The 144,179-nt window shown below is 40.5% G+C and overlaps 1 long non-coding RNA gene across 4 annotated transcripts; it reads right to left on the bottom strand.

Moving 5' to 3' along the window:
• Positions 1 to 82,422: 82,422 nt before the first annotated feature.
• Positions 82,423 to 132,964, bottom strand: LOC112544216 (uncharacterized). Of its 4 annotated transcripts, none has more exons than XR_012901734.1 (3): positions 132,013 to 132,964; positions 86,469 to 86,611; positions 82,423 to 84,820 (listed from the first exon to the last, which is right to left on the bottom strand). It is a non-coding gene; the product is annotated as an uncharacterized LOC112544216 (long non-coding RNA). The 4 variants fall into 4 exon arrangements; XR_012901732.1 differs by lacking the exon at positions 132,013 to 132,964 and adding an exon at positions 124,949 to 127,938; XR_012901733.1 differs by lacking the exon at positions 132,013 to 132,964 and adding an exon at positions 123,500 to 124,505.
• Between the last annotated feature and the right edge of the window lie 11,215 nt (positions 132,965 to 144,179).

Genomic DNA, 144,179 nt, shown 5'->3' with positions numbered 1-144,179 from the left:
TGGTGAACACCATCTCTGCCTAGCAGTCCTTCCTGGAATAGCATCCTGTGGTCAAGGAAGCCAAAGCCCTCCTGGCGGCACCATCTTCACAGCCAGGCATTCACCTCCAGGATACACTTGTCTCTGCCCGGGTCCCTACCTTTGACAGGAAGGATCAAAGAGAATACCACCTGCTCTCCAAACTCCTTCACCCGTACTCCCAGAGCCATGTAGTCACTCTTGATCCGCTCAGTGTCACACCTTGCAGTATCATTAGTGCCCACATGGATGAGTAGCATTGGGTAGTAGTCAGAGGGCCGGATAATCCTCGACAATGCATCCGTAACATCTCGGATACGGGTCCCCGGCAGACAGCATACCTCTTGAGATGAAATGTCAGGGCGACAAATGGGCGCCTCCGTCCCCCTCAGAAGAGAGTCTCTGACCACCACTACCCTACGTTTCCTATTTGCAGTGGTGCAGCAGACCTCCCCGCTTTGGTATAACACAGTATAACACAATCCTACTGCCTGCAGCAAACTGTACAAGAACTTGCAAGATAAAGGCCTCAGGAAAGGTAGAAATCTGGGAAACAAAGATATAAAAAGAAATACAAGAGTGCTATTCAAAAGCACACTTGACCTGAGTATGGAAAGTGACATTGCCACAAACATGATGATGGGCTGAATCCTCAGAGGAGCTCTAGCCTGGTGAAGAGAGTGATTGTTCTTTTTTTGTATAGTTTTGGCTCAACTAAATCTGGAACAGTACATTAAATCCTGGCACCACATTAACATAAAAATATTGAGGACTTTTCAGACAGGAGGAACAAAAACAATTCCAGAGATGAAAAGATTATTTGGGAGGAAAAATTAGAGGAATTAAAATGTAGGGTTTGTATTAGTGACAAATATCTACAAATATTTGAAGGGTGAAAAAATACCTAGAAGAAATGAATATTATTTAGGGTGTTAAATGGAGCAATGGGATATAGTGTGTATCTGTGTTTATTATATTCCTTTACTCCTAGATGAACTCCATTTTGCCATTCTAAATAATTCCCCTGACAGTGATGTCTATTAGACTGTCAAATATTATTCCACAGAAAGTGGTAAAAGGCCCATTGCCTGTGATATTTGAAACTAGACTAGATAAAACATTTACAATTGGACAAAACAGAATGTTCCTACATTGGCATAATGATGGATGACATGACCTAATACCAGAATCTCTTGTCAGTATTTAACTTCTTTGATTCTAACTTACCTGTTTCTGATTTCAGGATTTCAATGTGTCCTAAGCCATTTAACTCCACAGAAATACTACAAAATATTTAGGCTAAATCTACAGGTTTATAAAAGGAGCACATATCTTTGTATGTTGTGCAGAGACCATGAGTTCTTTTTTAATAATGCATATTGGGAATAATTTAAGATCATGAGATTTCACAAACAAATGTTGTTCTTTAGATAATATTTTTGTAGTTAACTTGTTTAGTGCTATTGCATGTGTGTACTTAGCCTATTAAATAATATTTCACATATAAAACACTTTTAGAACTGTGGAGCGGTCACACACTTTACAATGAAGGACATAAATCATTAAGAAGTTCTCTAGCTCTTTAACAAATATGAAAGTACATGTTTGTACATAAGAATACAAGAAAAACATAAGAACAATGAGAGTGGATCAGAGCAAAGGTGCATCTAGACCAGCTTACTGTTTTCTGACTGTGGCTAATGCCAGGCTAAACAAACAGAACAGAACAAAAAGAATGATCCATCCCCTGCCACCCATTCCCAGTCTGACAAACAGAAACTAGGGATACCATCCCTTCCCATCCTGGCTAATAGCCATTGACGGGCCTATCATCCATGGATTCATCTAGGTCTTCTAAAACTCTGTTATAGTCTTGGCTTTCACAACATCTTCTGGCAAAGAGTTCCACAGATTGACTATATGTTGTGTGAATAAGCATTTCAATTTTTTTGTGCTAAATTTCTCTCCTAAAACCCTAATTCTTTTGTTATGAGGAGTAAATAACACTTGTTTGTTTACTTTCTCCATGCCAATTATGATTTTATAGCCATTTATCATATCCCCCTTTCATTGTCTTTCTTCTGAACTGAAAAATCTGTCTCACTAATCTCTCATCATGTGGCAACACTTTCATACCCCTAATCATTTTTGTTGCCCTTTTCTGAAATGTTTCCACTTCTTATATATATATATATAAATAAATGAAGTGAGGCGATCACATTTTCATGCAGTATTGAAGGTGTGTATATGCTATAGATTATTAAAGAGTCAATATGATATTTTCTATCTTATTGTCTATTCCTTTGTTAATGATTACCAACATTCTGTTTGCTTTTTTGACTGCCACTGCACTTCAGTGGATGTTTTCAAGGAATGTATGAGTGTCTTATATCTTAATCACATTTCCTTGCAGGGTCAATAGAAAGAAACCCTGGCCTCATAAAACACTTGATATATCTTTATTGTTACATACACATGAGTAATTTCAATGGTGTTCACTTTTACTGTGTTTTTAGTAAGCTACAGAAAATGGAAAACAGAAATAAAGTTAATTTTTTCATATTTAAATATAAAATTGTAAGATTACTGTAGCTGTGCTTTTCATTCAGAACTGTAAAGCAATATTCCACAAGTATTATAGCTATTATGCTAAAAATGTTAGTAAGTATTGATAGGTTTCCTAGAGAATACAAAGATATGTTTAGGGGTAAATGCTCAGCTACTTTAAGAACAAATGTCTTTTGGCTAACTATCTGAATGTATTCAAAAATGTAAGATATTCTTCCAAATATACCGTTGTAACCCCATTGTTCAAAACTTAATACAAATACACCTGGTAAATAGTTCTCATTTGCTTGCAAAGTACCTAATTTCAATTACGGGCCTCATGTTTTGTGGGGGAGAACATTTTTATTTTGAAGTCGCTTCAACATACATTGAAAATGTGGAGATCTGCAGATGTGTGTGTTTTGTAAACTGGGAATACTTTGATGGGATTTAAAATAAATGATATTACATTTCAGGTCTTTGCTTAACTTAAAACAGTAAAAAAATCAAACCCAAAGTTTATCATATGTTGGAATTTAGTCCTCAAATATTATACAGTGATTAATTCAATTTGTTCTTCTATTAAGCTATTTCAATACAAGACATATTTACAGTGGGGAAAAAAATAACTATTTTCAAGATTTTTTTAAAAAATTGCCCTTGAAATAAATCTACTTTCAAAGTCACAGAACAAGGCTGAAGAATAATTTAAGAAGTGTTAGTATTGTTTGAACAAAAATATAAATAAGAGCCATTTGTGTCTTGTCTCTGAGCTGTGGTGTAATAGAAGGAGCCATTCCATTCCCTTTGTGGGCCCCAGGAATAATCAAGTAATGCACACTTCAACGAGTTTCATACTATTATTGGTGCCAGTCTGTAAGAGTCATGGGGACAGCTTAAGAACACGCAGTAGCTATAGCCCCAACCACCTGAGCACCCCTCCAGTAAAAATGACACGCACCTTTTTTAAGGCTGACACAATGGCAGATAACCATGAAGAGACTGTGCAGCCTTCGGGCACCCTTCTCCCATCCCAAATACAGGTCTTTGTCTCAATGCCTCCACAGTTTAGATCTAAATAAGGGAGAGTCACTGCTGCTTGTCTCTGACAGCTATCAGAAGGAAGAATGTAGAAGGTGATGGGGAAGTGATGACTTTTTAAAACTGCACAGAAAATGCTGTGTTCAGAAAGTTTTTCCTTTGATGTTTATCCAGGTAGCTCCTCTGTGTAAAATGACATTTAGTACAGTACCTATCAGTTCTTTGGATGGGAGATGAGAGAACTGTTCTTATCTCTGACAATATGCTGACAGAAATGTGTCTCAATGAAATCTATCTCTAACCTAAATTGAAACATGATATTAAACGAAGACATGCCAATCTCCACAAGTAACCACCTTCAATAGTGTTCAAATGCTTATATGGTATTTTTTATACAAAATGCATAATTCTGATTGAGGTACCTTACTCAGGTTGGTGAGTACTTACTCAAGTGAGTTGTCCCAGTAAGGAAGTACTAACAATCATATCTAAATGGCAAAATCATTCCCATAGTTATCAGTCGAATTAGTCAGGAATTTGCCATGAGAATGAGAACAAAAACATAATGGGTGAAGAATATGCAGGAAATATAATACTTCTGTATAATTTATTGTAAAGCATTTGGTTTGGAATGTTAAAAATCTTTTGAAAACTTACTGAGACAGAAAGATGTCATTAACTGAAAGCTGTCTGCAATTGATATCATAGATAAACAGGAATTAGAATTTATTTCTTTGTCTAAAATATTAGTTGTTGGGAATTGAATAAATGAAGATTAGCTAGAGTTTATCACCTTTTCATAACACAAGCTTAATCTAGGAAGAAAGTCTCAGAGGGATAGCCATGTTAGTCTATAACTTTAAAAATAAACAGTCCTGTGGCACCTTAGCGTATGTCTACACTACCCCCGTAGTTTGAACTAGGGGGGGTAATGTAGTCATATGGAGTTGCAAATGAAGCCCGGGATTTGAATTTCCCGGGCTTCATTTGCATAAAGCCGGCCGGCGCCATTTTTAAATGCCAGCTAGTTCGGACCCCGTGGCGCGTGGCTATACGCGGCATGGACTAGCTAATTTGGATAGGCTTCCACAAGGCGTACAGCTAGTTCAGATTAGGAAGCCTAATCCGAACTAGCTAGTCCGTGCCGCGTGTAGCCGCGCGGCACGGGGTCCGAACTAGCCGGCATTTAAAAATGGCGCCGGACAGCTTTATGCAAATGAAGCCCGGGAAATTCAAATCCTGGGCTTCATTTACAACTCCGTATGACTACATTACCCGCCCTAGTTTGAACTAGGGGGGTAGTGTAGACATACCCTTAGAGACTAACAAACATTAACAGGAGCTTTTGTGGGTAAAACCCACTTCATTGGATGAGTTGGAGTGGAAATTACAGAATCCAGGATATATATAACAGCAAAAGACATTACTATGATAGGATGAAGGTAACTTCTTTTGCTGTTATATATACCCTGGATTCTGTAATTTCCGCTCCAACTCATCTCCAAGACTGTGGCTCCGCTTGGCTGCTAACGGTGAACTGGAGCCAATGGGAGCTGCAAGTTTCTGTGGCTGCAGAGCTGGTAAAAATACAAACTGGAGAGGCTAGTTAGCAGGTTTGTCAGAGGATCTTTGTGTTTCTCACTTTGAGAAAGATGTCAAGCAAACAAGCGAGGGAGGAGGCAGCATGAGGTCTACATGCAGCAGGAGACAGAAGCTTGGTCAATGTTTTACTTTTCAAAGACTGCATCTATAAAGATGAAGGAAAATGGACCTCAAGTTCCAAGCCATTGTATCAATTGTTTATATGCAATGTTACTAGACAATAAACGTGTATAAAACGGGTATTTTCTGAAAGCTAATGGCACACAGGTGATTATTATCAGTGTCAAATGTTTGAATTAATATCTGAGGAAACATGGATTCTTAAGGAAATGATGATTTAAAGCCAAACAGATTGAAACTATCTAGCAGGATAGATAGAACAAGCAAGTGAAAAGGAAGCTATCTACCACTTTCCTATGTAAACTAAGCATAGTGGAATCAAAAGATGGAAGCTATATTTGCATGCAGTGGGACAGGAAATCCACAATAAGAGAAAAACAGCATGAGGTCATCCTGCTTCTTGAACCAAGGACATTGATGTTTGTAAGATTTAAGCAAAAGAAGCCAGCCAGCCATCTATGACATCCATCAACTAATAGGCACAGGAGATTAGAGCTTATGTGAGATGAAAAAGACGTGTCCTTTAGCCTAGGGGTAGTTTAAGTCTGAGAATTGAACATAGATGAGAGGCCTCCTCAAGGTTCTTTCAGCTGGAAGCCAGCACTTGGTACTTTTGAAAGAGGTCCTGGTTAAGGGAAAGTTATCTATGGCTGGAAAGGTGGCAGGTGAGAAATTTTCTTGCACAAAATCTATATTTGTCTATACAGCCAAGAGATAAATTATTTACCATAAGCATCTGAGTAGAAAGGCTATTTACAGTTACTCAAAATAATGTATATCCCCAATTCTCTGCTGCAGTTGTGCTTGCCAACCCTGACAAAGCAGCAGGGAATCTACTTTACCTTCCACCACCGACACAAGCTTAATAATGGACCTTTTATTGGCAGCAGTGACAATTAACCATCCTTAGGATGAGGTGTGGTAAAGCTCTGCACTTGCCACAGCTGACACAAACCACACCCAACATGACCCAATTCCAAGAGAGTGGGTCATTTTTCTGACCCAGTCATGATGTCCCTCCCTCTAAATCTAAATCAGCACTGCTACCTCCTTCCCTGGTGGTTGGCTTTTCTCCGGCTCCCAGTGGAGTCAGCAAGGCAGCAGCTTCCTTTGTTGTCCGTTCCACCAGGTACAGGACTGTCATCAATTTTCCAGTTTGTTAACTTGGTTCCAGGATTGGCAGTGGCACACCATCTCCCTTCCTTTGGGTGACAGTTAAGGGACAGTGGGGCAGGAATTGTCTCTTTACTGTATCAGACATTGGGAGCCCCAAACACATTCTTCACCTTCTTTGGGAGTTGCCTTTTCCTAATCTTCTTCCAGTACTGGTTTATTAGGGAACTGGACATACTATTGAATGAGTACTTTCACTGGATGCTGCAAAGATGGGACAACATGAATTTTGCAATAGGGTTCCTAAGTTGCTAAAAGGAAGGTGAAAAACTGAACAACACAGTCCAGTCTGGTAATAATGATTTTTTTTCCAAAAAGTAGACTACAGTTCCTCAGGGGGGGCAGCACAGTTTATAAACACTCCTCTTGGCTGCATAGAGCCAACAGGCTTATTCTGTACCCTTCTGTTCAATCAAACAGCCACAGAGCCCCCTATTGGATTCTAGGAGGAGAGAACAGGTACAAATCACAAAGGGGTGAAGCGTTCTCTTTCCACTGCTGAACCAGACAACTCTTCGTCCTATTGATAAGGCTGCAGGGGGTGAATGAGAAATGTTTGTATTATGTTATGATTTTGGTTGCTCATTATTATTGGGTCTTTTCCAAGCCATGGATATGCTGGCAAAATTAAACATTTAAATAACAAACATTTCCTTTTTTTCTCTTTTTCTTTGTTTTAATTTTGAGGGATGGAGGGTTGTTCATTTGTATGTTTATTTTGTTTGCATGCTTGTTTGTTTTTAAAAGAAGATTTCAGTTCATAATCCCAAGAAAACACTTCAGTCTGTTTCTTGATGTCCTTAAATACTGAGGGTCTTATTATCACTTGAACAATCATTTTAACAAACTCTATAAAAAGATATAAATTACCTACTTTAACCTTACAAACAAATGCTTCACTATTTTATAATCTCACAGATGGAATCAACAGCATGTTCTCTTTTCTTTAAAAGATCAGGTAAATATAATTATAAACAGAAGTAAAGGAACTCTTAAGGTACAAGAGCTCTGATTTAAAAAAAGACCACTTTAAAATATACTTATAAAATAATGTTGAAAACACTCCAATGTATTACTATTATTGCTTGCCATTGCTAAAATCACCTCTCCCTTCTCTCACCCCAACCTCCTATTATTTTTCTTCAGGAGCCAAAGATTTCCTGTTAAAGCCTTTTTGTACCACAGCTGGATGGAATTATTTTATATATTTAGATATTATGTATTACTTAATTCCTCTTTCTCCCATTTCTAAGCTGCTTTTCATAGCTATCCTATAAACCAGTGGTAAGGCAAGTTATTGGATTTCACGTTTTCATTCTAATTATTTTCATTATCGTGTCTGAAATCAATCTTAGTGCAAAATTTAAGGATAATTAGAAGCACAGTGGCATGGGAGTTGTTTGAACAAAAATAAAAACACAAAATAAGCCAGAGTGACATACCACTCCCTGACACCAGATATCTATCTTTAGCAGAAGAACTAGTTTGTATTCTGTATCCGAATATGTCTTATTTATCTGTATCTGGGGAGAGCCCTCTGCCCAATAAATATAAATACAATTACAAATCTCACAGGATTTTTCCCATTATGTTAGCAGATGGTAATTTTCCTTTTGCTTATGCTGTTGGTTTTCAAGGACTTTGTAAAGACTTTGTGTGTGACCATCCTATACTGTGGAAAAAATTGAGGAAAGGACGTTCACTGACATCTGCACAAGGTTCACTTTGAACATTTTCTTTTCCTATGCTCTTCTATAAATAGTAACCATCTTGTGATAGGGAGAGACATCTTGGAGGATTTAGGTTGCAAATTTTGGGCTGTATTACAGAGAGCTGGATGCTCTATGGTATGTGTTTACCTTCCCCTAAGAAGCATGGCTCCCACAACTTTTGTAATACCATTGATTGTTGATCCCCAGGCCAGCATTTTACCCTAAGTGCACAATTGTATAGAAGATACAGACCCTAAGTTAATGATCCTCAGAAAATTTCCACTTAGAAATTTCCTCCTTTAAAAAAAATCTATGGATTTGACCATCTGCACCATTATGGGATACCTGCAGACATGAGAGAAGATTTGACTGATTGATTATTGGCAACTATTCTCCATGGAAGTATTCAAAACAACATCTGGCTTATTGTACTATTATATACAGAGATTTTTTTTCTTTCAATGATGGTAATTCTTCCAGAGGGAATAAAATATCTGCATCTCTGAAGCATTTGAACCTCTGTCTCTTTTTTCTCCATCCCTAGTGTTGGATAATTATTCATTTGTAGTTTATTAGCTAATTAGACATGCAATCTGGTACATGTTAAGAAGCAAGAAAAACTTTATTCCATTGATAGCAAAATATAAGAGTGCAATTTGATTTTTCTGTTTGGAGTTTATTTGGAGTTTATTTTTATAATGATTGAACTCATTACATGTAGGGATAGGTTTTACTAATTTTTGTGATAAAGACTGTATTAACAATTCAATATAAATAAGAACATCTGAGACAGAATAGCCTGAAAGGTGCAGAATCATCTGGCCCCAAACCATCAAGCAATTTATATAAATAGTTTACTTTCAAACATCTCAGGAGTTCAATAGGACTACTCAAAGGAAAGCTTAAATACTTTCCTGGATCAAGGCTACATTTTACTGGATCATGTCCTAAGAAAGTGTGTTTGAATGTTCAAAGAGAACAATTTAAAAGAACAGAGACATGTACTCAGCTACATTCACATGGCTCCATGTACCTCTTTGTTATACCAATGGAAATCTAGAATAGTTCTGTTTCTCATTCTGACCCACACTCAATCTATGGTCATTACCTCTTGGATGTCAGTGAAATGGTGCCAAACTGGTTTAAGAAAAAGAATTAACTTCAGTGGAAATCTATATAAACTGCAATGTATTCAGATCCCTGAAGAAAATTAGCATATTGCAACATGGTAGCATACATTATAAAATCTGTTAGATGTCATCTAACAAGCCTGATTGCATTTTCTGTTTTCTATTTTCCTTGTAAATGTTTCTAAGCCAATATGTAAGATTATTTTTAATTCTGTGTCTGAAAAATGAGACATTTGTTAAAGAGTAGATATTACCCTAAGACTCTTATGATATGTCTACACTAGCCACCCTAGTTCGGACTAAGGTGGCTAATGTAGTCATTTGAACTTGCAAATGAAACCCGGGATTTAAATATCCCGGGCTTCATTTGCATGTTCCCAGGCGCCGCCATTTTTTAATGCCTGGTAGTTTGAACTACCTGCCCATGGCTACACACGGCATGGGCTAGGTAGTTCGAACTAAAGCTCCTAATTCGAACTACTGTTACTCCTCCTGCAATGTAGCCATGGGCAGGTAGTTGGAACTACCGGGCATTTAAAAATGGCGGCACTCAGGAACATGCAAATGAACCCCAGGATATTTAAATCTGAACTAGGGTTGCTAGTGTAGACATACCCTGAGAGGGATAGCCATGTTAGTCTGTAACAATGAGGCAGTCTCTAAGGGGCCACAGGACTGCTCATTATTGTTATTAGAGGAATTTTTAAAAGTGAAACAACATTTCTTTATTCTGAGACAAACCTGCATTCATTGAAGTCAATGGCAGAACTTCTCTTCATTTCATAGTCCCAATTCAGGAAAAAAACAAACAAAAAAACATTTACACGCTAAAAGTCTAATTGAAACAGTGTGACTACTCATGTTCTTAAGGTTAACCACGTGCCTAAATACTTTTGGGGAATTTTATGGCAATTTTCAAAATATAATATACTGTGCCTACATTGCTTGTATTTAATGGTGGTCTCTTCATAAAAAAATATTCCACAGGTTTTAAGGATATTTGTCAACAGTTATATCTTCAAACTCATATATAACTGTTTGACAAATAACCTTATAAACTGTGGAATCTTTTTTTTGTAATAAAGAGATCTTCATTAAATCTAGGCAATGTAAGCGCATATGGCAAAATCAGAAACATATTATTATTTTTTTCTACTGGCTTCTTGCCTTGGTAAAATTAACCAATCAAAATTTTTTTTAAAAAAATCACATCCTCCTAAACTCCCACCACATTTCAGGAGCAATGTTTAAAATATTTTCTATAAGTGAAATCTAGACTTGACTTAAAAGATCACCAAGTACTGTATAACCCACACTTCATTCTCATGTAGAAAATTCCAGGTTCACAAACAGCTTATGAAAATGATCATGTAATAATATAGCAATATTTTATGAATTATGTAGTATTTCAAGGAAATATTAATTCCTTTGAATAGTATTACAAGATTGTACTACATTAGTCACTTTGTAGAGACCTTTAGCCCAATAAAAAAAACAATCTGACTGCAAAATTCTGTTTACTGACAAATGACATTGGGTTTTATGAAAAATATTTTACTCTGAGACATAGTCTCAAAGTCCAGTTTCTGCTCCTCCAATGGATAAATATAGCCATTTCCCCCTCCTCTACCAGATGAGGAGGGGAGAAACAAGGGAAAAAAGAACAAAATGGAAACAAGGTAATCAAAACATGCAGTATTTTCAGACTGCAATGAAGAAACAGAGTTGACAAAACAAGAGCAATTCAGATTAATAGTTACATTTGTAAAGACTTTGTCTTATTTTCAGATTGAATGATGTCTTTCAATTTCAGTCTAATATAATTGAAGACATCAAGTGTCATGCACATCAGCATCGTTAACAGCGACAATACATGCAAATGCATTTATGTATGAAACAAAACTGTGAGAAGATGGTTGCATACCAGTGCAATATGCAATTTACATCCAAATGGGCTAGTCTGATGCAATCCTGAACATGGTACAATATAATGAATGTACTCTGTATGAAGAGAGAGCACGATATCATGAACATTGTTAAAATATTCTCATACTCAAACGCAGCTTAATGTGTCAGTCTGAACATCAATCATAATAATGGACTAGTTGAGATTAAGAGTAGGTTGTTTACTTTTTAAGCATCTGCATAACATACAACAGTCAGCTCCCTGAGGTATTGTCTATTACACCTGCACATTAAATCATCCAGTATGGAAAGGCATCAGGGAGGCAAGTATGTTGATGTCTTTAATCTCAAAAGTATATACCATTGGATGGTGGCAGAGAACACTGTACTCCTAATTAAGCAACTAAAATGACTGCACCAACACTTTCTAGAGTCTCTTAAGAACACAGAATCTTTTAGCAACAGGAATGGCCATCTGGTTCAAAGTATTTGTTTTTTAAAAGATATTCTAACCCTACTATCCTGCTCAAATCTTTTTCTTGAAATCTTTCTTTGCATCTTGAACATATTTGTAGTAGTGAGTGCATTTTTTTATTTATTTTTGTATATTATAGTAACATATATGGGCTTTGACTGAGATTATGACCCATTTTGCGTGGCACTAAATAACCATAGGGCTTGCACTACAGATTATGCCTGTGAACTCCTATACTCTCTGGTCTGGCAACATCCATGGTCTGGAAGGCTCACACATGCTCCTGGACTAGACAGCTGGGAGCCTCAGGGCAGGACGGCCAGACGGGCAAGGCATCAAAGTTGGCAGCCAAGCTGGGAGCAGCGCAGGACCAGGGCCAGAGCCCCGCAGCAGCCTCCAGCAGTCCCTGGGAGCACGGGGCTGAGGCTGGAGCCCTGCATCAGTGCAGGGCCAGAGTCCCCGCAGCTTCCCATAGATGCGTGGGGTGGGGGTAGAGCTGAACCTGCGGGGAGGGGCTGGATTCAGACTCCACGGCATCCCCAGGCCGTGTGGGGCTGGGGCTGGTCAGGCCTGGAGTCGGAGCCTCAACCCCATGGCTGCCCCTGGCTATGAAGGGGCTAGAGCCCCACCTTAGGAGTCAGATCCTCTGACACACAGAAAGCCAGCAGTAGCTCAGAAAGCAGCCAAGCCAGGCTGGCGGGTGTAGGCTGAGGCAGGGTTATCTGCTAGGGCAGCCTGACAGCAGTAGGTGATGTACTTGGCAGCCCGTGTCAACAGACCTCCACTGGTATGTCAAATACTCTCATTGGGCACTGGTCAGGCCCCGATGATACCAAACCAGGGAGGTCCAACCTGTAGTATAACGCAAGGTATGAATTGAAACAGACATAGTCAAATTGGTGCAAAAAGCTAAGTGGACATTGCTAGTTTGGGACAAGTGGCTTATTTTCATTTAGCTTAAGTCAATTAGGAGCAGGTTTTTAGTAAGCAACACAAAATACATCATTCCTACAATGAAATCAGAGTTTTCTTGGAACCTCTTTGGAGTAGCTTAAATAAATTGGTTTAAAGGTTGGTTCAAGGAATTTTGGTGCAAATTTCTCATGTAGCCAAGTCCATAGTAGCATGCAGTCATTGACCTAAGGCTTTTTATTTACATAAGGTGCTGGCTCAGCAATTAGCCACAGGAGAGGAAGAGAAGAATAGCTTAAATCCACCTTTTGGATCCAGCAGGTATAGCTCAAACTCAACTTGCATCAACTATTCAGCATCTGAGTCCATCAGTGGCTCACTTGTTAAGGGACTGTCCTAGAATTTGGGAGAATCAGGTTTAATACTTTGCCCTAACACCATCTTCTTCTGTACTGTTATACATTGTAGCCTTGCTTTGTCTCAGTTCCCATTTGTAAAACAGGGTTAATAGGATGTCAAGGGGATTGTGGGGAGCTAAATACATTAAAGATTGTGAGGCACTCAGATACCACCGTAATGTGGACCCTATACGTATCTATGGTACAAACTTCATTGTTTTACTATGTTGTATTCTCGTCAAGGACACTATCTTTCCTGTGATAAGGTATTCCAGCTGAATGGATGTCTAAGACATTTCTTACATTATATGTCAGTTTTTTATTCTATTCCTTTGTAAATAAAAGCCTCTGTTATGACATGTTTGCCATTTCCATAAAAGAAGGCTGGTGGCTTCAATTTTTTTTCTATAATAACCTCAAATCTTTCACCAATAAGTCTGTTGGGCGGTGGTTAGCACTTATTCCCTGCCTTCATTCAAAGTAATACAGTTTGCTCACATTTTGTTTAGCTATTAGCCCAACCTGCAGCATATTGAACTAAGAGAAAGAGAAGCCGACAAAAGTTTGTAAAGTCTGTCCTTATGGCTACGTCTAGACTGCTCACTCTTGCGCAAGAAAATATGCAAATGAGATGAAGCGGTGAATATTGCTGCACCTTATTTGGATATTTAATGAACCACCATTTGCGCAAGAGGCTTTGTGCAAGAGCCGTTCTTCCGCTTTTTTCAGGAAGAACTGCTCTTGCACAAGAGGGGTTTTTTGCGTAAAATGGTGGCTCATTTGGTATGCAAATGAGGTGTGGCAAATATTCACTGCTTTGCCTTGTTTGCATATTTTCTTGAGCAAGAGGGGGCAGTCTAGACATAGACTTTATGTTCTGAAAGAGCATTGGACTGAACTCCTTGTGGAATGAAATTTACTTTGGTGCTTCATTTCCCAATTTTTGCTTCATAGGGTGGTGCAGAGATGCCACTATGTGGGGCATGGTAAGCAACTCTTAAAAGGGCAAAATAAAAGAGAAATATGGGCTGACACACAGACAATAATATCATAACTTCCTGTGGCACATTTCATCTCTAAGCATCCCTAAGGGCCTTGCAAACTGATTTACTCACAAGGATCACTTCATCCATCACTGTTTATTAACAGCACAGCAACACTGCACCACTGTAAAGGACAGGAATTTTTTTAAAAAGTACCTTATCCAATTAAAAGGGAAAGGGAAATGTGTTTGTATATCATCCATCACAATAGCAAACACTGTGAACTCTTTCCTTTCTGTGCCATACCTTGATGGAAAGATCATTTATAGGAAAAAATAGGGTACTGTAAGATTTATTAGCTGCACTCTGAGTTTAAATTGAATGTTCTCTAATCATGTTCACAGAAGTAATTGCATATGTGTTCAGGTCCAAGCTGCAAAGGGTGAAGACATATTCATGTCTGGAGCATGTAATTGCTTCTGTCTCTGGGTCTGTGCACTGTGATAGTGACTTGGGAGACTCTAGAGAACTAGACTGAGAATCAAGAGACTGGGGTTCTATTTTGAGTTCACCCACTGTCTTGCTGGGTGACACCGGAGAAGCCATTTTACCTCTCTGTGACTCACTTTTCCCTGGTTGTAAAGCTTTTTGAGGTCAGCTGATGAAAAGCACCATACGATAGATCATTGTTGTGCTGTGATGGTAAGTATTGTCTCATACCATTTAAAATAACATACTGATTGTATTTCAATTATTGGTATCTTCATTTGTATCAGCGTCAGAGTCTTTGGCACCTGAAAGTTGGATATGCCCTGTTCTTGTTGCAGTTAAATCCTTGTCCAGTTTATTGACTTTCCTCTGGGTCAGAGCTCTAGAGTAAAGATTTGGAAACTCAGTGTCAAATCTTATAATTGCAGGTGAAATATCCCACTTTGGGTCAGACTGCTGTGGTGGGAATTTAAAATTTGCATTCCAGAAACTTACATGCAAGTAACATTTGTATGTTCATAGAGATGGAATAAAAGAAAAGCAGTATAGCTAATGCAGGGCTAAATCATGGCTAAATTCACGTAAAAAATAACATTAAATTGAGAATATTTTGCAGTTCAAACTTTTGGCCAGTCAGCACATTCTGTCTCACAATATTAACCCAATTGTTTTGTAGTTCTAAGACACTTTAAGGATGTATCTAGAGTACAGGGTTTTGTCGACAAAAGTGGACTTTTGCTGACAAAACTATACCTGCGTCTACACTACCGCCGAGTTCTGTTGACAATAAGTCGACAGAATGCGGCAGTTTTGTCAACGGCAGTGAACCTCATTCTACGAGGAATAACTCCTTTTGTCGACAGAGTTCTGTCGACAAAAGGTGCTATTGCATCCACACTGTAATTTTCCAAAGAGAGCATCTAGACTCTCTGTCAAAAAAGCAGCTTGCTTTGTCGACAGAACTGGCTGTAGTCTGGATGCTCTTTGTCGGCAGAAGCTTTGTAGACAAAGCCTCTGTCGACAAAAGTCTGTAGTCTAGACATACCCTAAGGCTACATCTAGACTGGCATGATTTTCCGCAAATGCTTTTAACGGAAATTTTTTTCCGTTAAAAGCATTTGCGGAAAAGTGTGTCTAGATTGGCACGAACGCTTTTCCGCAAAAGCACTTTTTGCGGAAAAGCATCTGGGCCAATCTAGACACAGTTTTGCACAAGAAAGCCCTGATCACCATTTTCACAATTGGGTCTTTTTTGTGCAGAACAATACCGCGTTGTCTACACTGGCCCTCTTGCGCAAAAGCATTTGCACAACAGGAGCAGCATAGTATTTCCGCAAGAACACTGACAATCTTACATGAGATCATCAGTGTTCTTGCGCAAATTCAAGTGGCCAGTGTAGACAGCTGGCAAGTTTTTCCACAAAAGCAGCTGCTTTTGTGAAAAAACTTGCCAGTCTAGACGCAGCCTAAGTGTTTAAGTCAATGTCTAAGGCCCAAACCATAAGCTTATCTTTCCCGTCTCATGACAATGTGGTTCTGATTATTTAGGAATGTCATCTAAGCACTTTATCATGGTTATATAACTGTCCTTTTCTGTATCCACCTTACCAACACTGATTGATTAATTCTTACCATGATGTACATTAATATAATACAATATATGTAATATTCATTTTACATATTGGTAAATGCAGGTGAGCGAGTTTAAATGTCTTTTCTAGTAACCCAGATGAATAGGTTCAGAGAGTCCTGACATCTTGCGTTCATCTCTAACCATTAGATTACACCCCCTCAAAGAAAGATGGATTGCTTAAACTAATTAACTATGTTAACCACCACTGTTTACTTCTGAAAACTGCATATCCAAATCCCTTTTTCCTGCCACTGTTTGTCCTTGAAAGAAACAGCATGCAGATGGATTCATGCCCCTTTTCATTCTTCATAATTATGAATAAATTACTGAGCACTATCCACAGGAATTATAGAAGCAAACCAAAATGTCTGTGTTCATTCTATGTCTTGTGAGGTTCATTAAATAAAGTAGCAACATTTCCTACTATGTAGTTTGAGTATAAAACTTATTTTTATTTTCAGAATAAACAGGCATCCACAAATAAGCACCTTTTTAAAATAAGAATGATAGAAGAGTTATTCTGCCTGTGAACATTTCCAGCCCTGAAGAAGAGCTCTGTGTAAAGCTCCAAAGCTTGTCTCTGTCACCAACAGAAGTTGGTCCAATAAAAGATATTTCCTCACCCTTCTTGTCTCTGTGAAAATACAATTATTTAACGAGTCTTTTTTGTGCTGACATTTTTTATAACAATTCCCTTTCATAGCACATACGGTAGTCTTTAAACCTGTAAAGTGTCACTGCCTCTGAAACTCTGTTTCCATTTTGAGATAATTATAGATTTCCCCTTTCATCATGTTTTTGACTTTTTGATATCTGGGGGGAAAATCAACAATTTCTTGGCCAGTTACACAAATATGGTAATTTTCTTTTATTTAAGGAAATGCAGGATAACATTCCTGTTTCCAAAAAGCAAGATAGCTGCAGATGAGAGATGTGCTTGGGAACAATTTGTTTTTGCAAGAAGTGATTTTGAATGAATATTTCCTCCAGAACAACTTAATTTCTAAATGCATATTCACTGCAGTTTCATTCAATGGACTCTTGGGCTGAATGGATTCATTCAGTGCACAGATAATAGAGAAGGTTGGTACATTTAGTCCTGGGATACATAAAAGGACAGATAATTATCCCATTACTTGGTATTGAAATGTCTTGCTCTTTGTCTGAAGTATTAGGTAATGGCATCATGCATAGACAGGATACTAGAATTTCCTAAATTTTGGAATTTCCTAAAATTTTAGTTGTACAGTGCTGCCAATCACAATAGTATGCAGCCTTGAAATATTACATTAAAAATATAGAGTCATCTGATCTGCATCTTGCCATCTCTGGCATCTAAAGTAGGTGTGACTGGTGGAAGATGTTTTGTTGGGTGAGGTTTGGTGGCTGGTGATAATTTTTCATTAATCAATTGCAAAAAAACAAGTAATTAAATCCAACATATGTAAGACATGAAAATACAGCATATATGGCATTGCAGAAGCAAATAAAATTTTTTGCCATAGTTGACTGCATGGTAATTTTAACATGAAGCAATCCACCTTTCACAGAGTAGATCACGAATGCATGCATTACAGATGTCATATAATCTTGTAAGACAACAGTATGTGGCCTGTTTGAACATTAATGTAGATTGTACCAACCCCTGGTGGGAGGGTTAGGAAAACTAATACAAATATGTGCATAGTTGTTGAGTGAGGGAAGAATACCCAGTACCTTCCTTTCTCTTCTCATTGCTTTGAACAACCAACCACTTGGGAAACTGTTTGATGCAAGCTACTTCAACAACAGCTTTGGTATATCTGATAAACCCCATCACATATATTCAAGACCAAATCATCCCTTTCACAGAAGAAATTGGTAGAAAAAACTGGAAACCATGTGGGTTTTAACTGGCAGAATTTTCAATAGATGATCGCATTCAGGAGATGTGGTTAGTCATTCCTCACACGGACTGGGTGATGGGAGAGGAATAGTGTATATGGGAATAAAACTTTATACACATTTTATAAATTATACTTAAAGTGAAAGTATTAGTAGGCACTATGGATCTACCATTCAGAGTTAAGATACCTGATCCTTTTTTTACTTTTATATACAACCTCTACTGAATTGAACTGAAGATACATATGCAAAGTATGCAATAATGGGGCCCCAAAATCCTTGACTACTTTGTATAATCTCTATTTCTTTTTTTTTTTAGAATTAACTTTGTGAAATATATCTACCTTTCCTAAGGATGGGAATCTATGGATTGTTATCAGAATTCAGTTTTTACTTTCTATCTGTTTTCCCTCACATAACGTAGAGGGTAATAGAATGTTAATTTGTTTAAGTAAACCAAAAGTGACTGAAAAACTTAATGAATGTAGGGGGGAAAGATACCATGAAGACTGCTAAGAGATAGGTAAAATCAGTGAGTTACCAACCAGTTTCTTGTGATTGGTTGGGATAGTAACTGTGATCTCTAGTTCCAATGTCTCTAGGGACTTTACGAATGCAGAGAAGAGCAAAACTGTCTGATATTACAGATACCATGACAGTCACAATGTATGTGTTTTGGCAGGCTGACATTTGTATTGCACAATTATTTTTTGATATCTGACAGTGTACTTTTAATAAAAAAAAATAAATGTTATGAAAAAGTAGACATAGAAAGAATGGCTCTGTTCTGCTCCTAGACCTAGATGAAGAGTGTGTTTTTATTCTGCTCTGAGAGAATATCTGGAATAATATATTAGTTGAAGTATAGTCATTATTCTTATTCTTATTCTTCAAAATAGGTGCACATCCTTTGTATAACTTAAAAAAAGGAATCTAATAACCCATGATGACCAGTCTGCTTCAGACTCTTAGAATTAAAAACTCTTGGATATCTTTTTATGAATTACTTAGTAATAATTGAGTAAAATAATGGAACTGCTATAACTGAGATCTAGAAACAAATAATGGTCTAACATTGAGCAAGGAAAGACATCCTTCCTTCCTTAGTGGTTACTAGGTGTCATCAATTAGAGTGTTTCCTTAGGAAAAGTAGAAGATGCTGTGAATGTACGTTGGTCTAGAAAAGTGGTATGGGGTAGAAGGCAATGGTATTTTTAATGAGTATTGGACCATCTTCTATATGGAAAGGGGACAGTACAATTTGAGTGGCCTCCACATCATTAGACGGGAAGAAATCTCAAGGACAGATTAGCAAGAATAGTCAAGAGGGCTAAAAGGGAGGGTAAAAAGAAGGAAGAGCTGAGTACTTATAAAGCACAAAGATCAAAATTAATCAAGGAATCAAAGGACACAAATTAAATAAATAATTGAATTGCTTGTATACCAATGCTAGTTGCCTGGGCAGTAAACAAGAGGAATTGGAATTTCTTATTTCTGAGCATACATTCAATCTAGTTGGTATTTCTGAAACCTAGTACAATAATTCACATGACTGGAATGTTAAAATTAACTATTATAACCTATGTAAGAAGGATCAAATGGGCAAAACTGGAGGGGAATGGCTTTTAAATGTAAAAACAGCATTACCTGTTTTTTAGTTATTGAGAAGTCAGAAAAAAATTATCTGAAATGCTTATGGATCAGGGTCTTAACAGATAAACCAAAAGTGTGGGTATTAATTGGTGTCTGCTAAAGATTACCAAATCACATTAGAGATGACTGATTCCTTATATATATGTTTTAATGAGTAGGAAAAAATGCTGTGATATCACGTGGGACTTCAGTTTGAGTGACTGATACTGGAGATCACATGCTGTCAAGTACTAAAACATCTAGAACTTTCTAAATGATATAAATGTTAATTTCCTAACTGAAAAAAATGACACCTTCAACATGGTGCAAGAATTTAACAAAGAGCTAATAATCAATGGTAGCTTATGCATAAGTGATTATAGTTTAATCACATTTAAAGCATGCTAACAGAATAACAAGATCAATAATGTTTATAGAACCAATTTCATAAAGTTAAAAATGATATGCCAAATCAGCTGAGCGAAAGAACTTAATCAGAAAAATGTGGATGATAACTAGGAATGATTTAAGAATGCTTTTCTAGGTTTCAAACAAAAACAAAAAACAAAAGCAACAAACCCCACAAGCACACAATTGAGAATGAAGATTGGATTGGTTTAAAAACAGACAGACAAACAAACAAACAAACAAAAAACAGTTTTGTAAGGGAACATTAAGGCAGCTATAAAAATAAGAACATTACATAAACAAAATAACAAATGAAAGAAAGGAGGTTGATTGTAAAATAAATATAAATAAGAAAATAGGTATTTTAGAAAATTGACAAGGGAAGTAAAGGGACAAAAGGACAAATCTGTGGCCAGGAGAGGAAAGAACAATAAGAAGAGTTTTTAAAAGTATATTAGAAACAAAAGTAATTTAGAAATGGTATTGTTCCTCTTTGGTTGCTTTTTCCATTCCACCGGTATATCAAGAAGATTCTAAATAGCACTTACTAAAAATACATATTTTTAAATTAGCTTGTCTAGCTTGTCTACCAAATTTGCATCCAAGAGTTTTAAAAGATCTAACTGAAGAGTTCACTGAACCCTAAGCATTGATTATTGATAAGTCTTGTAATACTGACAGGCTACGTCTACACTGGCATAGAATCATAGAATAATAGGACTGGAAGGGACCTCAAGAGGTCATCGAGTCCAGCCCCCCGCCCTCAAGGCAGGACCAAGCTCCATCTACACCATCCCTGACAGATGTCTATCTAACCTGTTCTTAAATATCTCCAGAGAGGGAGATTCCACCACCTCCCTTGGCAATTTATTCCAATATTTGACCACCCTGACAGTTAGGAATTTTTTCCTAGGCTATGTCTAGACTGCAAGCCTCTTTCGAAAGAGAGCGTCTAGACTGCACGTTGAACTTTCGAAAAAGCGGCTTGCTTTTTCGAAAGAAAGCATCCAGTGAGTCTGGATGCTCTCTTTTGAAGAAGCCCTATTTACATTGAAGAACGCCTTCTTTCGAAAGAGGAACTTTCGAAAGAAGGCGTTCTTCCTCGTGAAATGAGGTTTACCGCCATCGAAAGAAAAGCCGCGTTCTTTCGATTTAATTTCAAAAGAACGCGGCTTGAGTCTGGACGCAGGGGAAGTTTTTTCGGAAAAAGGCTACTTTTCCCGAAAAAACCCCAGAGTCTGGACACAGCCCTAATGTCCAATCTAAACCTCCCCTGCTGCACTTTAAGCCCATTACTCCTTGTCCTGTCCTCAGAAACCAAGAGGAACAAATTTTCTCCTTTTCTTCTGGAAGCATGATTTTCCAGAAATTCTTTTAACAGAAAAGTTTTCCGTTAAAAGCATTTGCGGAAAAGTGCATCTAGATTGGCACGGACACTTTTCCGCAAATGATGATTTTGCGGAAAAACTTGCCAGTCTAGACACAGCCACAAAGTTTCAGAAGGCTGGAAGAAAGATAATGTTATCCTAGTTTTTTAAAGGGCAGTCAGTCATCACAGGCAAAATAATGGAGCTGTTCATATGGAAATCTAATATAAAAGAATTACGGATTGTAATATAATTAATGCTAGTCAACATGGGTTTATGGACAATATAGCCCAGCAAATTAACTTAATATGTATTTTTTTATTTCAAGTTTTATTGATAGTGTTGATAGTGTGGATATAATATATTTCAACTTGTTTAGAGTGTAAGACTTAGCATTGCATGATATTTTGATTAAAACTACTAGAAAGAAATATGTTAACATGTAACACATTGAATGAATTTAACACTGCAAAATTGGTCTTCAAATATAGTTGTACATGGGGAATTATCAGAATGGACATATTTCTAATGGGATCCAGCAGGGATCAGTTCTTGGTCCTACACTTTTTTACACTGTTATCAATTACTTGAAAAGAAACCCAAAATCATATCTGATATAGTTTTCAGATGACACAAAAATTGAGGAACAGATGAATAACATAGAAGAGAGTTCACTAACGCAAAGCAATCAGGATCTCTTGGTAAACTGGATATAAGGAAATGATACATTTAGATTATCAATTCAATATATTTTTTAAATCAAGATTGGATATTTTTCCAGCTATTTTGATGAAATGTGATGGTCTGTGGCATATAGGAGGAGACACATGAGGTTCACAATGGACCGTGCTGGCCTTGGAATGTATGAATAATGACTTCAGGATTTGGCCTTAAAACAATTGCTGTATTACAGAATACAAAACTGAGTGGTGAGAAGGAATAGAGAGGAATTGCCACAGAATTCTGGATTCCTAGAACAGACATTGACCAAAGACCAAAGGTCTATTGGAGGATGAGGAAACTGATGCAGTGATTTACCTGAAGGTTTTATTTCTTCAGAGATCTTTATATTTAGTGGGCTGTCTATGAGTAAAGTGTGATTGCCTTAGAGTTCCTTTTCCTGTGTGGCCTTGCTTCATATGCCCTGGAGTTAATTGTGCAAAGTGACTGGGATTTCTAGTGAGGAGTCAACACAGGTACTAGGAATATGAGCAGTTGGATTCCATTCCATGGAAGTAGTGTTAATTTTGCCAAGAGGCCAAACAATGTGTGTAGCCTGTTGACACCCAAAGGAGACAAAAATCATGTCTGATGTAGGACTTGAATGCAAGCTCAGCAGCATGGTGAGTGCTCATCAGGGAAGGGATCCATTAAGTCTGTAAAACGTACGCCACAAATTATTGTATAGGTTAATGTTTAAGCCTGAATACTTAATTTGCTTGCCTTCCTGAGCTTAATTTAGACACTTGGAAGGAGGAAAATTACCCTTTAGTTGATTTCAGGTGAGCTGCTCTAGGTTTACAGTGGTGTGAAGAGGAGCAGTAGAAGTCCTTTAAAGTATTTGTGTGTTGTTTAATCAGATACATTTGTAATGCTACAAGTAGAACGACTGGAAATATGAAGTAATCTAAACAATAAAAAAAGCAGAATGAAAGTACAGGAAGGAATGATTGCTTCTATCTTGGGAAATGTTGCTATCCGTGTGAGTATCTAAACACTCTGATCTGACTCATGATGGATAAATAATTCTTTCAGGTGCCAGCAATGCAGAAGGCCTATTATTGCTTCAGAGAGAAACAGTGACTGAAATAAAGGCCAAGAGCATGCAAACTCTTTTCTTATTAGCACTGCAGTCAATTTAGCCAAACTTCTCCCAGTGATAAATCTCTTTTCTGCAAGAAAGAGTTAGGGATTGATCTGACAGTACATATTCTGAAGCTGTGGTTGACAAATTGAATTCCTGAAGAAAATTAAAATTCCTTCATTGAAAACTTGCTTATCACATAGACAAAACCACAGTAAATAAGAGTGGATTTTTGTTCTTCTCTTAAAAGGGATATATACTGGCAGTTCTGTAATGAACTTTCTGAACAAATCCTGAGCCATTTTCTATCTGGCAGTAATAGGTTATACTAACAATATTCTCTTAACCATTGAGCTAAAAATAATGTTCTCTTGTTCTAAAATGAAAAAAAGAGGAGGAGGAAGAAGAAAAAACCCTCAGATTATTAATTATAATTTGTATAGGGTCATTGCAGATATTTTCTTAATTTTTGCCAGTACCATTGGTATCAAAAATAAATAATGTACCAGAAGTTATTTATATATGTAAAAGTCCATACTAACACTTAGACAGCTGTACTTTCAGTTAATCAATTTCCCACCTACCCTTCCCCAAAAACACCCTAAAGAAGCAAGTTAAATTACAGTCAAGCTATCTGAACACGGTGTCTATAAATAATCCATTCCAATTAATCTCCTTTTAAAATATAACACAACGCAGCCTAAGTAAAAACATTTTGATAAGTGTACAAGTGTCTGCCATTTCTCAGCCTTTGGCACTTTAATAGACTCACTTTGTTATAAATAAAATGCCTACCTTTTTTTTTTCTTTTTAGAAGAATGTCATGCAGAAATAGAAATAAGCAGGTTTATCCCAGCAGTAGGAAATGTGAAATCTAGAAATGGCTAAAACAGATGTTTTTTGAAAATGTTAATCAATATTTTGTTTTGTAAAACTGAAACTAAAGGTATGAGATATTTGTTTATAGGTCCATTATATTTAATGCTTCCTCGCCATTTTCCCTACTCTGAGATTTGGAGTACTGTATGTTAGACAAAGGATTCCCATTTTGTGCTTTCTGTACTGAATGTGGGTATGTTTAAAGACCCTTAGGGAAATGGGCTCCCCTCTCCTCTCCACCCAAGGATTATTATGTGACAATTGTAAGGAATCAAAGAAAGTCACCTTCTTCAAAAGCAAAGAAAATTTGAATTGAATAAAGGAAGCAGAATTATCCCTAAAGCCTCTTACGTTCATATCTTCCACCTTCATAAAGTATAATACATCTTTATTAGGAATTAATATTTATAATATGAATGCAGACAAATCACTGGTTGTCTACTTCTCTTTATTCTATTACCTTATATAGGATTATGTTCATTGATTCCCTTGATTTATCAGATTCTAGCAGTGTAAAGGACTGACCATCGCCTCCCACAACAAGTCCTGTTTTCTCAGCTGAAAGAAGGATATCATAACATGGAAAGACAATGGAAGTGTGATAAGAACATAACATAAAAACATAAGAACGGCCGTACTGGGTCAGACCAAAGGTCCATCTAGCCCAGTATCCTGTCTACCGACAGTGTCCAACACCAGGTGCCCCAGAGAGGGTGGACCGAAGACAACGATCAAGCGATTTGTCTCCTGCCATCCCTCTCCAGCCTCTGACAAACAGAGGCCAAGGACACCATTTTATCCCCTGGCTAATAGCCTTTTATGGACCTAACCTCCATGAAATTATTTAGCACTTGCTAAAGGATAACTTAAAGAAGTGCAACATTGACATTGACACTTGGGAGATAATTCACCCAGGATTGATCAAATGGAGAGAAGTCCTACTCAGTGATCCCCTACATTTTGAATTTGCCCACTGACAAGTGGAGGAAGAGAAGTAGGGCAGGAGGAAAAGGAGACTAGCTTTTAGTTATGGTCAACAGCCTCCTGCTGTACCTGGAAACATCTGTCCCCATTGTGGTTCAAGGATTGGCCTTATCAGCCAGCTAAGGGTCCATAACTCCCATGGAAAACAATCATAACCGGCAATGAGTGATCACCTATCATCATCATCATCATCATCAAGCAGTCACTGTTCAGTTTATGGTTTGCAGTAGTGTACCAGCACTAGCAGCTCTCTTAATAAGTTCTAGATTTTGTGATGAGCTTTTCACTCTCCAAATGGCACCATTATGTGTTTCTACATCATTCTGAAACAGTAGTAAGTTTAGATGATCGACTGGGCTACCCCCTGAAATGTCCCTTATGGACATTTTGCTGTGGTTTGAAATTCCAAATGCATAAACAATTTTCAAAGAAAGACGATTCCTCATATAGGCCATCATTGATTTATTAATAGCATTAGTTGTGGTCTGTCTCTACCTTGAACTTCCCTGAAAATATCTGGCAAAACTCTCAGCCAGCCATTCACTTGCCCAATGTTATTTCTCTGTTTAAGGTGCAAGTGGATTGAATGTGTTAACATTGTCTGGAACAATATTCCGTGAGCTTCCTAGTCATCTCCATTCAACTGGATTAGCACCTCACTGAGGTTAACATTGCTGACATCTACTGAAATGGCTCTAGCCTTGAAAACATCAAAACAGTCTGTGTAAGCTGCTGAAGAGTTTCACCATGAGAGAAGGGAAATGAAGCTCCAGGCATTAGTCCTTTTCAGGCCCTTTTTCAATGCTTGATTTATCATTCATGAAGAACTCACAGAACAAAAACAAATCAACTTAAAAATACCAGAAAATAATTTCTAGGAAGAGGTGTTCCTTGTACCACCCATCCAGGAGAGGAGAAAATCAACTTTTCCTTTTAGTCCTCCTTTGATCCATTTTCCTTTTCATTTTATAGTATCTCTGGCATAGCCTTATGACAAACTGGGACCTGTTAACCCTTGACAGGCTGCACGTCATTTCCCTTGTCACACGTTTGTACTTGGAATAGAGTCAATAGATTATTTACATCCTTAACCCTTTTGGCTGATGCTGTACATTTGAGGGAGAACCAGTCTATTCCCTCTGCTCCGGTACATGCCTGCCTCTGCCCTGGGAAGAGGTGGCTGGAAAAACAGTTTCCACAGACCATCAGAGAAGAAGCTACTGTGCAGCAAAGCAGTTCAGCCACTCCATGCCATACTGAACTAAGATTTCTCTCCTTTTAATCAATATCTCCATAAAGCTGTAAAAAGGGATTTCTGAAAGTAAAGCCAGAGACTCTCCCTGTTCTTTCTATGCTAAACTTCTAAGATCTCAGCATGAGCCATGATACAAACCTGCAAGCTTGGCAAATTTGCCGGGCTTGAGATGGGAATACATTATTCTTGCCTTGGAAATCCTTCCAATTATTGTTTTCTGCTAATCTTATTGTTCTTGTTCTTCTTTTTCCTTCCTATAGTTTCTTATTTCCCCATACCACCTACTGTGGAGGCAACGGATCAGCTCCCTCTGAAGACAATAACAGTGCAGTGGATAATAGCTGAGCCAGTGGGAGGGCTGCAAAGGAGTGTTCTGTCAGGTACCTCTTATCTTAGACCAGGAAGCTTCCATTCGAAAAATGACATTTTCACTTGGTTTTGCTGTCATGCATTTCAGAACTAATTAAATATTATTTCAAAAAGAGGGTGAGGAGGAGAGAACCAAGCTCTATTTCATTATTTGTTCAAATAGCAGAAAAATATGTTTTTTCTCCTGAGTGCTTTTAATGAAGGCATGTTTGAAAAAGAAGGCAATTTTCATTTTGTGGCTTCAGAATACCAATCCAGCTAAAAGAAGAAAGGAGATGAGTTGTTAATATGTATAGCAACTCAGCTGAATATTTTGTCTCTTCCTGTAGAGTCTTAAAAATGCTTTTGAAAGATATTTTTATGTTGTTTGTGGGTAGCAACAATTGTAATCAGATGTCATGAATAGATGTCATTTTGTTTCCAAAATATCACATTTGAAGAGAACTATACTCTGTAGCTGGTCAGGACATACTTTGTGGAAGTTATTATATTAAGTTGTCACAATTAGATATTTGGGTACATCTATACTGCAAGGTAAAGTTGAGTTAAGATAAGCATCTTCAGCTATGTTAATTGTGTAGCTGAAGTTGAAGTACCTTAACTTGGCTTTTGTCACAGTCTACACAGAAGGAAGTCAAAGGAAGAACACTTTTCCTTAGACTTCCCTTGCTCCTTGTGAAATGAGGGTTACAGAAGTTGGACTACGAAATTATTTCGAAATAACAGGTTTGCTGTGTAGACGCACACTCTGTTACAGGCAGTCCCTAGGTTACGTACAAGATAGGGACTGTAGGTTTGTTCTTAAGTTGAATCTGTATGTAAGTCAGAACTGGTGTCCAGATTCAGCCGCTGCTGAAACTGACCGCCAGTTCTGACTTACATACAGATTCAACTTAAGAACCCCAAGCGTCCCCAAGTCAGCTGCTGCTGAAACTGATCAGCGGCTGATTCCAGGAAGCCTGGGGCAGAGCAACTCTGCCTTGGGCCTGCTGTAGTCAGCGCTGGTCAGTTTCAGCAGCGGCTGACTTGGGGACGCCTGGGGCAGAGCAGCTGGGGTGCTACTGGGTTGCTCCAGTAGCACCGCTCCTCAGCGCTACTGGACCAACCCAGCAGCACCCCAGCTGCTCTGCCCCAGGCGTCCTGATTCAGCCGCTGCTGAAACTGACCAGCAGCGGCTGAATCAGGATGCCTGGGGCAGAGCAGCTCGGGTGCTGCCGGGTTGGTCCAGTAGTGCCCAGAGCGGCACTGCGGGACCAACCGGCAGCGCCCCAGCTGCTCTGCCCCAGGGTCCGGCAACAAAAGCCTGGTCTGCTGGGGGGGGCACACTAGCTGCGCCCCCCCCCCCCCAGCAGACCAGGGACACGGGGAGCAAAGCCGCAGTGGCAGCGGGGTGCCGCGCCTCTGAGGCATTGCTCTGGCAAAGCCTCAGAAGCGCGGGAACCCGCCCGGTGCCCCTGGTCTGCTGGAGACCGTCTCCAGCAGACCAGGGGAACCGTGAGCGAAGCCGCAGCAGCGGTGGGTTCCGGCCTCAGAGCAAAGCCTCAGAAGCGCGGGAATCCGCCGCTGCTGTGGCTTCGCTCACGGTGCCCCTGGTCTGCTGGAGACAGTCTCCAGCAGACCAGGGGCACCGGGAGCAGCTTTTCTCGCCCCGGAGGTCAAGGTGGCGGATGGCTGCCTGTGAGCTCCGGGGCGAGAAAGCCCCGTTTGTAAGTGCGGATCGGATCCACGTAAGTCGGGGCCTGCCTGTATTTCAAAATATCATGAGTTATTTCAAAATAAGCATGCAGTGTAGAAATAGCCTTTCAAAGTTCAATAGGAAATTATCCCAAAGTAACTATTTTGAAATTGCATGTCCACACTACAGGAAAGCCTCAAAATTAGTCCTAGAGAAAAACAAACAACCGCCCCTTCCCATTTCCAGTACAAAAAAAAAAAAATCTTCAACAAAACTTTGACCAGCCATACTCTTTGTCTCTAGGCCTCATCCGGAACTACCTTCCACATTATCAAGTAATATTTATACCCACATTCTGGAAAGATACATCCTTCTTGTGGTGCTCTGGGAGGAACCAATTAATTCTGCACAGCTGGCATGAGAATTTACAGACTTTCCTGTATCCAAGAGGAGATAAATAATCCTTTCCTGTGCCAGCATATCACTGTGGTTCTACAATCTGAAATATCTTGTCACAACAGCATTCTTTCCAATAGTGAGCTGCGTCTGTCAATTTTATACTCAGATACTTCAAATATGTATAACTATGGGGGAAATAAGCTGCAGGCTAAGTCTTGATGTTTAAATCCTCCTCTTCAGAGGATTTATTAATATATTTATTTATTCAAATCACAGAAATCAATTTGATCACCATTTAGGCACAAGAATGAATTCATGATTACAGATTTCATATGTTATTTTCCTAAGGTGTTAAAGATACCAAACATACATAGAGAAGAAAAAAATGATATTTGATAGCCACTTAGCCTTTACTCTGTAAGTCTTACTACAGTGGATCAGCAGAAAGTTACTTAATACAGTTGTTTCTCTAACTCTTAGGTATGTCTACACTAGCCCCCAGTTCGAACTAGGGAGGCTAATGGGGGTGACCAAAATTGCAAATGAATCGCGGGATTTAAATATCCCGCGCTTCATTAGCATGTTCCCAGCTGGTCGCCATTTTGGAAATTGACTAGCCTTACTTCGAATTAACAGTTAAACCTCATTCCATATTAACTGTTCATTTGAACTAAGGGGTTTATCTCAGAATCGCAGTTCTCTGCCACATGTAGACGCGGGCAGTTATTCTGGGCTACTCAATTTCCAAAATGGCGACCGGCTGGGAACATGCTAATGAAGCGCAGCATATTTAAATCCCGTGCTTCATTTGCAATTTCAGTCACCCTCATTAGCCTCCCTAGTTCGAACTACGGAGCTAGTGTAGACATACTCATAGGCTACATCTAGACTGGCATGATTTTGCAGAAATACTTTTAACGGGAAAGTTTTTCCGTTAAAAGTATTTCCACAAAAGAGCGTCTAGATTGGCAAGGATGCTTTTGCGCAAAAAGTGCTTTTGTGCAAAAGCATCCATGCCACTCTAGATGCGCTTTTGCACAAGAAAGCTCCGATGGCCATTTTAGCCATCAGCCTTACTTGCACAAAAAATTAAGATGCCTGTCTACTAGCCCTCTTGCGCAAGTATTCTTGCGCAAGAGGGCTTATCCCTGAGTGGAAGCATGAAAGTATTTGCACAAGAAGCACTGATTTTGTACTTTACAAAGTCAGTGCTTTTGCACAAATTCAACTGGCTAGTGTGGACAGCTGGCAAGTTTTTGCACAAAAGCAGTCACTTTTGCACAAAATCTTGCCAGTCTAGACATACCCTTAGGGTATGTCTACACTACAAAGTTAATTCAAACTAACAGACGTTAGTTCGAATTAACTTTCATAGGCGCTACACTAGCGCTCCGCTAGTTCGAACTTAATTCGAATTAGCGGAGCGCTTAGTTAGAACTAGGTAAACCTCATTGTACGAGGACTAAGCCTAGTTCGAACTTACTAGTTCGAATTAAGGGGTATGTAGCCCCTTAATTCGAACTAGTGGGAGGCTAGCCCTCCCCAGCTTTCCCTGGTGACCACTCTGGGCACCACCAGGGAAACTCTATTGCCCTCCTCCTGGCCCCGGAGCCCTTAAAGGGGAATGGTCTGGCTACAGTGCCCGTGCCAGGTGCAAGCCTGCCAGCACCCTGCCAGCAGACCCTGCACCTGGCACAGCTCGAGCCAGCCACCCCCCAGCCCTTCCCCTCTTCCCGGGACCAGGCTGGTGGCTCCCGGGAGCTTGCCCAAGACCGCAAGAGGGGGCACCCGCCTGGTCCAGTGCAGACATCGTGGACCCAGTCCACGACCTCCGCACTAGGCACAGGAAAGCGGCCGTCTAAGGCAAGAGAGCTGCCAGCCTGGCCACCCAGGAGCAGGTTGACATGAAAATCAAGGTGGTCCACTGAGACCCCCGACCCTGAGCCCTGAGCTTAGAATGGCCGTACTGGGTCAAACCAAAGGTCCATCTAGCCCAGTAGCCTGTCTGCCAACAGTGTCCAACCCTAGGGACCCTGGAGGGGATGGATCGAAGACAGTGACCAAGCCATTTGTCTCATGCCATCCCTCTCCAGCCTTCCACAAACCTTGGGCAGGGACACTACTCCTACCCCTTGGCTAATAGCACTCCATGGACCCAACCTCCATGACTTGATCTCACTTCCCTTTAAACTCTGTTCTAGTTCTAGCCTTCACAGCCTCCTGCAGCAAGGAGTTCCATAGGTTGACTCTTTGCTTTGTGAAGAACAACTTTCTGTTACTAGTTTGAAGCCTGCTACCTATTCGTTTCCTTTGGTGTCCTCTAGTCCTTCTTTATGGGAACTAATGAAGAACTTTTCTGTATGCACCCTCTCCACCCAACTCCTGCTTTTAGAGACCTCTATCCTGTCCCCCCTCCGTCTCCTCTTTTCTAAGCTGAAAAGTCCCAGTCTCTTTAGCCTCTCTTCATCTGGGACCTGTTTCCAACCCCTGATCATGTTAGTTGCCCTCCCCTCTCCCAGCCTCTCTCTTCCCCTCTCCCACCTCCTTTTCCCAGTCTCCCCGAGTTTTGTTCAATAAAGACAGATTCCATTTTTGAACACATTTGTCCTTTATTTTGTACATCAAGAAAAGGGGCTAGGGAAGGGTAAGTGGAAGGAGGTGAGGGAGGAAAGGGGCACGAGCTCCCGATGGGGAGGACTGGGCTGGCTCTGCGGGCTTCTTGGAGTGGAAGCTCTCCTGCAGCCCCCCAATTGCCCCCTCTCCCCAGATGGCAGCCTGCGGCAAGTGCAGCCGGGCTGATGGCCGAGTGCTGTTATGTGCCCAGTGTGGGCACTCCAAGCCAGGACTGCTTTGCAAGCGGGGCACCCCTGAGAACTGTCTGTCCGGGGTGAGGGTCGGGACCCTTTAAGCACAGCCCACAGCTAGCCTGAGACAGCAGTTCCATGCTCTAAGTCCTCCTCTGATGCCCTGCCGGCACTGCTTCCGGCCATCCTTAAACCCTGTTCAGGGTCCACTTAATGTGGACATGCTAGTTCGAATTAGCAAAATGCTAATTTGAACTAGTTTTTTAGTCTGGATCCGTTAGTTGAAATTAGCCAATTTGAACTAAGTTAGTTCGAATTAACGTTGTAGTGTAGACATACCCTCTGATACATCAACAAGACTGGTATATCTGTTATGTCCTGGTGGGTTTCTTCACTGAAAATCATTTAGTAGTATGATTTAGTAGCACTTTATGGTTGCTATAAAGGTTTTTACCAGCTGCTAACCTACCCCGTTGCCTACAACACCCTATGATAAAGGAGAGTAAAGTGGTGCAAGTAAAAGCTAATTTGTACTCTTGTTGGAGGGAGCCATTGCAGCAAGGATATTTATTTCTGGGGGAATTCTGCACCACTTCATGTGCATAATTAAGGGTATGTCTACACTACCCCGCTAGTTCGAACTAGCGGGGTAATGTAGGCATACCGCAATTGCAAATGAAGCCCGGGATTTGAATTTCCCGGGCTTCATTTGCACAAGCGGGGCGCCGCCATTTTTAAATCCCCGCTTGTTCGAACCCCGTGCCGCGTGGCTACATGCAGCACGAACTAGGTAGTTCAAACTAGGCTTCCTAGTTCAAACTACCGTTATTCCTCATTCCACGAGGAGTAACAGTAGTTCGAACTAGGAAGCCTAGTTCGAACTTCCTAGTTCGTGCCGCGTGTAGCCGCGCGGCACGGGGTTCGAACGAGCGGGGATTTAAAAATGGCGGCGCCCCGCTTATGCAAATGAAGCCCGGGAAATTAAAATCCCGGGCTTCATTTGCAATTGTGGTATGCCTACATTATCCTCCTATTTCGAAATAGGAGGGTAGTGTAGACATACCCTAAGGAGCCAGGTATGTATATGTATTTTGTGTGTGGAAAAAAAAAAAGCTTCTGGTGAAAAGTTTCTGCAGTTCCCTCTCTTGCCTTTCTTAGAGCACTGTGGCAATAGAATGCAGCAGCTGTTCCAAGCTAGAGAAGAGAGAAAACCTTTAGAGATATCTTTAACTGCTGGTGAGCCTAGGTGAGGAGACAGAGGTTACAAGCAAACAGACAGCATTGTGCCTCTGTGGGATCAAACAAGGGCTCATTAAGAACAAGTGCAAGAGGACAGACTAGGACAGAGACGGAATAAAAGTGGAGATTCAGGGTCACATGATGATGGGAGTGGCTTAGCAAGGGCACAGAGACACAAGGTGATGGGGGAGAAGGTACAGGGTCCAATAAGTACAGGGGGTGAGTGAATGGGAGCACAGAAACACATGGGAACAGAAGGACGTTGTGCAATACCACATGAGATTGTGGGAATGAGGGTACGTCTACACTGCATCCCTAGTTCGAACTAGGGATGCAAATGGAGACAACCGAAGTAGTTAATGAAGCGGGGATTTAAATATCCCGCGCTCCATTAACATGATCTCGCCGGCGCGCTAGTTCGAATCACAGCTGATTCGAACCAGGAAGTGCGCGCTGGGACGCGTTAGTTCGGACTAAAGCCCTTAGTCCAAACTAATGTTACTCCTCAAAAAATGAGGAGTAACATTAGTTCGGACTAAGGGCTTTAGTCCGAACTAACGCGTCCCAGCGCGCACTTCCTGGTTCGAATCAGCTGTGATTCGAACTAGCGCGCCGGCGAGATCATGTTAATGGAGCGCGGGATATTTAAATCCCCGCTTCATTAACTACTTCGGTTGTCTCCATTTGCATCCCTAGTTCGAACTAGGGATGCAGTGTAGACGTACCCTGAGTGTCTGAGTGAGGGTGGAGAGACACATGTGCCTGACTGAAAGGGAGAGGTTAGCAGTAAGCAAGAGTTTCTGTAGGGGAAACTTCCTTACAGTCCCTCCTTGACCTTCCACCCATAAAAAAACCTATTCCTTACTTTTTCTACACAATAACCCTCCAAGTTCATATGAAAGCTCATTTCCAGCAGTTATTTCCATTCTCTCCAGCTTTTCCATTACTCCTAACTCCCACCAGCCTTTTCACTGCCATTGGGGGTATAGGAAATATGGTTCTGTATTGTAGTTTAAATGAATTATTACTCAGAGTTCTGTATTAATATGCCTACCATGTATTCTATTTACCAAAAAAAAAAAGAGTCTTTTTTGTTGCCTGTATTGTTACAGGCATACTTGCTGACAGATATTTTGAAATAAATGACCAAAAATAATTGAATCTGGTAATATTATATTGTGTTATTTTGACAAACAAAATATATAGAATTTTGCAGAATTTGAAAATGTTGTATGCATATTTTTTGCTGCAGAATTTTTGTTTTTTGGTGCAGTATTCCCATAGGCATAGCAGGGACATTATCACCTGTGACCTCTAGAACTGGAATCTTACTTCAGCAGCAATCCATAATCATGAGATGAGGGTAATCTCTGCAAAGTATTCTATTTAGGACGGAACAATCAGTTTCACAGATATAAAATAGGAAATGAGCAAAGAATACCGAAGAAAGGGATTGAGGGGTCTTAGTGGACCACAAGCTAAATATAAGTCAAGAGTGTGACACTGTTGCAAAAAATAACAAACATCATTCTGGGATGTATTAAAAGGAGTTTTGTAAGCAATATACGATAAGTAATTCTTCTGCTCTACTCTGCGCTGTTTAGGCTGCAACTGGAGTATTGCTTCTTTTTATGGGTGTCACATTTCAGGAAAGATGTGGAGAGGCTCCAGAGAAGAGCAAAATAAATGATTAAAGGCCTAGAAAACATGACCTATGAGGGAAGATTGAAAGAATTTGTTTTGTCTTGAAAAAAGACAACTGGGATGGGACATAGCAGCTTTCAAGTACCATCCTAAAAGGTTGTTACAAGGAGGAGGAGAAAAAAGATTCTCCTTAATCTCTGATGGCAGGAAAAGAAACAATAGGCTTCATTGCAGCAAGAGATGTTGGAAACAGACTGGTTAAAGACTGGGCTGGACAGACAAAAAACTTCCCAACTGTCAAAGTGGTTAAGCACTGAAATAAATCTCCTAGGGAGGTTGTGGAATCTCCATCATTGGCAATATTTAAGAGCAGGTTATACGAATACCAGGGAAGGTTTACATCAGTGGTTCCCAACTGCTGGTCTGCAGACCAGTGTCGGGCCATGAACTGCCCATTCCAGCTGCTCTGGGGCACATAGCCAGTGGCTGCTGGATCTGAAGCCAGCTGTTCTTGGTGATTCTGGGAGCTGCGGCTGCTGCAGCTGAAACCGGCTGTTTGCAGCAGCTCTGGGGGGTGGGGTTGGGGTCCATATTTTGGAAGACCAACAACATTACTTGCTTATTTGCACATTCACTATTTGCATAATGAATATGCAAATCTGAAAATAAATGATGCTGCTCCATCCAAAGTTTGTGAATGGGTTTGCTGGTTGGTGGTATAAAAAACGTTGGGAACCAGTGGTTTATATGATACATGCAGCAGCGGATATAGGGCAGGGGAGGCTGACCTGGGCCCCACGCTTTAATAGGCCATGTGCCAGCACCAGGGGCGGACTAGTCCGACAGGATACCAGGAATTTCCCAGTGGGCCGTCTGCCAAACGGCCGGCTAGTGGCTGCTGGAAGAGGAGGAGGATTGTGATGGGGCGCCACAGCCCTGCACTTTAAATTCCCTGGCACCGGCTAGTATGGGCCATGTGGGGCCGAGGGAAAGCATGCGTGGCATGCTGAAATGCTGCACAACAGTTGAGAGGGGAAACACCCGGGTGTGGTGTGATGTCACGGCCCGAGACTTTAAAACCTCACGGTGTAGCGTTGCACCTCTTGGTTCGGCACGTGGTCTGGAGCCTGGGCCGGGGTTGCGGCCATCCTGAAAACTGAAAGGCAGAAGGTGGATGGCAGAGGAAGGGGCTTGTGCTGAGGGGAAGGGGGCAGGTCAGGAGAAGAAAGAGGAAGGCACCAAGGGACAGCATGGAGGAGAGACAAATGCCAGGACACAGGGCCAAGTAGAGACAATGAGGAAAAGGGCAGGAGGAGATGTGTCAGTGGGAGGGGGGACAGGGTGATCCTGGGAGAGGAGAGGGTAAGGGTATTGGGGGCTAAATGGGGGTGGGGGAGGTGCTGGGAGAAGGCTTGAAAGGAGAAGTGGGAATGAGGAAGGTGGGGATGGAGCAAGGCATGTGTGAAGGCACAGGGGCATGAGGGGAATGGGGGCAGAGGGTGGTGAGGGTGTGGGCATCAGGGAAAAAGAGGGCAAAGGGTGCAGGGGCAGTGAGGGAAGGGGGAGGCACCATGAGGGTGCAGAGGTAAGGGAAGGTGCAGGTGCAGGTGCCAGGGGATTCTGGGGGTGAAGCAGAAGGGCAGACACCTGCAGGGGAGGGACCATCACCAGAGGAGAGAGGCAGGGCAGGTGTGTAGAGGGAGGTATTAGGAGAGGGGATGAGGAGGGGTAGCTCATATGATCAGAGTGGAGCTACTGGAAGACTGGGCACAGGAGGGATACCTTTTTTCTATTTTTTCTTCTAAGGGGGCCCTGGGCCCCACAAAACTCTTATCCGCCCCTGGGTACCTGCCATGAGTGAAAAAGACTGGACTTGATGACCTTTTGAGATTCCTTCCAGTTCTGATGCTTTGATTCTAACTTCATATAATCTTCCTTTACAGTTTTATCAGAATAATTTCATTACCATTAAACAGCTAAAATTTTCCTACGCACAACTCAAATAGCATCTTAATAGTACTTTGTCTTTCTGTGTGTCCATCTCACTCTCTTTCTCTCTTTCTTTCACACACACATACACACTCACGGATAGCAAAACATTTGATTTCTCTTTCACTCTCTCTCTCTCTCTCACACACACACAGATAACAAAACATTTTGTACATAACATCTCAGATTTTCTTAAGTAGGTTACAAAATATATGAAGGTCATTCAATCTATAAAAATAAATATTTTTAGAAATTCACTAGAATAACTGTAATAAAGAACTCCTGTGTGCATGTGTATAGTTAGATAACAATATTGGCTACCAAATGAAGTTTGTTCCAGCAGCCCTCATGGATACAAATCACCAGTGCTGCATGAAACAACATTGACAGACTAAGTCAGTGTGCCACAAAATAAAGTCAAGACTCTAGGCTGTTCATTTCATAAACGACATTTTTACAAAGAATTCTTATTTAGCACTGTTCTTGCTGGCAAAGATATATAGAAGCTATTAAAGATCTATAACCCTCCTAAAAAGAAACAATATGTTTCTTCCAGCTACCACTGTCATTTCTATCAAATTTTGTGTCTACACTAAGCAGATGTCATAGACCTCAAGGTAACACAAGAGTAAATAAAGTTGTTGCAACATCAATTGTTATGATTAATATTACTGCTTTTCATAAGAAAATAAGTACTCCAAATAATTATTGGTACAGATCAAGAACATAAAATAACTTTTTGCTACAAAGTTCATCTTGATTGATTTAATAAACAGTTACTGATTTATAAACTTTAGAAATGTGGTGGTTTGTTTGAAGTGTGCAGTTACGCAATCCTAAAATTCAAAGTAGGTACAAGAATAAAATTATAAATTGATTTGTCTGCAAAACTGCTGATTTATCAGAAATGTTGGACTATTTTATACAAACACAAATCTATGTTTTTCAATGAAATTCTGTAAGAAAAGCATCTCTGCTCAGATTTCAATATCTTTTACAGCACATGTTTTAACAACTATTTTCTGTGCCTCCAAGATCATTGTGTCTTCCATATATTGTACAGATATAGACGGTAATGGGAAATATGTGTAAATTCCCTTGAGCTGTACCTGCAAGTAATGTAAGAACTCTTTTTATTTGCTCCACTGGGAACTAGATCTCTGAGTTCATGCAGGCAAAATGTATCAAAATGCATGCTTACAAAAACATTATATGCCAGTTAATACTCAAAGAATGGGAAGATATATCAGGGCTCAGCATGCAAACACAGCAATGGATGAATCAGATTGGAAAAAAGAGAATTAGCTGAACTATTTTTCCTGGGTGATGGGCTATGAATACTCAGCCAGTCATCATACAATTCATTATGTACCATTTGCCATAATTGTTAACATTATATGTATATTTGTCTTAAATTTTTCACTCTTTAAAAATTCATATGCAATGACTATGATGTGATAGCCAACACATTTTGCTATCTGATAACAAAACCCAGAAATTAAGGAGGGTTTTTCTAAGCAGATGATAATAAGCATCTTGCTATTGCAATAGTGGTATGTGATAATACGAGCAGGCAGCCATAAAGTAGGAGTTATAGGTTTTATACCTACCTAACTTTGCTACTGATGCACTGTATTGATGTGTACAAGTCATTTATAGAAACTTCCTTATGCTTCAGGTTTTCCACCTGTAGACTGAGTGCAAGAAAGTATTTTACCTTCCTCAGGGGGCGTCTACACTGCAGCATTTTTCTGGGAAAATGTCCATTTTTCTGGAAAAACAATACTTACGTCCACACTGCTATTGTGGTCTTTCAATAGAAAGCCAAAATAATGGGGAAGAGGGGGATTCTGACAGTGGTAAATGTCTTTCTACGAGAAAGAAGCCTTTTTCTGAAAAAGCTTTTTTGGAAAAAGGTGTGAGTGGATGCAGAAGAAGGTGTTTTTTTGAAAGAAGAGGCCTCCAGGAAATAACACAGGTGCCATGGTGGCCGCTCTGTCCAAACTAATCAGAACTCTATAGTTCCTGTCTCCTAGCAGCTCTTAAAGCTGCAGGCACCTGGAACAAACCTTGTGGCAGGAAGCCGGGCCTGGGAGATGCACCTCACCGCACAGCTCTGACTGCCACCCACTTTTGGACCCATGGCACAGCCACAAGCCCTCCGAAACCCTCCTGGCTCTCACAGGGAGCACCACCGAGGCTCTCAGGACCCAGCCAGGGGCACCAAATGGTGGGCACCCTCATGGTCCAGGGTGGAGATACCATCCCTCCTCAAGCTGTGGAGTGAGGAGGAGACCCTGCAGGATCTCCACTCCCAGAGATGAAACACTGACATCTGTGGCCTGATGGCTGAGGCTCTGGGGAATAGGAACAGCCCCACCCCCGCACATTAGAATAGGCGTGGAGCAAGATTAAAAACCTACACCAGGGCTACACCAGGGTCAGGAGCGCAGCTCTCGCCCTTGGGCAGAACTGCATTACAGCCCCTACTACAAGCAGCTCCACCAAATTCTGGGGGGTGGTGAAGCCTTTTCCCCACCTGTGGTGGTGGACTCTGGGCTACAGATGCCCCTCATTGCCCACCCAGAGCTCCCTGCCAAAGAAGAAGAGGAGGAAGAGGAGGAGTAGCTGCAGGAGAAGTAGGACACAACCAGCTTGGTCACCCTGACCCTGGAGCCGGGTACCCCAGGTCCTGGATGTCTCACAGGCATCCCCTGAGGGTGGGATCATCAGGGGAGTGCTTTCAGTTTGTCACACACACAGGGCAGGGGAGGTGGGAGCAGAGGGGGAGGGGTGCGATCATCGCTCGGCCTGCTTAACCTTGACATTGTGCTGTGCTCTGTGCACATGGAACCACATGCAGAGCCAGTCTGCATCACGCAGCCTCAGGGGGCAACCCCAGAGTACCCCCGGGCTCCTGCTCACACATTCAGGGGAGGCCCCACATACGTGTGACCCCTTTGGGGGGATGTCTTCCCACCACCCGCAAACACTAGAAGCTGGCTGGGCACAAGGGCTCAGGTACAATCCCACATAGAAAGAGGAGTGCTGCACACAGCACACAGGCATGCCTGCACATGTGAGGCACCACCTATTCCCTCACACAGGGCTGCCAGGCCCAGGTGTATGTGCAGCCCCCATAGAAGGCCAGGCTGTCCAAGCCCCTCTTCCACCCATGGGATCCCCCTGTGGCCGGACACTTCCTTTTGCTGCTTGTCCATGGGACGGGGAGTGGGGTGGAGCAGGAAGCATGGTCCCCTGAGCACCTCAGGGCCTCTGTGAGGCAGAGCCCATGGTGCATGCTACACGTGGCCTTGCTCCCATGACATCCCCATCCTCTGGCCCGAGAACTGTTGCTCACAGCTCAAAGGAGAGGTCATGGCCTTAGGAACACTGTCTGCATGGATGACTGACTGCCTTTCCCTCTTTATTCTCCACAGCCATACCAGCCATTGCTATGGGGCAAACCATACCATCAGAGGCAGCCATTCAACCCGTGGGGAGCCACAACTGCACGAGGGTCCAGGAGGACCTCATGAGACAGCACGTGGGTGTTCTGCACAACATGCAGCAAACCCTGGCTCAGAAGGTCCGTGGAGTGGTGGAGCCGCATGTGAAACTAGCTTGTGTGGCAGGGCAAAAACATGTGTGCCACCATCCGGGAAATGACGGTACATCTGACTCCTGTCCCTGCTCCTGCCCTCCAAACTCCTGCCCCCCCTATACCTGACCCTGCTCCTGCCCCGATTTTCCTCCCATTGTCCCATGCCCCACCTAACCCCAAGTTCACTGAGGTCCCCGGACAAAAGGTGACACTTCCAGATGCACCATGTGCCACTCCCAGCCCTGAGCCCCCTTCCTCCTCGCTCCCCCATCCAGGCTCTCAGCCCTCCTCCTCTCCAGTTACTTTTATTATAAAAAATATACACTTTATTTGTTTAACTCAAAGCAGGTGTGTTTATTGAGAGTACGGGGGGGAGGGGGAAGGAAGGGGTTGTGGTGGGAAAGGTACAGGGGAGCAAGGCACAGGCCCTAAGTGAGGAGGCCCTGGGGAGAGTTACTGGCGTCCTTGAGAGAAACTTTCCCTCGGGGCCTCCTGCATGCACACTCTCAACTGATGGGCCTGGTGGATGGTAGCTGTCCATGGATGGTAACTCCCTTCCTGGATGGCCTCTGTCCCCCACCCTGGTAGGAATGCCTCCCCCTTCCTCTCCATGATGTTGTGGAGAGCACAACATGCCAACACTGCCTTGGGGATGTTGTGCTCCCCCACGTTGAGGCGGGTCAAGAGGCACCTGAACTGGGCCTTTGGGCCCAGCTGAAGTGGTCATTGAATTGTTCCCTGCTGGGGTACAGGTGGCTGGTGTAGGGCTTCATGAGCCAAGGCATTAGTGGGTGTGATGGACTGGATCGGGACTGGGCACAGCTGAGGGAATCTGCTCAGGGCGAATTGCTCAAATTCGGGGCTCCTTACAGCCCCCAGACTGGTGACCTTCCCAAACAGGCCACAAACCAGTCCCACAGAGCGCTTCAGCTGCCTGCCTGAAGCCTCATGAGCAAAACCCCTCCGACACTCCAGTAATATCCATGCCCCAGATGGCCCCGGGCCTCATACACAGGTAAGGGGTCTTAGAACCCAATCTCACCTACCCCAAACAAGTTCTGTCCGGTTCCAAGAAACCACCCACAGATCCCCAGTCAATTTACCCTCTGGACGTTACCCACAAATCACGCTGAGCCAATCTTTTAGAATCTACCATCTAAAGGTTTATTACTATGAGAAAGAAAAGCACGAGAGTGAGGTTGCTAAAGTACCATGCATTACATGCATCGAATCTCCCAGTTCTCGATGCAGGCTCTAGCAAAGATGTTATAGCTGCTGGCTTAAAAGTCCTAGTTGCACATCCTAGGTCAGGATGGATCCACAGGTCTTCCCGGCTCATGATCACCTGCGAGGCTGCATCTGGGGTCAGGAGCAGATCTGAGTTCAACATGGAGTCTGCCACATGGCATATTTATATCCTCCTTCCAGGTTTCTTCCAAGCTGGAGGGAGTCACACGGCCAGTGGCCAGGTGTGTCTTTGGCCTTCAGAGTCCCATTGTTCCCAGGAGCTTCGCTCATCAGCATTTCCATAGGGAAAAATTCCTAGCCTATTATTCAAGCACATTCAGAGAGACTTCCAGTCTCCATACAGAGTACAGATTCCTAACTCCACACACAGACATTATACAGATATATAAAGAGCAGATATAGAATCAGAAGAATTTGTACCACTTTTGGGGCAAACACCCCCCCCCCCATGGGTGCAGCAGTGACGCGACTGCTCCCCTCACAATCCAATAACGTGACAATGGGTAGGCTGCATCTCCGATGCTGCATAGTGGCATCTGCATGTCCCCCACGTGAAAGACACACCGGGGGGGGGAGGGGGGGAGAATGCGCCATCCTCCAGCTTCTGGTAGAATCTGTAGTTTCTGAAAATGTGAGCATTATGCACCATGCCCGACCACACAGTGAAAATGTCCATGAACAGTCCACAGTGGTTGACCAGGGCCTGCAGTGCCATGGAGAAATACCCCTTGCAGTTGACATATTAGGTGGCTCAATGATGTGGTGCACAGATTCTGATGTGGGTTCCATCAATCGCTCCTCTGCACTTGTGGAACCCCAGGGCAGCAAATCCTGTGATGATGGGGACCAGGTCTCCCTGCTTGATGACCCTGCACAGCAGGATGGAGTTGATGGCCCTCACCACCTGCAGAAGGAGACAAAGAAACACAAAAAACAGAGAATGAGAGAGGGTGCCATAGCCCTTGGGAGGTACCTGCCCTTCCTTCCCCCCCCCCAACACCCCAGGAGCCACCCCCATGAGGCTGCTCCCCCCCCCAGCAGGGCTGTGTGAGAGAATGATGGCACAACCCCCAGGGATGGGGCTTCCCCTCCACTCCCAATCCACCACTGCACCCCCACTCCCATTTCCCTAGGGTCCCCCTTTCCACAACTGCAGCCCAAGAGCACCTTACCTCCATGAGGAGGGCCCTAACAGTGGACTTCCCCATGCCAAACTGGTTGCCCATCAACCAGTAGCTGTCTAGGGTAGCAAACTTCCAGACGGTGATGGTGACTCACTTCTCCAAGGGGATGGTGGGCTGAAGGTGGCCTTCCATATGCAGAAGTTTTGGAGACACTGTTGGTCATCCCACTGCTCCATGACCAGCTGGTCTCACCAGTCGGAACTGGTGTCCAGACTTCAAAAGTGTCTCTCCACTGTAGGGTGCAGGAGTTGCTCCTGCACACAGGAAGAGGGTTTCAGTGATAAGCTCAGTGTCGAGCTGGTGTGGGGTCATGACGGCAGCCTGCACTGCATGGCAGTGTGGGGCCATCGCATGTCCAGAGGCAGCTCTGGCTCCACAGCAAGGAGTATGCTGTGGTGTCCAAAAGCTGGGCAACCAGAGCACACTGCTAAAGCTTTGCTGTCCCCTGGAGAGGTAAGCAAGCACGCAGCAGAAGCAGAGAAACGGCTGTCCAGGGAGGTCCCTTTAAGCACATGTCTCAGATAGCCTTAGGCAACAGCACCCGGAAGCAGCTGCTGACCTAATTCCCTGCCTGAACTGATTCCAGGTGGCCTTATATGCAAAATAGTGTCCAATCAGTATGAATGCTATCTTTCGAAATAGCACATTGGTATTTCATTGTGCCTTCGCTATGTAGATGATTTCTTACTAAATAAGTGTTTCCAGGAGATCGCTTCCAGAAAAATTTCTTCTGAAAGAAGCTTGCAGTCTAGACAGAGCCTCAGAGGGATCTTGTGAGCCTTAATGTCATTAATGTTGTGTATGCTATTTTGGTGTTCAATGTCAGTAAAAGTGGCGAGGAGTCCTGTGGCACCTTATAGATTAACTGAATTTCATGTAAATGCAAATGCCGCGGGGGATATTTAAATACCCCACGGAATGTGCAATTCCGAAGTCTACATTAGCATCCCTTTTCCGGAAAGGGGTGCCAATGTAGACACAGCCTTTGAGTTTGACATAATATTTTATTTAAAAATTAAAGCCTGGCCAACAAGCCCCGAATTGGGGCCAAACCCCCATCTCACTGCAGCATCATAACACTCCTGCACAACTTGACCCCAAATCTGAGCCTATCATACACTGGAACCCCCTATCCTGAGCCTCTTACATCCCCAAACTCCTGCATCCCCACATCCTCAGTCTTCTGCCACAACACTCCTGCACCATCCACATATCACAAATCTGTGTCCTGAGCCCATCATACTCACAACCTCCTTGCCCTGAGCCCCTCACACATCCCAACCCAAACTCCTGCACCCTCACATCCAGAAGCCCATGGCTTGCTCAGCACCCCAACCTTCTACCTGAGCCCAACACTCCCGAGCCTGGAGCCCCCTCCCTGAGCCAGCATCCCCTTCTCCTGCATCCAACACCCACCCCCCCAGAGCTTGTACTTCTCACCTCTTCCCACACCCAAATCCTTCATTCCCAACCCATATCTCCTGTCTCAACCTAGTGAGAGTGTATAGGGGCTGGGGATAGCAAGTGATGGAGAGGAGGGGAACAGAACGGATGAGGCCTCAAGGAAGGGGGGTGGAGAGGGTCCTGGGGAAGGAATGTGATTTTCATGCATTGGTGGATTGGTGGGTCCCACCCCCCCCCCTTTTTTTTTTTTTGCTTGACAAACCTAGGGGTTCCTTGAAATTCTGAAAAGGGTTCCTCGGCCAAATAAAATTGGGAAACACTGCTCTAAGTCATGTGTTGGAAGGACCTTACAGTTTCTGAAATTTCCAGAAAAGTTGTGTGTAAATCAAGTAATAAGTTGCTTTATGCAACAGAATGTGTCAGTAAAAGTATTCTCCTGTCATTTCACAGATGTCACAGGGAGGTTTTGGTTGGCTCTAGACTGTGGGAGAGAGAATTTCATTACCTGCTGCTCCCAAAAGATATAATTACTCTATTTTTCAGGGAGCTGGATGGAGGGATTCATTAAAATTCTTTCATCTGCTTGTTTATCTGGCTCTTTATCTCTCCCATAAATTCTGTTTATCTGTGGATTTAAATATCTGATTAATAGAAATAATATACTCTTAAAAGTGAAATGCAATCTGACTGCTGGTTTTAAAAAGATAGAGAAAATAGTTGAATAACTTCCTTGTTTTTTGATACAGTTCAGTCATGATCCTTCTATTAATCTCCTGACTCTATCTTGTAGTACCCGAGATGCCTATGATACAAACCTAACATTCACTCTTTCTCCAAACTTTTCTTATCAGAAATATGAATGGTTCTGCTTTTTTGGTTGTTGATGTAGCTCAAGGCAACATTACAGCAAGTTGTTTTTTTCTTTTGACCATCTGCTCCTCTTTTGATTGTGAAGAACACGTTTGCTCTCATATGTCCTTATTTGTAATCACCGACGACCTTAACAAACTGAATTCAGTGGATTTTGGATCAGTCCAGAAGGGAAAGAAAATTTTGCTCAGATTAGAGAATGGGGTTAGGCCTTGATGTGGGAAAGTTGCATCTGTTTTATTATTGTTGTTATTATCGACCAATTTAGTTAAATCTGTGAAAATCTCATTTGTGGAGATGCTTATTGCAGTTTAAATTAGTCTTATTTCAGTTTCACATCAGTTGATTATAATAAGGTGCTCTCAGACTGAAACAGGAGCCTTCCACACGAGAGTTTGCAATAGTTTAACTAAGTTGTTTTAAAAACTGATTGTTGGCAAAATGGTTCAATCTTCTCATATTGCCAAGTTGCTAGCTAAAACAAATCCAAATTTTGCAAACAACTCAAATGTTTTTTGATGTTTGTAAATGTTTAATTAGCTATTCTTTAAAATAATATTTTACATTTTCACTTATGTTTCACGTTACCTAATTGTAGCATGACACAAAGCAAAAGATTTCTAAACCAATCTTTGAGTTTATGCACACATTACGTTAACTTTGTGAACTCTGCTCTTCCATTATTGCCTTCCAGATGAGGATTTCAAAGTACCGTAAAATGTAAATTAACTAACCCTTTCAACACCCCCCATTTTGGCAGTTTCATTTATCAGTGATGAGATAAAGCTGAGAGATTCCTAGAGATTTTTGAGGGGCAGTGGTCTAATGTATTTGAGGTTTTTGGTTATAGATTGTTATAATTTTGGTTGGTTTAAAGGGCTATTATTTGTGTCCTAGTAAGCTGTCTTCTGATGAGGCTTTGGGCAGTGAAGTCATTTCTATTAAGTATATTTAGCTTTTAGAATTGTACAAAGAAGGCTAAAGCTTGCATAATTATTTTCAATTTATCTTTAAAAAGTCCTATTTGGTTATACTAGAAAACCATTGAATATGAAAGCATAAAAAGTACTTTATTTCAAAAGAGGGAATAATCAAAAGTTTCTATTTTCAATTTAGATGAATCATTTTTTATGCAAGAATTTGCACAGCTAAGCAGAGAAAACTTCTCTGTTGGCTATTTCTGTGGGCAGAGAGAGGGTGTCTTAACCTCAGAGAATAGAAGAAGATTATTGGAAGTAGCATGACGAACAAACACTTGGTTCTTTGCTCATTGCTTTCACAACTCAGGACACCTCCTCCTTTCTTCTTTTTTCTGAATTTTGTTAAGGAGTTCATGAATCAGTTGGGAGTCGGCAAAGCATTATCGCTAATGAGTTCATTTCCACAGAATGTGGAAGTCAGCATTGTAATTGATCCAGTGTTTTGCGACAGTCATGAACTCAGTTCTTCTGCAAAGAGAGTATTCATCTGTCTGCCTCATTGAAAATAATGAGTTTTTAAAAATGAAATGGGATAAGAAAGTATTGATTCATCAACATAACAAACCCTCTGGTTATTTTCTGAGTTTTCTGGAAATATCCAAAGTGTACACTATTTTTTTATTTCAAATGACAATGAGCTACCTTTCAGCCTGATGGTTAAAATAATATCTAAAATCTGATGGAATGGGACTTTGTGAATCACATTAATGGTGCATAACTTATGCATCATCAGGGATATCTGACAATTTGACAAAATAATTTACTAGTTATTGAATTAAGTGATTAATATTTGTGCATCAGTGAATAAAAATATTTTTTCTCCTCCAGTTTGGGTTTGTCACCTTGTCCTATGTTTCTATTGGTACAGGAACAGAAAAATAGTATACCAGATCAGATTAAAAACAATGGAATTTAGTATCCTACTTCTAACAGGGCTCAGCCCACAATTTAACAATTCCTCAGAATGTGGAATTCTAGAATAATGACCTATCTGCGAGTTTTTACCTAACCTCTGTCAGTTTGGGTGTGTCTAGACTACATGGCTCCATCGACGGAGACATGTAGCTGAGTGTACTCGGCAAAGGGAAATGAAGCAGCGATTTAAATAATCGCCGCTTCATTTACTTCAAAATGGCCGCCGCACTGTGCCGATCAGCTGATTGTCAGCACAGCGCAGTAGTCTAGTAAGGGATCAGCCGACCCCAGAACCCTTTGTCGTCAGATCCTGTAAGCCTCGTTTCACGATTATTTAAATCGTTGCTTCCTTTCCCTTTGCTGAGTACACTCATCTACATGGCTCCATTGACGGAGCCATGTAGTCTAGACACACCCTTTGTGTTTCATTTCTGTCTTAAAATGTAAGAGTTCATACACATTATAAAGTATAATGAATCATACATTATATAATGTGGATGTGTTTTACTTTCCGTATGTTTTCTTTTTCTTGACTAACCATTTTTGATCGTGCTAAGTTCTTGACCTTGATGATAATCTTGTAGGAGTAAATTCCATGGGTTAATTACATATGGAGCAAAAAGCATGTCTCTTTATATGCAAGAGAATCATTCTTTCCTAATACAACTTTGAAAATTCCTTATGTAGTGCATAGAAAAAAAAGCATTCCATTCCAATTTTTCATTCACTATTTCATGTATATTTCTCCAGTGTCTCTGTAGTTTTATACAATGTATATAAGTAATATGTAATAAGATATATGTAATAAGCCATTGTGGTTTTTTTGTTTCTTTTGTTTTGTTTTGTTTATTATTTTATCTTCAACATTTGCTCTTCTATGTGTGCAGTGTCTTGGCCTATGTAACATATTATATCAGATTTGATCATAATAATGGTCCTTTTTGTGCTTTAAATCTATCTATCTATCTATCTATCTATCTATCTATCTATCTATCTATCTATCTATCTCCCTTTTTAAATTTTTGGACCCTGTCATAACCAGTAGTGCTGACCAGTACCTGGTGACTAAAGGGTTAACTAATACCTCCTAGGAATTTCAAACTGGGAAAGAGGAATCTTTATCTTTCCCCTCTTTGTCTGAAAAGCAGAGCAGTTCTTCCAGGTATTAAGGGAGATGGGCAGCACTTCTCTCTCCAAGAACAGACTTCCTATTATGTGTAAGTAGGGCAAAGTTTAGATAGTACATCAGGATTTTGTTGGTTTCCTGATTTGGGAATTTGGAACTAATGTCTGAACTGGCTAAGTGTTTGGTCTTTCTTTGTAATTAAGTTTTAACCCAGGTATTTCCCCTGAGTATATGAATTGGTGGATCTTCCCATCTAGCCATTTCACCATGCTTGCAACTGTAGTTTTGTTTTGATAATAAAAGTTTGTTTTCTTTTTTTAATTAACTGGGACTGGTTGATTGCTGTGTCCTTTGACTCAGTGCCTAGTTATAAGGGCAGAGTCCATTGTTGCCTTTGAATCCTCTCTGTTTTTCTGAACTCTAAGTAAAATAGAGGTTGGGACACAGGAGAGTTTTACCTTAGGGAGGAGGTTTCCCAAGTGATCTCTTCCCTGGTTTTCTTAGAATTACTTGGGTGGTGGCAGCAGATTTCCCAAAATCTGGGTATTAGGATTTTGGGGGGAAGATTTTGTACCAAAACCTGAAAAGACAAGGTTTTGGGGTGCTCTTGTGAGCCCCCATTTCTGCATTTGTTGTGCCAGAGTGGGGAACATTCTTGACAGATCCCAAGTACAGATACCAAAATTAAATAATATTATACTTTAATTTTTATTGATCTATTTAGTCTTAATGCACACTAGATTTACAGTGCTTCCAATTTTATAGAAGGATCCATACCATGCTTTTTTTCAATTTGCTATTTTTATGTATTAAGTCAGTAACTCAGCGTGTGTATATATAACACATTAGAATGCTTACATTTAAATATCAGTTATTACAATATTCTTAGATTGTGGGGGCTAGTAGCTCTGAGCCCACACTCATCAAGTAGAATAAGGTCGATATGGCCCAAGTTACCACAGGAGGGTGCTCTATGCCTGGTCTGGTAGACTCAGGCTGCTCCCAAACTCTGGTTCAATAGTCCCTGCTCAACCTTAGCACCCTCCGATATGGCTGTCCCTTGAAGGTGATGTGTGTGCAAGGTGATGTCTACTTCTACCCCTCAACTTGTGTACAAGTGAAGGTGGGGAATCACAAAGCAAAAAATTCAGTCAGCATAACAAAATGCCTTCCTTGCAAGGTTATAATTGGAAGAGACTGGCAACAGTTCTCCTCTTTGCTCCTCACCTAATCTGGTCCTCCTATTTCAGATAAACCTATACCCCAAAAGCTAGATACTTCCAATGCTCAAATCTGACCCTGTAGGGGGGTGAGAATATGTCCAAACCCAGAGGATTAGGAAGTCCTGAAGGCAACACTGAATAATAGAGAGCCTGATTACCAACCCATAGAGCCAGGGAAACAGAACCAGGAAAAAAACCTTCAGCAGATGGACAATGTTACACCAAAAATATTCTCACTGGATACCACCCGGGGTTACACTAGTATGGGTTTATTTCCACTGGGTAAAGCTAAAGAGGAGTAAGCAGCCACCAAAGGTTTAAACTAAAGAAGACAGAACTCTCTCTCTCTCTCTCTCACACACACACACACAGACAAGCAAGCAAGAGTACACCCCTCCATTCATTCACTCACTCATTCACACCCTTTCATTCCTGCCCTCAGGCACTCACACACTTACACAGACATATGGGTTGCAGAAGGAGCCAAGGAATGTGGATCCTGGAGGGTCTGTCTGCTTATCATGGCTGAGGAAGCTGGTCAGGAGAGACACTGAAGAGGAGCTTCTCAGGATCAGGGGAAGGAAAAAAGAGAGAGCCTCACATGTGCTCCTTCTCTTTATATAGTGTCTGAATGGCCCCTGTGACTCATTCACCTCATCATCAGGAAGCATGCCCAGACTTTCCTTTATCCAGCAGGGAGCATGCCCAGACTGTGATGACTCATTGCCATGTGGTCCATTGTTCCAAGCCTTCTTCAAACACACTCACATTTTCTCTCCATTCACTCAGAAGAGAATGCAGTTTAGGGAAAGTTACAAGCAAGGTGGCTGCATGTTACAAAGATAAATTGCAGTTTACAGTAAATTGCAGTTTACAGTAAATTTGAGAGTTACACAGATTACAAAGATTGACAAGGATCACAATGAGTTACAGTTTAAAACCTTAGACCTTACAGTTTGGTGTAGCTTCAGAAAATCCATGAATATAAATCTAGTGTACTCAGGTGGAGGCTTTTTTATGCAATAGACAACACCTAATCTGGAGGGGAGGAGTGGCTTCTGATCCAGGAGAAGCTCTCCAAGAAGTATATCCTCCTGACATAGACTTAGCCCATGACTTCATATGTGGGTAAAAGGAAGATGACTCTTTGAGAAAGTTGTATAACTGGATAGCAGTGATTAATGGGACGGTTACCTAGGAGGCCCTGGCTGCCAAAATTTCCTGTTTTGAGCTAAAAAAATGATCTCTATCAAATTGGCTCTACCCAAAATCAAGAGAGGGCTGATACCAGCTCATAATGCCACAGAAAGCAAAGAGAGATGTACTGTGGCTCACTAATTCAATACCATCAGCAGGCCATTTTGTCTGGGAAAAATCATTAGCTTACCTATTGTCTCAATTCTTCTGGCCAGGGAACTATAAGGAGACCACAGATTTCTGTATATCATGTCCAAACTGTCAGCAGTTTGCACCAACGTTTCCAGGGTGAGCTCCTGTAATACCCCTACCTTTAATAGTGATGACTTTTGAATGGTTAGGGATTAATATTTAGGCCCTCTAGAGAAAAATGTCAAAGGCCATTAACACATACTGGACATGGTGGACTGTACCACATATCCAGATGTGGTTTCTATGAACTCAGTAACCATACCAACTGTAGCAACGATGCTAGTTCAGTCTTTTCCTTGGGTGGGATTGCCTACCAAAATGTTGACTGATCAAGGGAAAATGTTCATATCCTGGTTGTGAAAGGAGGTATAATCATTTCTCAAGGTTAAGTCTCTCAGTACTTCCATCTAGCACCCTGAAATGGATAGACTAGAGGAGATGTTCTGCCCTATCTTCTGTTTACAGTACAAGAGGTGCTGGCCTCAATCAGATTTTTCAAATTTGATTTTTTTTTTTGGGTGGTGATATCGAGAGAACATGAGAAGAATAAGACATTTTGAGACAGCAGCCAATGCTTCAATGCCCTGACATGGCCTTACCATTTATCATGTATACAGATGCTTCCACTTTGGCCTTGGGGGGCTGTAATGTCCTAGGAATAAGACATCTAATCCTCTATATGAGCAAAAATCTTCAGCCGTGGGAAACTAGGTACTCCATCATAGAATGAGAGTGTTTGGCTATACACTGGACAGTGCAGGTTCTGTGTTACTACATACAAACGCCTCACAGATCACGCTCCTTTGTAGTGGATGCTAACCATGAAGGACACAAGTCCCTGGATTATACAATGGCATCTAGCATTGCACCCTTTCACCTTCACAATAGGACATCACCCAAGGTCCCAAAAGGGGAATGAAGATTTCTCCCCCTACACTGTTTTCAGAAAGTCACTCTGATCCCAATTCTTTATGTGTGACTGGCTGGCAGAGATACAGAACCCCAGACTGGGCAGTGCTTCCAAAAGCCAGAAAAAACAAGGAGGAGTTTTTTGGAGCTCCACTAGAACATGGCTCTGAAGATGCCATGGAGAAGCGATCCAGGGAATTAGAGAAGCTGTGCAGTATAGTCAAGGAGCAAGTAGACAGATGTCCCTTTTCTGGGACCAGAGTAGTGGATTGGCCCAAGCTCTTATTAGTCATTGGGGCAGGGAAGTGGCCTGGACATTGAAGCACCCCATAATGGGAACTGAACTACAACAGCCCAGCTGTCTTTTTGTGATGATTTTTCTCTTTTTCTCTAAATGATATCTCACTCCTTGCTGGAGTAAGAACTCCCATCCTGTTAAGAATGAGTATTATTAGTACATTAATAATATCCTTAGCCCAGTTGGGTCTGTTTGTTTCCCTAAATGAAGTATCAGTGTAATAGAAAATTTCATAGATGTAATTATTAAGCACATGTTCATCTATATAACAGTTATTAAGCTTATGTTGCACTTTCAGGGCTTGATTTAAAAAAATCTAAGTAATCTGTTATTGAAAACTCTCTCATTCACAAACATATTTTCATTCACTTTCTCTCTCTCTCTCTCTCTCTCTCTCTCTCTCTCTCTCTCTCTATCTCTCTCTCTCTCTCTCTCTGTGTTCTGGCTCAATATAGAATGAGTTCATCATTACTGAAAGGAGTCCAAATTTATCCACAGTAGGTCTGTGTTGGGTAGTGAAAAGAAAACAAAAAGTGTTATTATTTGTCATTGATTTAACATGTCAAGGAAGAAAATTTTCAAAGGGGCCTCAATTTCTCTTCAGAATTTGACCCGGCAATTTTAAAAGGAGAAGTTTTTTGTCTGCAAACCTTGCAATGTAGAGATAAATAGCATTGTATTGATTTATCTGCTGGAGATTTGTGTAGAGGACTCCTTGAAACTGTGACCTCCCAAAAGATCACATACTATTAGGCTTTTCAAGAAAGCCTGTGGCAGTCCCAAACAATTCATCATGGAATTGTCTTTGAATAGAATTATCAATAACTTCAGATAAAGTATCCCATTGAAAAAATAAGTTGTGAAATGGGAAAGAACTTACGGAAAATAAAATTGCTTTTATCTGATAAGTAAGAGCCATGCTTTCACACTATTTTCTGAACTCATTGCTGGAAATTTCTTGTAACCATTTATATCAAATACCAGTGTATAAACTTACAAAATAATTAATAAGATTCTGTCTTATGGAGGAGAAAAAACCTGCAGTTCTGAATGTTGTGCACTAGTTTAATTGAAGCATAAAATTAGATTTTGTAATCAGTAATTATGTCTATATTTATCATTCTTCAAAAAATATCAAGAAACAATGTTTATTCAGAAAGAGCAATTTGTCTAACAGTAATGGGGTCAGTTCCATTTAAGGAAAAAAAATGTTATTCCATTGAGATGTAAATTACAAATTACAAATTACTTTGAGCACAGCAAACATTAAAAATAATTCTAGGTGAAATTCACTTCTAAATATGTATGACAACTGTCAACATAAAAAGTCTGAGTATTTGTGCATCCACTTGTGAATGCTTTAATTAACTGACAACTTTTAAGTCCCTACCCTGCAAATGCTAATACATACAATTAAGCATGTTTGATCACATGTGTAATTCTACTGAAATGCAGGCTTCTGAACTATTTATTTCAGCCCTGATACTGCAACTCATTTAGGACTTAATACCTTGCTCTCTGTAGTTCATGGCAAAACTACGATTGACTTGAATGGTGAAGGACCAGGTCGTGCAGTAGTCACTTAAGAATAAAAGAGTAGCCATACCGGATTAGGTCCATCTAACCCAACATACCATCTTCCAACAGTGACTTTTGCCAGATACTTCAGAGAGAATGAACAGACCGGGGCAATTATTGAGTAATAGGTCCCTTATTATCCAGTCTCAGCTATTGCAAGCCATAGGCTTAGTGCACATGCAAAGGAAGGGATTGCTAATAGCCAATAACCCCTCTTCTGTGAAGTTGCCTAATTTTTTTTATCCCACATATACTTTGGCCTTCACAACAAACCCTGGCAATGAGTTTAACTGGATGACCGTGCATTTTGTGAAGAAGTAATTCTTTATGTTTGTTTTAAACTTGCTGCCATTTAATTTCATTGGATGGCCCTTGGCTCTCTTCCTATCCAGTTTATACACATCATTCATAATTTTATAGAACTCTATCTTATCCCCCATCCCTTTTCATCTTTTTTTCTAAGATGAACAGTCCTAGCCTTTTTTATCTATCCTCATGTGGATGCTGTTTCATACTCTTAATGATTTTCATTGTCAGTCTCTGTACTATTTCCAAGTCTAGATTGGAATGTCTAGAACTGAACCCAGTATTTAAGATGTGAGCATACCATAGATTTACATAGAGACATTATGATATTTTCTGTATTATTATCTATCCATTTCTTACTGCTTTCTAACAGTCTGAGAGCTTTTTTGAATGCCAGCCGTACACTCAGCGGATGTTTTCAGAGAATTACCATGATGACTTCAAGATTTCTTTCTTCAGTGGTAAAATGTAATTTAGAACCCATCGTTTGGTGTGTATAGTTGGAATTATGTTTTCGAATGTGGATTACATTGCATTTATCAACATTGTATTTCATCTGCAATTTTGTTGCCCACTCACCTATTCCAATAAGATTGCTTTTTAACTCTTCACAGTGTGCTTCAGACTTAATACTCTTGAGTAACTTCTTGTCATCTGCAAATATTTTTATCTTACTGTTTGACCCCTGTTCCAGATCACTTATGAATGTATTGAAAAGCACAGGTACCTGTACAGATCCCTTGGGAGGATATCACTGTTTATCTCTCTCCAATGAAAACTGATCATGTATGCCTGCCCTGTGTTTTCTATCTTTTAACCAGTTAGTGATCAATGACAGGTCCTTCTCTGCTATGCAGTGACTGCATACTTTACTTAAGAGCCTTTATACATTCTACAGTGATCACTGGTCACATTCTACAGTGAGCACTTCTATGCTTTCATATCAGTACTCTTGGATGAATACCACCTGGGCCTAGTGATTATTACTGTTTAATGTGCCAGTTTGTGAAAAAAAATGCACCTTTAGTGACACCTCAGTCTGTAATAGTCTGCCTCAGATTTGTCACCTAAAAGGATGACTTTGGTATGGGAATCTCCCTCACATCCTCTGCAGTGAAGACGGATACAAAAAGTTCATTTAGCTTCCCTGCTACTGCCTTGTCTTTCTTACGTAATGTTTTGGCACTTTGATCATCCGGGGCACCACTGACTGTTTGTCAGATTCCCTGCTTCTGGTGTACTGAAAAAATCAGTTAGCTTTTGAGTCTTTTGCTAGTTAATTTTGATTCTTTTTTGCTCTGTCAAATTATAATTTTACATATGACTAGCCAGAGTTTGGCCGTGTCCAGACTCAGGGGTTTTTTCGGGAAAAGTAGCCTTTTCCCGAAAAAACTTCCACTGCGTCCAGACTCAAGCCGCGTTCTTTCGAAATTATTTCGAAAGAACGTGGCTTTTCTTTCGATGGCGGTAAACCTCAATTTACGAGGAAGAACACCTTCTTTCGAAAGTTCCTCTTTCGAAAGAAGGTGTTCTTCAATGTAAAGAGGCTGTCTTCGAAAGAGAGCATCCAGACTCGCTGGGTGCTCTCTTTCGAAAAAGCGGATTTCTCTTTTGAAAGATCCGCCTGCAGTCTAGACACGATCTTTCGAAAGAGGCTCTTTCGAAAGATGCTTTCGAAAGAGGCTCTTTCGAAAGAAGCCTGCAGTCTAGACAAAGCCTTTATGTTCCTTTCTGTTTTCCTCTGTATGCCTTTTTGCCGCCAAACGCCTTTTTTGCACTGTTGTTAAGCCATGATAGTATTTTGTTGGTCCTCTTACTGTTTTTGTCCCTTTGACTCCAGTGGGAGTTTTCATATGTTGCTCATTTGATTTGTTGGATCACATTGTAAATAATTACTTCATCTGCTAAAGAAATCAAATCATTCTATTTTATTTCTATTAAACATGTCAAAAGATAGAATACGATAATCACAATGTATTACATTAAGAGAGTGCAGAGTCTACCATTCCGTTGTGTAGTGAATTGTAAGTGCAAAATCCGTTCGACAGAGGTGCCACCACCCTCACCACGTGAGAAGAAAGTAGAACAGCAACTGTTTCCCATAGCTGTGCTTCATCACCCACTGCAATGTCATGAAGATAGATTTCCAAGAGCTCAGTATGGTGGAGGCTAAACATTTGTGAAAAAAACAACCCACATCTTTGTTTTGTTAGGTCTGTAATTGATGTTACTTTGAAAATCTGGCCTAGTTGTGAACGTTGAACCTTTCTGAAAAATCTGTCCCACTTGCCTTCTGCTGGGATCCTGGCACTGACAGTTTGCTATGTAGCCAGCAGAAGAAGGAACATTCAGAGAGTTCCTGTTACTGTTTCTGAGCTCTGCAGAAGGGGAAAGACTGCAGTCTCTATCTCAACTTGCTCCTCAATTCAAACTGAGCCATGGAATCACCCTGATTGCAGATGACAGGAGGAAGAAATGTTGGAAGTTTGTATAATGAGGGAAAGAGCCATCAAAAGCATGCTGCCACCCCTGAACACAAATGCTCTGGGAGAGGACAAGGCTATAAAGGTGAAAGAAGAGACCAATGAATGAAGACAGAAGAAAATTAATTTTGGGAAAATAAAAGATGACATTTTCTTAACACCTTAAATGACTGTTTCTTGGAACAGCTAGTCTTAGAACCCACATAAAGAGACGTGTTCTACACAAAAGTGTGGAAGATCGTCAAAAAGAAATTAAAAGGAACAGTTCCAAAAGTGAAACTCCTAAAAGCTGCATGAAAACTTTGTAAAGACACTACAGAAAAGACTCAACCTAAATGCATACACCAATTAAAAAAAAACATAATAAGCTAACCAAAAAAGTACCACTGCAACTAAACAACAAATAAAAGAAGCAATGAGACAAAAAAAATCATTTAAAAAGTGCAAGTTAAATCCTAGGCTATGTCTAGACTGCAAGCCTCTTTCGAAAGAGGCTCTTTCGAAAGCATCTTTCGAAAGAGCCTCTTTAGAAAGAGAGCATCTAGACTGCACGGAGAAATTTCGAAAAAGCGGCTTGCTTTTTCGAAAGAAAGCATCCAGTGAGTCTGGATGCTCTCTTTTGAAGAAGCCCTATTTACATTGAAGAACGCCTTCTTTCGAAAGAGGAACTTTTGAAAGAAGGCGTTCTTCCTCGTAAATTGAGGTTTACCGCCATCGAAAGAAAAGCCGCATTCTTTCGAATTAATTTTGAAAGAACGCGGCTTGAGTCTGGATGCAGGGGAAGTTTTTTCGGGAAAAGGCTACTTTTCCCGAAAAAACCCCTGAGTCTGGACACAGCCCTAGTGAGGATAATAGAAAGGAGCATGAACTCTGGCAAAGGAAGTGTAAAAATACAATTAGGAAGACCAAAAAAAGATAACTTCAAATAGTAATAGCATTTTTTAAGTATCCTCAAAAGTTGGAAGACTGCTAACCAATCTGTGTAACCACTGGAGGATCAATATTCTAAAAGCCATCATGAAGAAACTAAATTATTTTTTTTGCATTGTTCTTCGTGGCTGAGGATGTGAGGGAGATTCCCAAACCTAAGCCATTCTTTTTAGGTGAAAAAATCTGAGGAATTGTCCCAGATTGTGGTGTCACTAGAGGTTTTAGAATAAGCAGTATTAAGTCATCAGGCCCAGCTAGCATTCACCCAGGAGTTCTAAAGGCACTCAAATGTGAAATTGCAAAACTACTAACAGTGGCTTGAATCCACAAACTATTTTTTAAAACTGATTCTGTGCCAAATGATTGTAGGATACCTAATCTGACCCCAATTTTTAAAAGGAGTTCCAGTGATGATCCTGGCAATTAGAGTCTGGTATATCAAGCAGACTGGTGAAACTATATTAATGAATAGAATTGTCAGACACATAGATGAACATAATGTATTGAAGAGGAGTCAGCATGATTGATGTGAATGGAAATCATACCTCACTAATCTATTCGAATCCATTGAGAGCATCAGTGAGTGTTTGGACAAAGGAGATCCAGTGGATATAGTGTATTTAGATTTCCAGAAAGCCTTAGACAAGGTCCCTCACCAAATGTTATTAAGAAAAGTAAGGGTATGTCTACACTACCCTCCTAGTTCGAACTAGGAGGGTAATATAGGCATACCGCACTTGCAAATGAAGCCCGGGATTTGAATTTCCCGGGCTTCATTTGAATAAGCGGGGAGCCGCCATTTTTAAAACCCCGCTGGTTCGAACCCCGTGCAGCGCGGCTACACGGGGCACAAACTAGGTAGTTCGAACTAGGCTTCCTAGTTCGAACTACCTAGTTTGTGCCCCGTGTAGCCGCGCTGCACGGGGTTCGAACCAGCGGGGTTTTAAAAATGGCGGCTCCCCGCTTATGCAAATGAAGCCCGGGAAATTCAAATCCCGGGCTTCATTTGCAAGTGCGGTATGCTTACATTACCCCGCTAGTTTGAACTAGTGGGGTAGTGTAGACATATCCTTTGATGTCACGGGTGAAGAGGGATGGTCCTCTCCTGAGTTGCTAAATGGTTAAAGGATAGGAAACAAAGGATAGAAATAAATTGTCAGTTTTCTGAATGGAGAGAGGTAACTAGAGGTGTCACAGTATCTGTACTGAATCAATCTTCATAATTCAGATATGTAATACTCAGCTCTCTCACCTTCTAAATATAATCATGGTTCAGAGTCTGATATCAGACTTATATAACAAGGTAAGAAAATCTCAGGGCCAGGGCCCAGTTGTGGCCCTTGGCTTGCCTGGATTTGGCACCCGAGACTCATGGTCCCCTCAGCATTGGGGAGCCCATGCTGGTGCTCCAGCCTCCCACTGACCCACTGTGGGGCTGGAGCACCCAAAATCTACTAAGCTGGGCCACCCCAGGCTCTGTTGTGTAAGGGGAACGTGGGGAATGTCTTTCTCCTTCTCAGTCAGGGGCCACGTCAATGAGGGTGTGGCTTTTCCCCCACTTCTCACTTGTTTGTGGTGCCAACTGACTTTTCTGTGGGTCAGTGGCCCCTGACTCAAAAAAGGTTCCCCACTCCACTGTATAACTTCAGAACAGTTTCACAGGTTGAAAATTACCTCAGATTTAAACCTGTAAAAGCAAGGTGAATATCTGGCTCAAGGGATAAGAATTGTCTACATTATGATTTTTCTTGAACAAAAAGAAAAAATTGATACTAGATTTTGAATATAAAATTTGTTAGAGGAGTAGGTGACCTAGGGCACTAGGAAATTATTTCAAAATAACTAAATCTGAAATAATAACTCCTGAAATGACAAAATCGAAATAGTATGTCCCCAATATGGGAGAGTCTCGAAATTAGTCTTAGGCAGGCTCCATTAATGTTGAGGCTCTACCTTGACTTACAGCCCCAGGAAGCACTGAGGAGTAATTACTTTGAATTACTCTGGTGAGTAGTTATTTCATAGTAGCAGCAGCAGTGTGTCCATACTAATGCTATTTTGAAATTACTATTTCAAAATAAGAGTTATTCCCCGAGGAAAGCAGGAGTACAGATTACAAAATAACCAGCCCATTATTTCAAAATAGCGGGCTGGGTAGTGTGGATACTCAGTGAAACATCTGCATAATATGCACATACAGTAGAAAGATCAAATATAAACACATGAATGTACTAGCTTGCTGTATATCTTATTAATCTGTATTGTGACACCAAGGTTGTGTCTAAACTACATGGCTCCATCGACGGAGCCATGTAGATTAGTCAGGATGGCAAAGGGAAATGAAGCCGCAATTTAAATAATCGCGGCTTCATTTAAATTAAAATGGCCGCTGTGCTGTGCCGATTAGCTGATTGTCGGCTCAGCGCAGCAGTCTAGTCAGGGATCTGCCGACCCCAGAACTCTTCATCAGCAGATCCTTTATGCCTCGTGAAATGAGGCTTACAGGATCTGCCGACGAAGGGTTCTGGGGTCGGCAGATTCCCATCTAGACTGCCGCGCTGAGCTGACAATCAGCTGATTGGCACAGCGAGGCAGCCATTTTGATTTAAATGAAGCCACGATTATTTAAATTGTGGCTTCATTTCCCTTTGTCAAGTAAACTAATCTACATGGCTCTGTCGATGGAGCCATGTAGTTTAGACGTACCCCAAATGTAACATAAATGAATCATGGTCAGTCTCATGTGAATGTTTTGCTCTAGGTACAATTCAGTTTCAGAGAACTGATGTTGTTTACTGTGCCCCAAGCTAATATCAGTTTATTGCAGAGAGTATGTCTGCTAAATACAGCTATTTCGATTAATGGTTTGATCTTTTATTCAGAAGATAACTAGCCGTCTGGAGTTTCCAGTATTTATTGGCGAAGCTGGATAAGCTAGCCATTATATGCAATTTTCCTTCTTTCTGTTTCTGCCAGCCATTATTTTCTGAAAGTGATCAAGCCTGATGGAGTTGTTTTTTTGGACCTGATAAAGCTCCCTACTGAATCTCTGCAAAATGCTGTTAAAACCCATGCTGGGATTTTCCTGAATTTGATATAATTCATGCAAAATGCTTAGTTTACATTGGAGCTAGCAAATAATGTATTATGCTAGGTTCCCAAACTAGTGATGGAAGTAGCCACAGAGGGCTCACTGGAGATTAGTGCTCCCCCGAAAGGGTCTGCTCTTTCCCTGATTGAATGTTCTTGAAATGTATCCACTTTTTATTTTCTAAGTTCTTAGTAGAGTTGAAAGTTTACCTTTTCCATCCCTGACTGATTTCATTACCTTGGTAGATACAGATAGTTTTCTTATTGAAAAACAAGTAATGCCAAGAGAAAGCATTTTGTCTCAAATAAATCACTGCATTTAAATGCAGTATTCGTCAAAAGATTCTACTGGAGATAATATACATGGCAACTGTGATGTGAAAGTTACATGACTAGTAATTTAGCCTGCTAGTCAAATGTCCATTACTCATAGTTTTTTTCTAGAAACTCCCAAAATACTTAACTTACCAAATTGAGCTATTTTCATACCAATATAGGTGTTGACTAAGCACATTTTGTGCTAATGTGCTTTCTGGAATCAATTTCACACTTGTATTTTTAAAATAATTTGAGAACTCATACCTCTAAGTCCAGAATGTTTATCTATTCTGATCTCCTGCACATCACATTCCACAGAACCTCTCCATCCATTCCTCTATGAGACCCTTAACTTCTCGCTGAGCTACTGAAGTCCTCAAATCATAATTTAAAGACTTCAAGTTACAGACAATCCAGTATTTAAAATAGAAGTCAAAATCCCATAGTATGTCTGCCAATATGACCCAGGGGAAAATTACACTTTGAGCATTTGGGCAAGAACCAGCAGCTAGTCATCTGGTTAAGAATTCTGCCTAGTAACTCAGGGTACATCGAATTAAGCTACGCATCTTCAGCTATGTCAGTTGTGTAGCTGAAGTTGAAATAGCTTAATTCAGCTTTTGGTGCTATCTACACAGCAGAAGTTGAAGGAAGAACAGCCTTCCTTCAACTTCCCTTACTCCTTGTGAAAGCAGAGTTACCATTATCAACTGGAGTGCCCCTATCACTTCGAATTAGCTGTCTTAACTAGACCACTAATTTAAACCCTGGACGATCGACAGCAGCAGCTTTGATCTTCCTCTGTAGTGTAGACATACCCTCAGAGACTTCCCATTCAGTGTTCCATCACCAGCCCTTTGCAATATTTAGCGTAAATAACACCTCTCTCTTCCTAGTATTTATTTCTCTGAGGTATTTCTGGAGATAAATTATATCACCTCTCTGCCCTTTTTTGGTTAGGCTAACCAAGCCAATATTTTTGCTTCTCCTGTCATAAAATTGTTTTTTCATTCTTCATGGTATCCTACTGGCCCGTCTCTGTACCTATTCTAATTTGAATTCATCTTTATTAACTATAGGAGACCAGAATTGCATACAGTATAAGAACATAAGAACAGCCATATGGGGTACAGAACCAAAGGTTCTGTGTGCTAACAGTGGCCAATACCAGATGCCCCAGAGGGAAAGAATACAACAGATAATCATCAAGTGATCCCTCTCCTATCATCCATTTCCAGACAAAAAGAGGCTAGGGACACCATTCCTACTCATCCTGGCTAATAACCATTGATGGACCTAACCTCCATGAATGTATCTAGCTCTTATTTGAACCCTGTCCTCGTCTTTACAGCATCCTTTGGCAAGGAGTTCCAAAGGCTGACTGTGCACTGAGAGAGGAAAAACTGCATTTTTTTATTTTAAACCTGCTATATTCCAGATGAGCTTTGTGTTATGGTGTCAGCACTTCTTTGTCTCAACAGAAAACAACTCGCCTGATGCATCCTACGACTTCATTAGCCTTTTTCATCTTAGAGGAAAAGCAGTAGGGAAATATTTACCTATCATTAGAGAGGAAAAGTTACAAAGATAAAATCTAGATTAGAAGCCTCTTGTATTAGAGAGGTGTTTGGATTCAATGTTTTGCTTTGGCCCCATCTGCAATTAATGTTTATAATTACTAATATCACTGAAAGGTTCTCCAGACAGTGTTATCTAATGTAATGGAATATTTTTTTAAAAAATCATAATATAAATTATAAGAATTATTAAAGTACAGGTAGCTTTTGGAGGCTGGCATAGTGCTTCACAGTGCATCAACATTAATTTGGGAGACCTAGAAATGTCATAGAAATCCTTGTGAACTAATAGTAGCCTGGAAAGAGTAAACAGTGCATATAAATGCAGAATAAATACTAGGGCAGAAAATATGCCATTGATTTTTTTCTGAGGATCGTAGATTATTCACAAGTCCTCACACAGGCACTCAAGTCACTTTCAGGATCTAGAGAAAACAGACATAAATTTTGTGATTTTGAGGAAGATCCCTCATTGGTCAAGAATTAGAAGAGGCATTTGTGATGCTGCCTCCCAAATTTTTTTTTGTATCGCAATGTGTTTTTTAATATGAATCTGCATAACTTGCAAACAGGGTGCATGATAACCTTATCATTCAAAAGCTTGTAATCCCTTGAATTTGTATATTCTCTTTGTGTACATATTCATTCTTGTATGTGAACTTAAAAATATGAATTGTAAACCTGTTTATTAATCCAGGTCTTCTAGATGAATGGCTAGTGGAAGCCATTAACAGTACTTCGGTGTAGTGGTTTGTGACTCATTACCAAGGCACCTTCCGCTGGTCAGTCTGGGAATTAGTTCAAGCCAACCTCTTGAGTGCCCTGTTCTGGATGATGTCTTGCCAGCTGTCACCACTATGCACCACGACACCACATCTTGAATTTTGTACTTTTCCACAGGGATGGGGAAGCTGACCAAAGACTTCCTGCCATGAGAAAATTCTATTATGGAAAGAGAAGCAAACAAGGATTGCCTTCATCTGGCTTCACAGACTGCTCCCACCACAAGGGGATACCTGAAATAGATGAAGAAACAAAAGAACTTGAATGACAGGGTGGAAATGTGCACCTCAACCCAGGTCAGAAAAAGATCAGGTCTGTCCTGAGAAGAACTTTACATGAAATACGAGCTATGGTGAGAAATTATTATTTGTAGCAACTTCTTTTAGTCTATTAGGGTTAGCTGGCATGCTTTGCATTATTTTGCTTAGTAACTTACTTTGATCTTTTTGTTATCACTTGAAAACACTTAAATCCTACTTTTTATACGTAATTAAATCAATTTTACTTATTAATAAAGCCAAGGTAAACAATTGTTATGGAGGGGGTGCCAACAAGTGTGAATATCACTCTTTCATTGATAAAGGGAGTGAACTTTATGAACTTGCTCTGTGTAAAACTTTTATACAGAATAAGATGGATTTGGGGTTTTGATCCCACCTGGGTACTGTATCAGTTCCCTATGACTGAGCCTTCCCAGAGCTGAGCTGTTCCAGATGTCTGTATTACTCTTCTCATGGCTGTAACCCAACTCTGTGCCTTGTTGCGGAAGACCAGAGCATCTGATTCAGCAGGACAGGGTGGTGGGGTACCCAAGAGGGTGGGCAGGCAGGGTTAGCAGTATGATCAATGCATCAAGTAACTGTCTCAAGGGTATCTCTATAACTCAACCCATCACTGCATGGTTGCCTGCACTACCGATTGTACTAGGACTATTGCAAGCTCCAGATGACTGCCTTTGCTGACCCAGTTTATCTGCTGAGTAACCAACATCATCCTATTACCAAGGAAGGGCAATGCAAGCAAATGAAAGGGAGCACTGTGTAGGTTTGAAGAGCTTATAATTTAAAAAGCAAGAAAAGAAGGACAAATGAGCTGAATAAAGCATACACTTATTTGGATTATTTTCCCATTAACATCAGTTGGCTTTCATATGCTTAAAGTTATGTGTGATTCAATATATTGCTAAATTCCGCCTGAATTCATGATAGGTGACCATTGTTAGTGTGGTAGCTCCTCTGATTTTAAATAACTCAGGGGACGGGGCTTCCACCAATTTCCTTAAAAAAATTCTGCACAATCTAAGAAAGTTCACAATGAAAAAAGTATTATTTACCATGGAATACAACCTATATTTCCCTTTTTACAAAATCCTATCAATAATAGTTATTCTACCTGCACCTACAGCATTGCCCATAATGAGTTGATGGAACAGGAAGTAAAATATAAAATACTATAGTTCATCTTTGGATATGCCTAAACTTTCAAAGAGACAGATTTTATAATTATAATTGGTACAAATCAGAAATTATATTAAAGTCTTTTTTTCCTTGTCTTACATCAGTATAAACAAAATCTGAATTTTATCCAGTGTGTTACTTTCTGGATGGCAATTATTTTTTAATCTCTGCATAAATAGTGTTCTGGATAGTAAAAAGCAGAACAATTTAAACATGAATATGTGGTAGTAATTTATGACAATATAAGGTTTAATAGTTACAGAATTCTGACTACCAAATCTATTAAACAAACCTTTCATATTCTTCACTACCACAAGGCAAATACTAATAATGGCAGTGTTGTCTGGTAAAAAATACCAGTAAGACCTTGTAAAATATGCAGTTAAGAACAAGATGGGTAATTTATTTAATAATCATTTTCTTCAGCCAAGTGCACTCTTTGAAAAGATGATGAATATTTCATTATCCCACAATACAGTCTCACTAAAATATTGTATCTTGCTTGTACAGCTAGAATTAATCCTCTTAATTTTCACTGAAACAAATATATTATTTTAAATATAATTTTACTTCAGGTTACCGTAAAGAAATACATTTACATTTTTCCTTACCTGCAAACAGAATACTGTCATAATTTTAAATCCCTCTCATTTTTTTTTCATTATTATCCCCCACTGTGAAGGAATTCTGCAAAAGATGTGCCTTTGAAAAGCTATCTATATCATTATGAAGATATACCATAGCCAGGAAAGACAGAAAATTCACAGTTAAATTTCAAGGACCATCCTTACCATATCCTGATTATTACCCCTAACTGTCTGAAGATCTCATACTGGGAAGTAAAGAAAAAGACTCTACCTTTATGAGCCAGAGGACTGGTGCTTGTCAGCCTCTGTTCAGAAGCTTCAAGGGGTAGCCAAGTTAGTCTGTACAGGATAAACTTAAAAAACAACAAATAGTCTGGTAGCAGTTTAAAGACTAACAAAACATGTAGATGGTATCATGAGCTTTTGTGGGCACAGCCCACTTCTCAGATGACCAGAGTGTTGGATGTCCAGGACCAAAATAAATAGGGAAGAAGGAAGGGGGGCAGGGGAGGAGAAGGAAAAAATGGGAGGGGGAGGGAACAAGAAGAGGCAGTGGGTAAAAAATATCAAGGGGAAAGCAATGTAATAGGAATGTAATAGGAAAAACAAATAGTTTTTAAGTACTTAAAGGCTGGATAGTCAAAAGAGACAGATAAGAACCATTACTTAGAAAACAACAAATGGTCAGGTAGCGCTTAAAGACTGACAAAACATGTAGATGGTATCATGAGATTCTACATAGACAAAGAACCATTGTTGCCTTCATTGTTTGGTAGGTTGATAATGCTTCTATCCAGTTAGCCCTGCCTGACACATCTGGGATAGGATCTGGTGTTATTTAGTAAAAGAAGCTAGTCTGGATGAAGCTGGAGAGATGGGGGAATGCTCAGGAAGTGAGAGAGAGTGAGACAGACTTCCTTCCCCTTCAACATGGATTCACCAAGGGCAAGTCAAATCTGACCAAACTGATTGCCTTCTATGATGAGATAACTAGTTCTGTGTATATGGGAAAGGTGATGGGCATTATATGGTGCCCACAGTTTTATTGCCAGCAAGTTAAATAAATATGGCTTGGATGAAAGAACTATAAGATGGATAGAAAGATGTCTAGATCATCAGGTTCAACAGGTAGTGATCAATGGCTCAATGTCTAGTTGGCAGCTGGTATCAAGTGGAGTGCCCCAGGGATTGGTAATCTGATGAGGTTCAACAAAGAAAGAAGAATCCCAAACACTGTGACTGGCAGTTCTGCAGAAAAGACCTGGGGATTATGGTGGCTGAGAAACTGGATATGAGTCAACAGTGTGCCCTTGTTTCCAAGAAGACTAAAAGCATATTGGACTGCATGAGTAGGAGTATTGCCAACAGATCCAGGGAAGTAATTATTCTCTCTATTCTGCACTGGTGAACTCACAGCTGGATTACTGCATTTGAGAAAGTCCAGTGGAGGGCAATGGAAATGATTAGGGGCTTGGGGTTTATGAGAACATGCTGAGGGAACTGGGCTTATTTAGTCTGCAGAAGAGAAGAACAAGAAGGGATTTCACAGCAGACTTCAACTGTATAAAGGAAGGTTCCAAAGAGGATGGAGCTATGCTAATTTTACAACAGTGATATTGGTAGATGCCAAATGGTCTCAAGTTGCAGTGAGGGAGAACTAGATTGGATATTAGGAAAATATTATTTCACTAGGAGGGTGGTGAAGCACTGGAGTGGGTTACTTAGGGAGGTGGTGGAATCTCTATCCTTAGACTTTTTAAAGATAGTCTTGACAAAGCCCTGGCTGGGATGATTTACTTGGGATTGGTCCTGCTTTTAGCAGTGGGTTGGACACAGTGACCACCTGAGGTCTCTTCCAACCCTAGTCATCTTTGATTCTATGATTATGGGAAGACCCTGATATAGGGGAGTTACTCCAGGTACCATGAGTTCACAGTCTCAGCTAAGGTAGGCAGGACCCTGAGGGAGTTTAGAACTGTGCTCAGAATAAGCCTGTCTGGTAAAAAAAATGTGTTTATTTTGGAATGCTATGTTAATGAACGCATAAGAACATAAGAACATAAGAACGGCCGTACTGGGTCAGACCAAAGGTCCATCTAGCCCAGTATCCTGTCTGCCGACAGTGGCCAGCACCAGGTGCCCCAGAGAGGGTGGACCGAAGACAATGATCAAGCGATTTGTCTCCTGCCATCCCTCTCCAGCCTCTGACAAACAGAGGCCAAGGACACCATTTTATCCCCAGGCTAATAGCCTTTTATGGACTAACCTCCATGAATTTATCCAGCTTCTCTTTAAACTCTATTATAGTCCTAGCCTTCACAGCCTCCTCTGGCAAGGAGTTCCACAGGTTGACAACACGGTGTGTGAAGAAGAACTTTCTTTTATTAGTTTTAAACCTGCTACCCATTAATTTCATTTGGTTTCCTCTAGTTCTTCTATTTTGGGAACTAATAAATAACTTTTCTTTATCAGCCCTCTCCACACCACTCATGATTTTATAGACCTCTATCATATCCCCCCTCAGTCTCCTCTTTTCTAAACTGAAAAGTCCCAGTCTCTTTAGCCTCTCCTCATATGGGACCCATTCCAAACCCCTAATCATTTTAGTTGCCCTTTTCTGAACCCTTTCCAAGGCCAAAATATCTATTTTGAGGTGAGGAGACCACATCTGTACACAGTATTCAAGATGTGGGCGTACCATAGTTTTATACAGGTGCAGTAAGATATTCTGGGTCTTATTTTCTATCCCTTTCCTAATAATTCCTAGCATCCTATTTGCCTTTTTGACCGCCGCTGCACTCTGTGTGGAAGTTTTCAGAGAACTGTCCACGATAACTCCAAGATCTCTTTCCTGATCTGTCGTAGCCAAATTAGCCCCCATCATACTGTACGTAGAGTTGGGGTTATTTTTCCCGATGTGCATTACTTTACACTTATCCACATTAAATTTCATTTGCCATTTTGTTGCCCAATCACTCAGTTTGGTGAGATCTTCTTGGAGTCCCTCACAGTCTGCTTCTGTCTTGACTATCCTAAACAGTTTGGTATCATCTGCAAACTTTACTACCTCACTGCTTACCCCTTTCTCCAGATCATTTGTGAATAAGTTGAAAAGGATTGGTCCCAGGACTGACCCTTGGGGTACACCACTAGTTACCCCTCTCCAATCTGAAAATCTACCATTTAGTCCTACCCTTTGTTTCCTGTTTTTTAACCAGTTCTCAATCCAAGAAAGGACCTTCCCTCTTATCCCATGGCCATGTAATTAACACAAGAGCCTTTGGTGAGGGACCTTGTCAAGCAGGAAGATTGTTACTGGACCTGTAAAACCCTATGTGGATTTTACTTAAAATTCCTTAAGGAGGGGTAGTAGTGGGGGAAGAGTGGCCTCTGGTACTACAGAACACTTGAAGGCAGCCTGTCTGTTGACAAGCACAAACATGACAGGTGAAATCCTCCCCCCTTTGAAATTTGTGGCAAAACTCCCACAAATGTAGTAGTGGTAAATTTCATCTGCAGTTTTCTGTATGTTGGGAGGGGTAATACCTCAGTTGCTGTAATTTACATTAACTGAGGATTTGTCCCTGTTTGCTTTAGATAAGAGTATATGGATATGTTTACATATCAACGTTAATTCTAAATAACAGCCATTATTTTGAATTAACTTTACTAGTGTCTACACAGCCAAACCGTTATTTCAAATTTGGTAAACCTCATTCTACAAGAAATAACACCAAATTTGAAATAGCTAATTCGAAATTAGTGCTGTGTGGACACTTATTTCAAAATAAGGGGACTCCAGTATTCCCAGGGTACCCTGGTGGCCACTCCAGCCTCAAACAAGAACACTCCTCTCCCTTCCCTCCCTCCCCGGAGCCCTTCAAGGGGTTCACTCTGGCCACAGTGCCTGTGCCAGCTCCAAGTCTGCCAGCCTAGAGCCAGCAGTCACTGCCCTGACCCAGAGGCCACAAAACATGAGCCAGCAAGCCACTGGCAGCCAGCCCTCCACCATTCCCCAGGAGCAGTCTACCAGCTCCCAGATACCTGCAGTGGCACAGGAGCAGCAAACAGAGCTGTAAACAGGGGAGTTTGAGTGGGAGTTCTGTTGGAGGAGAAGTTTGTATTTGGTTTTGTATTTGTATTGTTTGTATGTGTAGAGGCTATAGGGGTAGTGTGCTGGGAGAGAAGCTGAGCCCTGATTAGGGGGCAGGGCTTAATTGATTAGGGGTCCTATAAAGGTAGCCTTCTAGTCAGGCAGCGGCATAGATAGCTGCAGCGGCACAGGAGCAGCAAACAGAGCCATAAATAGGGGAGTTTGAGTGGGAGTTTGTAAAGGGAGTTTGGATATTGGAACTTGATTGGGGTTTGTTTTTGCTGTGGGGTGTTTTGGTCTGTTTTTGTGTTCACCGGACTAATAGGACTTTGGTGAGAAAGTAGATAAAACACAGAGGCAGTAGTGGCCATGGCCCAAGTAATGGAGAACACAAGCAGGATGATTGGATGTGGTAGCTGCGGTATGTACATGATTCTGGAGGGGGTACCTGAAAGGAGTTTTGTTTGCATGAAGTGCCACCTGATAGAGCTGATGGAAGAAAAGATTCGAGGACTGGAGATGAAGGTGGAAACTCTGGTCGAGTTTAGAAGGTGGTTTGAGCAGATGATGGAGCAAAGGCATGACGTGGCTGAAGGGGAAAGCATAAATATGCAGATGGAAGTAGGACCAAAGGCCTCAGAGGGGGGACTGCTGGGCGAAGAAAATGGACAGTGGAAGCATGTGACTCAGAGAACCAGGCAGAGGAAAAGATGGGTCAGTGAAGGAAAAATAGAGCTCAAGAACAGGTATGTGGAGCTGGAGAATGAAGAAGGGGTACAGCAGGTAGATAATGAAGATAGAAGGGTAAGGAAGAAGAGAAGAGTGGCTAGTCCCATAGATAAAGTGGAAGAGTTAATGGAGACAACACCAATAATGAGCATTAGGAGGATACAGGATGGGTTAAAGAGGATTACAAGGGAAAATAGGAATAGCAAGGACTTGCAGCCAGAGGAACCAAGAGATAGACCAGAGAATCGCACTGTCACTAGGAAAAGGCAGGTCTATGTGATTGGGCACTCCTTATTGAGAAGAATAGATAGGCCTGTAACCAGAGCTGATCCAGAGAATAGAAGGGTGTGCTGTCTGCCAGGTGCTAAGATACGGGATGTGGAACTGAGGTTGAAGAGGATTATTAAGGGAGCAGGAAGGAATCCATTGATCATCCTTCATGTAGGAACAAATGATACGGCTAGATTCTCACTGGAACGAATTAAGGGAGACTATGCTAGGCTGGGGAGGATGCTCAAGGAAATTGAGGCTCAGGTGATCGTTAGTGGGATTCTGCCTGTTCCTAGAGAAGGGCAACTAAGATGTGACAGGATTATGATGATCAATAGATGGCTTAGGCAGTGGTACTATAAGGAGGGCTTTGGGATGTATGGTCACTGGGAGGCATTTATGGGCAGAGGACTGTTCTCTCGGGATGGACTTCACCTAAGTAGGGAGGGAAATAGACTTCTAGGATGGAGGCTGGCTCAACTGATTAAGAGAGCTTTAAACTAGGAATTTGGAGGAGACGGTTGGGAGATGTCCAGATAATCTCTACGCCGGATTTTAACACTGAGAGAGAGGAAAACAAACTAAGAAAAGATATAGCTGGGGGTAGGAGAATGTACATGAGGAAGGGTAGGGTGGATACTAGTCTAATATGTCATATTGGAGGTACAATGTCCAGACCAAATTGGGTAAAGAATGTGAATGAGGCCAAACAGCAAAAATTAAGATGTCAGGCTCGATGTCAGGATGGCGGTCGGTTTCTAGCGGAGTGCCCCAAGGTTCGGTTCTAGGACTGGTTTTGTTCAATGTCTTTATTAATGACCTGGATGAGGGGATGGATTGCACCCTCGGCAAGTTTGCGGATGACACTAAGCTGGGGGAAGAGGTAGATACGCTTAAGGGAGAAAAAGGGTACAGAATGACTTAGACAAATTGGAGGATTGGGCCACAAGAAATCTGATGAGGTTCAACAAAGACAAGTGTAGAGTCCTGCACTTGGGACGGAAGAATCCCAAGCATAGTTACAAGCTGGGGACCAACCAGTTAAATAGTAGTACTGAAGAAAAGGACCTGGGGGTTACAGTGGATGAGAAGCTAGATATGAGTCAACAGTGTGCCCTTGTAGCCAAGAAGGCTAATGGCATATTAGGTTGCATTAAGAGGAGCATTGCCAGCAGATCCAGAGATGTCATCATTCCCCTTTATTCGGCTTTGGTGAGGCCGCATCTGGAGTATTGTGTCCAGTTCTGGGCCCCCCACTACAAAAAGGATGTGGACGCATTGGAGAGGATCCAGCGGAGGGCAACCAAAATGATTAGGGGGCTGGAGCATATGACTTATGAGAAGAGGCTGAGGGACTTGGGTCTGTTTAGTCTGCAGAAACGAAGAGTGAGGGGAGATTTGATAGCAGCCTTCAACTTCCTGAAGGGAGGTTCCAAAGAGGATGGAGAGAGGCTGTTCTCAGTAGTGACAGATGGCAGAACAAGGAGCAATAGTCTCAAGTTGTAGTGGGAGAGGTCCAGGTTGGATATTAGGAAAAACTATTTCACTAGGAGGGTTGTGAAGCACTGGAATGGGTTACCTAGGGAAGTAGTGGAGTCTCCATCCCTAGAGGTGTTTAAGTCTCGGCTTGACAAAGCCCTGGCCGGGTTGATTTAGTTGGAATTGGTCCTGCCTAGAGCAGGGGGCTGGACTTGATGACCTTCTGAGGTCTCTTCCAGTTCTATGATTCTATGATTCTAAGTTAAAGTTGCAGAAGCTGTCAGAAGCCTGTATCCCAAGGAAAGGGAAAAAAATTATAGGCAGGTGTGTTAGACCAAGCTGGATGAGCAAGCATCTCAGAGAGGTGATTAAGAAAAAGCAGAAAGCATATAAGGAGTGGAAAATGGGAAGGATCAGTAAAGAAAGCTACCTTATTGAGGTTAAAGCAAGTAGGGACAAAGTGAGAAAGGCTAAAAGTCAGGTAGAGTTGGACCTTGCAAAGGGAATTAAAACCAATAGTAAAAGGTTTTATAGTCATATAAATAGGAAAAAAACAAAAAAAGAAGAAGTAGGACCGTTAATTACTAAGGATGGAGTGGAGATTAAGGATAATCTAGAAATGGCCCAATATCTAAACAAATACTTTGCTTCAGTCTTTAATGAGGCTAATGAAGAGCTTAGGGATAATGGTAACATAACAAATGGGACTAAGGATGCGGAGGTAGATATTACCATATCCGAGGTAAAAGCCAAACTTGAACAGCTTAATGGGAGTTAATCGGGGGGCCCAGATAATCTTCATCCAAGAATATTAAAGGAACTGGCACATGAACTTGCAAGTCCATTAGCAAAAATTTTTAATAAATCTCTAAACTCAGGGGTTGTACCATTTGACTGGAGAATTGCTAATATAGTTCCTATTTTTAAGAAAGGGAAAAAAAGTGACCCGGGTAACTACACGCCTGTTAGTTTGAAATCTGTAGTATGCAAGATCTTGGAAAAAATTTTGAAGGAGAAAGTAGTTAGAGACATTGAGGCTAATGGCAATTGAGACAACATGGTTTTACAAAAGGTAGATCGTGTCAAACCAACCTGATCTCCTTTTTTGAGAAAGTAACAGATTTTTTAGATAAAGGAAATGCAGTGGATCTAATCTACCTCGACTTTAGTAAGGCATTTGATACAGTACCAGATGGGGAATTATTGGTTAAATTGGAAAAGATAGGGATTAATATGAAAGTTGAGAGGTGGATAAGCAACTGGTTAAAGGGGAGACTACAGCGGGTTATATTGAAAGGTGAACTGTCAGATTGGAGGAAGGTTACTAGCGGAGTTCCTCAAGGATCAGTTTTGGGGCCAATTTTATTTAATCTTTTTATCGCTGACATTGGCACCAAAATGCTGACATTGGCACCAAAAGTGTCCTGATAACATTTGTGGATGACACAAAGTTGGGAGCTATTGCCATTGCAGAAAAGGATCGGGATATCATACAGGAAGATCTGGATGATCTTGTAAATTGGAGTGATAGCAATAGGATGAAATTTAATAGTGAGAAGTGTAAGGTTATGCATTTAGGGATTAATAACAAGAATTTTAGTTATAAGCTGGGGACACATCAGTTGGAAGTAATGGAGGAGGAGAAGGACCTTGGAGTCCTGGTTGATTATAGGATGACTATGAGCCGCCACTGTGACATGGCCGTGAAAAAGGCTAATACGGTCTTGGGATGTATTAGGTGAGGTATTTCCAGTAGAGATAAGGAGGTGTTAGTGCCATTATACAAGGCATTGGTGAGACCCCATTTGGAATACTGTGTGCAGTTCTGGTCTCCCATGTTTAAGAAGTGTAGAGAATCAACAAATGTAGTGTTTTGGCCGCGTGACCGGGCATCCCAAAGACGAAACCAAGCAAGAGTCCTGAGCCAACAATAACAACATCTGCCTGAGTCAACGATCTTCGAGAATGCTGTGTTTGGAACTGTGAAAAAGCAGTTTGTAAAAAAGCAAGATGTGGACTTCTGGGGAGTTTAGAGGGTATAAAGATAGTTGTAATCTTGCAATAAAGCGATTTCGTGCTTGCACCGGCTGGAGTCCGTGCCTTCATACACCACAAATGGCGCCTGATACAGGGCTTGAAGTGAACGAGTGGACGGAGGATAAGCTGTTGAGAGGAGCTCCCAAAATTACTGACATCACCATTCGCAGGACGAACAGGTGAGCAGCCGTGGACAGAATAACAGTATAGGGCAGTCTGCCATGAAAGAGCAAAAACTGCAGCTTGAGATCTTGCAGCACATTGTGAAGGAACAGGGGGTTAAGGTTCCCCCTGTACAGCTGGTTCAGCTGTTGGTTTGGATACAAGACCATTGCCCGTGGTTCCCGGAAGGGGGTTCTTATGATTTGACCTTCTGGGAGAAGGTGGACAAGGAATTTAGAACCTCTGAACATCTTACATTATCCCTCCCAAAAGGGATCATAGTAACATGGCGAACTGTTTATACAGCCATATGGGCATTGCATCCCACCGAGCGGGTCCTGAAGGAAGCGTCGGCAACATTTGATCCCAGGCTATATCAGGACCCAGAGGATCCCTCGTCCCCTCCCCCGAAACCCCCCGGGGAGGATTGTGAGCCAGTGTACGCCACAATTACAATTACAGTGTACGCCACGGTCCCGGTCTCCCCGGAGCCTGACGACTTGTGCCTCGGTCCGGAGGACAGTGAATCTGAGGACGGCGGGCCCGAGGGCCCCTTTGACACAGGGACGGCGGTGGTCGTCGTAGGGTCTGACTCGTACCCACCGCTCGAGCCTGTCAAGGCCCTAGCGGCATCTGCGCCGATGGCGGAGCAAATTTTACAGACTCAGAGGCTACGAGCTGTTTCTCAGTCCTCGATTGTAGCCCCTCCGCCTTTTGCCCCAGCATTAGCTCCCGCTTCTTCATGCAGGTCCTCAAGCCACACAGTCGCTCCATATGGGACCCCCTTGGCGGCGCCCTCGCATAATGAACAGGCAGGGGTTAATTCTTTGCATGTTCTATTAAAGAACCAAATTCAGCAATTGCAAGAATTAACCACACAAAAAGTTTTTGCTACTTTGCAATCTGACTTATCTTGGCTTAATCCTACTACGTGGTTTTCTGGATTAAATTTGCGCCTGTGGGTGTTTATTGGACTTGCAAGTGGGATTCTTATTGTGCTTTTTATAATTCTTTCTTTACTTTTTTCTTGTATTCGTTCTGCTCAGAAAGTTGAGGCTTGTGTAATGACAATGTTACTTATTAATGGTATTGCTTTGTATAAAAGAGGGGGAGATGTAGAGAATCAACAAATGTAGTGTTTTGGCCCCGTGACAGGGCATCCCAAGGACGAAACCAAGCAAGAGTCCTGAGCCAACAATAACAACATCTGCCTGAGTCAACGATCTTCGAGAATGCTATGTTTGGAACTGTGAAAAAGCAGTTTGTAAAAAAGCAAGATGTGGACTTCTGGGGAGTTTAGAGGGTATAAAGATAGTTGTAATCTTGCAATAAAGAGATTTCGTGCTTGCACCGGCTGGAGTCCGTGCCTTCATACAGCACAAAGAAGGATGAATTCAAACTGGAACAGGTACAAAGAAGGGCCACTAAGATGATCCGAGGAATGGAAAATCTGTCTTATAAAAGGAGACTTAAGGAGCTTGGCTTGTTTACCTTAACCAAAAGAACGTTGAGGGGGGACATGATTGCACTCTTTAAATATATTAGAGGGATAAACACCAGGGAGGGAGAGGAATTATTTAAGTTTAATACCAATGTGGACACAAGAACAAATGGATATAAGCTGGCTAGTAGGAAGTTTAGACCTGAGATTAGACGAAGGTTTCTAACCATTAGAGGAGTGAGGTTCTGGAATGGCCTTCCAAGGGAAGTAGTGGGGGCAAAAGATCTATCTGGTTTCAAGATTAAACTAGATGGGTTTATGAAGGGGATGGTTTGATGAGATAACATGATCTTGGTAACTAATTGACCATTCATTATCAGTGGGAAATAGGTCAATGGAGGGATGATAGGAGTTATTATAGAGAACTTTCTGGGTGTCTGGCTGGTAAGTCTTGCCCACATGCTCAGGGTTTAGCTGATAACCATATTTGGGGTCGGGAAGGAATTTTCCTCCAGGGTAGATTGGCAAAGACCCGGGAGGTTTTTCACCTTCCTCTGTAGCATGGGGTACAGATCACAGCTGGAGAATTTTCTGCATCTTGGGGTCTTCAAATTATTTGAAGGCTTCAATATCTGACATACAGGTGAGAGGATTATTCTAGGAGGGGTGGGTGAGATTCTGTGGCCTGTACTGTGCAGGGAGTCAGACTAGATGATCATAATGGTCCCTTCTGACCTTAAAGTCTATGAGTCTATGAGGAGCCTGCCAGGGCCTGGAGAAGGTGGGTGACTTCCTGATCCACAGTGGAGATCAGGATGGACCTTACTTAGGTTTGGGGAGGATGCCCCCAATGTCCATGATCTCTGCACTAGATGGAGGAACATGGCCATTTATGACAGGATAGCTGCCAGTCTGGCCACCAAAGGTAACACACGTGTACTCAGGAGCAGGTTTGCCTGAAAATCAAGTTGGTCTGGCAAGACCCCCCAACCCTGAGCCCTGACCTTCCCCTCCCCCTTCTTCCCCTTGCTTCCCTCTTCCACCTCCCTCCTCCAAGGTTTCCCCCTCCCCTCTCCCACCCTCTTTCCTCCCCTCTCCCACCTCCTTTCTCCAGTCTCACCAGTTTCATCCCCCCACCCAGTTTTGTTAAATAAAGAGAGTTTGTGTTCATGAAAATATATAAAAGCGATGAGGAGTCCTGTGGCACCTTATAGACTAACTGAAGTGTAGGAGCATAAGCTTTCGTGGGCAAAGACCCACTTTGTCAGATGCATGTCATCTGACGAAGTGGGTCTTTGCCCACGAAAGCTTATGCTCCTACACTTCAGTTAGTCTATAAGGTGCCACAGGACTCCTCGTCGCTTTTGCAGATTCAGACTAACACGGCTACCCCTCTGATACATGAAAATATATGTATTTTATTTGACATCAGAAAGGGGGCTGGGAGGGTAAGTGGAATGATGTGGGGGAGGAAGGAAGCACAAGCCCCCGTGGGGCAGACCAGGGAGGCTCTTAGTGCTCCTCAGGGTGGATGCTCTCCCGCACGGCCTCCTGGATACTGACAGCCCTGATGGACCTCCTGGATGGCAGCCTGCAGAAAGTGCAGCCAGGCTTGCATCAACGCATTCACGAGAACTACCAGGGTGCCCAGGGGCAGCTCTGTCTCCATGTTGCAGAGTGCTGTGGTGTTCCAAGTGAGGGCAACCAGACCACGCAGAGACACTAATGCTTTGCTGTCCCTCATCGGGGTAGGCAAGCAAGCAGGGAAATATGAGAACCGGCTGCCCGGGGTGGGGGTCCCTTTAAGCACAAGACTCAGATTGTCTCAGGCAGCAGCCACACAAATAAACTCCTGACCTGATGCCTTGCTGGACCTGGTTCCAGGCAGCCTTCAATGCAATTCAGTCTCCGCTCAGTGTGGACGTGCTATTTCGAAATAGCAAAATGCTATTTAGAAATGCATTTTGTGTGTAGATGTGTTATTTCAAAATAAGCTATTTTGAATTAACTATTTTGAAATAAGGTATTTCGAAATAACACTGTAGTGTAGACATACTCTATTATATTTCACTTAGCATACAGTGAGTTTTTAAAGAATCACTTTCCCAAAATCTTTATATAGATTTGCTTAATTATAAGCCTTTGTCAATATTGATTATACCTAAGAAGTGGCCTCTCTCGTGCCCCACATGGTTGTTGAGTTTATTTAGGTGGGAAAATTGGATGTGCTCTATTACTCCCTGCACATGATCTATAATAAAAAAGCATAAGATTGTAACTCAGTGGAACTTGTCAATCAGCCACCTGTTACAACCTTTTGTATAGAGATTTTGTTGTTGAGCTGTTTGACTATTTAATAGAGTGATGAAATAATCTATAATTACTTTTTATTGCAAGGAAAAACAAAAATAACTACAAAAAAGTAAAATTTACAATGTTTTATTCCAATTTTCTGTTCATATTTCCAATCACAAGGCCAGTAAGAATCAAATGTAATAAAAATAAGATTCTTATGATCATGGCAGCAAAACAGAAAAGTTAGATTAAAAAAAACAGAAAATATATTTTAGACAGATTGCAGTATATGACTACTTTATTCCTTACAGTCCAGAACTTTACCAGACAAGAATCAAAAAGAGAAAAAGAGAGAAAGATAGCAGGATGATCTTTAACATATAGGGACATGATTCACTCCACTTTGTTCTAGGTTGTCTCTTTGCTGACTGACCAGATTACATGCTTCCTTACAGAGCCTTAAAGCAGGACAGGAAAATCCTTAAGCATTTAAAGTAATACCTTATAGTTTCAATACAGTTTTCTATATCTCACAAAGCTAAAGGAAGTAAAGAGGAAGTTAGTTTGCTCAAGATGTTGGACCAAAAATAGATGGTTCACAAAGAGTGACCTATTAAAATATATACAGTGAAAAACATTAGAGATGTGTGAAACATCCTTAATAGAATTTGAAATGTTTGAAATATGATCACTTTTCTCTTTTGAGTTCAAATTAGACCCATTGTCTCTAAATGTCATACTGAAACGAGTCCATTTTCAGTTGAAATCTTGTTCATTGTGAAACAATGAAATATCACAAAATGGGGAATACTGACTATGACCATGAACAGTGAACATGACTGCATACCAAATGCTGTAAAATATTTCCCACTGGTGCCACTACTGTTGTCATATGTTCTTTCCCTTTCCATTGCCAACCTCACTTGCTGCCAACTCTTTAGAAGATCTATAAATTACCAAATACTGGGAGAGTTCTGGTGTGCCATCCAGTGATAGAAAAGCATGGATAAGTGATTGCCGCTCCATTGTTGACTGTCAGTATCTTCCTGGCCCATGCAGTTAACATTGGTTGAGAATTATTATACCGATTCTCTTGCCGGAATACATTGTAAATGTCCAAAATGAGAATGTGAAAACCTTCCAAAAATCATAACAAATCTGAGTTTTCTCCATGAATGCTGGGATTTGTGTCTATCCTACATATTTAATCAAACTATACAGATGGCAGAATCACCTCTTAGATCCCTAAACATCATTCCATATATATATATACCCCAAAATTTGAGCATCCAAGTTTGAAAATGTGGTCCTCATGCCTTTATTATTATCTTTTTTATAGCAAATGGAGCCAGATACTGAATATATAATCTTCTATTAATTATAGGACTAGGAAAAACACTTTTTAATTAATATGTGAAATTTTAACCAGTTCATGTTTCAGAATTTCAAAACACCACATGCAGATGGCAGAAATGCTTCGTTTAGTACTTGCTTTGTTATTCAAAGCATATTTTTTTAGAAATTAGGTTTGAAATATTCCCATTCAAACCCAGTGATCTATACATTTACTCTGATATACATGTATTGCTTGAGAACAGGAAAATACCTTTATGCTATGGATAATCCAAATGATAAATGAATCATTTTCAATAACATAGATTTTTAGATTAAATATTTGCTATATTGACCTATAAGCTGGGGCAATGAAGACTTAATACTACATATTATTACTATTTTTTTTATGGCAGAAGCTGACACTAACCACTCAGCAATAAATGAGAGTATGTCTACTAGCCCCCTAGTTCGATCTAGGGAGGCTAATGAGGGCGACAGTGAAACAGGATTCCGAATTAAAGCCCTAAATTGAATTAACTGTTAAACCTCATTCTAGGAGGAATAACAGCTAATTCAATTTAGGACTTTAATTCAGAATCCCGTTTCACTGTCACGTGTAGACGTGGGCAGTTACTTCAGGCTAGTCAATTTCTAAAATAGCGACCGGCCGGGAACATTCTAACGAAGCATGGGATATTTAAATCCCGTGCTTCATTTGCAATTTCCGTTGCCCTCATTAGCCTCGCTAGATCGAACTAGGGGGCTAGTAGACATACTCTCATTTATTGCTGAATGGTTAGTGTCAGCTTCTGCCATCCAGCTGTTAAATTTTCAAGCAAGTACCTTTGTAATTTCTCCCATGTGACTCATATTTGGAAGGAGCTCCTAGTGCCCATTGACAAAATTAACTCATCCTCCTTAATCACTTTTTGCTGCAATATCTCCAAAAAAATTGACAATAAGGCTGGTGTTGTGTTGACATCCTGCCTATCATTGTGATCAATATTGTCTCCTAATTTCCTTGTACTCTCTCAAAAGTGTTTGTCAATCTATTGTCTGGCCTGCTGATGGGGGTGTTGCAAAAGAAGCAATTGCCCCAGGGCCTGACTATCCAAAAGGGCCCTGGATTCCCAGGGGTGCTGTCTGAAGCCCTGTTCCCTTTAAATAGCTGCCAGAGTTCCAGGTGACACATTGCACACTTCAAGTGGCACTGAAGGACTGGTGGGGGGAGGTTAGTTTCAGCTCCACCCTTTCCACCTGAGGCCCAACCCTTTCCAAGACCAAGAGGTCACTCCCCAGATCTTTCCCAGAGGCCCAGCAGTTTAATCAGCCCCTCTTTGACTTACATTATAGGAGATGTAGCCATCTTTTATTCTGTGCTTACATTGCATCTAATACAATGGATTTCTGGTCCATAACTTTGATCCTCAAAATAGGGCTTCAGTGGTATCAAGTAGTATATAGGCCTAGAAAGTTCTTCTCCTCTGAAAATTGTTCTCTGGAAATATTGTTAAAGCAATGATAATAATGCGAGAAAAGCACATATCTGGTTTGAAGAAAATGGAAATGCGAGAGGATATATATATATATATATATATATATATATATATATATATATATATATATATATATATATATATATATATATATCCAACCGGGCCAAGCTGCTGGCCAAGAATATATATATATATATATATATATATATATATATATATATATAAATGGCAGATTAATTGTATAGGTGATATAACACATTAATTCTTATATGGAAAAAGACATTAATTCTTATATGGAAAAAGAGAAACATACAGCACAACAATATTTCTCTGTATAAAAATGCCACTGTAAAAATAAAATGAGTAAAGGCAGGTAAAATTAAAATATAAAGGTTCGTCCATTACAAAATCTACACAGTGTGACCAATTCAAACAGAATGAGAGTTTGCTGCTGAATAAAAACATACTCTTGTCCAGATCGCTGTAGACTATATGAATTGCTGATATTGACTGTCTGAAATTGAAATGTTGCAGATGGCTGCATGCAGACAAAATACCAATGCATTTGTACTGCAAAGTAAACAATCTAAATAGCATCCTCTTAGTAAAGGAAACATGGTTATGCTCTCCCAACAGTAATTTGAGCAAAAAATTGTTCAACCTTGAATATCATTTTTTGGTTCTTTTCATTTTAGGATTATGTGTTACTAGAATGGACAGCTATGTGACATGGCACAATAAAGTTATCTGCAGAACTCTGTGCAGACTACTGATGTCCTGGTAAAAAGGATGTGATTCTTGTTCACATTTATATGCAGAACTTAAACAATGCAGCAAACAGAGGCTGCTAACAGGAGAGTTTTGGATGACATAATACAAGGACTCTAATTTGGGAGGCACATTTAGTTCCTCAGTGGATTGTTTGATTGTTTGTTCTCTGTTCATGGGCTGTGTAATCATGGGCTTCTGGGTAAACAGCTGAGATGGGTCCATTGCTTCTTTATAAGGGCTCCATAGTTCTAAGCTTTGATCAGCCCTGTTAAGTGCCTTATTAATTGTTCCTGGGTGGTGAGTTGTGAAGCTGAGCTAAATAGGAAGACTTGACATAAAAAAATCTTTTGTTGTCATACCGTGATTGATGCAAAGAGATACAACTCCCAGAAGAATTTCAGAGGAAGTTGAGATTGGGAGTGAGAGGAGCTTTCCTTCCAGGCTCATTTGAATATTTGATTTTATAGTGGCCAGCAATGGAACAGTGGTGGTAAGCTGCAATGCATGTGCCATGTTTTCTTTCATGTTTGGAGCCAAAAGGACATCTCTGTTTGAGAAGTGTAAGTTGGTAGCTGGGACTGTACAAAAGGAAACAATTATTGGATTGGAAATGTGAGCAAGGATGCTATGAAGACTCGGAGAAGCTAAAAGATCCTAGATGTCAGAGATGACTGGTGAGGGAGGACTTGGAGGGCCACTGGCCATGTGACCCTCCAGCCCTGGGAAGGACTGGGACAACCACCCTCTACCTCAGGCTCAGCCTCTCTCTACCCCTGATCTGCCCCTTCTGTGGTTGTCTGAATAGAAGCCAAGGGCTGGAATTCTTCAAGTAAAGTGTGTTTGGTTTCTTGTTAAGCAAAGTTCTTTTATTACTAACTCTGGAGGAGACCATCAGCTTTGGTGACTGTCTGCCCTATTCTTGAAGAATGTCCTTAGTGTGTCCCATTCAGTGCATCTGGTCACCGGTGCATCCTGGAGGGCTGGTGACAGATAATCATTGGCAGACTCACTAGAGAGAAAAGAACCATGAGGAATTCCACAAAGGTTTACATTTTTAATTGATACCAGGTCTACAACAGAGAAACTCTGAAAAGATATCTCTCAAGATCTAACTGGTCCAAGGGAAGAAAGAGGGTATGTCTACACTACCCTCCTAGTTCGAACTAGGAGGGTAATGTATGCATACCGCACTTGCTAATGAAGCCGGGGATTTGAATTTCCCGGGCTTCATTAGCATAAGCGGGGAGCCGCCATTTTTAAATCCCCGCTGCTTCGAACCCCGTGTAGCGCGGCTACACGGGGCTCGAACTAGGTAGTTTGGACTAGGGTGCCTATTCCGAACTACCGGTACACCTCGTTTCACGAGGAGTAACGGTAGTTCGGAATAGGACCCTAGTCCGAACTACCTAGTTCGAGCCCCGTGTAGCCGCGCTACACGGGGTTCGAAGCAGCGGGGATTTAAAAATGGCGGCTCCCCGCTTATGCTAATGAAGCCCGGGAAATTCAAATCCCGGGCTTCATTAGCAAGTGCGGTATGCATACATTACCCCGCTAGTTCGAACTAGCGGGGTAGTGTAGACATACCCAGAGTTATTTTGAACTTGGCCCAACTAATATCAAAGTAAAGCTTCTCCGACAGTCCAAGAAAGACATTTAATCTTTGTTGGGGATTCACTACACAAAGATTTGACAGAAGATTCCGCCAGCGATAGGCTGATAACAGGATGGCATGCAGAATTCCCAGATTCAAGACATAAGCCATCACTTTACAATTGGAAGTCAACAGGCAAGGATCCATTAATAATAGTTCATGACAGCACTAAAGACACTTCAGCAGGAAATATCTCACAGATAACACATGACTTCAGGGAACTCAGAAGAAAGTTGAAGAAGACTGTCCAAATGATCTTTCCTGAGATTTATTTTTCCCCACAATCATAGGACGAGAGAAGACAGAAAATTTGGAAAGTCAACCACACGGTAGGTAAGGAGTGGAGGGTTTTGATTTCACGGAACATTGGTCCACTTTCTATGGGGAAAGGGTGATCTGTAGTGTGGATGGCTTGCATCTCATTAGCATTGCCTGTTTCCAAGTCACTGTTTATTCAGAAGAAAGTTATTTTGAATCCTTCTCAATTAATGTCTTGAATCCTCTGGATAAAGCACAAGATAGGGTTTTAGTAAGTTTCTGCTACAGACCATCAAATTACACTGGTGAAATGGATGACTGGCTTATGAACTTACTTAGAAAGTGTGGAAAAAGAGCTATGTGATCACATGGAACAATTCAATTTGAATTAAATTTGCTACAATATACCTGACATTTCTAAATATTATAAACGACTATTTCCTAACTTAAAATATGATTCATCCAATGTACATTAGACCTTGTCTTGACAGATAAAGAGAATTAATCACACAACTATAATTTAATTGCAGTGTAGATAGTGTGAATCATAACTTAATCATATTATAATATGCAATCAGAATAAAGTCAATACCAGAAACATACATACTTGGTGCTTTAAGAGGTCCAATATCACAAAGCTGGAGGAAGTAAAGAAGGATAGTTTAGAATAGCTTAAGAATTCTTTGCTCGATGCCCCCCAAAACACAATCTCACAGTCAAGGAAGAAAAAAGAAGTTGATAGTATTTAATATAAATAAGAAGCTAAGAAATTTTGAAAATTGCTAAGGAAAATAAAGGGCTGAAAGGAGGAATTTATGTCTAATACAATTAAAGCCAATAAGGATATTTTCAAGTATATTTTGTATAAAAAAACAGGATGTATTCACTTCATATGATTATGACAACACTCTTTCTATTCTATCCCAATATCTTAGGAGGTTGTTAAATAGCAGTAAGTAAAGATACATATTTTGAATCAGAAGGTCCAGACAACTAGCAAACCAGGTGGCAGCTCAGGCCAGAGCCCCTGGCCAATTCATTTGTTTATGAGTACACCTCAAAATTATTGTTAAACATGTATGTGTATTTGGTGTTGAAACTTCATGAAAAGTAGTGGAGTGTTACTTGCATTATTTTCATGCATCTGTATCCAATTATAATGTAATAGCTAACATTTACATAAGAACATAAGAAAAGCCACATCAGATCAGACCAAAAGCCCATCTAGCCCAGTATCCTGTCTTCTGACAGTGGCCAATGCCGGGTACCCCAGAGGGAATAAACAGAACAGGTAATCATCAAATGATCCATCCCTTGAAGACCATTGCCAGCTTCTGACAAACAGAGGCTAGGGACACCATTCCTGCCCATCCTGGATAATAACCACTGATGGACTTATCCAGCATGAATTTATCTACCTCTTTTTTGAACCCTGCCCATGTCATCTCCTCCCTCATAACCAACCTTATTTGATGATCACAAGTTTTGTTGAAGACAGACAAAACTTCAGGATTTGTATATTAATAATGTGCTGGGTTTCTGTGTAATTTATTCAGCTTGAGCCTGGACTTGCCCTGCATCCATTTAGAGTAAAACAACAAATGTCTGGGTGACTTTTCATGTAGCTTCAGAGCATCAGCTAAGATATTCCAGCAATTGTACCTGGAAAGCACAACAGAGGGTTTGATATTCTTTTCAAATGTTTCACAACCAAAGAAGAAAATTCAAGTAAATTAGTCATCAGTAGTTCAGTTTCTCATCATTTTTTAGCATTATTTCACAGTGTGATTTTGAGAAGTGTCACTTCTGCTCATTCAGTGGAAATGTCATAACATCCATCTTCCCTGGCCCATTCAAAATTGTGTTATCAATATCAGCAGAGTTTACGATAGCCAACCATTAAGCAGGATCTGATGTATTGATGTGTTGTGTGCAATTTTTCTCACTGCTGTTTCTGCCGTTGTGTGAGGCTGATTCTTCTTTATTACTTCTTCCCTTTTCAGGGGAACCAGATTTTTCATTACCCATTACTCTTCTTTTCACATGGGCCACATTCTTCTTTGTCATTCTTCTCCTTTACATTCCCAAGAAAAATGGACAATTCACCATCAATTTCCTCATATTCCCTATCTTCAGGTAAATCTGCTAATTCCTTAGTAATAGTAATTGCACCATTTTTGCTTCACTCCTTAATTTCTTTTTCCTTGGGATGATTGTTACTGCCTAAACCTCATCTATGTTGTTCTATTTCAAATATTTTACCTTCATATTTTCCCTTTAATGCAAACTAGATTGCTTTTCATTTCCTATATTGCGCTCTTGAAGGCTTCTTCAGGGATATGTTTTATTTTCTATGGGGGAAAAGAGACAGTACTAGGGAGAGCAAAAGACTATGTTCTGCAATCTAGAAAGTCATCAAACATTATGTGTTAATCGTGTCCAAAGGAGTAACAGTACTTCTTGTATGTTGTTGCATACATAGGTGTTTAATAGGTGTTTCTGATGGCTCATTAAACGTCTTTTATTAGTTGCTACTTATACTCTTTAAATCCTTAAACACTTTCAGAAATACACAATAAATCAAGGTTATTGCAGCTTGGATCTCACTTTACTTCATTCTTATATGGCTAATACAATTAAAGCCAATAAGGATATTTTCAAGTATATTTTGTATAAAAAAACAGGATGTATTCACTTCATATGATTATGACAACACTCTTTCTATTCTATCCCAATATCTCAGGCTATGTCCAGACTGCAGGCTTCTTTCAGAAGAACCATTTTTCGGAAAAGAGAGCGACCACACACAAAAGCACATCAAAAAAGCAATCTGCTTTTTTGAAAGATAGAATCCATACTGAATGGACACTATCTCGCATTTAAGCTGAGATTTCTATGGACAGAGTGACCACCAGGGCACCTGTGCTTTTTCCTCTTTCCTCTTCTTTCAAAAGAACTCCCTTTTCCCCATCCACACATGCCTTTTTACAAAAGAGCTCTTTCAAAAAAAGGCTTCTTCCTCATAGAAAGAGGATTACCAATGCCGGAAAAAAACCCCTCTGTTCTTTTGATTTACTTTTGGAAGAATGTGATTGCAGTGTGGACTTAACTCAGGTTTCTTTGGAAAAAAGGCCGTTTTTCTGACAAAACTCTGTAGTGTAGACATACCCTCACTGAGTGGCAACACTCTACCCATGTTATATTCAGGAAAGCCTGGCTACCAACATTCTAGGAAAATATAGTTCTTGAAAAGTCTGAAAGGTTTCATGAGATTCTACAAAGGCCCAGAACATTCTGGAACATATCTACATATGGAACACCTGCAACATTTTACTTCAAACATTTTATTTCCTTTGTTGCTAACAACAAAAACAGCTTCCCTGAACCCAGTTGTCTATGCCCAGGTGATTGCCTGGGCTGCTTGTCCCTAAATCTGGCCCTGTGTAAAATCATTACTGAGTGAGTCTGTTTTTAGCTAGGTCTTGCTAGGATTGGTTCTTAGCCTTATGCTATTTAATACTTTTAACAATGACCTAAAACATAAATACATTATGAATAAAATGTGCAGCTGTCAAAAACTGGGGGAACAGTAAATGATGAGGACAAGATTGTTGATACAGAGTCATTTGGATTGCTTGGTAAACTGAGTGCAAGATAACAGTAGATATTTTAATACCCGCTAAATATAAATTTGTACAAAAAATGATGTAAGCAATACTTACAGGGAGGAGGACTTTGTTCTGGGAAACAGTGACTCTGAAGAATATTTGGAAGGTCTGGTAGATAATCAGTTGAACAAGACCTGCATGTGTGACACTGTTTCCATAAAGGCTAATGTGATCCTCGGATGCATTAACAAGGGAATCTTGAATAAGAGTAGAGAAAGGATAAATTACTCCTGTATCTGACCACTGATGGAATATTTCATCCAATTCTGGTGTCCACAGTTTAAGAAGGATGTTGATAAACTGGAGATGGTCCAGAGAAGAACCATGATAATAATTTAAAAACTTACCTTATAGCAATAATCTCAAGATGATCCATTTATTTAGCTTAGTGAAAAGAGTTAGGCATGATTTGATTACAGCATAAAAGGCTTATATGGGGAACAAATATTTGATAATGAGCTCTTCGATCTATCAGGCAAGTTCATAACACAGTCTAAAGGCTAGAAGTAGAAACTAGATAAACTGTGACATCAGACATCAGACATAAATGTGTAACTGTGAGTGTAATTTAACAGTGACAGTAACAGCAGAACAATTTACATGGGTCATGGTGCATTTGCCATCAAATTTACTAAGCGCATGCCTAGACTACATTTTTCTTTCAAAAGAAGATATGCAAATTTGGCATAAATTTACATATCTTCTTCCAATCACTTTTTTGAAAGAGGTTTTTTTTTTCAAAAAAGCAAGCAGTCTAGATGCAGTTCTTTCGAAAAAAAACCTTTTTTCAAAAAAACAATATAAACCTCATTTTTTGGGAAAGGGGTTTTTGTTTTTGTTCGAAAGGGCTTCTAGACGGCTTGCTTTTTCAAAAAAAAAAAACCTTTCTTTGAAATGAAAAACGTAATCTAGACAAGCTCTAAGTGAAGACTAGGTGATCTTCTGAAAATTCTTCTGTAGGACTGTTCTGGAGAAGTTCGATGGCCTTTGTTATATAGGAAGTCAGATTAGACAACCACAGTTGTCACTTCTTGCCTTAAAATCTGTGAGTGTCCTTATGAAGTAGCAGATATATGCATATCCACTGAGTTACTTACCTTAAATATTCTTTTAGTGGCTTGTTCCTAAATTAAATTGTCAAAAAAAAAAACCCAAAACAGGTAGAGAGAAAGAGTCATAGTCAAATTCTTTCTAGTAGAGCCTGGAGTAAGCAGATGCAATCCCATGAAATAATCAGGAGAAAACTGAGTGATCGTGTACAAGAAGTTGTAAATTTCACAGAGATCCTTAGTTTTCTTTTGTTTTTCCCCAGTTGAAATCTGAGATAACTATTAGGAATGCTAATGTAAGACTCCAGCCTGTATTTTCACCAGGAACAGTATTTTGAGGTTTGCTTGCCAATTTGTTTATCTATACATTTTTTCTTACTTGGGCCATAGACAGACATTGTGTATGTTGCTTTTACCTGTTAGTATAATTGGAATAGGTAAGAGCAGTAAAAGTGTTACTGTGCATGATGGACTATAATATATGAGCACACATTTGAAGATTTCCTCAAACTCCTAACGCAAGGCAAGGTCAGGTAACCAGTCAGGAAGGACAAAGAGAGATGAGAGGGGAACACTAAGGCTATATCTACACTACAAGGCTACGTCTAGACTGGCATGATTTTCCGCAAATGCTTTTAACGGAAAAGTTTTTCCGTTAAAAGCATTTGCAGAAAAGAGCGTCTAGATTGGCATGGACGCTTTTCCGCAAAAGCACTTTTTGCGGAAAAGCGTCCGTGGCCAAAGTAGACACTATTTTCTGCAAAAATCTAGATGTGGTTTTGCACAAGAAAGCCCCAAACGCCATTTTTGCCATCAGGGCTTTTTTGCGCAAAACAGTTTTTAGCTGTCTACACTGGCCCTCTTGCGCAAAAGCATTTGCGCAAGAGGGCTTTTTTCCTGAGTGGGAGCAGCATAGTACTTGCGCAAGAACACTGACAATATTACATTAGATCAGTGATAGAAATGTAGCCATGTTAGTCTGGTGTAGCTGAAACAAAATACAGGACTGTATAGCACTTTAAAGACTAACAAGATGGTTTATTAGATGATGAGCTTTCGTGGGCCAGACCCACTTCCTCAGATCAAATAGTGGAAGAAAATAGTCACAACCATATATACCAAAGGATACAAATAAAATAAATGAACACATATGAAAAGGACAAATCACATTTCAGAACAGAAGGTGGATGCAGGGGGACACTCTACGCGGGGGGCTCAACAAAGACTCTAGCTATCTTACCCATTACAAAGATAGCTTCCCTAATTATCACCTCTAATACCATTAGCTCACAGACATTTACCTTCTCCCCCCCATCCCCCCGCAGAGTCAGAGTGTGTCTGACCATATCCTCACTCCTTACCTTTTCCAGGGGATAAAAAAGGAGTGGGCATGATGACCCCTAGTCCCATGGCCCTCCAAAAGAGAAAATGGTCCTAAAATGTACTAGGCAGGCCTGAGGGCATTTAAAGTTCAATTATGCCTCCTGATGAGGGGGAATGGAACACTGAGAAATGGCTCTGTGGTATCACAGTCATGGAATACATGTTTGCTGGAGCCTAACCCCAATAAATATCACATTGTCTGGATGTCAGACTTCTGGTTGGCTCTCTGCCTGTGTGATAAGAACGAGGGGTGGGAGTGAAGGGAAAAGCCCTCTAACAGTATCTGTTATTGCCAATGACATTGCACTCATGTAAGAACATCATAAATGGAAGAAGACTTGAGATCCATAAAACCATGCTGCATTCATTTTGCAATGCACAGAATGCGAAGAGCAAAATTCTGCTTCTTTGTGCCCTCATAAATCTGGAATAATTTTTCTGATGTCCATTCAAATTTAAATCTGTGCAATTCAAAGAACTTTACCATATGTGAATCTTGAATCATTACTAATTGGCAAAATCCAAGATTTTTCAAAAAAGCAGGAACCTACAGTTAGGATCCAAAATAAATGGTTAATTTTCAAAAGTAGAGCACTGAGTAGTTCAAGTCAATGTGTACAAGAGAACAGACAAATATGTGGATGCGAAATGATGAGAAATGCCTAAAGAACAACAGTGTCTGCCAATTCTAGCCAGGTGGAACTTAAAACAATGAATGCAAGATGATTGCTATATATTATACTGCTTCTCATACTGTTTTTGTTGCACCAAATAAATTCATAGAGTATATACTTCCGAGCAGCCCTACCTTCACTTGAGCAATAACTAAATGGCACTATTACACCATAGTCCATCACTGCATGGAAACACAGTATGGGAATCTTCTGTTATCAATAGCCTCCTCATTGCAACCAAATCACTCAATCCCTCTGGATATCCCTGCTGCACCATAGTAGATACTGTCTGCTGGTGATTCATTACACCACCGCTACCCCTGCACACACACACTTGGTTTCCAATGTCTGCACTATCATTGGAAGCTTTCCCTCACATTTTTTTGCCCTCATTTATAGTTTGGCAGATTTCTGATTTTCCAAAACATTAGAGAAACATCCAGATTGAGGATAACTGAGAATCTAAATAATTGGAAGTCAATGGGCACGATGGCAGCAGAAAAAAGAAACAGGCAAGCAGTTTGTTAGAAAGGTAGGTTTCACTAATGAGCATTGTAATCACCAGACTGGTCTTGTCTGGAGTCACAATGAACAAAAATACTTGAAATGAAAAATAACAGGGGAGGAAGAAGAAGGTAAATTGAACTTTTTTTTCAAATTTTCAAATGAGGATTAGGATTAGTTGTTGTTTTAACAGTATTCATTCACCAGGTTTTGGTCAATAAACTTTCAATGGGAGTTGTGCTCCAAGGACTCATAAAAGGTTTGTCATTATCACTCTGCACAAAGAGGTGAAACTCTTATCATCTTTAATTTCCAGGATGCTTTGGGCCATGTTGAGGTTCAGTTCATAAACACGGAATATATTAAAGATGCATTTGCTCTGTGAAAACAGGAGCAAATTCACAGAGTCATCTTTGAATACAGGCCATTCCATGAAATCCATTTGTTTGTGAATTTTTGACTTAGGATACATCTACACTGCACGGCTATTTCAAAATAAGCTATTCTGAAATAGCTTATTTTGAAATAGCTCATCCATACTGCAGGGAAATCTCAAAATTAGTCCGAGGCAGGCTTCCCTAATGTAGATGTGCTATCTCGATTTAGAGCCCCAGGAGGCACTGGGGAGGAATAATTGAGGGTATGTCTACACTACAGAGTTTTGTTGGAAAAACAGCTGTTTTTCCAATAAAACTTGAGGAACATCCACACTTCAATTGCATTGTTCAGCAAGAAAATTTGAAGAACAGAGTGATTTTTCTGGCATTGGCAATCTTCATTCTATGAGGAAGAAGCCTTTTTTTGAAAAGAGCTCTTTTGGAAAAAGGTGTGTGTAGTTGGGGAAGAGGGAGTTCTTTCTGAAGAAGAGGAAAGAGGAAAAAGCACAGGTGCCCAAATGGCCATTCTGTCCATAGCAATCACAGCTTACATGTGACAGAGCATCCATACAGTCTGCATGCTTTCTTTCAAAAAAGCAGATTGCTTTTTCAATGCACTTTTGCAGCGTGGACACTCTCTTTCAGAAGAAGTTTTTTTGGAACACCTCTTCTGAAAAAAGGTTCTTCCGAAAGAAGCCTGCAGTCTAGATGTAGTCTGAGAACAGCCCAGTAGAGCATGTACACATGCCTTATTTTAAAATAGCTATTTTGGAATAGGTATTATTCCTCATAGAATGAAGTTTACAGATTTCAGAATAAGCTTTCCATTGTTTCAAAATAATTTTGAAATAACAGAATGTCTGTGTAGATGCTCGCATTGTTATTTCAAAATAACACTAGTTATCTGGAAATAATGGTACAATGTAGATGAACCCAGTCAACATCCTAAAAGGTGCTTCACTACATTAGTTTCACATTTACTCCAAGGCTACGTCTAGACTGGCATGATTTTCTTGAAATACTTTTAATGGAAAAGCCTTTTTGGAAAAGAGCATCTAGATTGGCATGGAAACTTTTCGGCAAAAGCACTTTTTGCGGGAAAGCATCCGTGCCAATCTAGACGCGCTTTTCCACAAAAAAGTCCCAATCACCATTTTCGCGATCGGGGCTTTTTTGCGGAAAACAAATCTGAGCTGTCTACACTGGCCCTTTTGTGCAAAAGTTTTGCGCAAAGGACTTTTGCCTGAATGGGAGCAGCATAGTATTTTTGCAAGAAGCGCTGATTTCTTATAGTAGGAAGTCAGTGCTTTTGCGGAAATTCAAGCGGCCAATGTAGACAGCTGGCAAGTTTTTCCGGAAAAGCAGCTGATTTTCCGGAAAAATTGGCCAGTCTAGACACAGCCCAAGGTTTTTCAAGAGCACTTTTTAAATTGGCTTTTGTTGCCAATAAATTTCAGCAAGAAAGAAAGAAAGAAAGAAAGAAAGAAAGAAAGAAAGAAAGAAAGAAAGAAAGAAAGAAAGAAAGAAAGAAAGAAAGAAAGAAAGAAAGAAAGAATTACAGTTTTCAATATCCCTGTTTCTTCTAAGGGACCAAAGTTATCTTCACACAGTTAGAGTGCTATTGTAGATAATTCTTTTTAGCTTTTGTAGCTACATGTACCATAAATAAACTCAGATTTTAGTTAAAATACCATTCCATTAATGTAGGAAGTATTTTAAGGTTTAGTACATTAGAAATACTCACAAACATACATGCTGTAAACACACTGTATCAATAGCAATTTGAAAATGAATGGCATTTTTAGTGCTTGCATATTATATGCTTCAGATTGGGTGACAATATGTCATTCACTCTTCAGCTATTTGCATTTTTTTTACTCCTGTTTATTCCCGAGGGTGATATCTAGGCTGTCATCATCATTCAGGGGCAAAGGATCTTTCACTATTTGTCACACCATGAGAAAATACTTTTTCCCCTGTAAAGCTTTGTATTTTGTGCAATGGAGAGTCTACTTCTATGATTTCAGATGTCACTTCTTTCTATAGCGGTAGTTGTAGAATGCCGTCACTGTACTTGCAGATTACTTTGTGCTTGCTTCCTTCTGTTCCCTGCCTGTATTCATGATGAGCATATTGTGAATATTCCACCTTCAAACTTACTCAAATTGTGAGTTCAACCATAGAATTTATCAGTCTCAGAGGGGAAAATGTGTGCTACATTCTGCACCCTAATGACATGAAAAGCTAAGGACTGCATACTTAGAGCCGACTTTGTTAGCCTAGGTTAGCATAGACACTCTAAGGACTCATCTAGACTACATCCCTCTTTTAAAAGAGGGATGTAACTTAGGTAGATCGAAAGTGCAAATGAAGTGCGGATTTAAATATCCCATGCTTCATTTGCATATTCTCATCCGATCACTGTTTTGAAAAAGGGTATTTTGAAAGTGAAACCACAGACTAGATGCAGTTTTTTCAAACATCCTCCCCCCCCCACACTTTTTCAAACGATCCCGTACTCCTGAAAAAATGAGGAGTATGGAATCTTTCTGAAGGAACAGAATCTGGACACCGTATGTGAAGCAAGCAGGAGAGTTTATTACACACACAGCGCTGGGTGGAGTGTCACTCGCTAAGCTCAGTGAACACTGCCAAACAATAGGTTACAACTGGTTATATAGGATGCTCAATGGGCAGATCAAAGTGATGGGAGAGGGGAAGATCCCGGATCCCCTGGATAGATGCTAATAGTAAGGCAGGATAAGATCAATAATATAAAGTTACATAGTGTTTCCAGTAAAACAAGTATTTAAACAAAGCAGACATCAGTGATCAATTAGCAGTTAAGTGGTGATATGTCTGTCAGCTTCAAGAAGGTTTCTCTGCAGGATGTGGTCCATCTGGGGATTAAAGCAGAGACATTAGCACCATTGAACGTGTCTTGTCCTGCCTCCTATCCTGGGTGATAGCTTTTCTTTGATGGGCTAGACTGGTTGGGAAGGAGAATAACCATGTATTGTGTTTATGCGCCATTCCCAGAGTCTGAATTTAGATTGGGATCTTAACAGAATATCATAGCCTGCCTCAGAAATTTTCATCCTACACTTTCAAAAAAGTGTTTTTTTTAAAAGAACTGCATCTAGAATGCAGTTTCACTTTCAAAATCCCTTTTTCGAAACAGCGATCGGATGTGAATATGCAAATGAAGCATGGGATATTTAAATCCATGTTTCATTTGCACGTTCAATCTGCCTAATTTACATCTTTCTTTCAAAAGAGGAATGTAGTCTAGACATAGCCTAATTGACAATATTTTTTACCTTCTCTTTTCCCTCCCCATCCCCTCTCTTTTCTGTTATTTTTTCGTACCCTGGACCTCGTAACTCCATTCATCTGAAGAAGTGGGTTGTACCCATGGAAGCTTATGGTAACATTTAGATTTTTTGTTCGTCTCTAAGACCATTCATTGTTTTTTACGTTTTTTGTAGAAATCATGAACCCCAGAGGTGCACCAGAGGCTGAATCTGGCATGAAAGCATGAGGATCAGAGATCTCCTAAACTATGACTGGGTGAACAGGGTGCATCCCTTTTCCTTAAGCCAGTGCATGGAGGATCTTGCATTGTGTACTACAGGAGGTGAGGGCAGCATTACTGTCAGCCCCTCAGGCTTCCTGGGGCAGATCCTGCAAGAGGGTAAACCCTGCTGATCTTTATCCCTGGTCTGCCAGTCCCCCAGCTTTCCACCATGGCAACCTGAACCAGCTGCATGATCTGCAGCTTGTTACACGAAATAATGGAATCATAGAATCACACAATACTAGAACTGGAAGGGACCTTGAGAGGTCATCGAGTCCAATCTCTTGCCTTCATGGCAGGTCCCAGTACCATCTTGAACATCCCTGATAGATGTCTATCTAACCTGCTCTTAAATATCTCCAGAGATGGAGATTCTACAGCCTCCCTTGGCAATTTATTCCAGTGTTTAAACACTTTGACAGTTAGGAATTTTTCCTAATATCCAACCTAAACCTCCCTTGCTGCAGTTTAAGCCCGTTGTTTCTTGTCCTATCCTCAAAGCAAGAAGAATAATTTGTCTCCCTCCTTCTTGTGACACCCTTTAGATACTTTATTTATTTAGTTGGCTTATTTCCAAACTATGCCAAGGAAATATCTATAAACACCCAAGCTTCATATTTTTCATTTTCTGGGCCTGTGTTCAATGTTCCCTCTATTTTTTCCACCATGGCTATGTCTACACTGGCCACTTATTTCAGAAAATCAGCCGCTTTTCCGGAATAACTTGCCAGCTGTCTACACTGGCCCCTTGAATTTCCGGAAAAGCACTGACTATCTACTGTAAAATCATCAGTGCTTTTCCGGAAATACTATGCAGCTCCCGTTCAGGCAAAAGTTTTTTTCTGAAAGACTTTTGTGCAAAAGGGCCAGTGTAGACAGCATAGTCGTGTTTTCCGCAAAAAAGCCCCGATCGCGAAAATGACGATTGGGGCTTTTTTGCGGAAAAACACGTCTACATTGGCACGGACGCTTTTCCGGAAAAAGTGCTTTTCCGGAAAAGCATCCTGCCAATGAAGACGCGCTTTTTCCGTAAATACTTATAACAGAAAACTGTTCCGTTTTAAGCATTTCCGGAAAAGGGTGCCAGTGTAGACGTAGCCCATGTGTGGAATTATTTTTATGATGTGAACTAAGGTATGTGTGGATGGATGTGTACCACCAGTAGAAATACATGGGTGCTGAGGGTGCTTCACTAGTCAGCTGGGTGGTATTTGAATTTCTACTGGGTGGTCGCTCAAGTGCTTGTGTCCCACTTGGATAATAAGTGGCAGGACCTTCTGCCATCCATGGAGGCTTATATTTCAACTGGTGACTTCTTCCTAGAAGAGTGAACATAAGCATGTACATAACACAGTTGAGCCCTATTCCTGAAATTTGCCCTTTTTTGCATTGTGAGTCATACTCTGGCACATATTTATTTCAAGTGTGCCTGATTGCAGCCCCTTTTCTGGCTTCTCAAGAACCTTTCTGAAGTTCATTGCTGCACCTTTTCTTGAACCTTCTGATTTGTGAACACCCTGTCCATGGCCCCATGAAATTGCAGGACCTCCTACTGGAGCTAGCCAAAGTGGCAATTATAAATCCAGGAGGAAACTGGAGGATTGAGGAGGAAGAGTTCTGTGACTATGGGATCTATTTATATTCTTCCATCCAATCACATGTTCAGACAGAGATCTTCTGGGCAGAGTCCCCTGATTCCTAGATACATTCGGTGAACAATGGGTGCTGTCCAGTGTCCAGTCCTTGATGTCCCACTGGTTCCTTGATTATAGCCCTATGACCTCACTATTACCCTTATTTTCTTCTTAGTTATTGCCCATAATTATTTGAGACTAAGGTTCAGATGTACCCTCTCTTTGGCACCATAGCACACTCTGATTCCCAGATCTCAATAGATGTAGAAAATATGGGGAAAAAATCATAAGATGTCATAACTATCTGTAAAAAGTGTGGCTGGGAAATAGTAAGGAAGAAAAACAGACTTAATAAGTCTAAGCAAGAAAGCCTAATAATATTATTAAAATGATGTTTGTGACAGATACCTGGAATGGATCACACTGAAAATGCAACAATCAGGGCAGGCTGCAAGAAAGAGGGCAAACAACACCCAAAGCTGGTGGTCTACTCTATAGTTAGTTTCACTAGTGTAGGGGTTAATTGCAGAAGAACTTTATATGTGTCAAATATAGGGGTGGCATGACATGCATTCCTCCCTTCCCCTATATCTGACGAGCCAGAAGCAAGCCTTTAGGAACATACGCCATTTAAGATAAGCTATGGTGCTAATGTAGCAAAAATAAGTTATAGATAAGGTAGGGAAAAGGGCAGGAATGCATAACAATTTGGTTTACCCAGATGTACTGATCATGTAAACAAGCTCAAAGGATAAGTAGTACCAAATCGATAGTTAACAGTTGAGACATACATTAGCAAACATTAAGTAACCCCTGGAAAATTCCAAACTGCAAAACAAGGTAGAGACACTGTATTTAAAGCTGCATCACAATATGGCAATTTGGACCTCACCGATGGACTCTGTTATCGGTACCTCAGAAGCCTAAACGACCTCCCACTCATCCGCAGCTGACACGGGGTTCCCAGCTAGCAGAAGGGATGTAAGATGTCGCTTTTCTTATCATGTTGTTCTTTTAATTAAGGGTCACAGCTGAAAACTGTCAGGAAATAAACTGCTTGTGTTTGACAGATACTTGTGCAGCATGTTTTGTACTTCAAGAACCCAGTGTCAGACCTGAGAATTACTCTTGCTGGCAACAACTAGGTCAGTAACAAAAGATCTTTTGCAGTACCACACTAGTGAAGCAAAAACCAGACACAGTCCCCTATAGGCATTCCCTTGGAACTGTCAAGACAAACAAATCTAATATTATGAGAGAGTTATTGAAAACCTATTTCAACATATGTGAGAGCACACTTAATCCCAAAGGATCAGACACTCACCCACAGGTCAATATAAAGCTCAGATCTTACCCAAATATCCTGATTTACAAAAGTCTCTCTGGTAACTTGCCAAAGATTAGAATGTTTTCAGTACATTGTTCAAAATATTGCTTTTAGTTATAAATCCATAGTCTAGATAATTCGAGCAAGAATTAAGCAAAATGGAAACAGATCTGGTGTCTTTTATCTCCTCTGCCATGTACAAAGGAAGCCCACAGCCCCTGTGTATGGAAAGTTATTGACAAAGATTAAGCCTGAGGTTACATATCCATGTCACATGCTCTTACATGTTTTGTTGCATCATAGAGGTATCCATTGGTTCCTTGATATCAGGAAGAACAATCCTGAGAGTTGGGAGATCACCTGGGGATCACAGGTTGAGTTCATTCCCTCTAGCACCTGTCACTGGCTACTGTCAGAAGACAGGATATTGGGCTAGATGGACCATTGGTCTGACCCAATATCTGTTCTTATGTTCTGATGAGTTGATTCTGTTTACTGGCCTACCTTGAATGATTATTCATAATGCATTGATGAGGTTGGATATAAGCTATATTGTGGGTCTCACCCACAAAAGACAAACACATTTAAGTCTATATCTAACTTTCTGAGCTTTTCCAGGATATCAGAGGTATCCCGGAAAAGCTCTTCTGCATCCAAGGAACGGGTCTGCTTTTTTGGAACAGTTTCCAAAAAACCGGACATGTTCTTTCAGCATCCCTGTATTCCTCTCGGTGAGAGGAATAAGGGATGTCCCAAAGAGGAGTTTTTTATGAAATTTGGTCCCATGTACATGAGCCAAATTTCAGAAGAGCATCTTTCAGAAAAAAAGCTGGAAAAGATATGCAAATTGCAGTTCACAATTTGGATATCTTTTTCTGACTTTTCACTGGTGTGTAGACATAGCCTAAGATGCAAATACTTGGCAAATAGTTATAACTTCAGATATAGTGATAATACATGGATTTAACCAGAGTAATCTCACTTGATAGATTGTAACCTTTCCATTGATATCTTATATGACATACTTTGTATCAAATACAGTCCAATTGTGCAACAGTGATTGTAACAATGATATAAAAGGTCATCATCCTTTCCATAGAGCACCATAATCTTTGTTAAATAGAAAAATGTGGGTCCAAAAGTCAGCTAACTAAAACGTATGTGTCAAAAACTGGGTCTAATTAGTGGACAAAACGATAAGGGGGTTGCTATTCCACTCATCACGCCCCTTTGGTTCTTAAAGAATAAGCTTTTTAATGAAAATGTTGAAGAACAGATGGAAACTACTAGAGTGAGCTTCACCATCATTGCCTTCTCCTGGGAGACATGGCCTTCATTGCCCTTGAGAGATGTCCTGACCACAATGGGCCAGAGAGAAGTGATATATATGATAGATGATATATATGTCTGTATGGCTATGTTTACACTGAAGTGTTATTTTGAAATAACTAACGTTATTTCAAAATAACAAAGTGAGTGTCTACACAGCAAGCCCATTATTTTGAAATATTTTTGAAATAACAGGCTTCTTACTCTGACTGTAGTAATCCTCATTTTATCGAGGAGTAAGGAAAGTCAAAGGAAGAGTGTTTTTCCTTTGACTTCCTGCTGTGTAGACACACCAAAAGCCAAATTAAGCCATTTTGATTTCAGCTACACAATTGATGTAGCTGAAGTTGCATATCTTAATTTGACTTCTGCCCACAGTGTAGACATACCCTACCAATGCTAACTCAATCTCAAATACCATCTGAAATGAAGTGGGATTGGGTTTTTAAAAAAGCAGAAACAAAATCAACTCTTGCCTATTTCAATTAACTCCTCTTTTCCCCAGAAAGGAAAATTATTTTCATATCTGATACCATCTAACCCTAAGTTCCCCCTTCCTCCCATCTAACACTGTTTCCAGTTGCAGAAAAAGGTTTATTGTTAAAATGAAAGCCTTATTTAATACTTTAAATTTCTAATTATTTAACTGTTCTTGCTTCTTTTCTTCTTATAAAAGGTTAAAAGTATTGTTAATGGTTTTCTATTATACTAAAAAGGTTGAGGTCTCTGTATACCAAACCCTGAACCATTTTTCCAGCTGTATAATGATGGATGGTGACTTGGTTATATTAATACCTTTTGCCCATATACTCCATCTAAAATAACTCTCAAGTTATTAGAATGCCAAAATTCTATTTCATTTTTTTTCTAAAAAATGATCTCTCTTAATAGCATAGTAGAAAAATACATGCAAAATACAAAATACATTATGTGGTTTGTAATTTCTTATAAGGCTGTAATTTTGAAATGTTTTAAGGATGTAATTACTATATGTACCAGAATTACTCAAGTTCTCACATCTCTTTGGACAAAATGCAAGAGGTGGAAAAGATTCAAGACCTGCAAAATCGTTATTCTAGGAGTTCTCAGTTTGTCCATATGGATGATTAGAATTTGGCTCATTTTCTGATTGTCAGTAAGCTGAAATTGTGTTTCTAGCACACAGGAAGTAAAACCACCTAGAAAATTCAGGAAAGACATGGATGGAAAGATTTGAGTCAATCACAGGCTAATAGGTGTAATGGAGACTCTTCTGACATTTTCTTGCTACCCACCCCCACGATTCTCCCTAAGCTGTGCAGCAATACTGCCCCACAACTGCTTAATGAGCCCCACCCAAGGGTTTAGGGCTGTTGTGCATGGAACTGCCTGGCTGGGGGAAGGGCATTTCTCCTTCAGCTACAGAAGCAGTTCTCTGCTGAGGACAGAGCAGTGAATCTCTCCCAGCTGGTAGAAAAGTGCCCACCCCCTTATAACACACATACAATACCTATGAAGCACTACCTATGAAGGATGCTAGAGTATTCTTTGGAATATCAGGAAAATTGTGTAGTTGCAATATTGGTCACTGGGCAAGAGAGAAGACATGATGTAAAAATCAGGGACTGACTATAAATATGCAGTGATACAATACAGGGGATGAATGAAAACATTTAAGATGTATATACCTGTATCCACACACATAAACAGGTAGGTTATGGACTAATATTGTGAGAGCAGTAATTACAGAGATAAAAATAAGTTCAGATAAAAGACTTGGTATGCTATGAAAGGGGTAAAAAAACATCACTTATTGAGTGAAATCTTACCTTTGTTGACATAAATGGTGAAATTCCAATAGGAGTCAGCAAAGCTAAGATTTCAGCCATATAGGTTTTTTTTTCACTTATTCTTTTATATTAATTCCTCCTATCTGAACAGAATGGGGAGATTCATTGCCAATCGGCATCCTCTTTGCACTGCTGTGGTGGCGTAGAGGATATGGACTATTACCCTATGACCTTTATGGGAAGCCTTGTTATGGGAGGATCTCCATGGCTACGTCTAGACTACATCCCTTTTTCGTAAAAGAGATGTAAATTAGACGTATCGCAATTGCTAATGAAGCGGGGATTTAAATCTCCCCCACTTCATTTGCATAAAAATGGCTGCCGTTTTTTTTCCACACGGAGCTTTGTCAGAAAAAAGCGCCAGTCTAGACGCTGATCTTGCAGAAATTAAAGCCTTTTCCGAAAGATCCCTTATTTCATAGAGGGATAAGGGATCTTTCGGAAAAGGCTTTATTTTCCGCAAGATCAGCGTCTAGACTGGCGCTTTTTTCCAACAAAGCTTCGTGCAGAAAAAAGCGGCAGCCATTTTTATACTAATGAAGCGGAGGAGATTTAAATCCCCGCTTCATTAGCAATTGTGATACGTCTAATTTACATCTCTTTTACAAAAAAGGGATGTAGTCTAGACATAGCCAATATATGTAGAATCAGTATACCTGACTGCAGTGACAGTTTTCTCACATCTCCTAAAACAGGGAACAGAAGGGAGTGTTGGAAGTGAGCAATACCAGGAAAGCCAGGTGGTCAAGTACATTACTTCTCAGCTATCCTTAGCTGATGGATCATTACTGGGGACATTGCCAGCTGGCACATATTTTGGCAGCTTCCAGTTACCTTTATCCATGCTAATGCTTGGTAGAGAGAATCAGGGAGCTATAACAGACTCTATAGACATCTTATCACCATGACTACAAAGAGAACCAAATGGAAATTCTGCTCAGCACATAACCTGGCCCAGTTTTCCATAGCGTATTATGGCTCCTGCTGCTACTTCTATCTTTAAAATCTATGTTATACACATTTTGATTTAATCACCTAAGTCAGAGTTTCGCGAAGTGGTCCATGAAACCACTTTAAGAAAGCTGCTAACTGGCCACGCCGGAGTGCTTCTTTACCAGCACCATGGCCACAGAGCCTCATGGCTCCCATTGGTTCCAGTGTTCTTCCTTCAACTTCCTGCTGTGTAGACAGTGCCAAAATCCGAGTTAAGCTATTTCGACTTAAGCTATGCAATTGACGTAGATGAAGTTGTGTAGCTTATTCTGACTTTAGCTCTGCTGTGTAGACGTACCCTAAACATACAGGCTACGTCTACACTGGCCCCTTTTCCGGAAGGGGCATGTAAATTTCACCAGTCGTCGTAGGGAAATCCGCGGGGGATTTAAATATCCCCCGCGGCATTTAAATAAAAATGTCCGCCGCTTTTTTCCGGCTTTTAAAAAAGCCGGAAAAGAGCGTCTAGACTGGCCCCGATCCTCCAGAAAAAGTGGGCACTTCCTACTTCAAAGTAGGAATAAGACCCTCCGGAAAAGGGCACTTTTTCCGGAGGATCGGGGCCAGTCTAGACGCTCTTTTCCGGCTTTTTTAAAAGCCGGAAAAAAGCGGCGGACATTTTTATTTAAATGCTGCGGGGGATATTTAAATCCCCCGCGGAATTCCCTACGACGACTGGTGAAATTTACATGCCCCTTCCGGAAAAGGGGCCAGTGTAGACGTAGCCACAGTGAACTTATTTGAAAAAAAATAAAAACAAAGCTGGATCCTGATGTGTTGGGCTTTGTGTACTGAATATTATCAGCATTTTTCTGTAGCTCATGCTTTCATTTTCAAAGTACCGTATATTTCACTTATGGTTTCCCTGAAGGAAGTCAATTGGAAGTTACCAGAAAACATCTGGACACATTCTTAGATTATTGAGAAGTAAATCCAAAGGCAGAGTTGTATGCCAGTCAACTTAACTTCGGTGCCAAGAAAGATAATGGAGTGAATAATTAAGAAAACCTCCTGAAAATAATAAAGAGATAAGTACCAGTCAGCAAGGATTTGTCAAGAACAAATCACATCAAAGCAACCTGACAGCTTTCTTTGATAGGCTAACAAGCCTTGTGCTTGTTACCTCAGCTTCCTTAGAAACCTAAAATATATTCTTTCCTATATTTACTTCCAGCAAATAGGTGTTTATGACACTATTCTGCATCCTTGCTACGGTGGTCATAACCTTCTTGTTAGTGCTTTTTCTTTGCTTGGAACCACATTCAGCAATTCATCTCTGTTCAACAAAGGATTTAGGCACAGTCTTAAGGATCTAAGCACATGGCTAAAACTAACCAAATCTTTGAGAAACAGAGATGGACTTAATTATGTACTTAAAAGTTTTGGTGTACTGGGGACCTAAATGCTTCTAAACTTTAAGGAGCACACAGGGGGGATAGTGCTTGAGCTGAATATAGCAGTTAGCTTGCAGTGCCCTATGAGGATTGTCAAACTGCTTCCTCACCGCACAGACATAGGACTTTTGGTAGTTGGGAAGGAGGTGCCAATTCACAACAGAATCATATGATGAATGTCTGCTCAACAACTAGAACTCTCCCTGGGGCTAGATAGAAAGGCATGGAAGTGTTAATTCAAGCTGCCTTTCTAGCATGAAAAAAAAAACCTAATAAACTCCATAGTAATTTTCTTTCCTGAAATGGTATGAGGCCTCTTCCTAAATGGGAAAATCATTATCTGAAGCACAAGTCTATTTGTGCTAAAAGATCTGGTTGTGTAATAAGAATGATTACAATCAGCACTGGAAAGAAAACACCATTTCCTGTACACATTAAAAAGAAAATATTTTAGTTTTTCTGCCTTCTATATTGAAGTGGTGTAATGAAAGATGAAAATTGTTTGAGTACTTGTGCTATCTCTTCTCCTCTGAACTAACTCTAGTCAGAAGTATTGTAATTTACTCATGCCATTATGAAACAATGTATGTCTTTTAAATAAGATGAAAAATTTGGATCCCGGTATTGCTGTTTCAAAACAAATAGGGGAGTGATAGAATGTAAATTTTTCCCTTAGTGCAATTCCACAGAAGTCCTAAAACTTGCATAATCCTTCTTCTGTTCAAGCTAATGAGACCACTTAGCTGATCCAAGGGGGAACTGGATTTGAACCGCCACCTAAGAAGAACCCTTGCAGTAGGGCAATGGACAGAGGAATGCATAAGCAGTAGAAGGGAGAGCATCTGTGAGATGTCAGCAGGCAATCATTGTCAGCTGGGTACATTCTCTTAGTGGTAATAAGATTTTCAGTTGGTCTCCTGCACCACAACACCTCCTGTAATTAAACTGACTCCCTCTATCTGCTGCGGGACCCCTGCAAACTTCATGGCCCTTTCAGCTGTGAAGAACTGTTCTGAATATCCATGCAATTTCTCAAAACAAGAAGAATCTCTTTTCAATATAACACTTTAATACTAGTTGCCAGTTTCCAGCAGTAGCAATTATTAAAAATGAATGAAGCCCAACTGATTTGAAATCAAGTCTCCAAATGTTTAAATTCATTTTAATTTTGGTTGCAAAGGATGAGAAGAAAAAGGATACGAGTTCCAGGGTGGAACTCCGTTGTCTGGCACCTTCAAAACCTGACCATTCCCGGATGAGGGATTTTTCTGGACCAGAGTAGGTCATATCTGGCCCTTCTTCTACTGCCCCCTCCAGCCCTAGACTGGTTGCTGGCCTTGCTACCCTTTCCTTGCTATGCTGGGCAGCTCCACTCCAGCCCAGTTCCCTGCATGCTGGGCTCCTGGACATGCTGGGCAGCCCTGCTACAGTGCACCAGGCTCCTGGCCACACAGGGCAGCCTTGCTGGTTATACCTAGCAGCCCAGATGCAGCACACCAGACAGCCTAACTGCCATTCTTCCACTGGGACTCTGATCCTGGAACATCCGTGGTCCTGTCGGTCAATGCATGTTGCTGGACCAGGGAGTCCTGGTTAACAGATGTTCAACTTGTACTAAATCTTTCCCTACTTCACTATGTAAAAAATGCAAGTGGTATGATATAATATTCCACATCCCCTCCCAATTGTTACATGAGTAATGAAACAGCACTGAATAAAGGTTCATACTGCTGCATAGAATCCTTGCTTCCCCACCTCCCACTGGGTGTGTGGCAATCACAGGACCATATCTGGCCCTGCAACTAGAACTATGAGTGGAAACAATTTTGTTTCTTAGCTATGTCGTACCTAATGTTTCCTATCATCATCTGACTACAAACTGTGAACTTGCTATAGATTGGACTTCCATGGTTCAGCACCCTTGGGATCTGACTGGTCTCAGATAAGTGGTTTTGCTAGATGAGGTGAGGTCATTTCTATCTCCCCTGCCACTGGCATCCCCAGGCCTGGCCTGGCCCCATTGGGCTTCCCAGCCCCTCCAGATAACCCTTCTGGGCCATGCACTTGGTTTCCAAACCCCCTGGCAACCCTGCTGGGCTGCACGTTGGGCTTCTGACCAGCTAGCTGCTCTACCAGCTCTCAGGGCTCCCAGCTACCAGCCCCCCGCTGGGACCATGGAGTTGCTGGTAGGGATGTGAAAGGTTAACCGGTTATCCAAAATGGGTAAAGTTTACCAGTTCCAGTTAACTGGTAGCTGATGGGAGCTGACACAGCTCATCACCTGCTGTGGGCAAGGAGCTTTTCTAGCCCTGCAGGGGCCACCATGGCAGATAGGGGCTACTCTTGTCCAGAGCAGCCTCTCTCTCAGTAGGCCTGGGTACCCTGCAAGCAGGGGCTGCTCTGGAGGAGGTTGGGAGCTGGGAACCAGTGTCAGCTCCGGCCCCAGCTCAAAACTCACTTAGCCAGTTAACTGGTTAAATGTTAGGTCAACCTAACGTTTAATTGATTAACTGGGATTTTACATCCCTAGGTGCCGGACCAGAGAACTCCAGTTTAGGGAAGTGCAACCTGTATTCATGCCCTTGACTCATAAGTTAAATAACTGGATCACTAAAATACTATTGGTATTTTGTTACTTTAAACAAAGAAACACACAAAATGCACCTCTTTCAAAATAAAAAATAAAATTAAAAAAAAAAGAACAAAAACTAGTTCCCTGTCATTTAATCTATCCCTTTACTTTCTGCACCTGTTAGTGGAACTGCATTGTGCCAATGCGGCAGTTTATGTGGTTGTGTGCTAGCAGTGTGGCCTTAAAGAGAATATAAGGTACTCCAGGGATGACAGTTTACATCTTTAAGTGGTTCCTGGTTTTCAGTACATTTTTCAAAACAATTTTGGGTATATGGTTCCAAATTATGTAAATACTAGCTTTATAAAAGCCCCAGGTATCTAAAGAGGAAGCAAGGTTGGTATTGTTAATGTGCAGACCTGGAAATGAATTAAAGTCCTACCTCTGACAGATTTTATCACATAATCTCCATGCCACAGATTCTGAGCAATAAAGTAGGAATAAACACACACATTTTCTCCCATCCTTTGTCTTGTTTATTGAGAGCATAAGCTCTTAAGAACAGTGACCCTGAGTATATTCTATGCAGTATCTAGGGATAAAAAAGGCATTCTGTGTTTGGCCATGACCTCTGTGGGGGTATGTCTACACTACCACCCTAGTTCGAACTAGGGTGGTAATGTAGGCAACCGGAGTTGCAAATGAAGCCCGGGATTTGAATTTCCTGGGCTTCATTTGCATATTGCCGGGCGCTACCATTTTTAAATGTCCGCTAGTGCAGACTCTGTGCCGCACGGCTACACGCGGCATGGACTAGGTAGTTCGGACTAGGCTTCCTATTCCACGAGGAGTAAGGGTAGTTCAGAATAGGAAGCCTAGTCCGAACTACCTAGTCCGTTACGCTTGTAGCTGCGCGGCACGGAGTCCGCACTAGCGGACATTTAAAAATGGCGGCACCCGGCAATATGCAAATGAAGCCCGGGAAATTTAAATCCCGGGCTTCATTTGCAACTCTGGTTGCCTACATTACCACCCTAGTTTGAGTAGGGTGGTAGTGTAGACATACCCTGTGCTGCTAGAATGCAAAAGAATAATAGTGATCATAAGCATATTTTCAATTAGTTCTGCTATAGCATTTTGTGTAATTTAAAGTAGATGTGGGCCCAAGCTGTAAAGCTTAGGTCCAGATTTCAAATTTTCCCAAATCCTGAAGTGTTCAGAATAGATTCTGAAAGACCAATATTTATATACCTTGTTTTTTGGTGGTCATGTTTTTCTTTATCTGTTGCAATATATAAGCTCTCTGGATGAAAGTTTCATTACCATGTAAATATAACTACCCAATTTTAGATTAACTTTCATATAGATTAAAATATAAAACACACTATTAAATTCCAAGGTTTATGGAAATGATACATTTGACAACAAGCTATTAAAACATTGACTGTCACAATATCTTAGTATAAACCAAAATACAGGACTATGTAGCACTTTAAAGACTAACAAGATGGTTTATTAGATGATGAGCTTTCGTGGGCCAGACCCACTTCCTCAGATCAAATAGTGGAAGAAAATAGTCACAACGATATATACCAAAGGATACAATTAAAAAAAAGAACACATATGAAAAGGACAAATCAAATTTCAGAACAGAAGGGGAATGTGGGGGGCCGGGGGAAGGTAAATGTCTGTGAGCTAATGGTATTAGAGGAGATAATTGGGGAAGCTATCTTTGTAATGGGTAAGATAACTGGGGTCTTTGTTGAGACCCATGCGTAGAGTGTCGAATTTTATCATGAATGACAGTTCAGAGGATTCCCTTTTAAGTTCAGATTTAAAAGGCCTCTGAAGCAGGATGCAGGTAATTAAGTCATTAAGACAGTGTCCTTTCTGGTTGAAATGGAAAGAAACTGTTTTTTCTTCGTGATCCTGTCTAATATCTGTTTTGTGGGCATTGATCCTTTGGCGAAGTGTCTGAGATGTTTGTCCAATGTACAAAGCAGACAGACACTTTCGGCACATGATAGCATAAATTATATTTCTGGATGCGCAGGAATATGTATTCTTGATCTTATAACTCACTTGGTTAGATCCAATAATGGTATCAGCAGAGTGAATATGTGGACAAAGCTGGCAACGGGGTTTGTTGCAAGGGAAGGTTCCAGGGTTGGTATTAGTGTGGTATGTCCTGCGGTTGTTGGTGAGAATTATCTTGAGGTTAGGTGGTTGTCTATAGGAGACTAAGGGCATTGTCTCAATGACTTGATTACCTGCATCCTGCTTCAAAGACCTTTTCACACCAGACTAGAAAGAGAATCCTCTGAACTATCATTCATGATTAAATTCGACACTTTATGCCTCGGTCTAAACAAAGACATTAATTATCTTACCCATTACAAAGATAGCTTCCCCAATTATCACCTCTAATATCATGAGCTCACAGACATTTACCTCCCCCCCTCATCCTCCTTCTGTTCTGAAATTTGATTTGTCCTTTTCATATGTGTTCATTTTTTTTATTGTATCCTTTGGTATATATGGTTGTGCCAATTTTCTTCCACTATTTGATCTGAGGAAGTGGGTCTGGCCCACGAAAGCTCATCACCTAATAAACCATCTTGTTAGTCTTTAAAGTGCTACATAGTCCTGTTTTTTGTTTTAGTTTAAGACAGGATTTGATTTAATGCAATCACATTTTGGGCTCTGTTAGGTGAAATTTCATGATAACCAACTCTGTTTATTTTGTTTTTGTTTGGTTAATTAATAAGCAGTTGTATTCATTGTTTCTTCTGGCACTAATTCAGAAACACAAAATAATGACAGTTCAGTATATTTTGGAATTAAGAAATTGAATGATGTTCTATAAATCTTTTAAACCAGAGGTGGGAAACCTCAGGCCCAGGGGCTGGATTTGGCCCCCAGCTTGCCTGGATCCAGACCGTAAGGCTCAGGGCCCCACCCAGCTTTGGGGAGCCCTATGGCAGGGCTGGAGCACACAAAATCCCCATCTAACTTTTCTGTGTTTCAGTGGGCCCCAGCCCCCAAAAGGTTCCCAAACACCCTGCTTTAAACCATTCAATAAATATACTATTTAATTAATCTGAGTTGCTTAATTTCCCCTCCTTGTTTACTGCTTTTATTATGTGCATTCCGCTGATAGAATGTTGTTTTGTTTAAATTGCTTTTTGCTTCACTGCGCTTCAGAAGGATTGATAGTCATAAGGAATCCACAGATATTTGCTTCCTTAATATAAAGCTTCCTTGATTTACAAGCTTTGTCCTACAGATGTCAAGCTTATTAAAGAACCCTTAAAAAAATCTCTTATAACTGTTTTTACTTTGGCATGAACACAGATTTTTTTCCTAGTTTTTTTTCTATGTACGATAGAGAAAATAAGTTCAGGTACTTAATAACATTTATCCTGCATGTTCTAATTATATGCTAGTACCAAGCTGCTTTCTGTGAAATGAAAGTTCACACCTCATAGAAAATGTTATGTTTAGAGATGATCCCATGATCTGTGTGTATTATGTATCTTCTGCTTTGTAATTGGGCATATTACTCAATACTCATAACCAGATGCACCAAAGAAAGAAGTAGACTATTCAGCCAGCCACTGTGTGGGTGTATGTGAAAACTGGTATTTATAGGAATAATGTAAAATTGGAGACACACCTTTTAAGGTTATCAGGCAAAAAATAAATTTACTGGTGGAATGCTGCATTGCATTCTGAGTGGGGAATAGGTGAGGGTACTAAAGGAACAAGCTTGATGCTGCTAAGATTTATAAGTGGACCAGATGAAAATGTGTACACAGACTCAGTAGCTTCCTTAGTAATTGGTCACCAGGTGTTCTAAACCAGTTAAAATGAGAGAGTAGGCCAGCACTGTAGAGGATTTTTATGTGACTCAGAGAGTGAGCTGGAATTGAATTTGCTCATTGTGCTTGAATATTGAGAAGTCTTCTTTGTTTCTGCTAAAATATGATTTGCTGCTGAATATGACTATATAGAAGAATGCAGTAACTAGCAAGATAAAGTAGCCAACTTGGATGTATGTGGCTTCACAAGAACTCCTGCTCTGAATTTTTTTTTCTCCTCCAGGTAAAAATAAGGTTGAACAGCATCTTTTGACATTATTGTGTGTTAAAACTATATAAAACAGAATGTTTTTAGGGGAGGGGCTTTGGAAGCATATGTCTGTCTATAATTGGCTTGGACCCGTGGGCTACATCTACACTGCAATGCTATTTTGGGATACTGAAGCATCCTGGAATAGCTATCCCGCATCTTTACAGTAAGCCTGTTATTTTGAAATATAACAGGCTCACTATTCCAATGTCCCCGTAAGCCTCATTCAACGAGGAGTAAGGGATATTTCAGAATAGAGGGTTATTTTGAAATTTGGTGCCGTGTAGACAGCACCAAAAAAAATCTATTTTGAAATAAGATATACAATTTGCATAGCTCAAATTGCATATCTTATTTTGTGCTCTGGGCCAGTGTAGAAGCACCCAACTCTCCCATCCTGAGTTTTAATGAATATAAATTATAGCTTGTATCTTACTTTGCATGGAAAATTGCATGCTGCATAATTTAACTTTGGAAACAGAGGAGTTAGAGAGAAGAAAGAACAACTATAAATCAGCCCAGCTTTGTAAACTTCAGTGACCTTTACTGCAACTAAACTTATTTGACTGTTTACATGAAGACTATAGTAGGCAACTTTCATGCAGCATTTGGGTTAGTGATAAACATTTCATATCTAACTTTGATGTCTATGGCTCTGACTCTGCAAACGCTTGCATCTGTGCAATTTTATCCAAAGGAACAGTTTTACTGATTTCTATGAGATTATGCTTGTGATGAAATTAAATCTCTGTCTGTGGGACTGTGGGCTGTTTTTTCCCCCTATATCCAATATTAAACCTGATCTGACTTACATATGCTCACTTTCATTTCTTGGAGATATCTGCAGAGATTGGTAAGTGGTTATTATTGCTGTTGTGCTACTGCTTTCAGATTAAAGGTGGATACTTCAGTGGTTAGAGAACTAGCTTGGAATATGGATTTGGGAACAAATCTCTGATCGTCTAGAATTCTTGTATGGTGGCTTCTCTGGGTAATTTTCTAAATTATAAAGAAAAGACTGAGTACAGGTCCCAAACCCCATGAGCTCATGTAAAATGGCCTGGACTCTGAGACTTAATGGCATGGGTTTTACTTTGCAGTACAGGTTGGACCTCCCTGGTCTCTGACTCTAAGGACCAGACTAGTCCCGAACAAGAGATATTTCTGGACCAGAGGAAGTCAATTCCAGACACTCTGCCGATGGATTCTGGGGCCACCAGGGTCACTGGAATTTCTGGACATCTGGGATCCAGTGTGTTAGGAAAAAAAATGAATGGTACCTTTTATAAAACAGTAATTTGAGCAATTCAAAGAATAAGTATGTATATGTCACTGAGATAAGAAAGATCTTCTTTATGTGTTCTTATTTACTTTACAAGTCATCTGTAACATCATCACATGGCCCAAAAACACCTTTGGGAGCTTGTTGAAAATTTCTTACAAATATAAATTTCATGGACTCACTGATGAACTTAGAAAGATGGAGTCTCATCCAAAGTCAATTAACATTAATGGAAGGATTTTTATTGACTTCATTGAACCATTCATGTCCATATATCTGCTTTACAGCTATTCTGGATACCGTAATCAATTGTCTGACTTTAGAGATTTATAGGTTCCAAACTGCTTCCTCTAATTATCAGTTCAAAGCTCTGTTACACTAAATATAGATCATTTGGCATTCAATAGCCAATCAGATCAAAAGGACAAGAGGTCCCTCCTGACCTCAAATCCTCTAACTGATAGTAAACATCCTGTCTTTCTTTTCTTTCACAGCATGATTCTGTAAAGTGGGAATGAATCCTTTCCATCTCATTCCAATAGAACTTCAAGTTAATATATATATATATATATATATTTGCAACTAATACTGATTTATTAAAGTGCTCTAATTTAAACTACACCTTTCCAGACATGTTGTTTGATTATTTGCATGCAGATAGACTTGTTCACTCAGACTAGTTTACACATGCATTTTGTGAGACTAATTGATGTGGTGTCTTTTAGTAGCAAGGAAGGGATCTGTGAAGAGCTCCTAGAACTTCAGGACTCATGATTAACTTTGGGATTTAGATTCCACAATACATCAACTGGGAAAGAAGGATTATATCAATGAATTGTTTGGACAAAATAATTTTAAATGGAATTCAGGTAAACAAACAAGTGAGCCTGTTGACATTTTTTCTAGTGAGAAAAATATTTTAAACAAAAAAAATCTCTAAAATTTGGGAGGAAAAGCTCCCCCACATTTTTGAATTTTCTGACACTCCAGACATTTTTTTCTAAATTGCACAAAGGATCAACATTTGTTTCATTTTGCAAGGGGATTGAATATGGCAGTATAGGTCAAATAAAGTCAGACTGTCCCTCAAAATATTCAGATTTAATTTCATAATAATGTACAACTGCACAAACCTATGGCCAGGTCCAAAGGTTACTGAAGTCAACAGCAGAGTCTTTTTTATTTTCTTCTATAAACTTTGTATCTGGCTTATATTGTATAGCTTGAAAACAAACAAATTCAAGAAATTTACTTGTAATATTGCATAATACAGTATGGATTGTAGCATATTGCCAGTCTTGCACACCTTTAACCTGATTATTTGAAAAGGGTGGGTGTTACTTTTTTTAATCTTCATCTTCATTTTCTCTTTTCTTGCATGGTAACATGAGTTATTATTATTGATACTTTGCCTTTATTTTGCACTTTATAGTTTTGATATGCTGTACAAACTCATTAAGCATCATTAATTGCACAAAAGAAATCTGATGAGGTTCAACAAGGAAAAGTGCAGAGTCCTGAACTTGGCACAGAAGAATCCCAAGCATTGTTACAGACTGGGAACTGACTGTCTAGGTAGCAGTTCAGCATCTGGGGATTACAACGGCTGAGAAGATGGATATGAATCAACAGTGTGCCCTTGTAGCCAAGAAGTCTAATGGCATATTAGGTTGCTTTAGGAGGAGCATTGCCATCAGATCTAGAGAAGTGATTATTCCCCTTTATTTGGCACTAGTGAGGCCACATCTGTAGTATTGTGTCCAATTTTGCACCCTCCTTCTCCTCCCACTACAGAAAGGATGTGGACGCATTGGAGAGGGTTCAGTGAAGGACAACCAAAATGATTAGGGGGCTGGAGCATATGACTTCCGAGGAGAGGCTGAGGGATTTGGGTTTGTTTAGTCTGCAGAAGAGAAGAGTGAGGGGGGATTTGATAGCAGCCTTCAACTTTCCGAAGGGAGGTTCCAAAGAGGATGGAGAGAGGCTGTTCACAGTAGTGACGGATGGCAGAATAAGGAGCAATGGTGTCAGGTTACAGTGGGAGAGGTCTAGGTTGGATATTAGGAAAAACTATTTCACTAGAAGGTTGGTGAAGCACTGGAAAGGGTTACCTAGGGAGGTGGTGGAATCTCCATCCCTAGGGGCTTTTAAGTGTCGGCTTGACAAAGCTCTGGCTGGGTTAATTTAGTTGGGGTTGGTCCTGCTTTGGGCAGGGGGCTGGACTCGATGATCTCCTGAGGTCTCTTCCAGCCCTATGATTCTAGGATTCTATGATTATTCACACAGCTGTACACTCATATGTTATGTTTTTCCTTCACATCTATGGTCATAAATGACTTCAACATAAGTAAAGTTCTAGGGCCAGAGCCTCAAGTACTTCAAACTGATGTTATTGATATTAGTATTTGCTAATCTGTCTCTTCTTTTATAGTTCATTCTCTACAGGCTCTAATTTAGATAATGAAACTAAAAATTCTGCTTGTTCAACACCAGCAAATATTACAATATTTTCACTTAAGTTGAATTTCTGGAGACCTCTTTACAACTAGGAAAATCCTATGATATTTTGTCTTTGAAAATTCTGCTGGTTAATCTCCAGAGACTTCCTGTTTTTAATAACTTTTCAGACCACTTGAGAGGTATGTTTGGTCCAGGTCATTAAAAAAAGTCCCACTTCAAAGTAAATACATTTTTCCAATTAACTAAATTGAAAAAGACATAACATTCCAGAAAGCAAAGCAGTCTCAATATAACTTGTGATATGGGACTGCGTTTTAAATCCAGTCATATTTTGTAGTATACTGAAGGTTTAATATTATTATTATTATCATCATCATATATATATATATATAAAATCTTTCCTGGCATCATTTCAAATATTGTTTCTTTCATATTGCAGTCTCTTCTATAATGAAAGGAAAACGCCCTCTCTTGCTGATTAAAATAATATATGTGATACAAAAGTAGATAAAAAATTATCTGAAATTTAGACAAATTGAATTATGGTATTTGCATACAAAAATTATCCTCACAGCAGTTATCCAGTATTAGATTTCAATGGTATTCCATTTAAGAATAGTTTCTTCATCAGTTAGCAGTATTTTACTCCAGGGTAAAAAAAAATACAGTAAATGGAAAAATTGATTGTTTTTTGACATTTTAAATCACTGATGTTGAGAGAATCCAGACTTCTATACATCCACTATAGAGTGTCCTTGGCAAAGGGTCCCCTGATTTCCAGGATTTCTATAAAGAGTAATATATAATATACCTACAGAAAGCCCATACCCATTTTCAAGATTAATAATCATTTCAATTTGCACATATAGGTCATAAGCAAGGAATAATGTAACTATGTTGAAAGTATGCTTGGTCTTGGAGTAAAAGAATCACTATGAGGGCACATCTACACAGCAGGACAAAAGTCGAATTAAGATATGCTTAATTTGGCATTAAGAAATAGCTTAATTTGGCATTTGGCACTTTCTACACAGCAGGAAGTCAAAGGAAGAATAGTTTTCCTTGGACTTCCCTTACTCCTTGTGAAATTAGGGTTACAGGAATTGGAGTAAGAAGTCCTCCATCTCAACATTATTTTGAAATAATGCCTTCCTGTGTAGGTGTGCATTTTGTTATTTCGGAATAATGTCACTTATTCCAAAATAATACTGCAGCATAGATGTACCTTGAGATTGCACCTCCTTTTAGATACCTTAAAACTGTTATCATGTTCCCCCTCAGTCGTCTCTTTTCCAAACTAAACAAACCCAATTCTTTCAGCCTTCCTTCATAGGTCATGTTATCTAGACCTTTAATCATTGTTGTTGCTCTTCTCTGGACCCTCTCCAATTTCTCCACATCTTTCTTGAAATGCAGTGCCCAGAACTGGACACAATACTCCACCTGAGGCCTAATCAGTGCAGAATAGAGTGGAAGAATGACTTCTCGTGTCTTGCTCACAACTCACTTGATAATGCATCCCAGAATTATGTTTGCTTTTTTTGTAACAGCATCACACTGTTGACTCATATTTATCTTGTGCTCTACTATAACCCCTAGATCCCTTTCTGCCTTACTCCTTCCTAGACGGTCGCTTCCCATTCTGTATGTGTGAAACTGATTGTTCCATCCTAAGTGGAGCACTTTTTGTATTTGTCTTTATTAAACGTCATCCTGTTTACCTCAGACCATTTCTCTAATTTGTCCAGATCATTTTGAATTATAACCCTATCCTCTAAAGCTCCCAGCTTGGCATCATGTGCAAACTTAATAAGCGTACTTTCAGTGTCAATATCTAAATCATTGATGAAGATATTGAATGGAGCCAGTCCCAAAACTGACCCTCGTTGAACCCCACTTGTTATACCTTTCCAGCAGGATTGAGAACCATTAATAACTACTCTCTGAGTACAGTTATCCAGCCAGTTATGCACCCACCTTATAGTATTCCCATCCAAATTGTATTTGCCCAGTTTATTAAAAGAATATCATGCAAGACCATATCAAATGCCTTACTAAAGTCTAGGTATACCACATCTACCACTTTTCCCTTATCCACAGGACTCGTTATCCTACCAAAGAAAGCTATCAGATTGGTTTAACATGATACGTTCTTTACAAATCAATGCTGGCTGTTCCCTATCACCTTACCACCTTCCAAGTGTTTACATATGATTCCCTTAATTACTTGCTCCATTATCTACCCTGGCACAGAAGTTAAACTAATTGGCCTGTAGTTTCCTGGGTTGTTCTTATTTCTCTTTTTATAGATAGGCACTATATTTGCCCTTTTCCAGTCTTCTGGAATCTCTCCTGTTTCCCATGATTTTCCAAAGATGATAGCTAGAGGCTCAGATACCTCCTCTATCATCTCTTTAAGGATTCTAGAATGCATTTCATCAGGCCCTGGTGACTTGCAGGCATCTAACTTTTCTAGGTGATTTTTAACTTGTTATTTTTTAATTTTATCTTCTAAACTTTCTCTCTTCCCATTAGCATTCACTATGTTAGGCATTCCTTCATCAGACTTCTTGGTGAAGACTGAAACAAAGAAGTAATTAAGCATCTCTGCCATTTCCAAGTTTCCTGTTACTGTTTCTCCTTCCTCACTGAGCAGTGGGCCTACCCTGTCCTTGGTATTCCTCTTCCCTCTAATGTATCTATAACAAGTCTTCTTGCTTCCCTTTATTCCTGTAGCTAGTTTGAGCTCATTTTGTGCCTTTGTCTTTCTACTCTTGTCCCTGCATTCCTGTGTTGTTTGCCTATGTTCATCCTTTGTAATTTGTTCTAGCTTCCATTTTTTATATGACTCCTTTTTTATTTTTAGATCATGCAAGATCTCGTGGTTAAGCAAAGGTGGTCTTTTGCCATATTTTCTGTCTTTTCTACGCAGTGGAATAGCTTGCTTTTGGGCCCCTAATAATGTCCCTTTGAAAAACTGCCAACTCTCCTCAGATGTTTTTCCCCTCATTTTTGATTCCCATGGAACCTTACCTATCAGCTCTCTGAGCTTACCAAAATCCGCCTTCCTGAAATCCATTGTCTCTATTTTGCTGGTCTCCCTCCTCCCCTTCCTTAGAATTGTGAACTCTATGATTTCATGATCACTTTCACCCAAGCTGCCTTCCACTTTCAAATTCTTAACCAGTTTCTCCCTATTGGTTAGGCTCAAATCTAGAACAGCTTCCCCCCAGTAGCTTTTTCAAGCTTCTGAAATAAAAAGTTGTCCCGAATACAGTCCAAGAAATTATTGGATAGTCTGTGCCACGCTGTGTTATTTGCCCAGGATATATCTGCATAGTTGAAGTCCCCCATCACCACCAAATCTTGGGCTTTGGTTGATTTTGTTAGGGTATGTCTACACTACCCTCCTAGTTCGAACTAGGAGGGTAATGTAGGCATACCGAACTTGCAAATGAAGCCCGGGATTTGAATTTCCCGGGCTTCATTTGCATAAGCGGGGCTCCGCCATTTTTAACTCCCCACTCGTTCGAATCCTGTGCCGCGTGGCTACACGCGGCACGAACTAGGTAGTTCGAACTAGGCTTCCTAGTTCGAACTACCGTTACTCCTCATTCCTCATTCCATTTGCAAGTTCGGTATGCCTACATTACCCCGCTAGTTCGAACTAGCGGGGTAGTGTAGACATACCCTCAGTTCTTTAAAAAAAGCCTCATTCACTTCTTCCACCTGCATAGGTGGCCTGTAGTAGACTCCTAGCATGACATCTCCCTTGTTTTTAACCCTTTTTAGCCTAACCCAGAGACTCTCCTACATCCATCTCCACCTCCATTCAAGTGTGTACATTTTTAATATATAAGGCAACACCTCTTCCCTTTTTTCCCTGTCTTTCCTTCCTGAGCAAGCTGTACCCCTCCATCCCAACATTCCAATCATGTGTATTATCCCACCAAGTTTCTGTGATGCCAACAATGTCATAGTTGTATTTATTTATTAGCACTTCCAGTTCTTCCTGCTTATTACCCATACTTCTCGCATTTGTATATAGTCATCGGAGGGTATGTCTACACTACAAAGTTAATTCGAACTAACAGCTGTGGGCTTTGCTCACCTGTCCCCATCAAACCTAGGTTAGCCAGTCTGTGTCCAAATAGGGTCTTTTCCCTCCTCTAATGGTGAACTTCATCTCTGCCCAGCAGTCCTTCCTGGAATAGTATCCTATGGTCAAGGAAGCCAAAGCACTTCTGGCGACACCATCTTTGCAGCCAGGCATTCACCTCCAGGATGCACCTGTCTCTGCCTGGGCCCCTACCTTTGACAGGAAGGATCAAAGAGAATACCACCTGCGCTCCAGACTCCATCACCTGTACTCCCAGAGCCCTGTGGTCACTCTTGATGCGCTCAGTGTCACATGTCGCATTATCATTTGTGCCCACATGGATGAGTAGCATAGGGTAGTAGTCAGAGGGCTGTATAATCCTCGACACTGCCTCCATAACATCTCGGATACGGGTCCCCGGCACACAGCATACCTCCCGAGGTGAAATGTCAGGGCGACAGATGGGTACCTGCATCCCCCTCAGAAGAGAGTCTCTGATCACTACTACCCTATGTTTTCTATTCGCAGTGGTGGCAGCAGACCTCCCAGCCTTGGAGGTCTGAGGCTTCTCCTCCTCTGTTGTAGGGGGTGATTCCTTATCTCCTGTATCAAGAAGAGCATAACGATTTCCTAGTACCAGGGTGGTAAATAACATGGTAAATAACACAACACCACAGGTTATCACCTACAGCCCCTGCTTAAACCACTCCAGCACATCACTGACAAGCGACAGCCTACCCTGAAAAATGATCCCTCCCACTCACAGATCTTAGAACACAAGCCAGTCCTCACTTACAGACTGCTCCCCTCAACTGGAATCAAATACTTACTAGCAGCCACAAATGCTGCCAGTGCACACAATCACTTACTCAAGAACCTTTCCCTGCAACAAATCATGTTGCCAACTCTGTCTACACATCTATACAAGTTTAGGATTGAACAAGAGTCTCAACTGCTTAATGCATTACAAAGGCAATTTCCCCTCTCTGGATATTCACATCTCCAGACCAAATGCTATGAATGACCCATTTCCACCCTGACTTGATTAGTTTCATTAATACAAGCAACATCTTCCTTATATACTCTTGCTTCTGTAACTTACACTCCAATTCATCTCATGAAATGGGTTTTGTCCATAAAAACTTATGCCTTAATGAATCTGTTAGGGTACATCTACACAGCAACATTATTTTGAAATAACTGGCATTATTTGAAATAACTTAGTCTGAGTATGTTTACACTACCACCCTAGTTCGAACTGGGGTGGCTAATGTAGGCATTCAAGCTGGCAAATGAAGCCTGGGATATTTAAATCCCGGGCTTCATTTGCCAGTTCGAATGCCTACATTAGCCACCCCAGTTCGAACTAGGGTGGTAGTGTAGACATACCTTCTGTATTTACACAGCAGGAGGTTAATTCAAAATAATATCGAAATACCCTCAAGCTGGAGAACTTCCTACTCCAACTCCTGTAACCCTCATTGTTCAATGAATTTTTAGTTAATGGTTTCATTTTATAAAACTAGACTTTTGATAAATAAAAAAAAACCCTACAAAGGCAGAAATGAGTCTGTTTAAAACAATTTGGAATGAGAACTTCAACATTTTTAATGAAACTCTTTTGATAGCTTAGGGTATGTCTATAGAGCAGGGCTAAATCTGAAATAAGCTATGCAACTTGAACTACGTCAAATGTAGCTTAAGTCAGCTTTTGGCACTATCTACACACTCTCCTCCATCTTCCTGTACTCCTTATAAAATGAGGGCTACAGGAGTCAGAGTAAGAATACCTCCAGCTCGACATTATTTCAACATTATGTCAAAATAATTGCTTGCTGTGTAGATGCAGACTATGTTATTTCAGAATAGCATCAGTTATTCTGAAATAATCCTACTGTATAGACATAGCCTTAGTTTTTAACCTGATGTACTGGGGGAGGGGAGGGGGGGCGTTTAGGTAGTCTCTAGCAACTTGTGCTTAAAAAAATCAAGAATACAACATATTGCTAAACATACTGATGGAATAAGTCTTGCAAACTTTCATAATTTTTTCAACCCTTTCACCCATTCCTGATTAAATATGATGCTTAAATATTCTTGGCAGCATGATGCCAACTCCCATCTCTTGGCCACTGGATACAGTTTGAAATGTGTGATTAATTAGCTCAGAAAAGCACCTGATAGCAGGCAAAGTTGAGGAACAGTCTAAATTGCATATTTGTAATTCTCTTTATGAAATAGGTGACTCCTCTGTAATAACAAGGAAAAGGAGATTCATATTTTGCTATCAAAAACATGTTTTCAGATATGATTTTGAACCAAACTATTCTAGCATTAGTGTAGTTAGGACTCTAAATGAGGTTCTGCTTAATTTCTTGAAATATATGCATCTTGTTTGGAAGTGCTGGCCCCTGGAATAAAATTCTTATATGCAAGATGAATGTTCAGATTGAAGGCAGGTTATTGTGGCCTCTAATATGTGAGGGATTTCATATATTTAACTGTGCAGTTGACTTACTAACGAGATGGAGCTCACTGTAGTGCTTTTTGATTAAGTGCATAATAAAGAACTGCTTATTTTTAATTGTCTAAACCATCTGGATTTGTGGCCAATTTTTAAACTAAAAGAAATAAGTAACCCAAATTACATAATCACCCTCTCAGTACTGTCCACAAAATGACTTTTATTTTACGGATAATTCAATACTCCTAAAAAGTTTTTTTTTATTCTGACACCAGTTTGGAGTATATATTAGACATTATCAAAATAAATATTCTGAACTCCACTACAAGGACTTTGGAACCCCTCCATTCCTCTCCAGAGACAGAAAGTCAAATTATGTCATGGTATCTATACATTCACATGTGTTTCAGGCATTAAACACCAGCAATGGTTGAAAATTCAAATTTGTCCAGAAGGAGATTTAGACAATTTTAAATTTTATATCATAGTATGGCCAATAAAAAAAAGTTTTTCACTGAACACAAAATTCCAAAAACTTGGATTTGGGAATACTGAAAGATTTTGTTTGAAATGTTCAATCACATAAAATTTCCCATTTTAATTAGTTTTGTAGATTCATAATGTTTTGCTTTGGCATGGTGTCCCCCCTGTGCTGAGTTATTTTGGATCCTGATGAGTATCTGTTTTATTTCCGATGTTGAATAATGGTTTAAAGGGGAGTGATAAACAAGGTTGTGTGTTCTCCACTATTCTTTAGTGGAAATCCATATATACTGAGGGTTTTTTTTCTTGGTGGTTAAGGTAGCAACTCTTGTTAAATCATTGGCTGCATATTTCTGCTCTTGGGAACTGTTGGGAGTGTGTATACTGGGTCTGGCTATGCTATTCCTTTGTAAACTTCATTGGTAGGTAGAAGTGAAATTGATAATCCTTTCTTTTCTTAATTTACTGGTTTTGTGTTACTTTTTGCTTTGGCTGCCAACCTGCCTTCCAGAACAAGGGACTATTAAATCAACCCTAGCCCTATTAAAATCAACGTGAGTTTTTCAGTTGAATTCAGTGCAGCCAGGATTCGACACTCCTACAAAACAAATAGTATAGTTTAAGATAGGTGTGCCCCCTGTTGATTCCTCACTACTAGAAATGTCAACATGAATTGACAGGAAAAAATGTTAATGTGCAGAAATATCAACAGCTTCCAATGTGAAACAATGTCTTAAAGCTGTTGCATCATGAAATTAAACACTAATCATTATATTTATAGTACAGTAATTATCCACCTTGGGCCAGTTCCCTGTCACATTGAGATTTTTACCATTAATGTCATTCACTTCAATAGCGGCAGAGATAGGCTTTTAAATAATAGTCTGAAGACAGAGTGTTTGAAAATAACTTGCTTCAGATTGCCTCTCCAGCATATTACTTCATTGTAACTCATGGCAAGATGTCCTATTGACATCATACTACCTAATAAGAGTCTCATTAATTAATGTCAACATTAGTTTAATGACCTATAATGGTAATGCTTCATTATACTTCTGTATATTTTAACATACAATAAATGAAACATTTAAAATAGAAATAGAGCAAAAGACCTATTGTACCCACATGCCCCACTTATCTTTTTAGTCCTGATTCTTTCTAGGCCTGTTAAATTGTTCCCTTTTTTCCCCAATTAGCAGCCCTAGTCATTGAGAAGAATTTCCAATTTTTAGAAAGGTTTTAATCTTTTTCATTTCATACAACTTCATTTACTGCAGTCAGATTATTCCTCACAGACACTGGTGCCAGACTGGAAACTATTTCATGATCTATCAGCTCATTACTAAGTCTTTAAGCAACCATCTTAATCTTTTTTTAAACAAATGACCCAAATCTTGCAAATACACTTTACTATGTGCACTACTTGCATACACTTGTGCAGCTTGCTGCTGTGAGCAATTCTAGGGCATCCATCATTCTTGTGAGCACTGTGCCTGATAATAATCCTTTGCACATTTCAGCTCCTGAATGTTTTACAATGTGATTCCACCACAGATCCCCATGATGAGTAGTACATTACTTCCACAAGGAGAAGAAAGAGTGTTTTTAGAACATATGTGAATGATGGGAGGATAGGATCCTGGCACAAAATGGAAGGATTTTCCATGTGTACAATCAGCATGGAAACCAACAGCGGGGATATGGATGGAAATAGAACAGCAAGCCTACTATCACTGTAGTGAAGCAGGAGAAAAAGAACAGAACATAGATGAAATGTAAGACCTAAACTATGGCAGATCTGCATAGGTCTTTCTGCAGCACCCAGCTCTATGCAGGAGAGACCACCAGTATGTACATTTCACCCTGAACTGATTTTCCCTGTTCTTTTTTTTACCATCCAATAACCATCTGCAAGTTGAAATTCACTCTGGGCAATGTGGACACCATCATGGATGACTTTGCTGCCATCAGCTTCCCCAATTGCAAGAGGTGGGATACCATAAATGGCACTCACATCTCCATCCTGGCCCCCAACCACTGTGCCTCAGATTACATTAACAAAAAGGGGTACTTCTCCATGACGCTGCAGGCCTTTGTGGATCACAAGGGATGTTTCACGGACATCAACGTTGAATGGTCAGGAAAAGCTTATGATGCCTGCATCTTCCAGAGCTCTTGCCTGTTCTGAAAGATGCACACAAGCACTTTATTTCCTGACTGTACCATCAGAGTTGGGAATGTGGACATGCCCATCTGTGTCCTGGGTGACACATTCTACCTTTTGTTCCCCAGCTCATGATGCCCTACATGGACAGCCTGGACCCTACCAAGGAACACTTCAACACCTGGCTGATCAGGTTTTGCATGGTGGTGAAGAGTGCATTTGACTGTTTAAAGGGGATGTTCAGGAGTTTCCTCACCCATCTGGACTGCAGAAAGTGCAACATCCCTTTTTTGGTAGCGACCTGCTGTGTGCTCCACGATCTATGTGAGAGCAATGGGGAGACTTTCCTGCCAGGGTGGCAGCAGAGCCTGAACAGGTGGCCAGAGCTTACAAGCATTCAGACACCGGTGACATTTGGTGAGCACATAAAGGGGCTTTGATCATCAGAGAGGCCTTGAAATAGAGTTCCACAAGGCCAGCTGTGAGACTTTTCCCTGGGCCTCTCCATAAGGGGCCCCTACATTTCCTCTATGTGCCTTCCCTCCCCATACTCCTCTCTTTCCCTGACCTCTCTTCCCAGCTTCCTCCCATTTCCTCCAGAACAAATAAAAAAGCCTTCCTCCCGGAGTTGTCTGGTATGGAGGCTTAGAATTTACATAACTGGGCTCACAGCTCCTGGCTCCCATTGCTAACTTATTGTCTGGCAGCTGTCTGGCAGGCGTGAGTCCTTTGAATAGAAGCAGTTGAAAAGGCTTGCATGTCCCAGCTCCCAGGCAATGCGCTAGCAGCTGGGCCAGGAGCTGGCACATGGTCTGGATTAAAGACCTAGGCGAATCTGGCTCGCTGAGGGACTTTTGCCCACGCCTGGCATACGTAATAGGCTGCATATTTTCTCAGTGAGTTACTCCTGCACTTCCCATATCTAAATAGTAAAGCAACTGAGACACACTCACATGAGGTTACTACAGGACAGTAGAAATCACATGCAACATAAAAAAGGAAACAGAATGAATACAATCCCTACTGCAACAAATTACGTAGGGAGATTGTGGAATATCAATCATTGGAGAATTTTAAGAGCTGGTTAGACAGACATCTGTCAGGTACGGTCTAGATGGTGCTTGACCCAGCCAGATCTAGTATTCTGTGATTTTTTTTTTATTTAAAAGTTTCAATCATCATCAGATTTTTCATGTATACGTGTTTCCATCCAACTTTTTATTCTCATCCATTTTGAAATAATAAACTACAACCATACCATGTAGAGTGACAACAACACACACATCCATACACTAATAAGCATCCTGTTTTCCCAGAAGCAATTCAATCAGTCACCACGCTTACTTTAAAAGTAACTTACATGCAACCATTTCATTGACTGTATGAGGAAGACTGTTCAAATGGCTGATTATTTGTTCCTACAGCCACATCCATGCAACAATCTGGGCCTTCACCTGGTATTTACAAATGTATTGAGGAATAAAAGTTAAACCATTGTGTTTCACTCTAGGCCAAATTCTGCCTTCATTTATATTTGTGCAATGCCATTGAAAGTGTATTTGGGGTTATTCTGATATTACTGTTAGAATTTGGCTGTAAATCATTATTGCAAGTCAAAAAATAGATTAAGAATTACTGGGTTTTGAAGAACTATTTACTCTGAAACTTCTACATTGACATTTCATATACATGTCTATAATCTCAGTCTGCTGTGAAACACTCCTTTGATAAACAACCCCAGAACAATACCTTCTCATCATTAGCACAAAATATATTTAATTGAATAAATAATAATGATTCTAATTAGAGCTACAGAGAGCTTTGACTTCATGCATGTTTAATTCAAAATGTAAGGGCTTAAAATGCTAATTAGAGAGATTACTGAATACCAATACAGCAATATTTTAATGAATCTTGGTTAATCCAAGAGCAATTTATTCAGATCAGATCAACTTAAAAGAATAAAAACTTAAAACAAAAAAGAAAAAGGAAAATATTTCGTCCTAGCCACAAAATAAGCTGGCAACCAAGCCAGGTTCAACTCCATTGGATAATTATGTGACACTACTTGAACTGATATATTTTACAGGAATTTAGTCTGCAACCACATTGGCTACGTCTACACTGGCCCCTTCTTTGGAAGGGGCATGCTAATTTTGAACTTGGGAATAGGGAAATCCACGGGGGATTTAAATATCCCCTGCGGGATTTAAATAAACATGGCCGCCGCTTTTTTTCCGGCTTGGGGAAAAGCCGGAAAAAAGCATCTAGACTGGCGCGATCCTCCGGAATAAAGCCCTTTTCCAGAGGATCTCTTATTCCTACTTCAAAGTACTTAAGAAATTAAGAATCCACACTCATTGGATGCTGAATCACATTCTTTTTTGTTTTAAGTTTTTATTCTTTTAAGTTGATCTGATGTAGCCAGTGTAGACATAGACATTTTGTTTTTTCTCATTTATATTTAAACTAGCAGAGGTACTTAATGTTGCTTGGGACTTTAAGGGAACATCTACACTGCACACTTATTTTGGAATAAGCTATTTTGGAATATAAACTCAGAAACAGTTTATTTCGAAATAGCATGTCTGCACAGCCAATGGCCATTGAAATAGCACAGTTATTTTGAAATTAAGAATCCACACTCATTGGATGCTGAATCACATTTAGGGCTACCAGGAAGCACTTAGCCAGGGCATCAGAACAGCAGTCACTTCCTGGAGCTACTGCCTGAGGCTAGCTGAGGCCCTAGCTTGAAGGGACCGCCCCCCCCATACAGCTGTGTCTCAGGCTCCTCTCCTTTGCATACCTCATTGAGGACAACAAAGCCTTATCACTGCCTCCTCTGGTTATCCTTGTAGACACCACAGCACTCCAGCCATGGAACCGGACCTGCCTCCAAGCTGTCAATGGCTCTTAGACCCCATACTGCACCTCCTGCTGCAGGTACTGTAGAAATAAAACCCCCAGCTCATTGCAGGACACCTCCTCTCCTCTCTCCATTCACTGCTCATGCAGCATCACCTCTCCCACCCTCCTCTGCACACCGTGCACCCCTGCTTCTGGCGCCTGGACACCAGTTCTGACTAGTGGGACTGGATCATCATGGAACAGTGGGACAACCAGTAGTAGCTCCAGATCTTCCACATATGGAAGGACACCTTCATGGAGTTGTGTGAGTGGCTTGCCCCTGCCCTCCAGTGACAGAACACCCACATGCAACCCACCATCCCCCTCCAGAAGCGGGTTGCCATCACCACATAAAAGCTTACCACACCAGACAGCTACTTCTCCTTTGGGGACCAGTTTGGCATGGGGTAAGTAGAGGGTTGGTCCTGATGTTTCCAAGAGGTAAGGTTTGGCCTCAGGGAGCACCCAACGACCCTGGTAACACTGTTATTCTCTGTTTGTCTCCTTCTACAGATGGTGAGGATATCAACACAATCCTGCTCTGCTGGCTCATCCTCCTGAGCAATGTGGACCCCATGATCACCAGCTTTGCTGCCATGGGATTTCCCAACTACGGGAGGGGGGGCATTGACAGCACCCACATATCCATCCAGGCTCCTGACCACTGGGTCTCTGAATACATCAACTGCAAGGGGTACTTTACAATCATGTTGCAGGACTTTGTGGGCCACTGCCGCTGGTTCATGGACATCAAACTTAGGTGGCCAGGGAAGGCACATGATGCCCGTATCTTCCACAACTCCAGCCTCTACAAGGAGATGCATACCTGCACGGTTTTCCCTGACCTCACCATGAGGGTCAGGGATGGGGGCATGCCAATGTGCATCATGAGGGATGCAGCCTACTCTCTGTTCTCCTGGCTTATGAAGCCCTACACGGGGCACCTGAGCAAAAGCAAGGAACATTTCACTGCCAGGCTCAGCAGGGCCCACATGGTTGTGGAGAGCACCTTTGGATATCTGAAAGGGAGGTTCTGCTGCCTCCTCACCTACCTTGACCTTCGTGAGTGAAATGTCCCCCAAATGGTGGCAGCCTGTTGTGTCCTGCACAATATATGTGAGAATAAAAAGGAGACATTCCTTCAAGGGTAGGAGGCAGAGGCTGAGCAGGTGGGCAGGGCCTTTGAACAGCTGTGCATGGCTGCCATCTGGCAGGCCCATCAAAGGGCTGTGCACATTCGAGAGGCCCTGAGGGAGAGATTCACATAAGGACCCCGTGACACTATCCTCTGGGCCTCCCCACAAGCAGCCTGTGCATTGCCCCTCTGTGCCTTTCCTTCCCCACCTGTCCCTTCTCCTTCCCTCCCTTCCCTCTCCTTCTCCCTCTTCCCTTCCTCTGTTGATACAGTAAAGCAGATGTTTTGTTTTTGAAACAAGTAACTCTAGTTTTGGTTTAATTGGGGTAAATGTAACTGTGGCAAGAACTTGGGAGGGGAAAGGGGGGAAAGGAAAGGGGAGTATATTGCATATTGCTTGCTCAGGCTTTGGATGCTAGCTATAGATAGCCTCACACCCTAAGGCTCTTTCCATTCCCTTTTCCTCTCTAGTCCTAAAGGCTGTGTCTACACTGGGCCACTTATTCCGGAAAATCAGCCGCTTTTCCGGAATAAGCGGCGAGCTGTCTACACTGGCCCTTGAATTTCTGGAAAAGCAACGATGCTCTATTGTACAAAATAAGCCGCTATTCCGGAAAAACTATTCTGCTCCCGCTCGGGCATAAGTCCTTATTCTGGAACACTGTTCCGGAAAAGGGCCAGTGTAGACAGCCCAGTAGTCTTTTCCAGAAAAGCGCATCTACATTGGCCACAGACGCTTTTCCGGAAAAAGGGCTTTTCCGGAAAAGCAGCCTGCCAATGTAGACGCTCCTTTTCCGGAGAAACTGAAAACGGAATAGTATTCCTTTTTAAGCATTTCTGGAAATTCATGCCAGTGTAGACACAGCCATACACTCAAAACCCTCCAGCTGCCCCACCTCCAGCCATCCTCCATGGCCACAGCAGCATTCTTTTTAAATATTACCAAAGAATATTAGGAAATTAAAATGTCTAGTCTCTCCCTCTCTACCATTCAAATATTTTGTGCATAAATAAAATCTCTTTATGAAGACTTGTCCATTACATGTTAAAGGATCTATTGAGCATATTGCTTGCTCAGACAAAATTTAGATTGCAGTCCCAACTATTGAAAACATCATTAACCTAGGAGTGAAGAATTCTGATAATCTCTCTTATGGTAAAGTTACCATAAACTATGAATTATCTCCTTTAAAAATGCTATTTATTTTTAAGAGAACACTGTGCACATGGGTGCTTACTGCTCTTATTAAACTACATGTTCACTAGCTCAACACATCCCCAGGGATTCAATGGGTATACTACAGCTTCTCTTTTCTTCTTGTTTTTTATGTCAATGCAACATTATCTTTTTCTTTCTTTGGAAGAAGAAATACATTCCCTTAGTACATATAATTGTAGATGGTCAATTTGAATCAGAATGTATGAATTGTCCAAATAATGAAGCAAGAACATATTTTGTCAAACCTACTGTATCTCGTGCAGTAAACAGACTACAAAATTCTGTTTGCTTTTAACCTTACCTACATGAGAAAATGGAACCAGATTAAGCATAATTAGGTTAGTAAATTTACACTGAATTCTGGTAGACACAAGACACAAGAGACTTGGTCTAGGCTGAGTGCTTAATATTTCACTCACTATGATTTATCAAGATCATATCTTTCCAGTAGGACCCAGGCTTTGGATACTAGCTATAGATAGCCTCATACCCTAACGCTCTTTCCATTCCTTTTTCCTCTCTAGTCCTATACACTCAAAACCCAAAATGCAGGACAATGTAGCACTTTAAAAACTAACAAGATGGTTTACTAGATGATGAGCTTTCGTGGGCCAGACCCACTTCCTCAGATCAAATAGTGGAAGAAAGTAATCACAACCATATATACCAAAGGATACAATTAAAAAAATGAACAAATATGAAAAGGACAAATCACATTGCAGAACAGAAAGGGGATGCGGGGGGGAGGGGGAGGGGGAGGAAGGAAGGTAAGTGTCTGTGAATTGATGATATTAAAGGTAGGGAGAGTGGGATGTTTGTGAGTTAATGGTATTACAGGTGATAATTGGGGAAACTGTCTTGGTAATGGGTGAGATAGTTCAAATTCTTGTTAAGTCCTTGTTGGCAAGTGTCGAATTTTAACATGAATGACAGTTCAGAGGATTCCCTTTCAAGTGCAGATGTAAAAGGTCTTTGTAGCAGAATGCAGGTGGCTAAGTCATTTAGAGAGTGTCCTTTCTGGTTAAAGTGGCAAGAAACTGTTTTCTCTTTGTGATCTTGTCTGATATCTGTTTTGTGGGCATTAATCCTTTGGCGAAGTGTCTGAAATGTTTGTCCAATGTACATAGCAGACGGACACTTTCGGCACATGATAGCATAGATTATATTTCTGGATGCGCAGGAATATGTGTTCTTGATCTTATAACTCACTTGGTTAGGTCCAATAATGGTATCAGCAGAATGAATATGTGGACAAAGCTGGCAATGGGGTTTGTTGCAAGGGAAGGTACCAGGGTTGGTATTAGTGTGGTATGTCCTGTTGTGGTTGGTAAGAATCATCTTGAGGTTAGGTGGTTGTCTATAGGAGACTATGGGTCTGTCTCCCAGAGCCTCTTTGAGTATGGTATCCTGTTCCAATATAGGCTGTAGTTTATTGATAATGTGTTGGACAGGTTTAAGTTGGGGGTTGTAGGTGATGACAAGTGGTGTTCTATTGTGGGTTTTCTTGGGTCTGTCTTGAAGTAGATGGTTTCTAGGTATTCGTCTGGCTCTTTCAATTTGCTTTTTTATTTCTCTGGCTGGGTAGTTGAGATTTATAAATGCTTGGTAGAGATCCTGAAGCTTCTGGTCTCTGTCAGTGGGATTAGAGCAGATGCGGTTGTATCGAAGGGCTTGGCTATAGACGATGGATCGTGTGGTGTGTTCTGGATGGGAGCTGGATGCATGTTGGTAACTGTATGAGTCGGTGGGTTTTCTGTAGAGAGTGGTGTCTAATTTTCCATTGTTGATTTGTATGGTGGTGTCCAAATGACTTAGCCACCTGCATTCTGCTACAAAGACCTTTTACATCTGCACTTGAAAGGGAATCCTCTGAACTGTCATTCATGTTAAAATTCGACACTTGCCAACAAGGACTTAACAAGAATTTGAACTATCTCACCCATTACCAAGACAGTTTCCCCAATTATCACCTGTAATACCATTAACTCACAAACATCCCACTCTCCCTACCTTTAATATCATCAATTCACAGACACTTACCTTCCTTCCTCCCCCCCCCCCCCCCCCCCCGCATCCCCCTTCTGTTCTGCAATGTGATTTGTCCTTTTCATATTTGTTCATTTTTTTTAATTGTATCCTTTGGTATATATGGTTGTGACTACTTTCTTCCACTATTTGATCTGAGGAAGTGGGTCTGGCCCACGAAAGCTTATCATGTAGTAAACCATCTTGTTAGTCTTTAAAGTGCTACATTGTCCTGCATTTTGCTTCAACTACCCCAGACTAACATGGCTACATTTCTATCACTCAAAACCCAGTTCCTGAGGGAGCAGAATTCCATAACATATGTTCTGCATCATTTATATTTTGCCTGCAGAGCTTATTTTCTGAATAACCTGGAGAGTGGGGGGAAATTTACCCTTTGAGACAGCCTAGCAATATTGAAACAAAAATTGTTTTTCGCTCCTGTGGTGTTATACTGAAGGGATTAAAGTATTATAACTATTTGCAGACCAGCAGTGTACTGTCATTATCATCACATAGGGCATGTCTACAGCAGGAAACTATTTCAAAATTGCATAAATCGACTTAATAACTCCTGATTTGACAAAATTGAAATAGAGTGTCATCACTACAGAGAAACCTCAAAATTAATCTGAGGCAAGCTCTGTTAATGTTACCTTGACTTAGAGCCCCAGTTATCACTAGGGAGTAATTGGTCTGAATTACTCTGGGGAGTAGTTATTTTGAAATAGCAGCACCGAAGTGTCCACACTAGTGCTATTTCAAAATAATGATTTGGAAGTTAGTGCTATTCCTCAAGAAAACAGATTTCAAAATAAGTGGCCTCTTAGTTCAAAATAGCAGGCGTGGTAGTTTGGAAGCTCCGATTATAAATTAAGTGGAGCGTTATTTCAAAACTAGTCAATTAGCCGGTCATAAGATGGAATTTTCAGGTCTCTCCTCCTCATTGGTCTTCTCTCCTGAGCCTCTGGTCTCTCGCTCCGTCTCTCTCTCTCTCTCTCCTCCTACTATCTCCCCCCCTCTCTCTCAGCTCTCCTCAGCCTTTTGTATCGCTCTACATCTCTCTCTTTCTCTCCTCCCCCGCCTGCCTCTTACTCTCTCCCCGCTCTCCTCTGTCTCCATCGGGAATGCATGCTCGTCCAGGCCCCACCTCCTGGGCATGCACATCACCGCCCCACCATGCTGCATGGGTAGCGTGAACCCCAAACGGCTGTTTGTGCTGCTTGCTCCCACACAGTGGCCCAACTGAGCGGTGCAGAAGTCAGCCAAGCACTGTGGCGGGAGGCTACAGTGCCTCCCAGAGGGAACAGCCAGCATTTCAGCATTACAAAGTCACAGACATTGGGCTACTATATATATGTTAAAGCCCTAGGCTACGTCTACACTGGCCCCTTTTCCGAAAGGGGCATGCTAATTTTACAGGTCGTAATAGGGAAATCCGCGGGGGATTTAAATAAAAATGTCCGCCGTTTTTTTCCGGCTTTTAGAAAAGCCAGAAAAGAGCGTCTACACTGGCCCCGATCCTCCAGAAAAAAGCCCTTTTCCGGAGGATCTCTTATTCCTACTTCGAAGTGGCGGACATTTTTATTTAAATGCCGCAGGGGATATTTAAATCCCCCGCGGATTTCCCTATTACGACCTGTAAAATTAGCATGCCCCTTTCGGAAAAGGGGCCAGTTTAGACGTACCCCTAGTGTAGACCAGGGAATATATAGCTCCCTTATAACATTAGAGTTAGCTTTCAAAGGTAGTCTGTGCCAAATAAAGTACAAACCCTGCTTACCATAATGACTAGTTTTTAATAAGAATACTTTTTAAGGAAAGTTCAAGGCTTATTAATTGGAAGATTTAAAATGCACAATTTAAAACAGTGGGTAATTGATTCCTATTCTTATGCACTGTAATACCTTTTCAACAGGAAAAAGAGCCTGGGATTTATACAGTGGAATATCCATAGGGAATACTGATTGTATGATTAACATAATCATTCAGCTTGTTATCATTGTTCCACACAAGTTCAGTGAAAAATGAATCTTTATGCCATCTGAACTAAAGCATGTGAGGTAGCAGTTGTACTGTAAGAAAAAAGATCAGGTCAAATATGCCATCCAGAGCTATCTTTTACATCTTACATTTCAAGCTTTCAGTTATCTGAAGCTCCTCTATTTTATAATGTTCACACTTTATATCTACTTGTGTGTATATGTATGCCAGTAGAATGGGTTGCTTTACTAGTTTGTCTTTTACTAACTGAAGTGTACTCAACATATATAACTTATGTGTTAAAATTTGAATCACAGAATGAATTGCAGTAAAATGCTAGGCACAATCAGACACTAAAAAGGGTAACTTTACTTCTCATTAGTAATGCAACAATTCTTCCACCTAGGTTTAGCCATACTTTTAAAATGAGGCTTTACACAGTAGGGCTACGTCTACGCTACAAGGGTTTTGCACAATGGTTACAAAGAAAATAAAGATAGAAAATAGAAATAATGGTACCAAGTGACAGCTTAATCTTTAAAGAGCTCTAAGTCTATGTGTACACTTAAGACAAAAGATCACATCCAGGTACAATTTTTACCCCCTTCTGTGCCTCTCGGTCCCAGAGTGTCAGGTCAGGGCTGGTCCCTCAATTCCTAGGAAAGACAAATACAAGGTGGGCGTCCCCGTGGAACCTCGTGAGGTCAAACACCTAACCCGACCAGCAGATAGGTGGTAGATTGACACTCAGAGTAAATGTGCTGCTGTAAATCTTTATACCCATAGGGGCCCGTATCCTCTTTCTTATCTAAGATGCCAAATTGTGTTGGCCCGTCTTTGTGACACCAGTTCTTACAAGTTTCAATTTAATTTACACTTGTAAGAGAGATAACTAAATTGTAAGTACTGGACATTCTTAACTGGGCGGGAGATTCCTCCACCCGCGGACAGTGTGTGTTCGTATCAATATAGGTTTCAGTCAAGGGCACTCCTTGGCAGACTCTTGGTCAGCAATTGGTATATCTCTGTTTACAGCCATCCAGGGTCACTGAGCCTGCATATCCGGGCGTTCTATTCAAGGCTTTTACTGCTCTGTGTGCCCTGTATGCTCCAGGAAAGCAAAAATGGATATTACAGGGGGGTTCCTGTCTGGCTACACCATTCTGTGAATGGCCATCAGAGCTTTCTTGCGCAAGAGCATCCATGTACTGTGGATGCTCTCTTGCCCAAAAGCATATTGCTTTTGCAATGTGCTTTGAGGTGTTGACGTGCTCTTGTGCAAGAAGTTTTTATGCAAAAACTCTTGCACAAAAGGCTTCTTGCGCAAGAAGCATGTAGTATAGATGTAGCCTATGTCTTGATCTCTAAGCTTTTAATGAAAGCATGTGCAAATTAATCTATTACAGGTTGAAGATCTCTAGTCCCGTATCCTCGGAACCTGACCGGTGCCGAACCAGAGAATTTGCAGAACCACGGGAGATCAGTATTGTCTAGCAGCATTCCCAACACTTCCACTGCTTACTGGGCTCTTAAAAGACATTGGCTACGTCTACACTGGCCCCTTCTTCGGAAGAAGCATGCTAATTTTGAAAGTCAGAATAGGGAAATCCGCGGGGGATTTAAATATCCCCCACGGGATTTAAATAAACATGTCTGCCGCTTTTTTTCCGGCTTTTTTCCCTGAAAGTAGGAATAAAAGATCCTCCAGAAAAGGGCTTTATTCCGGAGGATTGGACTAGTCTAGACGCTTTTTTCTGGCTTTTCCCCAAGCCGGAAAAAAAGCGGCGGACATGTTTATTTGAATCCCGCGGGGGATATTTAAATCCCCCGCGGATTTCCCTATTCTGACTTTCAAAATTAGCATGCCCTTTCCGAAGAAGGGGCCAGTGTAGACGTAGCCATTTAGGGGTAAATTAGAGCTAAATTACAGCACAGAACATTGAGAGTCAGGACTGGTGGCTACTCACAAACTTTATGGGACAGCGGGAAACACGGCCACACTCATGATAAGTGGACATTTGGCTAACTAACCTCATGCTGGACCATGGAGGTTCAACCTGTATTAGGAAATCTGCTTTCAAGCACAAATAATCTTTCAAGTGTAGACTTGGCCAGAGAGATTAAGTGACTTGCTCAAAGACATGCGGGGTTTCAGTTGAGAGCTCATTTCTGTCTCAGTTTGACAGAACAGAGACTTGAGCTTGAATCTCCTACATCTCAGGTGGGTGCCCTATTAACATTTGGCTCATCTACACGGGATCAAATGTCAGAAAAAAAACCCCTCTTTTGGAACATCACCTCTTCATAAAACGAGGTTTACAGGGATGCTGAAAAAACGTGTCTGCTTTTCCGAATTTTTTTTTTGGACACAGGATACAGCTTGGATATCCTGAAAAAGCTCTGTAATCTAGACATATCCTGAGTCTTTGAAAGTCAGTATTCCATTTACAGTCATGGTGCAAGAGACTAGTGTAATTACAAGAGGAGATGTTTTTGGAAACAGGCCCTTAATGCTAATGGAAACAGGACTTGACTCACTGCTGCCTTATATAACCACTTTTACAGGTATGAAATGGGCATAAAAGGCTGCCAAATGATAGGTGTACCCTAGTACACCTACTTGGCCCTGGTTTTGCACAGGTGTAGATGATTAAATAAGACTTTGCCAGTGAATCAGACCTGATAAGCATCACATTTCTCATTAAACTACATTTTTTAAATCAATATTGTTTTCTGAGTTCCAGTGATTAAGATTGACCTGCTTAGCAACGAATCTTGCACATAGTCACTTAGCTTTTGCATGAAATTCCCCTTATCTTATCTGTGGGTGTCTTGTCCATTGTGACAATTAATATTCCAAAACAGGATTCTTGCATCATCTTTGTGTATTCTGCAAGAGATCTTGCTGCTCTGCAAGTTATTTCATAATTGTATAGAGTGAGGATTGAGGGATGCTGAGGTGTAGTTCTGCTCTGTGAAGAAATGGTAAAAATGGCTTTGTGAGGATTCTCATAGATTATATTTTTTCAGTGGCTTGCATATCATGTCTGTTCAGTTTACAAATAAGAGGCTTTTTTTTTTACTGCCAACTAGACAGAAATCAGTTCTCTTGAGGTAAAAGGGAACATTTTCACAGTAACTTTTCAGAGCATTACATCAAAGTGTAGTGTTAGAAGTCAATGATTTGTTTTCAACATTTTCTTTCTTGTAGAATTCTCTTTTTCTTACCATTTTCAGACAAAATTCCTTGCTCACATAAATAAATACAACACAACTGAAGTTAATGAGATTCACTAATTTACAACAGTGGAGAATGTGGTTGAATATATATGCTCTGCTTTCCCCAAGAATGGCAAATCCTTTCAAATTTCTTTATGCAAGAATGCAAAAGATGACTTTCGAAGGGCTGTTTTTATGGCAACCATTGGCAGGGAGACAGCCTGCTATCAAACTTGTGCTATCATAGCAAACTATTAGATAAATTCAATAGCACATTATATGATCACCAGTAAACTGGTTTAGACATTTTTATAGTCATAGTCCCTGCATGCTATAAAACTATCTAATCACAATTTCCATTCTCATTTCACTGATTGAAGTAGAGCATTGAAGTTTCCTATTTCGTTTTTCCTGAGGCTTGATGACATTATGTAACCTAGTGTTGCCTGATTTTTGTTTACTAGCTTTCTTAAAACTTTATTATTCATTGAAAGATTAATATTAAACTGCAAAAAGACTCTTCGTCATAATTACTTCTTTACAATGTACAACTTAATGTGCTATAGCATATTTCTCACACATTGTATTCCCCAGATTTGTAATAAGTTAATACATGGCCTTATCCTGCAATTTTGCATTCATGTGAGTTGTCTACTTAAAGCTAACGGAACCACTTTTGAGGAGAGATGCAGTATTAAGACCATAGTTTCAAAACTTTATCTTTCTATTTTACTTTAGAAAAAGACGAAAAAGAGAGAACATACCTCGCTCCTGAAGCCTTTACTCACATGAGCCAGCCCTTGCTTTCTATAACAGTGCTATTGAGTAAGGAGCTCCCTCATGGGTAAAAAATGTGTGATCTCAGGCTTTTGGATGAGATTGCTGAAACAAAAAGATACAAAAAAGTTTGATGGCATGAGCAGAAAAAGAAAAGGCTCTTGTGCAATCTGGATTGAAATTGTTTGAGGGGATCTCATTCATAAATCAGATGAAGTGAGGGCAGGAGGGAGGGACATAATATTATTCCATTGTTATATTAACCATAAATGTGCATGTAACAGAAGACTCTGATTCTCTAGCAATATTTGCCATCTTAATCTTTTCAACAGAAGGGAAAATCTCAAATATCAACACTTATATTGTACAAAATTCTAGATTGTGTTATTTTCAGTTTCATGAGTTTGATCTGGATTGCAGTTACATGCTAATAACAAAGTAAATAGAGAAGGCACTGGAATAAGCTAGCTTTTTATCTTGGAGCATGTGATGTCAAAGCAAAGAGATTTGTCAATAGAACATGGAAACATTTATTTGGTTTATAATAGACATACCAATTCATTTGGAAGAACTACTGCTGTATTTTCAGGATAACTTATTTTTGCTTTTCATGTCACTTTACACAAGCATTTAACCTTCAGACTGTAAATCTTCTTGACACTTAACAAAGCTGCAATCCCTTTCTCTTTGCATTTAGAAACTGTTAATGAGAATTGTAAGGCTAAGGGATATACAAAAAGCAAAAGCCCCTAAATGCCTTTCCTGTTTTTAAAATTAAAATGATCAGGAGGCCAAAGAGTGCTTGACTTAAGTTAACTTGCACAAGTACAGCCTCAGGAGGATCTCATTCTATTGCTGAATCAAATTAATGTTGAAGGAGGAATAGGTATAATTAAGTGACTGCTCTCTTTTTGCCCTCCACCTGCTACCTGAAGTATCTGATTACCATTGGTCATTTTGTGTGACTTTAAACACATCTATCAGAGCTGCAAGAATACCAAAATACATTCCTGGACAGAAAATTTAGCTTCAGGAGCAGGGAATGGACATACACTTGGGCAGGCCTTTTTTAAGAAAATATGGAATTAGATCCATAGCTAGCATAAATCAGTTCTACTGAAGTCAGTGAATCAGTGCTACAGATTTACACTAGCTGAAGATTTGGATCACAGAACTGGAAAGTGAGGAAAATAATAGATAAATTATTAATAGTAAATTAGAAATGGATATTCAGACTTTATAAACAGACATAACTTCATTTAAGTTGACAGGACAGACAGAGCATGTTCTACACTGCTGCTTTTGTCAGTGTAACCCTGAGCAACATAAAGTACATTGACTTAAATGCTATCCCTACCTGCACTACGTAGCTGGGAGATAATGTCTCACCCACACAACTTCTGCTTCTTATGGAGGTGCAGTAATTATGCCAATGGGAGAGTGCTCTCTCATCAGTATAGTGTGTTTTCACCAGACGTGCAATAGCTGTGCAGTAGCATTGGTGCTGCCTCGCCAATAATGCCTTAGTGTAAACTTGTCCAGTAAATCAGAAAGTGCCAGAAGCAACATAATGACCATGATTTAGAGGCTGTAGATGTCAGAAAGAAAAACACACAACTGGACTATAACATCCTGAGGGCCAATAAACCTCTCTTCCCTCCAACAGTAAAATAATAATAATAATAATAATAATAATAATAATGTAATTATCTGCCACTTGGAGTTTTTGTGTTGCTGCTGTTGATATTCATTGGACATTCAATACTGTCTTCCTTAAACTTACATGGCACACAGTTCATTGTTACTGTGCCAAGCTGCAGTGAGAGATTAAAATGCCCTTGGTTCAATTTAGTGAATTTCACTGTAACCAACTGCCCATTATCTCCATTGAAAGCAATGGCATTCGATGTTGCAAACAGTCTTAAAATTTCATGCTCTGCACAAAATGAACTGGTTTCATTGTAATCTGTAATGGCAGCATGCTTTGAATGAAAATGTTATGGTTCTGTTTATAACATGTCATTTCTTGCACTGTCAGTGTCTGAAAATATTTCTTTTACAGTCTAACATTCCACCTGTTCCAAAAGTGTTTTGAAAGGAAATGATTTTAAATCTGAAGAAACCAGCCAATTATATTGATTGAGTGACAGTAGGTGATGACTGGCACTTTATCTATTTATATGTATTTGATATTTAAAAATTTGTAAGTATCCTAAAAATGGCATATGTTTGAGTGCTTCCCTGTCTCTTCACTTTTGGTATGCCACATGTCATCTTGGGTTCCTGAATATGAAAGCTTATGCATGGACTTTAAATATAGAATTAGGGCCTCTGGGCACAGGTTACAACTCCCTGGTTGATTAAAAGTCTGTCTCAGCAAAAATTAGACCATTGAGCATTGAGCACTCTAACTTCAGCCAATGGTGTAACTGTCAGTCTGAAGACCCAGATCTAGTGCAGCTCCATTCTACTATTATGCAGAACACCTCTACATGTCCTCTCTCTCTCCTAATATGCTTCATGTGAGGGCGGTATGCATATATGCCAGTGGAGAATTCGCCAACATAAGAGGAATTCTCTATCGGCTATTTCCAGCCATTTTAAGAGGCACAAAAGTAGCCTTAGTAATCAAGAAATTCCAGGTGTTAGGATCTCCTGAAACTTAGTAACAGTTTTGAGGTCTGAAGAAGTCCTCGATCTTTTCACGTGTATATGCCACTCTCTGGGAAATGCTGGAGTCAAGAATGAAGGATTCAGCTGCACATTGTAATGCCTAAGTGAACTGATAGCTGCGGCACTGTAACTGCATTCTTCCTCCATCTTTTGACCCTTCATTTTTAAGCAGGCAATCAACTAGTTTCTTTGGGTTTCTTTCTGGTTTCCATATACTATGAAGAGTCTATTTAAATGATGAAGGATGTTCTTACAAGTACCAAATAGTTGGCAGAAGAATATGTCCTTCCTAGTCACAGGGATCAATATTTAATTTTGTTTCAGAATCAGTTTTATCACTATTGAGATATCCCTCAGGGTGAAATTCAGCTTCTGTCTCATGTTTGGTACTGGACTGCCATCTAAATCTGTGGTTTTCCTGTAGTGCGTTCACATGGCAAATATTAGTAGCCCCCATCTGAGCTGCTTAATTCCTTTGTCATTAAACTTCCATTTGCTTTTGATCAAGAACCGTGTAAACGTAAATGCATATGTAGCTCTTAGTCCATGTAGCTGATGCAAGGGGGAAACTAAAATTGTTGTGCCCAAGCAAGCTCTTTCTCTTTAGACACTCACAGATGTGTGTGTGCGTATGTGTGTGTGTACAAGAGTATATGAACTCGATGAGCAGTTAGCTGCTGCTGCTGCTACTGTTATACATATATGAATCTAGACTATTCTAGGTACAAAGTGCCTAATCTTTTTTTATTGATTTCCAATATTATACCATACTAATTTATTGCTCATGGTCCATCTAATATACTTGTATTTTATGTCTGTATAAGAAAAACATCTTAAGTGCCTCACGACCATTAATGCTAATGGGGTAGTGTGACTAATTGTACACATATTGCAGAGACTAGTTATTCCTGTAAATGCATTTACCATAAACAAAACCACATTGTTTAATTTTCAAGACCTGAAACTGTAACTCCATTTTCAAAGTATTGCCACAATTTGCCCTTCCTTGATCTGACTGTATTGTGAAAATTAACAGTTGTAAAGACAACTCAACTTTTTTAAATAATGGGCTCAATTGGGATTATTTCATAAAAGAGTATCTGTCAGAGATTAGTACAGCATTATATGGAATACTGAAAGCATAGATACATTAGCACCCTTTGATGTGATGATGATTGATGATACAGAGTTGGCTATGTATTTCTCCTCCGCTGTATCTAGTGGGACGCAACAGATTTCATTCCCCAGTGAAGTTGCTAGACCAGTGTCCTTGTACAGGATGTTCAAGCAAAGAAACCCTCTTTTGCCAAATAAACATGTTTTGATGTCATTTATATTCATTTTCAGTTTACCAGAGTTATGTGTGAAAGCATGATTATTTACAGCTGAAAGGAATTAACAAGATAATACATTTCAATGGGGCTTTCTTTCCACATAATTATTGTTTCCTATCTGCTGTTAATTATCTCCTATCAGTTTCACAGGTTTATTTAAAATCTTATATTTGGAACTAAAAAATCTTTTATTGTTTCTAATCAAATTCAATATAGTCATAAAATGTGGACAGTATTAATTACTATGGGAGTAATAGATAACTCAAATTCACAACAAATTAGAAAGCTGAATGTAAATATATTAGAAATTTGATATTGAATATGATTTCATGGCTAAATAAAGTGGCTATACAAGAAACAGACTCTTGGTGAAATTTAGGATCAAATTTTAACTTGAAGCTTTTGTAAACAAAGAGTTCTTAAATAAATAGGTTTTTTTGCATTGCCTCTGGCTTGGTATATCTTTTTAATGGGACTAAGTACCTATTCTTCACCACTTACTAGAGGGGATGTTCTGAGTGACTATTAGTGTGAATTCATATATTTCTTGGCTACAGAACAAGCAACATGCATGTACTTCAACATTTTTGGTCATTTATAATTATAAAGGGCTAATAGATGTTAACATCAGTAAAATGTGTTACAGCAGAGCTGGACAGATATTTTCTATTGGAACAGTTTAGTTGGAAGATGCTAATTTGTCAAACCCAAAATGTTTCATGAAAATGAGTCTGATTCAATTAATTTTCAGGCTTTCTGGACTCCTGGGACAGCTGGCTCATTGTGCTGCCTGATTCCCAAGGCATGACTATAGGGAGCCAGCAAGCCCAGGCAGCTGCTGGCTGAAATTGACATTTTTCTCAGTATCACCATTGATATCTGAGTACGAAGAATTTTAATTTCAGTCAGTGGCTGGCAGGATCTTGGAGAGTTTATTTTGTTTCAGGAAGACTATCTGTCAGCGCTTCCAAAACTAACTCCCCATGTCCCGAATTTTCCTGTTCTCTGGAGACTTTAAAAAAAAAATTCTTGCAACGCAGAAATCCTGAACTTTTGACAGCTGTAGGTATAAGTGGATACATAAGCACATCAGTAGAAAATATTTACAAATGGTTTTTAGCAACTTCTTCAGTCAAGTCATTTTATTAACTATTTTGTAAAACAAGAATTTACTCATTAATTCCTTATAAAGTATTTATAAATGTATTTGAAATACAAAACGACTGATTTATTCATGGCAACATTACCACACATTTCTTTTGAAATGTAGGAATTCCTGAAGTCTCTCTGCAACTATTTTAGAAAAAGGATTTTACTATATAAACCTATTCAACAAGTCCAAAGCCTAAATAAATAGGTGTTTGGGTATATCCTCAGCAGTGCAAGTAGGCCAGTGCATTGTACCAGTATGACATTCTTAGCCAGTATGGTGTACTGGAAATAAACTGTAGTACCCTCAGCCTCTCCATGGAGCTGCTCCTCCTCCAGCTCCATCTGTATGCATCCCTGAAGGAGGATAGGGCTTGAGGGAGGCCGTGGGTGTGGTAGAGGAGCCTTCAGAGCTGCCATCATTCTACTCCTTTCCTCTCTGCCTGTCCCTCCCAGCTGCGAATGGAGCAGAACCCCCTGTTCCTCTTCTCCAGCCCTGTCCTCCATCAGGGAGGCTGCTGTAGGGAGCCAGAGGGGAGACAGTTCCATAGAAGAGCAGAGGGTGGGATTCTGCTCCTTTCCCAGCTGGCAGTGGCAGAGCGGGGAAAGCAGCAGAACTTCTGGCAACTTATCAGTCTGCTGTACTGCTCCTAGCAAACCTCTCCTTGGAATGGGGAAGGGAAGAAGAAGAAGGTGGGGACCTGGGCTGGGGGTGGGGCAAAAATCACAAGGAAGGTCACATGGAGAGGTCATATGATCCCCCTGCCCGCTTACCTGATGCCTCCCTCTACTGGTAAGAGATTTATTTCAGTTGCAGTAATGTAGCCAGTATTTGGCACTTCGGAAATGCTCTTTGGTAACAGGTTACAGACTGCAGGATGGTTGTGTCTTAACTGAAATCAGAAATGTGATTGTAGCTTGGGTATTCATATCTTGACAAGCTGCAATCTACCTGGCACATATGAAAAGAGCCATAAAACTCTGGTGACACGGGCTTCAACACAGGCTTGACAAGAACATCAGGCACCCAGCATATATACTCACATGGCTGTCCATGCTGCCATAGCTGCTATTTTTAGCTGTGCTAACTGGATAACAAACTCAAGCATGCCAACAAGTGCTGCAATCACCTCCCATTGTAGCATGGACTTACTCAAAGACCAAATATGTTGGGAAGAAACACTGGAATCAAGGTAAGCCTGTCTAGAACTGACAGAAATACTTTTTAAAAAATCCTGAATTCCTGGAATACCCCGTCATTTCTATTTCCTGATAAGTATCGCATTATAATTTAATTTTTTGAAAGAGCTTTGTACAAACTATGCAATAGCTTTCACATGAATGAGTTATGAAAATAATTCTAAAGACATATGCATTTAGTTTAAGGAGGATTTTGGTCTATGAATAGTATTTTGCTGTGGTGCAATATTAGAAAAGAGTGGCTGGAGGTATGTTCAATTAAACAGGATGATGCCAACAATCAAAAGACAGATTTCTATCCAGATTAATTGTCTATTCATTCTCATGATTGTCTGCATTCCATGTCTGGGGAAAAAACAAAAAAATCCAAAAAACCTTCTTTCTGTGTCTTCCAGCAACTACAACGAGAGATTTTGGCTGGAAAAATGGTCATTGGAGGGAAAAATTGTTTAAAGATTACAAAAAATCTTGCCCATCTGTGATGGGGCGTTTGCCCCAAACAGGCCCTCCAAGGGTTAAAACCCAGCCCTGGGACAGACCTGGAGCAGTGGAGCTGTGGAACCAGAAGCTATGGCAAGTATGAGCCAATTAGGGCCCAGTTGAGGGCAGTATAAAGGCTCCTGGAGGGGTGATGACGGACACATTCTTGCTCTGGCTGGGGAGCAGGAGGGACCTGGCTGCCAGGGAAGTGAAGGTTTCTGGAGACAAGGCCTAAGAATACTGGGGCTGTAATTAGATCAGGGCTGTGGAAAGGCAGGCAGAGCTGGGGAAGCTCTGGCCCAGCAAACTCTCAGGCTGCACGGCCTGAAGCAAGGTCTGGGGCTACTAGGACTGCAAAGAGGCAGCCATGGTGGGCAAAGGCAGCAGATACACACACCCTTGCCAATGATGAGTGGACATTTTAGACTGCAGTTTGCCCCTGAGGTAAGGGGCTAGATGAAGACTGGCCATGGGCCACTGAGGCAAAGTGGGCATAGAGAGTTGGGGCTTCCCAAAGAGGAAGGACCCCAGCGTGTCGGGGCACTGTGCAGGGCAGTACTGAGAGGGAGGACACTACAGTCTGAGATGGATACAGGTCCTAACACAGAGGTGGAGAAGAATAGGTAACAGCAGGCATGACACCTGCCCAAAAGGGGTCCTCTAGCACCAAAGAGCTAATTCCTGAGTGACCATCAGGAGGCATCCAGGTGATGAGTCACACTGTATTACACCATCCAAATTAGGAGAAAACTCAGAGCATTAGAAGTTTTATATGAAGAAAATGAAAGACTAACCCACCCCAAAATATCCAATAAACCAGTTGATAGGACACTATGCTGAGATTTAGGAGACCCACATCCAAGTTGTTGGTCTAAATCTGGCAAAGATATATGCAGGTGTTGCATCAGGCAGATATGGCATAGCATCAGAGGTGATATGAATAAGTCAAAGCACATATTTGACCCAGTCTCAATTTAATGAATATCCTAACATCAGGCTTTCGTCTAGGGTAGGGTTTTTGGACCCCTTTCTGCATCCTGGACTGAGAAATCATTCCTAACCAAAGTTATTTCATATCTAATATGTTCTTGCAAAAAGATTTAACTTTGGCAAAAATTTCATTGGAAAATTCCCAATCAGTTCTAATATTGAATTCTTGTATCCCACCACTGAAGCCATTCATCCCAAACACAGGGGGCGTGATCAAAAATCTGCATTGACTTCAGTGTACTTTGGATAGGCTTTCAGTGCAAATATAGATATTTTTTCAGGTATCTATTTTTGAAACAATCTGAGAGTTCCTATGGAGGCATGGTGGAAATGGATGTGGACGGATGCAATTCTCTTCGTTAAACCAATATGCCTTTTTTAATTTCTAATTTTTTAAAAAGGCCTTTCAATTACTTTGTGGGTTTTGATATTGTCTTCTGGAAATATACACTAAAGGGAAATTATTCTACATCTGTGGGATCTATAATATTTCATTACAAATTGTAAGAATTCTCTTAGATTTAACATGCTAGTGCTCTTCAAATCATCTATCCAACACCAAAGAATCAGATCCTCAGCTGATTTAAACTGACATGACTTCATTCACCATACTCTTCAAGTTATGAAAGCAAACAGACTGAAAAAGAAGGTATTTGTTTGATAGATATTAGTGCTGTTCTAACCACCAAACTCTTCAGAGATAGGAATCAGATGGGCAGCCGTGTTAGTCTGTATCTGGAAGAAAAAAAATGAGGAGTCCTGTGGCACCTGAGAGGCTAACAGATTTATCAAGGCATAAGCTTTCATGAGTAAAACCCACTTTGCCAGATGAATGAGATAGGAATATCAATCTACCTTTTAGTGGAATTAGATATATATCTAGGATAATTTCCATTAATGGAAGCTGTATACAAATGTCAAGGGGAGAACTGGTCCGCTTGAACTG

Source organism: Pelodiscus sinensis, chromosome 2 (genome assembly GCF_049634645.1).
Source record: "Pelodiscus sinensis isolate JC-2024 chromosome 2, ASM4963464v1, whole genome shotgun sequence".
Classification (NCBI taxonomy): Eukaryota; Metazoa; Chordata; order Testudines; family Trionychidae; genus Pelodiscus; species Pelodiscus sinensis.
This window is presented reverse-complemented; position numbering and strand designations above follow the sequence as displayed.